At 41.3% G+C, this 144,179-nt stretch overlaps 3 protein-coding genes across 4 annotated transcripts; all 3 read left to right on the top strand.

The window, feature by feature from the left end:
- The first annotated feature begins 23,395 nt into the window (after positions 1-23,395).
- dph6 (diphthamine biosynthesis 6) lies at positions 23,396-81,249 on the top strand. Its single transcript, XM_022750748.1, has 15 exons — positions 23,396-23,528; positions 23,832-23,923; positions 25,410-25,594; positions 38,804-38,877; positions 39,914-40,032; positions 47,092-47,153; positions 47,988-48,082; positions 48,200-48,293; positions 50,244-50,394; positions 50,889-51,017; positions 52,542-52,671; positions 52,811-52,985; positions 70,156-70,404; positions 75,609-75,996; positions 80,333-81,249. Exons 1-15 carry the CDS (start codon positions 23,506-23,508, stop codon positions 80,449-80,451), a joined length of 2,085 nt encoding a protein of 694 aa, XP_022606469.1. The 5' UTR covers positions 23,396-23,505; the 3' UTR covers positions 80,452-81,249.
- A 4,055-nt stretch (positions 81,250-85,304) lies between these two features.
- Positions 85,305-89,276, top strand: znf770 (zinc finger protein 770). Its single transcript, XM_022750767.1, has 2 exons — positions 85,305-85,387; positions 85,718-89,276. Exon 2 carries the CDS (start codon positions 85,774-85,776, stop codon positions 89,140-89,142), a length of 3,369 nt encoding a protein of 1,122 aa, XP_022606488.1. The 5' UTR covers positions 85,305-85,387; positions 85,718-85,773; the 3' UTR covers positions 89,143-89,276.
- A 326-nt stretch (positions 89,277-89,602) lies between these two features.
- aqr (aquarius intron-binding spliceosomal factor) lies at positions 89,603-136,198 on the top strand. Of its 2 annotated transcripts, none has more exons than XM_022751132.1 (36): positions 89,603-89,689; positions 90,150-90,254; positions 90,716-90,772; positions 91,091-91,131; positions 91,228-91,263; positions 91,349-91,469; positions 91,651-91,791; positions 92,521-92,589; positions 92,755-92,855; positions 92,969-93,045; positions 93,988-94,052; positions 96,385-96,501; positions 96,629-96,742; positions 96,982-97,085; positions 99,900-100,002; positions 102,020-102,140; positions 102,490-102,631; positions 103,350-103,528; positions 104,485-104,652; positions 106,557-106,726; positions 107,792-108,033; positions 108,210-108,359; positions 109,143-109,212; positions 110,626-110,736; positions 111,368-111,477; positions 114,725-114,860; positions 116,348-116,557; positions 118,786-118,923; positions 119,031-119,102; positions 120,041-120,228; positions 120,358-120,529; positions 124,348-124,518; positions 130,300-130,385; positions 133,615-133,789; positions 135,032-135,142; positions 135,725-136,198. In XM_022751132.1, the coding sequence occupies exons 2-36, from the start codon at positions 90,180-90,182 to the stop codon at positions 135,989-135,991; spliced, it is 4,410 nt and encodes a 1,469-aa protein (XP_022606853.1). In that variant the 5' UTR covers positions 89,603-89,689; positions 90,150-90,179; the 3' UTR covers positions 135,992-136,198. The 2 variants fall into 2 exon arrangements, with proteins under 2 accessions (XP_022606853.1, XP_022606852.1); XM_022751131.1 differs by having other exon boundaries at positions 135,722-136,198.
- Positions 136,199-144,179: the final 7,981 nt, after the last annotated feature.

Below are 144,179 nucleotides of genomic sequence, written 5' to 3'. Positions count from 1 at the left end.
TCACTTCCATGTTTTCCATTTCCAACATTAAACAAAAAGAGAAAACTTTAAATTCCACTTTGTGAAAGACACAAACTGGTTCTATTGAAATGTGGCGTCAGCAGCTAGCAATAATTAGTGTGATGCTTGTCTACAGTAATTAAACTGAGGCATCACAATTCATTTGATAATGTGCAAAAAGCTATATGGCAATTAAAAGGACTAATTTAATGAAATTTGGATTAGTTAGTGGAGACATCGCCTGTGTTGTCCTGTCGCCTGGCTGCAGGTCCTGTTCTGAAGACTGCACTGACACTTGTTTGTTCTCCACCACAGGAAAAGACAGCAGAGAGCACAAGCTGTTACACCGCCGCAGACAACACCCTCACATATGCATTCATGTACTGTGCGTGTGTGCGCTGTGCATGCACACCATATCATTTATTAAGCCCTGGGAAAACATGCTTCCATCCCTATGAAATATTGATGTCCTGAGTGGGATAAAATGAGTAAATAAGTCATGAAACACTGACAACACAACACTCAAAGAAACAGAGAGCATGTGGACATTTGCCAGTGTCTGATGTGTGAATGTTACCGCAGAGAGTGAGAGTGCAAAGGAGAGAGAGATACAAGGAGAAAGAGGTAGGGATCGTATGGTGACATCAGTGGTGGTCTTTCCAAATGAAAAACGTATTTAGGAAGTGGGGAACCAGGAATGGATGTGGCCGTTCCATTTAGGGCTATGAGAATCACTGAAGCTGAATAGACCCCACTTTGTTTCTTTAAAGTGGTTGACGAGCACTATATGCTAATGGAAATGCTAGTTTAAGTAAAATAGAGATGGTTTATCCGTACCTTTGCCTTGGCTAGCCATATGTATGAATTGGCAGCTTCACGTGGGACAAATAATCCCTAGTGGACCTTTTCTCTTTGAGAGCTAAACAACAGTAATTGAAAGATCGAGGTTCATTGGCTGACATTGGCTCTAACAGCTGAAGAAATGGCTACTTCCCTTCCGCTGTCCCCGGTGGTCTCATTTTCCGAACATCACTTTTTTGGGTCACCGAGTTAATCCCAAAAATATGTCCTGCCAGAACCTTGCCATTTATCTATGTGGGTATTCTGTGTCAAGCTCAGCATGGCTAATTCTCTCTGGGACTCCCCTCTGCTATGGAAGACAGACCTGACTGGCAAACTCACACATTATCGCCACAGTCATCTGATCCGCCTCTCCTCTTCTACTCCCCTCATTCTTCTGCTGGAGTGAAATCTCTCCATGTGAAGTGCCAAAAACCAGCGGGTTAGGCATAAATGACAATGAGGACTTCCTGTGTTGCAGAACTACAAATAGAACTTTACAAATATAGCTTTAATGTAATTAGGGAAACCATTACACCAACCTTATTGTTGCCTAGGGACAGACATTTGATCTTCAAAGACCCTCACATGGTATCAGCATTGAAACCATTCCAGTCTTCATGAGCTGGATTAATCATACAGTATGCCATAATGTTTTGGCAACTTCTTACTTGCCCACCACCATTTCCTATTGAACCTTTTTTTTTCAACTCTCTTTGACATTCAAAAGAGAATTTACCGTCAAGCTGAAATCCATTTAAGTTGTTCGTACAAAGTATAAACATAGTTACAGAATGTCCGCCCCCAACCCCAACCCCCCCCCACNTCAGGAAGACAGAATTCATAGGCCTGTCAAGTGCCATACACGGCTTGAATGTGGTCATTTACAAGAAGCCGACTGGAGCACAAAAAAAGCAAGAGAAGCCATTTTGGTGCTGTCAGAGGGTTTTGTGGCTGTAAAAGGCTGTGGTGATGCGCTCTGACACTTGGGGTCTTGTATGGTGCTTTTAAGAGCTCTGCGTGGGCACTCTCTGCATCACACACTGCCGAGCAAGACAAAAACATACCTGTCACTAGCAAACACTGCTGCTGCACTTAAAGAGATTCCTGGCTGATTTCATGCCAGCAGAGGTCTTGAGGTGACTTTGTGACACTTTTGTTGTACAGTAAAGCTTTTTTTTTTTTTTTCCCGACTGCTGGACATTGAAGCTATAGTTCTTCCTGGGTGGAGAAGTTTGTTTTTATAGTGAGAGTGAATTTGCTGAGTTGGACCGGTCACTTTACATAACTGCTTCTGCTAGTGTGAATACTGATTGGTCACAAAATGATAACTTTTTCATACCTGATACTTTATTACCCCTTAAAAATAAGTACTACATTTTTTTTATGTGGCACAATAAAAAATTTTTAGTGAAGTTCACTTCTTGCTCAAGCAAACTGTCCTTCATTTAAATCCATTGCCTTACAGGAAGGTCACAGTGTGCAAAACAAACAAGAGAGAGGACAAAGGAGAGACAGTCCTCCATTATGCCCCCCTTACTTCCTTGCCTCCCTTGCTTTCTCTTTCCTTTCATCCCCTGCTACCTTTATTTGCTGCCCTATTAACAACTGTTACTGCAGCTTTAATTACGCCCCTGTGATCTCCAAGAGTGGCGGGCACGTGTCATCTCCTTCCCAGGGGAGCCTGGGTAATTACCAGCATCCATCCAAGGGCCATTGCTCCTGGTCCTCGGTCGCCGTGGCGATAATCACACTGCCGCCGCTAACATCTGTCCCTTGGGCGAGAAGTCCAAGCGGCCTAAGCCTGTCACGCCATGCCTTCCTGTGTCAGGTTTGACCTCTGACCCCACCCATGGCTCCGCAGGGCTAATTTGTTTACTCCGAGAGACAAGAAGGGACGGACCAAAATCCCACCCGAATGCAAAAGCTTCAAGGTTTGAACATGGATATTCTGTACATGTTAATATACTCTACTGTGTGTGCTGTATGTCTAACCACTGCTCTCATTTCTTTGCCTATTCCTACTCATATACAGTAGCTTTTTGTTTCAACTGGCAGTGGCCTATTTGCCCTCCATATTTTGGCCTTTAATTGCCCCTCGACTCCAGATCTCAGCGCCTACACCGTATGTAATTTCATGATCATCATTTGTGTAATCACTTATAGAGGTTTGGTTCATTTGTGCTGACAAAAAGATAGATAGATCATGACAAACTAGACCATAAACTTGAAATCAGAAACTTTACAAATGAAACAATCATCCTGCAAACATAACAGAACTTTGTGGTGTAGAGTATGATCTTCAGACTCTAAAATGATGAGCAGTGAAAACTTTTTTCGATAGATAGAAAATATTTGTCATGCATTTCGTAATGCCATAGCCATCTGCTGTTGTAAAATTTTAAAGTCAGAGTTGTCATTCTTTAGGTGAGATGTTCACTTTCAATCCTGAGCTCTTATGAACTTTTCTCCTGTTTGCAGCAGGCTGCAGTCTTTCAACAGTGAACAAGATCAATTCAAACCATCCGACAGTAAGCAGTGTTCTCAGCCAGTAAAAACACAGTTTGAACTACAGTATATCCAATGCAAGCTGCTAAAATCAATCTGAAATTTGACTTAGATTCCATTGATTGTCTCGTCCAGGATTTTGTCTGAGCCCCACATATACTGCATAGAGGCCGGATTTATACCAGATCCGTCTGATGGGAATATTTGCCCAAACACGACTGAGATTTTGCAGCAGAGCAGGAACTTGTCCAGTTCTATATTCCTCCTATGAGCAGCACTCTGCAATTCTTGGCCAAGTTTTCATGGGAATAGAAAGGCACAGTTATAGAGCGGGAGTCAGAATTAGAGAGCAATCAGCATACAAATCCTCAGAGACTATAAAGCCATTTCCCTCTCTCTCACTGATGAGACCCAGCAGCAAGTTTTGCCCCACTCGCAAACTTTTCCCATAATGAGAGCACTTAGACGTCTCTGACCACACTTACACACACACACACACACACACACACACATAGCAAAAAAATAAATAAAAAGACGGAGGATTAAGTGTGGGCACAGTAGATGAAGGGATAGGTAGCTATTCTAAATAAAGATATATTGCATATTTGCAGCGGATGAGGTGGCAGAATATAAAGAAGCATGGAGGCTTAAATAATGAAAAGCTTTCTGATCAAAGGGACAGGAAAAGAGATGTATTTAAGCAGGTCAGAATCTTTAAAAGCTGTTTTATTTATGCATTTTTTAAAAGAAAGTCATAGTCAATATTTGGCAGCTGTGACATTAACGAGCAACGTATTATAAGGGAGGGGGACTCATAAATATGCATAAAGATATTAGTGGGGTGTTAACAGTAAGCACCTGTCTACTTAACCGTGACAGGAACTCTGTGAGTGACTTTACAGAGAGACCCCACCACACACACACTAACTCCCCCTTCTCACGGAGCCACATGTGTCCTTCTTTACTTAACGTCGCCTCTCCCTGCCTGTGACAGTGCCGCTGACAAGCCACACTTGGAGAAAAAAAAAGAAAAAAAAAAGAACATGTTTTCAGAGATGTCAACCAGCGATGGTGAAAGCTCAAGGTTAGAGTTGCTCGTTCACTCGTTTGGCTGGCACATCCGCCAGCCTGCCTGCCTGCCTGCCTGTTCTTCCTTTGCACTCTATGAATATTGGCTATCCACATTGTGAAATTAATAATGCATTTTCATATTTCTCCCCATCTCAAGATGTGGAGAATAGCATAGCATCTGTCAAGGCGGCTTCCAAATCCAAACTGCCAAAAGTCAAAGGGTTATGCATCTTTTCTTTTTTTTTTTCTTTTTTTTTCTGTTTTGTCAAGGAGAAGTGAGAAGCTGTCAGGGGTATTAACTTTGACAAGGAGTGCTTCTTCACAGTTGGCATGTGCATAATTATGTTGGAAGTTTTATTAGAGCAGGTTAATCATCATTCTTTGTCCCCCTCTAATAGGAAATGTGCAGGTTGTTTCTCCGGTTCACATGCAGTGTGTTAAGTTTCTGCAATAACGCAAAATCATGTTACTGCATTAATTACTGCACGAGTTACTAAAAGACAAAGAAAAGTAATGAACAACATTGAATTCTTTAAAAAAGAAAAATCTACATGATATCAGAAGATATACTGAATTCATCACATCCCAGTGCTGTTTTTATACTTAGTGCTTTCCATCTCTTGTGTACTGTATATCAGTGTGTCTAAACTGATTAATCTGAACTGTTAATCATGTCGTCATTACACTGTGCTTGTCATCATCTTTACACGGATTCAGTTCATATCAAAGTATCAGCTGACTGCCAGTCACTGTGTCATCAGCCCAACTGCTTGTTCCCATTCATCAAAGTTACACAAAAGTGGCTGAGTGTCCTTTATAGTCAAAGGAAGAAAAGCAATAGAACGATGAGAAGATGAGAAAAGGAGAGTAAAAGAGAGGCAGAGGAAAAAGTGAAGGCCATCCGGGATGACTCAACATCTTATGTCCGGGATTTGCTGAATGTACCACATGCATCTCTAACTGTCACACGCCGTAGGATGCCAGGCTCAGACAGATGCAAGACAAAAGGTGCCGTTGTTTACTGCTATGTTCCTTCTCTCCTGCCCTCCCTTCATCCTCCCATCCTCTGTTTTGCCTCTACGGGAGGCAGGCCCCCCTCCTGCTTCACCTGGGCAGGCGTAGATGCGACTGATCTGAATGTGATGGCAGAGGAAAAAGAGGGCGGGTGGATTTGTAGAGATTGAGGGCTGTGGCGGGTCAGAACCCAACAAGCTGTGCGGGGAGGCTGTGCTCCCACTCTCTCTCTCTCTGTCTCTCGCTCTCTCTCTCTCTCTCTCTTCTCCTCTTTTCTCCCGGCACCAGGTGGTGTGTCTTGCCTGTTCCCACCTGCTCACCTGAAATGCCACTCTGCCTCTCCTGGACAATCACCACGTGTCATGCAGAGTACGTACCAACACAAGGCGACGAGGCAGACATGTGTGGAGGACAAAGAGGTTGGTAAACAGACATCTCAACTGCTGCCTGCCCTTGCAGTCCCCCACCGTGCCTTTAAAATATCTTTGAGGACTTAAAATACAGTCACAGACTCGGCACATGATAGTAAAACATAAAATACCTTCAATTTCCAGCATACAATGCGGTTTCAGTGTCAGTTTGATTTGCTTCTTAATTTTGTCTTTTTTTTTTTCTTGCCCTTTATAACAACAGCTCTTATCCTCAGCCTTACTGAGAATATACTTGTTCTCCCCTTCCTCTCTCCCATCCCCTGCGTTTGTTCTTTCCTGTGTTTTGTGCTCTTAAAGACAGAGAGAGTTGGGCCTCTCAACGCCACGTGGGACCTCTGAGAGCCAACCTTCTCAGACTTTCTGGCTAACCTTCATGTTCGATCAATAACTCTCTATAGAGGCTCCATCTTTGGAGTTTGTTTGTTTCTGTTCTCCTGCTCGCCGTACTACTTACATCACAGTTAAGATGATGAAATTGATCAAGCCTGGTGCTTTTAACCCCTACATGAACTAGAGCATTTCCAAAAAGAAAAGGGGGGGAGCAGATGAGACTGCATGGTTTTGAACATGTGAAGAAAATAGCAGAGAAAAGAATCTTATTGTTTTCATTCAGCTGAACTTGGCTGCTAACTGTGGGTTCGTTTGTTTTTATTACAACAAACCACTCATAATCACAGCCACATTATATTTTCCCTCTCATAAAATCTAAACTAATGTCTGTTTAGTTGCGTTGCCTGGAGTTGTAATTAACTCTTTATGGAAGTAGGAAGGTTTTCCCCTCACCGCCAGCTATTTGATACCCAACAAAGAGGAGAAGATGGATGGACCCTGCTGCTCCGACAGAGGTCAATGATTTCCCTTCCCATGTCAGCTGAGAAGTAAACACCAGGACACAGGCAGCTATTTCAGCTCAGTGTCTGGACCCATGAGCTCTGCTGTGAAGCTCGAGATCCCTATCTCTGAGAGAAGAAAAAAAAAAAGAGCGCCTGGCCTCCTCTCACTCTCTTTGCCTCCTTCTTTCCCCCTTCCTCCCCTCTCCCCTCCCCACCCCACCCCATCCTCTGTCCTCTTACCTTCATTACGCATTTTTTGTTTATGCTTGGGCGCAACTGTGGCTGCTCCTGATGGTTTGAGGTCAGGCGTGACTGGCCACGGGTTACTCTAAATAAATACACACGGACTAGCCAGGAAAGAGCGGGTAGGCTGCGCTTGCCGCCAAATCACCCTTGATTAATCAGCTGGCAGATCCAGGGTGACTTTTGTGTACACTCCCCACCACCACCACTCCCCGTCCCCGTCCCCCTCCCACCCCACTCCCACCACCCCCGAACCCGTGGAAGGTGATGGAATCGAGGAGGCACAGACGGGGCAATCCAGGCAGCTGAGCAGATGGAGCGTTGCCACACCGTCCTGCCTCTGCAACAACCGTACGCCTCTAACAAACACTAACATATACATATTTTAAGATATGCACAAATGCACAATCATGATTGCACACAGCACACTTCCCACGGTTCCCCTGACCAACTGCTTCAGCTTGTGGTCTCGTACTATAAAGTGACACCAAGTCCTGCTTTCAAGACTGGAGCCCGGGCAGAACACATGGCCTGTTGTCACACACTGTAGAGCCAGCTAAGTGAATGAAAATACTGTGTGAAAGGTGAAAATAATAGTAATGATCTTTATTTGTTGTAAACTTTTCAACACTCAAGTTACAAAGTGCTTCACACAGGGCAGCAAATCAAAAACAAGATCAAGTTAGAGGGCAGCAAAATGGATCGAAATCATAAAAGTTAAAATCATAAATGATGAAAGATAGAACCAATTTAGTGATGTTAGATAAAAGAAATTACAAAACTGGGATTTAGACTGAATGCTAAAATGAATTAAAAAAAAATAAAATAAAACCTCAAATAAAGTCAGGATAGGCTCTCCCAATAAAAGTATGTTTTAAGAAGGGATTTTAAAAGATGTCACCGACTCGGCCAGCGTGATTTCCTCAGGTAGGTCATTCCAGAGCCTTGGGGCCCTGACAGTAAACACTCTGCCCCCTCCGTCCCCATATGTAACTGGGAGAAAGATCATGAAGAGCCTTAAACGTATTCTATAAGATCTTGAAGAATGTGAACTACTTGCCTTTCAGCATTTATTCCTCAAATACAAAGTTTTGCCTATCAAATGCATTTCTGTGAAGTTGAATTTGAGATGGAGGCCGCAGCTTGGCTGAGGCCTCCAGTTCATCTTTGATTTGAAACATCACTATAAACAAAAGCTTTAGACACAGCGGGCTGTAACGGTTGTTTCCATCACTCTCCGCAGCTCTGTGTCCACCTTTCGTTTTCTTCTCCTCACACCTCATCCTTCTACCGCCCCATCAAACTCGCTGCACAGTGCAAGAATGCACACTAACCAGCACCAACATCTCCCCCAACCCCTACCTTGGCCGCCATCATTAGGGGTGGTGATGTTCTCTCACCTGTCAGCTCCACTCGACCATGGATCAGTTGAGCCTCAGCTGGACCGTGCAGACCCCTGTCACTAACCCTGACCCTTCCCTCTCTTCCTGGCTCCTTATCTCTGCCCCTCACCCCTTTCTGCGCCCCATTCTGCCTGCCCTGGCCTTGAGGCTCATGCAGCTGCTGACCCGGCATCCAGCCCGTCTCCTCCCTCCTCCTGCTGCAGTTCAAGCTCTCAGCCCCGACTGTAGACCTAGCCCCCGGCCCCTGTGCCTCTGTTGCCCCTGGCATGGATGGACCTATCCTCGGGCAAGGTGTGGCCCCATGTGGCACGCCTGTCCAGAATACAGGTTATCAGCTCTGATCGCCGCAACAGACTTCTACTCAAACCTGCTGCCCTGAGGGGACGGAGAGATGGAGAAACACAGAGAAGAAGAGAGAGAGAGAGAGTAGATTGAGCAAAAGAGGGAGTTGATGAGGGAGGGGAGGAGGAGAATAGAAAAAGAGAAAAAGAAAAGAGGTAGGGATAGGGATGGAGTTTTGCCTGGAGGCAGGGATGAGGCAATGAGTACCCCTCAAAAACAAGCAGGCAGTTGGAGACCACCACAGGCACTTCTACAGAGGGAGAACATGGGGCTTTCAGGTGCGTGTCAAACACTAAGCAGCATGCTCTCTGTTCTCTGGTTCCTCTCCACAGCGACAGGCTTTAGCCACCCCGTGGACATCCTCTGGAAAACGCAAAACAGACAGCTGAACTGCTGTTTTGAAGACTGTTTGATTCTGTAAGCTCCTCTTTGTCTTTATCTTCATTTCAATTTTTCTTTTCTTTTCACAATCACTCATCTTGTCTTCTTTTTATTCTGTTTTTTTTTATTGTCTTCTGTTTGTATTTCTAGTTATTCTAAATGAACTTGAATGGATTTGCTGATGTAGTGCCATATCACTCCCAGTCCAACAGATTTCATATCTGTTGCTGGACACCGAGTAAAACCAAACCATATGTCACCAATTGCTGCAAATTAGCCTGGATCCAGATTATCAGCACTAAAAAACCTGTCTGAGTTTGAAGCGTCATTAATTCTCCAGCCGTTTTGTTTTGCAGTGAGATTGCCAAGCACTCAGTGAGGGTTGATTTGTTATTGTGGTCGCAGACATTGTAATCAGGCCTCAATAATCACACTTCCAGAAGCGGAATGCGCCTGGAGCCCACGCCAAACAGGCTCTAATGTGGGGCGCCGCGGGCCGCTAGCCTGCAGACACACAGGGCTGGCAGATGGAGGCTGCCATTAAACACGGACAATCAGAGAACACAATCACTGAGCAATATGCTGTGCACAGAGGAAGACAGTCGAAGATGTACGGGCTTATTGTGGATTTAGTGTCATTACAGCAACCTGCATGATCCTTGATTGGGGCTGATGGTATATATAATATAATGAAGGGACTTAATACAAATAAGTTTTAATACGTGATTTTAAAGGATGACAGTGATCCAGCCAGACTCCACTCCTAAGGCAGCGAATCTGATTGAAATATTGGGGGTTCAGCACTTAGATCTTTATCCCAGACTTGGAACCTGGGAGAGGGTCAAAGGTGCCGTGGCCCAAAAAGTCAGTGGTGTCTCCATAGAATAATTACTAGTAGGATGTTGCAGGATAACATAATCAATAATGTGTGATCCTTGTCTATTTTGCACCACAGCGGAGCAGTGTAGCATTTTGTTAAACAGAAGTAACCAAGATAAAAATATATACTTTGTCATGGGATTTTCTCTCACAGTCACAGAGAGTCATAGACTCGTGTCAGAGAGGACAAGTGTACATTTTGTTGTGTTCTTTAGTTGAAGAAAACATAACTGGGCCTCCTCTTGGAACAGTTGACAAAGTCTGATCTGGTATAAGAAATTATGTCGTCTGCTGAAAGGGCATCACACTGTGGAATTTGACTTGACCTCGTTGAAGTCTGGAATGAGCTTAACCACAGAAGGTTTCCCGACAAGCTGGAATGAACGTCATCTAAATTTCATTGTAACGCTGACTATTACTTATATACTTATAGATACAGCAGGGTGTCATCTGCATAGGGAATGGAAGGTGATGCCGTGTTGGCAACCTGTGGCAAAACAGGGCCGGACATTTGACAGCATTTGTAGTGAAAATAAGAGGATATGACTAACTAGAAATTTGTTGGATTTTTTTTCTCCACACCCTTTCTTGTTTTTTCAGTTTCTCTTTCTTTGTGTCTCTGTGTCTCCATCTGTCTTTCCTGTAGCTCTCTCTTTCCCTGTCTTCCAGTCTCATATCCTCTCTGTGTGTTACAGGAGTCCATGATCCTGGAGTCTTGGAACATGACTACAAGTGTTTCCTGTTTTACTTCCTGACCGGAGAGATGTTGGTGGCAGTGTTGGTGGAGGTGGGGGTATAAAATCTAAGGTTAAGGTTAACTTTACTTTATTGTCGCCAATGAGAGAAAATTGTCTTGGATTATGGGAACTGCTGCATCAAACAGACATTACAAACGTCACAGGAAAAACACATTAAAAGACAGGACTCTCTGTACTGAGCAAGTTCTGCGATCCTGTTGTATATCTCGCTGAGAGTCATTTATTTCATCTGTCTATGTTAATGACAAACAAACAGACAGGAACCAAACAAAGAGGACATGTCAGTCACAGCACAGGGCCATGGAGCCAGAGAGGATATAATGAGGCCACCAGTGAAATGGCACCTGAGTGAATCTGACATTGTATGTACAACCTCCACTGGATCAGACCATCAGCACTTTCTAATCAGACTTTCAATTTAAAAAAAAAAAGCATTTCTCTAAACTGTAAATCTTTCTCTGGAGAGCTCCAGGCTTTTGTGTTTCCCCTTCTGTAATTGTCCTGTGTCTCTGGATCGTAAATCTCTCAAGGAAGAGCCATTAGCAAAAATGGCTGGCAGGGACTCAGGCCACAGGGACATCGCTGGTCTACTGACACTGAGAGGATGTCCAGATACCGACTCGAGACACAAGTGTATGCAGTCGCAGTCCATTCACCAGGGTCAGATGACAGCATGTCTGGCTTGGCAGCTCTGCTTTTCATGTCAGCAACTGGCCAGCCGGTGTTTGGGAATTCTGCGGTTAGAATGGTTTCCTTCCCAACTCTCAGAAGAATTGAATTTTCACATAATATGCTCCCTGAATGTCATTGTGTTTGGTGTTGTATGCTAACTGCTGCAAATAGTTTACGATGTGATCTGTTTCCTGCGCTCATTTGTTTGACGCAGTGTGTCTCAGCACAGTAGGTATAACACATGACTGACTCAGTCCACTGGAGAAAAAAACAATGGCATCAAACAACGTCTGACTAAATCAGACCTGTGGACTACAGCAAAAATCAAGTCTCTCATGACCAGCAGGTCCTTATTATTTTTTTGTACCATGTAAGCAGTGCGGTGAGTTGTGTATTTCATGTGTTTAGGGTGACGGTCAACGCTGGGAAAAACAGCATGGAAAAAATTCTCACAATGAAATATCATGCTTTAAGTGTTTTTTGGGGAGTTTGTATAAATAGGACTCAGTCAGTGCAACAGTAAAGTGATTTCCTGTTACAAGCGCTGTGGTTTGCTGATGGGCATCAAGAGCGACACGGCAGGAATTTGCATCACGCAACACAGATATGGAAGCAACATGGAAGAAATTGCAGAGCATTTCTTTTTTTTTTTTTGCACAAGCCACATGTGACAAATTTGCATTATTCCCACATGGTGGGATTATCTTCTCTGTGGTGCTTTTCAGCATGTGTCATTCCCTGAAGAGGAAAAGATCATCCAGTTTTAAGAAATGTCTGTCTCCAAATTTTCCCATGCCTCTAAATAGATGTAAGTAATTCTTTACTATGTCTGAAGTGGACAGCAACATTATCTTTAATATGGTAATCATTGCAGAAAACTCTTCTTCGTGCATTGACTATAAGATTGTAGAACAAGCGTGGGGAATTTATGACTAATCTATATAAGCATACCTTATTATTACTATAAATCATCTAAGAGCCAAGGAACGGAGGTATAAATGACCTTAACCATTTCATTAAATCTAATTAAATTGAATTGACATTAAAAGTCATCATTTCTGGCTCTTTTTTTCATAAGTGCAGATTAGATATGAGCCATGCTGGATCTCCTCTGTGTTAAACACATACTGAGTACAGTATTACAGAGTTAATGGGACAGATAATTGACAGTGAACCATAGGAGGTTAATAATAGATGCTTAATTGACTCCTATCAATTTGTTACACTGAACATCACTGTCTAAAGATCTCATTCATCCAGAGAGCAGGCATATTCCCAGCAATGGCCATATTTCCTTTTTACGATCAGCACTTTTGGGATACACAAAGACGATGTATGAAGTAGTGCTGTATGAATGAGAACAGTGCAAGACCGTAAAAGATAAAGTGAGACAAAGTGCACAAACATTGTGTGGCCAAAAGCTTTAAATTTGTTTTATTTATATATATATATATATATATATAGGGCTGCAAAGTTTTATTTGTTGTATTTGACTAGTAATCTACTATATGCTCTGCTGTATTATCTGATGTTACTGCATATGTACTCTGGTCAGGCGGACATGTTCAAAGCAAGTGCGTACAAGAAGTGTTTCCCACCGGAGCATAAATTTGTCCATCAACGTTGAGGAAGTGAGAGTTTAGTTTTTCTGACGCCACTAGACAGAATATGGCAGACCTGACTCTTCAGTGTGAATGGTGAATATGACAGGTCAGCTACTGTCCCAGGCCCTCTAAGCCTCTCCCGATTCTCTGGAGGACCTCCGCTGTTTATACATATCTGTTTCACCTTTTTCCTCCTAAACAATTAGCTTGCAGGCCAAGAGGAAACCCGTCCTATGAGAGTCCCACATTCCAGCCAGTGCAGCCAGCTGTAGAACATCATGGACATGGACAGGGGTGGATGTGGATAAACACTTTTCTAGCAATACAATGCGTACGTACTCACTTAAAAATGAAGAGTGAAAACTGTTTGGAAAACACAATAATTTTACAATGGCAAATTCTCCAATTAAATAGTAAATACTCTGGTCTTCTCCCATTTTTTACTGCTGTAACTCACGGTAATTTTATGCACTGGAGACTCATCGACTCATAATTTGAACGAATGTAAATAATGTGCATTGGAACACAGGGTTGGCAGTGTGCCATGCATCACTCAGTGGACTTAAAACAGTTTGAGAGCAGACTGATAGATGAACCTTGCTGGAGGTATGTGGCTGGATGGAGAAGGGAAGGTACTGGAAGGTTGAGAATATTAATCATAGCAATTATTGAAAGTGTTTTTCGCTGACATCATCTTGCAGACCCATATATCAGCCAGGAGCAGCATGCTTATGACTTAGTGATACAGGCTGAGTGGAGGACATTGAGCTGTAAAAATTAGCAAGTTATGCTGAGTGAAAAATGAAGCCATCAGAGAGCCATAAGCAGCCAACATTTGTTATACCAACGAATTCATTTCAGGAAGTAGGCTTTGTGGATGTTATTGTTTGTATTGTCATTGTCTTTTACTGTGAAATGCATTCCTCAATAGATTTGCATCTATTGTGTAGGAAATAAGTGGGCTACAACAGCGGAGTAGTATTCCATATCCACAGGAAACAAAGAAGTACAGACATAAGTTTATAATGTCAAAGATTCACACGCAATGTGAGACAAGTGTTTGTGTGTGTGTGTGTGTGTGTGTGTGTGTGTGTGTGTGTGTGTGTGTGTGTGGACATTGGTGTCCTCTTTATTCTGCAGTTGGAAGAAGCAGATACTAGGCTCTTGAATCAGAGCGTTTGAGGCCGGAAGAGACTTCTTTATGTGGAAGTGAGCATTCACAATCTTCCATGGAATCAGCCGAACACTCATTCAGACTCAAGTTCATAGACAGAAATGCACAACAATTTACATGTTTTCTGGAAACCGCAATCCCATCTTATCTCTCTTCTTTTACTTCTGTCTGTCTTTGTGTATTCATCTCCAGGTGTTTAGATCTAAAGTAAGATCTTATGACATTGCAATGAAAGTTAGTATCTAAAAACGAGAACCTTTGCTTTTGTTTAAAAAAAAAAATGGGGGTGTTTGAGTCTCTGAACTACATCAAAGAAAGCATTAATGTGCATCTCATTCCTCTATCTGTCTTCATTCAGCTGTTTGACTGCAATGAAAGAATCACATACTTCTTTTTATGTGACACTTATTTATACACTGTACCGCTCTTTCGTCATGCTCTGTGTAAGCCTGCGCGGCACTCCTACCCTCCCTAAATTTAAGATGTTGTAAACACACCGCAGCCTCTCTCCTCTTTTGGGTCCCTGGGTCTCTTACGTCTCTCCTGCTGCTCACAGCTGCATCAGCTCCTCTGGGCAACCGCCCAATTGGCTGGGAGTCTGCTGCCCTGACCCTGAACCCTGAATATGAGGGGTTAGCCAAGGGCCAGCTCAGAGGCTGAGGGTGGGTGTGGTGGTGGAGGTCAGAATGGGGGTGGAGGGGGGGGGGGTAGAGACAGCTATTAAACACAACAGAGGAAGGCCCATCAGGATGTGTCTTTTATAGCTGGCTGGTACTTGAAGGCATCAAACCCCACTCCCACAGATGAGAGGCAGGCTAGCAGATGAATCCTGTAAGGCTGGAAATGATGGGGTCAGGGTTTTTACAAGGTCAGGACGAGGTTAGTGGAAGGTCGGGGACTCAGTAATCCCTCCTTCTCAGTCTAGGACATTGGAAGTGTGTTAACTCTGTCACACCAATGTACTCACACAGTAGGTCTTAACACCAGTTAAGGCCCTGATGACACAAGAGAATAGATATAGATTATTCACTTTCCTGCCGAGAGTGTGAAGAAAGAGTCTGATAACCACTTTCACGTCTGTACGGTGAATATGATGCCACAGCCAGATGCCAGTTAGCTTATTTTAGCATAAAGACTGGCAACAGGGTAACAGCTAACCTGGCTCTGTCCAAAGATACCAAAATACACCTACCAGCACTTTGTTTTTTGTACAGGTTAAATAAATGAGATGTATCATGGTAATTATTGAGCTGCAAGGGCGCAGGTAGCAGGCTGGGGCTGCCAAACAGCATCGATTTCATGAGGTTTATTGTCAGATAATCTGACCCAAAAGACAAATCATAAACAACCATGGAAGTTCTGAAAATGAATGTGTAACTTTGGTCTTTTTTTTTTTTTTTTTTTAGTAACAGAATGACTGTTTGGCAGCTGATGTTAAAACCTGGAGCTGTCATTTAACCCACCATCTGGGAAAGTCTTCAAAAACAGTCCCTGCTCACAGTTGCAATATCATATAATGATGATATGTTGTTGATTTTTATACCTCAGTGAAATGTATGGAGCTCAATGTCTCACCGCAGGCATGCTTTAAAAAAAAATGATTGGTTCTAAAGTAAACTTTGTAGCTAATGGTCTGAAAGTTGTTGTTTTTTTGTTTTTTTTAAGGTAACCTCCATCCACAAGCTTGTATTCTCATACAGCCGGAAATCTGAATCCATGCATCACCATCATCACCATCATCATCACCCTCCAGATGACCCCCATCCCGCCGACACCTCCTACCCCTTCACGACCCTTCGACCCCGCAGCCCTCCAACCTCTCCCGCCTAACACCGTCTCGTTGCTTGTTTCATTTTCATTACAGCCCTCCTGCGGGGACTTGAACTTGTCGCCCCGCCTGAACTGGGGTGACAGCTCACTAAATCACTGCCTTTTAGTGGTTCTGCCCCCTTTTTTATACACTTTAATCACCAGACTCCAGTAACCAGGAATATTGGGCCCAGTGTATGGAATTCTCCTCATAAAAGAAAAGGCAGAGGCCACTGATGTGCTTCTCATGGCAGAATCGCTGCTAGAATCCATCTTCTTCTCGCTGAGACGGTGGTGGGGAATTGATGGAGGCGGGGGCTCTCTCTTACGGGTGACAATCAATCGCTCAGGATCAACAGGTTTTAGGCCGTAAACTTGAGGTCATCTCCTATCTAGCCGACAGTTTCTCATCTGGTGAAGCCAGTGTTAAAGCTGGTGGGAGGCCTTGGATTTTGTTTGTTATTTATGGTTAGTCACAGGTTTAGAAATGGCTCTGAATGATCGGAGGCTATCTTTCACACAGGGCCTGTCACAGCTTTAAAATGGTTAACCCCCTGTGTACATACTGTGGCTGGGAAGTGGAGAAAAACAGAGGTAATACAAGCTGGTGTAATGGAAAGAAAACAAAGAAACTTTTGTTAATAGAAACATTTTTCAACATTTGAATGTACAAATTGATCCAGTCTTGAATGGTTATTTCTTCTTCTTCTCTGCCTGTCATCTACATATATACAATATCTGCTTTGATCAATCCCTTTTTCTCAAGGCTCATCCCTCCACTGTCCTCCTTCTCCTCTTCCTCCTCCTCTTCCCTGTATTTCATCTCCAACCCAGCATTAATCCTTATCCTCCCTAAGGAAACCCACTTCGTGCAGCAGCGAGGGTATTTAGAGCCAGTGTTGACATTGGACAGCACGTTAGACAAATATCCCCGACTCAAAACCACAAGACAAATGGCAGACCCGAGCTCGCTGTGTTCTGGCAGTGAGTTTGCTGGTCTGGCTTAGCTGTGGCCAGCTATTCAGCACAGGTGACGTCTTACTGCAAGAAAAAAAAAAACTGACCGCTGAGGAGGGTAGGTGGACAGATGAAAGAAAATGTGGGGGCAGAGAATAAAAAAGGGAGCGCCGGATAGAAAATGGAAGGAAAGAAGAAAGAAATGTGATTAATGTTGAAAATGAGGGAAACAAAAAGTCAAAAGCAGATGCACAATAACTATGTTTTCAGGATGACATTATCACATGATAACTGAAGAAAAGTTGAACGTACGGCCTCAACATTTTGGCTGTGGCACAAATGATTTGGTAATGAATATATGTGTTATTTGATTGTAAGAGAAAAAAAGAAATCATTTGTCTCCAGAGACTATATGTGGAGGATTTTAGAAAATCAGCAACTCCCACAGACAGCCAGGTGGTGGCTTTGATTATGGGTGCACGTTACATCATTTCAAGGTGGAAACAAACACATGTACCCACACACAGACAGCACTCACACGCAGACAGGGCCCTGTGACTGTGACAAGCTATCCACACACACTCAACACATAACCACACGCATATACACACAGACAGCACACCACACACACACACACACACACACACACACACACACACACACACACACACACACACTCTCTTCAGAGATATGGGGCCCATTTTGACAACCGCCAAGTTGACTTGGCATTGGTCGGACTGGAGTGATCCAAGAAAAGCAAAGCAGACCCACGAGAGGGCTGGGGCTTTTGTGTTTGTGGAGTGTCACACTTCATCATGAGGGAAACCCATAACAGGCCCAGGAAGACCTTTGAAGCTATGGGAGGGGTGTGTGGGAATCGCCTCTGTGGCTACCTCTGATGTCAACTCCAATATTCTGATTGCAGGCTATTTCCTGGATTAGGATTGTGTTTGTCGGCTGAGAGGGAAACTGTCCGAGGATTGTATATCAGAGAGCAGATGAGCTAATTACAACATCCCACCAGACAATTTACAGATTACAGACACTGGCCATTGTAATACTTAGTCAGCTCAGTTACTATATTTATTTAGCAGTCACTAACGGCAAAGCCAAAATTTATCCTTGTAATGTATATTCATACATTACAGACGAGAAAAAATAATATAGTTTGTCTTATATATCAGTCTAAGAATTTTATTAAAGAAATATGCATATGCTTTAGTAAGGCTTGCGATGATGGTTTGACCATAAAAACAGGTATTTTCTTTTATTGGATGTGGGTTGCATAGCAACTGGGTTAAATGTCCAGCGGTTTGGATTACTAAGAGTAAAGTGCCTCTGTAAACCATTAGGCTAAAGATCCAGTATGTAGAACAGTGTTTGGCAGCTGGGTCAGGTGATAGCAGTGCGTGCAGTTTGCTTTGGCTGCTTCATAATTAGTGGAATGGTGGCGTACTTTAATGGACCACATCCTTTTGGCTGGAGCTTCACAGGGCTCAACCACTGAAGCCATAATTTGATTCTAGGATGCTAGAAGCAGGGCAAGACAATTTCAAATCAAGGAGAAATATTCAGGAAATTACATTTGTACTTAGGGATGGTTTGCTGGTTTGTACATTGGAAAACTCTTTTTCCTGTAGAGCTGGAAAGGCCAGAGAGTGATTTCCTTTTATTCAGTCTGAAATCCTGATTCATGCAAAAATCCTCTTTGAGGCAAATTAACAATGATTAAATGAAGAGGTTTAACAGTCAGCTCACAGTTCAGTATGATACAAAATACAGGATTCATGATTTGATACACTTAAAATATTTAATTTCAATGCAAACAAACTATTACTATACTTTATAATTTATTATTCTTGAACCATAAAATGTGCAAAAGTTGTATTTTCAAGGTTCATCATTTCTTAGTAGTTAGTCATGCTAGCGGCACAGCTCTATGTCTGCCTGATGGTGGTTGGTCGGTCAGTTGGTCCACCACTTTGGTCCAGACTGAAATATCTCAACTAGTGGATGCATTGCCATGAAATCTGGTACAGATATTCATCCAGAGGATGAATCCCATTAATACTGGCAAACCCTTGACGTTTCCTCCAGATCCACCAGCAGGTTGACATTTTTGGCTTTTAGTGAAATATCTTGGCAGCTTTTGGATGGATTGCCTCTCAGAATGAATTATAATTGATGAATGTCCACTTATATAGATAAAATATCTGACCTTAATTGGACCAGTTGGCCACAAAACCCAATTTGTTGCTTTAAAGTTATTCTAAATTAAAACAATGCAAATCCTTCAGAGGCATACTTTGTTGATTATTTTTTAATTCATTTTCCATTATACATATCATCATATATTAGAAATGTAAAATATTGTAGCATTTAATTAAATGGATGCCAAATCAAATCAGGTTGGAAAACATGAGATATAAATACAAGCAGCACTGAATCAGCACCCCTCTGAATCTGGAAGGCACTTTTTCTGAGCAGAGATATTTATTATTTTGAAGACCAAATAATAGCTATCAGCAAAATGATCTCAGGGCTTTCACAAAAGCGCAGCAGCTTATGAGGCAAAACATTTTTCATCCATTTTAATGCTTTATGTAGTTTAGGAGCCAAATGAAACCAGGGTAAACGCCAGATTTTCATTGGGGGATTTAGAGTAAAAAAAAAAAACTCAATTACTGTTTGCAGACTGGGACTGTTGTTAAGGACGATGCCATGATCAAACACAATTTGGATCAAACCACGACTTTATTTCACATTCTCTCACATTTCCAATCAAGGACCGATTAGCCTCAGACATTAATGAGCCTACTAATCCATTTGGGCCCCTCGTGATAACAGTTAATTGTCTGTAAAAATGTGTACAGATCCCCGTTTGGGTTGTTTACTAACTGATTTGGATGTGGTTAGGCCCTAAAGAGGTATCATTATGTTGATAGTTCTTTGGAAAATGAGCCCCTGATGGAGGCAACACCAGAGTGGAATAGATTTAAGAATACACAGGACTGCTTTAAGCCGCTGCTCACTTGAGTGCAAATTTATCACTATCTTAAGATAACATTTGGCTGTCATCTGCCCTCATTAAACTTCATCTATAATTAGAGTTTTCTGTTTTGCTCACTGCACTATAGTGAAGGAACTTAAGGTTTTTTTTATTACATAAACCTCAGACATTTGGACAGACTTTGATTTACAACTGTAAGTTCCAGGAAAAAAAAAAAAGTGTGGAAACTGGACCACCGGATGTTCAAGGCAAACGGCTTAATTTGGCACTGCATCCTCTGTGTCCTCTGCTTCATGTTTGTGGCTTAGTTGAAACTTAAATCCAAATTACGGTAAAATTCAAATCCAATTTGTGTTCTGCATAAAGTCAGAATAAGAACTGCACATTGGCTTGAGTCGTAGCAGAAAGTTCTTTTTGACAGCAGTTACTAATGTTTAGTTAAATGGGAGGAAATTGGGGTTACTGTGTGACAAGGTTTGCTGCTCACGTTCTCGTTAAAGGTCTCTCACAGAATTAAATCTTATAATATTGATTTTTTGAAGCTCAGCACATGTGTGCCTAAATGAATAATATTCAGCATCTCTTTAATGGAAAATCAATCCCAAGTATATTCAAACAGAATTGTTGCAGTTATATGGTTTTGGACAATTTAAAACCAGGTGCAGGGCTGTGATATATCACTGTGACTATGAAATTTGTAGATACCACCATAGTGCACCTGCTTTGTTGCAGTGTGTTCACATGAAAATGCATGCAATAATTTTAAACTACATGCCAATTTTACATAAAGCCTTGCAAAAAGAGACAAAATAAAAGATGCCATAACTTCAGCACAACACAATAGAATACTATAGGCTAATACACAGTATTGATGAGTGATAACCTATTACTGTCACTACGTTTAACATTTATTGGTGAGATTCTTTCATCATGTATACCACTACGCATTCAAACATTATAAGATTTTAAAACAATAAATCATTCTTTAAATTGTGCTGGCTTACTGTTGCATGTCTAATCAATAAAAAGAAGAAATGTTTTTATTGGTATGAAACTTCAAATCTTTCAGCTTTTATTCTGGACACATTACCAGCAAATGTTTTGCAAATAGTCACAGTCCACTACGCCTATTTAGAAAGAGGTACACATGCTGCACTGTGTTTCAGTGCAGCATGTGTACCTGCTTTGTCATGTTGTCGAAGGGACCAGAAGTGTGTATGTGTGTTTGTATTCTGGCCACTCAGCGTGCAACCTTGGCTGGCCTGTTCTGACACTCAATTTATCGTCCTGTGATTTGAGGCCTTAGTTTCTCATTACACCCAAAGTTTTTGTGTCCTTGTGCGACAAAAATTAGTTTGTGTGTCTGTGTAAATCACCTGTCATATGCACATGCTCCTTTAAGAAAAGGCCAAGGGTGTCATTTGATTCCTGCTGCCTTGCTTTCATATTTATGCGTCTCATATTCACGTCCATTGGCTGTGTCTCAGTTGGGCTATCCATCAACACTTTTTATCCCCATCGCACCAACAATACGGACATAAAACGCTCTTTTACGTCAGCAAAATGCTGCCACAAATAAAACCGGAACAACACACCTCTTTATTTGTCAGGGTAATAAACTACATAAATTAAAACTGATAAGTGACAAAAATTTGCATTAGTCATATTCTATGGGCCGGGCTTTAATGGAAATGACCAGAGGCAGTGAAGCTGTAATATAAAGTATTACCCACAAACCTGGAAAACATAGGTGATATATTAATGAGTTTACAAAACTGAAGGACAACCAGACCCAGGGGGATGTGTCCTGCTCTCTCCAAGACAAGGCCATTTTTCAAACCAACATGTCAAAGAAACAGTTTGAAAACTATATCACTCATCCTGTCAAATGAAATTTCCAACATGTGAAATATTCATTTTACAAATTTATTTGTAGTGTTGTTTGTTGTCATGGTGCTTGTTTTGTCTTTTGGTTCACCTGCCCAGGGACTGAGGATGAATATTACCTGTCGAGTTGTATCTTAATGAAATACATCAGCATTCATGCAAGTTTATATTCTTATTGTAGACACGTAGAATAATTGACATGTTAAATAAACTAGAGTAAATGAATACAAGTAAATGAAGAAAGAAGGAAACAATCAAAGAAAAGGAACAAGGAAAGAAGGAAAGTATATTGAATCGAAAGCATTACATTGTTTATTTAATTACCTTTTTGTAAAAAGTAGGAATCAAAACAATCAATCATATCAAATGTCAAATGATGTGCACTAAATCAAGAGCATATTCACATGTTAGAAAAGTAATCTATGCGCTCAGTCTGTACTGCTTGTACCACAACACAAATAATGCTCATCTGCAGGGTGTAGATTTTGTCATATATGCAGGAGGAATAAAACATAAACAAAACAAAAACAAAAAAGGGAACCTAGTTAAAAGCGATGGGATGAAGAGACGTCTCTCTCAATTTTGTACACTCAAAACAAAATCAGTTGCCTTTGGCCTGCTTAGGGGTAGAAGGTGAGGGAAGCGCACAAAAGCAGTGCAATTATTCTGTTCTGGCACAACAACAGAGAGCAAAAAGAGCATCAAAGGCTTTCCTCTGAGCAAAATAGGGCTCCCTCAGAGGAAAAGCGCAACCTGTGTGTGAATACCAGTGCATGGACTTTTGGTCCTCTTTTGAGAAACAAGAGGCAAAGGATGTGTGTCAGTGTCAGTATTGGAGGTACTGTGCATAGCCACTTTGATTACATTACGGTATAGTATACATTGGCAGAGCTGTAAACGGAATTTGTTAAAAATGTCCTGTAAATATGGTAATTTTATGAGAGTGGAAAAAAATACTTGTAACCTTTCTATTTCACATGTAAAATATAATATTTCACATAGGAAATGTCCAAAAACCACATGTTTTTTCTGAATTGATCACATATAAAATGTGTCCCATTTAATTTTACACATGATATTGAGGTCTTCACATGTGGTATCCTCTATATCATTAGAATCTAACATGTGAACTAATGCCCACATGTCATAAACGTGTTTAATGTGTTTCATATCAGATACATTTACATCTTTTTTGTGTGAAAATAAAACACATGCATTTTTTATTTTCATTCATTATTTTTGCTATTACATCTTTATTCATTTATTTTAAGTTTTGTATGTTCTTTCAATGATCACTTTGTGTCTTTCATAACACAGCCAGCAACATAGTGGTGGGAACACAGTTTTACAGTTTATGTGAACAACGTATATTGTCTTTTGTTTTATTTAAATATTTTGAATTATTATACTTGCATTGTTAACTTTGTCAGTTTGTCAATACTGTACTTCATTATGGTCATGCCTGTTAAGCAAATCTTAAATTTAATAGAGAGACTCACAGGGACTGATTTTCTATCAGGCATATTACAGGGCATCCTGGTGGAGAGAAAGGGTCCTTTAGCAACCCGGAAGCCGAGCGCTCACATGTTGTTGTGTACATGCACCGGCTGCAGAGCATAGTTACCACATTGTGTATCATTATAGCCAATTCTTTTGGTGTCATTTGACTCTTGAGCCAAAAATAAGAAGATGAAAGTGGTCGCGTTGATCAGGTAGCCGCGCTTCTTTGCTCTAACGGTCCCATAGATGCATCACTGATGTTTTTGTTAGCATGGCAGTAACTGAATCTCAGATGTGTTTCTGTGAACAAACACTAGATAACTTGCTCCTGTTAGAATGGAGCAATGCTTAGCCACTGGTACAGCTACAAACAGGTCCCTCGTTGCTGAATATTAATGCTGCTGCAGCACATTCCCAGATCGCTAACTGTACACCCTTGATAACGTATAGGTCTACATCTTAATGATTCAAAATGTAGCCTTACTTCTGTGCCTGTTTCTCATGCTGTGTTCCAGTGGGGGCAAAGACAGCTGCTACAACATGATGCAGTGTGTTGCTGCTGGGCACCGGATCGTAGCTCTGGCCAACCTGCGTCCTGCTCACACAGGTGAGGAAGATGCGCTGCTGGGGTTTAGCTGTGATCTACAGGGGCAGGTTGGGCTATGTGGGCCAGCCAGCTGCACTTCTGCAGACCAAGACACTCAGAGCTGTGCGTAATCGAAGCACTGCAGAAAGGGATTTACTTTGTGTATGAACTGTAAGTGGCGTGCTACGTATGCAGGTATGCTACAAGGCTTCAGCTGGGTTGTAAACACATGAAAAATGAATATCAATAACCTAAGACTTATGTGTTATGTTATGTTAATGTGCACACTGTTCTCAGAATAAATAAATAGAAAATAACTATGTAATTGAATATGTAAAAATACATAGGCATTTCAAAAACTTGTATATGTAAGATAAGTTTCACACTGAGCAATACTCAGGACTCTTTTGCAGGAACACCCTGTTCACACTCACACAGTTAAATGCATTCACGCCCTGAAGCTGCCCTTTACACCCCCAGTGTCAACTGTTGACCACTGAGCAGCGCCACCAAAGCAGTAAGGGTTTAAGGGTCTTGCTCAGGGGCATCACAGTGGTGATAATGAGGAAGAGGCAAGTGCTGCTCTTTCACTTTACCCACCCAGATTTATTCTGCCAGTTTGGGGGACAGGACCAGTGATTTAAACGTTACTGGGCACCACTGATAAAATAATGAATTGTGAAAACACTTTCCAGTGAAAATGTTTTCTTTTATTTTCACAGTGACAGAGGTTTAGTAGAGTTTTTATTTTATTAAAGCAAATGTTATTTCAAAAATTCTTTAGTTTATTTTGGATCTGCCTGGATCTTAATGGTGTTATAACTATTCACTGCTTAGTTTTGAAACTGTTTAAGAGCCTTTTCCAAACCAGTAGTTCCAGCTGTCCCACTAATGTATTTATCTTATACTGGATGGGATACTCCTGTTTATTTATGGCACTAGTCTCTTCTTACCTACAGCCACTATTTGTACATCATTTTGATAACATCTAAAATAGAGCTGAAACAATTAGTTGATTAATCAATTTGTTGATTGACAGAAAGTTAATCTGCAATCATTTTGGTAATCAATTAATTGGAGTAATCTTTTAAGCAAAAATACCAAATATTAGCTTGTTCATGCTCCCTCAATCAGAGGGTTTTCTGTTATATCTTTGCCAACTTTGTATCTTTGGGTTTGGGGCTGTTGATCAGATTAAAAAAATACATGTGAAGATGTCACCCTTGGTTCTGGGAAATTGTGATGGGCATTTTTTTTTTTTGCTTTTTTTAAACCAAACTAATCAATTTATCAAGAAAATAATCTGCAGATGAATCAGAAATTAAAATAGTAATCTTTGTAGCCCAAATCTGCATTTAGTCTGTGGATGTTTGTTTACTCTCGACTATATCCCAAGGAATTGCAAAATCACATCGGTGCATTTCAGTGAAGTCATCATCTCTTTTTTCAGACACGTGATTAATGGCTTGTCATCAAACACTTAAACATATTGTCTTCTATGCTGCAGATGAGTTGGACAGTTACATGTACCAGACAGTGGGCCACCAGGCCATTGAGCTGTATGCTGAAGCCACGGATCTGCCTTTATACAGACGGACCATCCAGGGCTCCAGCCTGGACACCAGCAGAAATTACAGTGAGACGGAGGGGGATGAGGTGGAGGACCTGTATGAGCTGCTGCACCTTGTCAAGGTAGGCCTCTCTGTCCCCATTATAAGTGAAAGTCACAGCAAAGGAGGTTATTATCCCAGCAGTGTGTGTCTGCTTTTTAACACTGACAAACAGTTGAGTAATGTTATTTGTATGTTACACAGAAGAAACAAAGCAGCATGGACATCACACTGCTGTCTCCATTCTTGCCACCTGTTAAACTGAAGCCCAGTATTTTACTGTGCTGTAGTCTCGATGGCTCTTTGGGAAAATATCTTGCTGTGTAAAAAATAGACTTGTGTAAATGTATCACTTAAGATGCAATGTATCAATGTATTGTTTTCAAGTGTCCTCACCCGTCATTCGCTTACCTGGCTTTTTGCCGTTTTGTCGTGGGAAAAATCCAGTGCAGTCAGGCTGAATGACGCATCTCTAAATTATGTTTCGAAACAAAATTATATTTCAACAAGAAACGCATTAAACTAAAAATGTAATACACTCTTTAAAGTGCCATTTGGATAATTTGTAAAAGCATCTTAGTCTGGTACTGCACTAAAACACTTGATTAAGTCATATGAATTAAATGTTTTCAAAAATTTCTCTTATACACCCTTTGGAGCAACACACACTCACTGATATTTTCATACGATCTGGTATCACTGTTAATTTTACATTGTAAGGGAAGGGATACATTTTGATATGACTATTTTACATATTATTTCATGCATATTTTCTATAAATGTATCTATTTTTTGTGTGTGTGCGTGTTAAGAAATACAGAAATTTCAAAGATATTATATATGCACCCAGACATTCATTCACATCGACATAATCCTACATATGCACATATAAGTAAAATAAAGTGGTACAGGAGTTGTAGGAAGCCGAGTGATTGGACCAGACCTCTCTGAAAAATGAACAAGTCACTTCAATACCACTGAAGTAATTTGTTTATAGCATATGACCATAAATCTGGAATTTGAAAAGATCCTAATTTTACTTTTATACGCAAGCATGACATGAGAGGCCATTAATAAAATAGTGAATTTTTTTTTGGAATGGTATCATAATACACCATAATTATGTAAACTCTCTGTGGCGATGCTTCGTTGAGACAAACGAAGCCATCGTTTTGACTGGCCGCCACTGACATATGCTTGACTGCTTTTTAGCGAACAAGCTCTCAGAGCACTACTAAACTTCTCATCTCGGCTAAGGTTCATGACATATGTCACACTGCTGAGATGTTTTACAAGTCATTCTCCGTGGATCCAGAGTCACTTAGTAGCCCATCAGCACCGTCTCAAAGAGGCTCTGCTTGTCGAGTTTCATCTGGCTTGCTGTACACTAACAGTCCTTAGCACCTATTTTAAAGTGCAACCAAGTCGCTCGTGAGATTAAAAAGCCGTGTTAGTGCTTTTAGTCTGTCTTATTTAGTATGTCTTGATTCCACTTTCAAAGTAGAGTAAGTTTTCTTTTTATCTTACTCTGGGAAAATAGTGTGCCTGTTGTATCAGCTCATCAAAGTTTTATGTGTGAAGTTGGATTGAGGTGCCCTTTAACAACTGGCTTCACAGGAAAAATTCTATTCTTTTTTTTTTTTTATCTCACTTGACAGAGGATCAGATGCAAAAATTAATCACCAAATTAATATTTCATCAAATACTGCTCTTGCTAGGACACTGAGAAAATATTCATTTGATGCCAAATTATGTATGAGACCTCAGTGGTCCGATGTGGTGCAGGGTGGCTGACTGACAGATTTGAGACCAACTGTGTGTATGTTCACCACACCGCTGGCACCGCCTGCCTACCTGACCGCCCGCAGCCATGAGGACGCTACCTGGACGCGCACTTCCACAGCAGCAACAGCTCTCCCTGCTGTCAGCGCAAACACAGTGTGGGGATTGATCCCGTGCAACACTTTTTCACCTCTGCACCCCCACACAACCTCTCATTTTAGCTTGCAGCAATAAAAATTTAAGGGCTTCTTATGGGATGGTGGATAGGAGTTTGTTGTTGAGATGGGAGTTGACTGGACGTGGTATAAATGAGAGACGTTGGGGTTGGGGGTGGGGGGGTGGGGTGGGGGGTGTGTGTGTGTGTGTGTGTGTGTGTGTGTGTGTGTGTGTGTGTGTGGGTCCTCCTGTAGGTCTGCGTGAAGACATGTTCATCCGCAGCAGAAGGCTGCTCCAGGGTCCCTGCATGTCCGCACACCGCTTCAGTGGCATGGGCCAGTCAGCCTGCCTCAGGGCATTTCGCGCCCTCTTCCTGACTTTCTTTGTTGTCTTCTTTATAAATCGCCAGCTTTACACATGCAGCTACATGAGACAGCTCTTACTCGTGTGTTTACTTGTGAGTACGCGCATTCACACAGTCCATGGCTCTCATATCTATCCACAGTCAAATAGCAGATGTGTCTCTGGCTTGTGATGCAATATGCCATCTCTGCCTGTGGTCAGGGCTCTAATTGCAAAGGGCTGCTAATTTCCCATTTCCAGGGTTTCTCTGGTCTGACCTCACCAGTCAGACGGGCCATAGATCATGGCAGTTGCACTCCCACGGGGCCCTCGTGGGCCAGCAGACCTCCAGTCGTCTCCCCCGTTTACCCCTCTCGCCGTCATCAACAGACCTTCACCGTAAACAACAGGCTTCCTCTCTCGCTCACTGAGTGATGGCAACCATAAGAATACAACTTTCTCATCTCAAATTTCAAATTACTGCTCTGTGTAGTTGTTGTTGTGTTTTTTTTTTTTTTTTGATAATCTCACCAATTGGTAGCTTCACTAACTTGTACCATTTGTTCTGCATTGTGACGGGTAGTAAACTCATGGAAATCAATACATTCCTTCTATTCGGAAACTCACACTTCTGTCACAGCATCTCAAATCTCCCCCTTAAAATGTCACAGATTATGGTCACATTCAGTTATGTTCATTAGATATGCCTAGCTTACTACTTTATATTTATTAAAAAAAAAATGTTTTTCTCACCATAAAGTTTGTGGTGTTGTTGATTAGTGAAGGAAATGATAGAGGGGGGAAAAAGGGGAGAAAAAAACACTTCTTTTGATAATGAGCTGTTAAATCACCCTCACCGAAAAAGAACAGTTTTAGCATGAAAAAACGTGTTCTGTTTGGAAAGTGTGATATTTTGAAAGATTCTTTCTAGCAGTTTGAATTAATTAGAAGTTACAAGATTATATTTGGCAAATGACACTTGAGCATAGATGAAAGAATTTTTTTTCTCAGATCTGGAGTTGATGAGTTTTAAGTGGATATTCTTCCCTCTTCCTCCTCCTCCTCCTCCTAGTTTGCAATGCCGGCAGCAGACTCATAGCATGAGCCAACAGTGCCATCTACAGACCGTTCCCAGAAGCTGACAAACCAAAGACAGTTTGGCCTCTTGGAGAATGTTTGGAGCCATTCAAAAGATTCAAAGGAAGAGATCATATTCTTCAGAGCCATTGTTGATAGAGGGGGGAGAAAAAAAACAATTATAATAGAAAAAATGATCCGTCCATCCCCTGGTGGTAGTGATAATGGCAGAATGACAATGTGGCTCTATCCTCGGCCCCTTTGCTCTCATCGCTGGTTGTGAATGGCACTGTGTCTTTGAAGTGTGTAACCTGATAGACATGCACAGCCACAGCATCCCATCCGGCTAGGTGCTGATCTTTGAACCCGCTCTTTGAGGGGGAGAAATAACAGTTTTGTCAGCGGCCAGGGGGAATCTTTCAGTTTTGGACATCTATGTCTGTAAAGATATATTTTCATAGAATAGATCATGTCCTTGTGCCCTCTGCCAGGCTTCTAAGGGAAGTTAGAAAATAAACGTATGAAGATAAGTCTCTTAATTTGTATCGTGTAACTTGGCGCAGATAAATATACTCTCTTCCAAAAAAATATTTCCTCCTGTTCTGCACATACTGTAGGTTTTGTGTCCATACTTCATGTGTGTGGTTGGTCTGCTCTCCTCTGCTGTGATCTGCTCTGATGTGTGATACAGATCAGCAGTGTCAGTCACCCCTGGCTGTAACGCCAGTCCCCCCGAAGGCCTGCAAAACTCCTCATATTAGTCATATCACATCCCTCAAGTCCTTTATCCTTCTCTCTGTGCTCTGTGACCTGACACAGTGGCTCTTTATGCCCCGTGACCCTGCTAGTGTGTGTGGGCGCGTGCGCGCTTGTGTGTTCAAGGTCAGGTCAAATTGGGCCTCTGTTACATGATAACAGGTCTATCTCTGTTCTCCTTACACACCTCTGCCTCTCTTTTTTTTTGCCCTAGTTTGCCTTCTTTTAGCACTCTACGCTCTCACCGCTTTCATCCATGTGCACTCTTTTTCCTGTCTGCCAAACCCACTGTACACTGCTATTTTCAAGATGGGTTTCAGCAGACAGAACATTTTACAGCACAAAGATGTTGTACCTTGAAAGCAGCACAACATATAGGGCTTGAATGGTGGTGAGTTTTAGAAAGGTGCACCTGGAGTTTCAATCACTTGATGTAGCAATAGTTCTATTTAAAAAAAAAAAAAGAAAAAAAGATAGTGACTCTATTGCTGCAACTCTGCAACCTTTGAGCTGATGAATAAAGACAAAGACATTTAAGCTCATTAGAGTGATGAGGAACAATAGATGATATCTATGCACACGTTCCTTTCTGCCATCTCTAATTAGCAGCACTGTGACATCTCTGTCATACTCAGACCCAGCTTTGAGAACGATGGAAATGTTACTTTCAAATCTAATTTCCTATCCTGTAATGCATTCGACTTTTCTGAAGTACAGTTTTTTTTTAAGTTTTTTTTTTTTTTTTTTTTAAGTTTTTTTGATAGCTGATATTGTGGGTCAGTTAACACCCTAATTCCTTCCTCCCTTTTTTTTTTTTTTTAAATCAAGCAAGTTTTTTTTTTTCCTGGAGTTGTCTGGGAAAAGTCTTGGAGAAGCGCTCTGAGACTTTTGGCCTTTGTAGATGAAACATTCCTTTCTGCTGGTGTGTGTTAAAACACCTTGTTTTTAGTGAGATAATCCTTTTTAAACGTACACACACTTTCCCCCCCATTCTCTATTTCTCCTGACCTTTATTACACACACACACACACACACACACCCCCACCCATCCTCAGTCTCTACGGCCTCTCCATTATCGACACAGGCAGACAAGAGCGGGGCCCTGTGAGATCGCAGAGGCAGTCTGTCCACAAGTCCAAACATTCATTTTCATTCTTCCCTCTCCCTCGCTCCTTCTATCTTTCTACTGGCATCTTTGTCTCCATTGTATTGTCCTCGCACTTTCATCCGGACCCTTCAGAAGCCTGGCACTGCGTTGTTGTGGGTGCCCTGATGGAGGTGTATCCTGCTGCGAGGAAAGGAGGGAGAGACACTGAGGGAGAGGAGAGGAGAAAGAAAGGAGCAGAAAGGAGCAGAAAGGAGGAGGAGGAGGAGGATGGCAGGCTGGCTGGCTGGCCGGCCGGCTGGCTGGCAGGCAGGCAAGCAAGCAGGCAGAGGAATCTCCAGTTGAACCAAGAGCTCTGTGGTATTGATTAGGGAGCTGAGGTGTTGTGAGACAAGTCGTTGAGGAGGGGTGTGAACTATGAAGCAGGGGGGGGGGGGCAAATCAAACACGCAGCCCTTCTCTGATTACCGGCATGGTGCCGCATTAGGCTTACATTGGGGGCTCAACAGGAAAATGGATTTCTTTAAAAAGCTGCTTAATACATAAATCATGACCTCTGGGGTCACAGCACGGGTTTAGGAGATCCGATCAATAACAAAGCTAATGCAAGCTTGTTGTAGCTGGTTTGTGGTGCAGAGAGACCTCTAAATTGTGTTATTGGAAGTAGCTTACAAGCACTCTAAGATTGGTGGATAATCACTTTGTAGAAAGTTTGTTTTATTACATTTTCAGCACAAGTTTAGAGTGCCTTATTAAGTATATACGTATTTCAGCTTCAGCTAGTATAGATCCCTTCAAACAGCTGTCTCTCTGCGTCGCCTCTCTATGTGATAGCCATTGTTATCTTTTCCTTTGGTCTGAGACTGCTTGTATTTATGTTGGTCGACACAGTGGCAGTGGGGTTGAGATTGCAGGCTTGTTTTGCACATGAGGAAGGATAGCATTAGCGCTGAGATAATGGCGCTGTGTATTGTTCGCTGGCCGTGTGGAAGTGGTGGGACAGGATCTATTAGATGCAGGCCCATTTCCCTCCAACTGACTCTAACAGTCCCCACAAACATTAGATAAAGAGCCTAGCCTCAAGCCTTTGTAATTTGTTTGTATTTTTCTGCTTAATGTACTTTGCTCAATCTTGTTTAGCGATGATGGAAGCTGATAGCCTTATCTCGCCTTGCCAAGGGCATGAGCCACTGCCATTGCTTGGTTGAACATTGTTTCATTGAAGAGCATGTATGTGTTTATGGTCCTTTTTTTTTCCCGATTTTATTTTGATCCTGGATGATGCAGATGTATCTAGAGGTTATTTTCGTTTGAGCTATCGGGTAATATGTTCTATTATGCGCTGATGTAAATAAACCATTATGGAAAGTGTATTGTTACAATTTCTCTCTTTTGTTTGATTGTTCATATTAAAAATTAAGGGAAATCTGTGATCATTTACGAGTCCTAGCTGATATCTTTTCTCATTTTGTGTCGGTTTGTTTTCGGTCTGCTTCCTTCTCAATCCCATTTCAAGTTTGTCTGAAAATGTTGAAGTTACATTTACTTGCTTCCATGTGCTGACTCGGTTTCTCCATTTGGATTATAGCCAGTTATTTTTACTCTGCAGCCGTGTAAAAGTGTGAACGATGATCCAGCCATTTAAGAAAAACAGAAGTCAAAGAGGAGGTTGGACGTGTAATAAAACCTTTTACACTCACCAGCGTCAACAGCCAGTCAGAGCCAATACTGTCTGTGTCTGGACAGACAGCTGAGGAATAGTGCTCAGTCTTTCAACTCCCTGCCATTCATCTACTCCAAAATTAAGAGGGCTTTTATGTTTTGTTTTGTGAACCATTCCCCACAAGAAATATTTGTGGCAGGCCTCATCACCTCCCGCAGCTAAAGTCATAACCAGCCGTAGAAAAACACTGTCTGGAGTCTGGAGAGTGGGTTAAACCAGCATCACTGCTATATTTTCTTCTAGTCTCTCTCAGGGGAGGGAAGGGGGCGGCGGCGGCGGCGGCGGGGGGAGCGGGGAATGAAGGGGGGGGTCCGTGATGTCTGCTGGAGCTATGGAGGATAGAGGACAGGGGAGTCAAGATGCCAAGAGCCTGGAACCTGACCTCACCAGAAAAACATTTACATTTTGGAGTGAGTGTGTGTGTTTGTAGGCCACGTGTGTGTGTGTGTGTGTGTGTGTGTGTGTTAGTACATGAGCGCGCATATACACCCTGTGGACTAGGTGGTTGTTACGGACCATGAAAAGCAACTGACATAGTTTACCTCTCTGTGGCAGGAGACTCCGTCTTTGATTTTGTCCTTTTCGCGCAGCTTCCTGTCTCAGACGCTCAAACACTCTCTTACCTCAGCCAAGTGGGAATGTTGCTGTGACAGAGCTGGGATTATGCCCTACAGAAAACTGTTGCTGACGCTTTTTTCTTTTTTCTTTTATTGGAACACCTTATACTTTTAATGGTGAGAGGCGAGACCTTGAATGTTTGGAGGAAGTTACATGAGTTCCTGTCATCCAAAAAAAAAATCCAAAAACAGTTGATCGCCTGACAGTAGAAGCACAGAGTGACAATTTATTTAATGTAGAAACAACCATTAAAATATTGCGTTTTTAAGAGCCAGCAATAACTAAAGCTGCTTGCTTGAATTGCAAGTATTCATGGACATACAGTACATCGATAAATGACCTTATGTCTCCCTGCTGCTTCCCAACATTTAGTTTTCCATGCATGTTGATATGGAAAGCCTCCTTGTCCTTGGCCTGCTGAAACTAGGGCTTTGTGCTTGCTTTGGCCAAGGCCCTCTCCCTCCCTGCCCGACAACTGGCTGGGCCTGTGTTTACGTAACCATATATATCTGAGAGGAAACTCGTGAAACGTTAATCTCTCTACTTTTTAACCCTGATGAATTTCTACATTTTCCAGCTGTGCGGCATGGCATATTTATGCTCAGGCTCTATCGCTGAAAACAGCTCTGTCATTGTAAATGAATCACTATCCAAGACTAAAGAGTGTGTGTGTGTGTGTGTGTGTGTGTGTGTGTGTAAACTTCAGGCGAGGAAACTGTACAAATACAAGCTCAGCCATGAAAAGCTGCAGTAGTACCTCCGTGGATAAAATCTGCTGCTTCTTTTTTCATTCTTCTTCGGATCCGAGTCAGTGCACACGAGTCTGTCACTTGTCACATTTCTCCGGCTTGATGACCGTCGCTCACTCATCGCGTCGATGAGACAATGTCCAATGTCATATCCTCTGTTGACTGGTCACACCTGCATCGTGGCCTCAGCGGAGGACAATACTTTCCCCCTCATTCTGCTTCCTCTCTGCCCTTCTTGTAACTCTGAGCCGCATCATCTCTGGAACCGGTCAGGACATTTAGGTTTTATGAGCAGCTGGCTTTGTGAGTAGTTTGTTTTTCTTATTCCACCGCTCTGTATGGTTGAAGACTGACACGTGGTGAGTCATCTCGCCTGCTCATCCACAAGCACAAAGGAAGAGCCCGTCTTTCAACAGCTGCTTCAAACAGACAGCCCCACCAATTTACCGAGGGGAATGTCTCTGAAAGCCTTTTAGGACAAGGTTTTGGCCGATGTTTGTTTTACAAAGACATTCGCTAAGCCTGCGTGTCCATTTGTTGCTTTATTTTTGATGGATCAGACATTGTACATTGTGTTTCAACCTCAATGTATACATAAGCAGTATATAATCTTGTAAGCATTTGGGTGTAACATATAACAGTATAACTGGTCTTGTATCTTGTACCTTGTGCACACCTCTTCCACATCCTAGCACTTCTTTACCAACTCTGGGAGTCACCTTGGAGTAGAACAGTCTATACAGAATGATAATGAGAATGCTGATTTAAAACAAATAAGCAGTGTCTCCTCCTGCTAAGCTCACACTAAGCTTCCTGTCAGTTTGGCACGTCTGAGTTGTCAGGACAGCCCAACACGCCCGCGGGACTATGTCTGCATTACATTAAACACAATCACTTGACCCTAGCCGGCCCTATCCCCCTGTACCACATCTACTCGAGCTGCTACAACAAGGTCCTACCCCCTTTCCATGTTCCCACCATGTAGAGAAACAGGGGAGAACAATCCCATTACATTACAACAGGCCCAGAGCTGATCTAATGGAGAGAACATTAAAGCCACGGCGCGTCCAGTCACTTACTTGATGGATCCTGGAAGGGAGGGATGATGAGGAGAGGGAGATGGAGAGGAGAAGGAGTGTTGGAGCGACGGAGGAAGGGGATGGGAGGCTGCGGGGTTAGGAGTGGTGTCGATATGACAGTGCGGATGCGGCAATGGAGAGCACGGGATGGTACCCCGATGCCCTTGAGCAAACTGTCATTCAAACCACTTAAATTAATTTCTCCACCTTGTCTTCTTCCCCGCCTCCCTGCCATCGCGCACAAGCATGCCACATCACAGGAGGCTGTAACATAATACAAAGTACATGTCAACAACTTTGGACTCGATAAAAGGAGGATTTTGTAATGGAAATGTGTGGCCTTGTGTCTGTAATAGTCGAGATCTGCCAGCTCTGGCTTCCTAGTTGTCAGAAAAGGCTGAAGCAGGCATTTTGGAAACCCACCATTTTGCAGAAAATGGTGCTTTGTATTGTTAGGGTGTATAATTAAGATCTCATTGTGACAGCCATTGAGAGAGAGCTAATGAGGGTTCTGATGTATTCCATATGAATATGAATATTGAATTTTTAATATTTTATGGCTTTCTAATTGCCTTGAATGCTGTTAATGGCTTTGACTGTTGAATATTACCCAGACTGAATGTGTGGCATGCGTAAGTACCTTTGAAAGCTGAGAGCTGATAAAATAGCTGCATTCTCCAGCCCAATTCTTCACTTTATGATTGTTGTGTATTGTATGTATCTTTGGGACAGATGCATATCTTGACTGAAGGCATGTCTGTGACTGTGAATACATTCAAACCACTCTTTAACTCCGTTACCAAGATGAATGTGTATATAATTACAAAGTATATCACACACACTACCTTGATATAGAGTTTAATGGCCGTATCGTTTCTTTGTAGAGCATGTCTGCTGGCCTTAATCTTCCCCACAGCTGACATCTTAATAACTCAGCCCTCTCCATCCATTTCCACGGGAGACATCCGGATGTGGGGGAAGGATTAGTTTAATGAATTTGACAATTAGTAACAGAAGTTAATGACTGCATGGGGCTAAGTACCCTGATGGACATGGCTGGGGGGACTGAGGGTTTCCATTGCTCTGGGCCATAGATCCTCATTAATAGCTTTTCTGCCTGCCGGAGAGGACAAGGGGAAGCCAGGCCAGGCCTTTGTTTAGTCTGCCTCAGATGGGGCTGCGAGGGAGTTGCGCTGTTGCACAACATCACGCCAGAATTAGTCCCGCTCTGGGCATGAGTTAATACAGGGCCTTGGGTCCTGGATCAGGTGAAGCTTCCTTTAATGAACTAGGGTCATTAAATGTTGAAAAAAAAAAAAAGAAAAAAAGAAAAGCGATGTGGAATTAGGGCAGGGAGGGAGCTCTTTCTTCGGATCTTGTGCCAACAGTCATGAAGAAAGAAAAGTGGTTTGTGGGTCACAGGAGCCCTGATGACCTCTGCCTTGATTTATCATTATGTTAGCTTCTTACCCGGATCCCACCTCTAATGTAGTCAAAACATCGTTTAGCCAGATAGCTCTCATAAAGATTTTATTATTATTTATTATTATACTGTGCTTCATGAGCTACCTTGTCGCTTTGTCAGGTGTTCTCACTATAAACCATTTTGATAAATTTTTCAGCTACCATAAAATCAAAGTTTGTATTTTTTATGGCAGCATGAATACACATGGAACAATTCCCATAATATCCAGCAATTCAGATTTATACATACATATACGCCTGCTTCACAGTAATTTATCCTACCTTTCCCACAGAGGATGAGAAAGTATGTCTAGAATTTGTAAAATCACATCCAGAGCAGCATTAGCTGCCCCCTCATTCCTGCCTGTCTCCTGGTGATAGCCATAATAGCGACAAAAACACAACCGTATCCAAAAATAACCATTTTCCAAAGCTATTTGCCAAAAGGTCTCGTAGCTAGAGCCTCCACTGAAAACAAGAGGATGTGTGAGAAATTTGTCTTGTGTTATCATTAGTGGCGAGTATGCCTGGATATTATAAGGCCACACGATATCATGTAATGAGAGCCGGTGAGAAGACAAGCCGTTTCATTGGTCGAGACTGAATTGAACCTCACAGACACAAGTACCTACAGCAGTTTTCCTGCAGAGACAAACCAGACAGAGGGAGACAGAGGCACAAAAACACATGAGGAGGATGTTTCTCGCTGTTGCTCTGATGCTCTCTGCTTCTGTCAGGCTAAGTCTGGTCCTGTCAAGTTTAAAGCCAAGGGACCAAATTGGTGTTGATGTGGCGCACTCCTTCAACACTCTCATTCCTATCTCTTTTCCTCTTTTCCTCTGTCCCTGCTTATCCCACTCTTTACCTCCTAATTTGCCTCTTTAGGAAGTGACAATTGTATTTAGGGAAAAGGTTATCATTGTATTAGAATAGAGTGCCGGCCCTGAGGCTTACCTAGAATTACATGACACCGCCTGCAGCCCCCTTGGGTCTGTGCTGGGCTGAAATGTTATCAGTCCGACTTAATTACTGTCACTGGGAAGCAGAATTGACTATAATGTATATTCCAGTGTTGGACATGTTGGAGAGATATTTAAACTTGAGTACCGAGTCCCAAATTCTTAAGATCTCTTGGTGTTTAACTTTAGGTCAAAGAGTTAAATTCTAGCTGTGTATGTGTTTAGCTTCGCCTTTATACCTCACATCCTTTGCTGCGGCGTAAACACCGCACACATACATGCATCCACACAGAGAGCACATCCTTTATCTGATTAGCTGGCACGCCTACGTGGAGGTGTGTGTGTGTATGTGCGTGCGTGTGTGTGTGCGTGCGTGCGTTTGAGGCACAGTGCGTCGCAGCTCAGCGCCAGGCCCCAGGCAGGGCATGGATTTCATTTAGGAAAGTATCAAAGGTTTACACGCTGTTCGCTTTAATCAGCATGTTTATCAGGCAGAGAAAAATTGCAGGAAGGGACCACAGGGAGAAGGAGGGGTGGGGGTTATCTTAAGGACCAGTAGCCAGGGAAATTGATAATGGCTACAAGGTAATTTACTGGAGACTTGTGCATCCCTCCACTGCCTCTACCCTTGCCTCTCATTCTAATTACAGCCCATGTAATGTTCTAATGAATCTGCAGGTGTGTGTCTGTCGGGGAGGGGCACAGAGCTGGAGAAAGAGGGGTATGTTTGTATGTATGTGGGTGAGCATGCAGCCCTGGCTTGCACACGCGTGTGTTTGTTTGTGTGTGTGTCACTCCGGATCAAGCCTGTTTTCGTGAGAGAAGATTGAGCGCTTCTCAAGGCTGTGTCAGTATCTCTCGAGTGCACAGTCGTCTCACTGTTTCTGAAATATGAATATGATATGAAAAGCAATTAGATTAGCCCTCAGCAATATTAAAGATACACGCCACTCACAGACACAATGCTCCGCTGATACTTCCAGTTGTCACTGCGGTTCCAGTCTTCCAGCCGGGTGTGGAGAGGATGGAGGCTACGGCCAGACGCACACTCATCTCTGCTGATAAGGCCCAGGAAGTGCCTTTAGTGGTGCTGGGTTTCTCCAGTCACACACTCCCACTGAACACTCACAGTTCACTCACAAAAGCCATGTACGCAAACCCTCCGGGGGATATGGGCTGGACCATAAAGGCCTTGATACGACCAGAGTGTAAACATCCCCACAGGACTGCGGTTCAGTGAAAGGAAGAAGCCGCCAGCAATCTGCCTTCTTTGTCTGTTTCAGTCTGCGTGTGTATATGTTAGCATGTGTTTGTGTGGTTTTGTTCAGATAACACTTTGGGTTAGCATTGTAGTTTGAGCAAGGAGTATTTGGCCTCATGGGACGGTGACATCATGTTGCCGTTACAATGCACTCTGCACACGCTGTATAATGGAAAAGGCCAGAAATCTTTGCTCCATGTCTCCCCCTCCCTCCCCACAGGAAAAGGAGGGTGTCGAGGCAGTGTCTGTAGGGGCCATTCTCTCCGATTACCAGAGGGTCCGTGTGGAAAATGTGTAAGTCAAACACACACGTGCATTCATGTTGCAGAACTCACTTTCTATCTAAAGTGCAAGCACACACACACACACACACATAAACACACACACACACACACACACACACACAGGCGCTGCGTGCAGGCCGACACTGACGCGCACTCTGTGGTCCGCTGAAGGAAAGGAGTACATCCTCTGCAGTCACTGTGTGTTCCAAACTTGGACTGAGTTTTGTTTAAACACATAACACACACACACATATACACACTGAGTTTTGTTTATGCCATTTTATTTAGACTAGCTTTGATTTTATGGCGTGGCTCTGTTTTTATGGAACAATGATTTCAAGAAAAGGAATGAAACTGATAGTTTCATAATAGGCATGAGTTTGTTAATATAAAAAACGCACATTTCCATAAGGGGTGAAACACAACAGACTTATTCAAGATTAGATGGTTTCCTTGTGACACAGATGCCAGTATGTCTTTCTTGTACTTTTTCTTGTTTTATTCTCTTTCGTTGTTTTTCTTCTGTTTTTAGCCCTCTCTCTTTGTTCTCCCTTGTCCTAAACTGACACAGACTGGACATATTGCTGCACTAAAGCTCCCCTCTTATTAACAAATCCTGCTGTCAGTCAGCTATTGTTTTCCCTTATACACGCTAGATGCACATACAGACATAAACATCTCAGACATTTCTTGAGTAGTAGACATTTGTTGTACAGACATTTTTGGCTCCAGTTACCTGCTGTGGATGTGTGTGTTTCTTGTGAGTTTATGCAACAGACAAGCCCCAGCTTAAAATTGAGTTGTTTTTTTTTTGTGTTTGTCTCCTCCTTGAATAAAGCCACCGGCAATGGTGGCAGGTGGGAACATGCGCTGTGGGGCCTATCAGGGTGGCAGCCTTCCTGCAAATGCCCAGCCTTGTTGGCTTTGAAGTTCTGGCGTAGCTGGCAAATATTCAATATTAACCGCTTTGCATCTTCTTCTGTTTCTGCAACCTACTGCACTCCTTTTTTCTTTTTTTTTTTTCCCCCCATTCACCGGTTCCTCAGATGTTTGCGGCTAGGTTTGCAGCCCCTGGCCTACCTGTGGCGCCGAGACCAAGAGTCCCTGCTCTCTGAGATGATATCATCTGACCTCCATGCTATCCTCATCAAAGTGGCCGCCTTCGGTGAGTTTGTGTGTCACTCTTTTGTGTCTCAAGCAGCTGGTGAGCAGTCTGATGTCCCCTCCCTTCTGGTCACCCTTCTTACTCTCTTTTCACTCTCTCATGATGGTGCCGTGTTGGTAAAGTAGTGTTTGGCACGTGGCTTGAAGGGGACAGAATTTGGATAAGTGTGGAATAGGAGGAGGCGAGAGGGAGGTGGAACCGGGGAGAAAAAAAGAGAGACAAGCAGAGTAATGCCCTAATCATTAATCTGTGGCTTAGCAGCGGTGTTGAGACTTGTGCCAGCGGCGAAGGTATTGAAGTAGAGAACAATATGAAAAGATAAGAAGCACAGAGGGAGGAGGTGTGAGGGAAGTGCGCAGTGGTATTGGGTAGGTGGGTGGGTGGAGGAAGGAGGGAGGGTTGGCAGTTGAGAAATAATCACAGGTGATTACCTCGCACATTAATGCAAGCTGTCAATAAGCGACACATGTCGTCATTGTGTGTGAGAAACACTGCATTCTCTGCTTATGCATAACTCAGAATACATGGTCCGTGAAGCGAAGATTAGAATCTGGTATCTCTCATTTACGTTTTTCTACTGCTTCAGCATTGAGGGAAGAGGTTAATGTGGTGTCACCTGCTCTCTGTCTGCCTGTTTTGGAGCCCGAGGACAGGAAGATCGGATTACTGCATAACAGGAGAGAGTAAAAGAAAAAAAAGTTTTCTTTTTCTTTTCTCTGGTACATGATGTTAAGATCCCTACCTGTATCTACTTGACAGTGCAGCTGGATCTCCTTTGACGGTGCCAGTGAAAAATGATAATTACGGCAACAAATGGCTCTTTTTACTCTCAAACTGCTCATGCCGATAGATCATCATGTAGACATTGTTTACGTGCTGTTAAGTGCTTGTTGTCACCTTTGGTAGCAATCAATTGAAAAGGGGTCCGCGGCTGACTGATGACCCACAGAGCTGAGCGCTGCGTTCGGGTTATTCTGCATCTCTTTCAACACTGCTCAAATAACCTCTCATGAAATGCACATGTCAAGCCATTTATCTTTGGTGCTTTATTAGCTGGGCCCGTTCATCATTTTTAATGGCTTCATGATAAAGGCCTTTTGGGTAATATACAATATAACTTGTCACATGCCCGTCAGAGCAGAGATGATGTCAGAATCCATGTTTCCCATATTTTCTATTTGTCTTCTGTGGTATTATAATTATTGTTTATCAGCCAAAATTAATTTTCATTTCCACTTGCAACCAGATAAGATCTCAGTCTTAATGTTTATTGACCAATTATAATGTCAAGTTACCCTTTTGTTATAATGTACGTCTAGAGAAAATGCCACACCTTAAAGACCTCAGTCACCCTGTAGCCCAGATACCTCCGCCAAGCTTTCTACTCTTAACACAACCTCGTCTAAAAGCAAATTCTCAGCATTTTTTGGAAGATTATAATTAGAAAGGAAAATCACCTCGGGTGCCTTGGAGTGTGTATCTTGGCCTCCCTTCTGTAGGTGTTTGTGTGAGTTTGTGTGCATGTGTGTTTTGGCTACAGGTAAAAAGAAAAGATCTTATCAGCCCTGACTCCTCACCTGTCCCAAGGCAGTGGTAATTAGAAAGGAGAGAATTGAATGGGGGTGCAAGCGCCCAAGGCATTTTAGGCAGCACACATATAATTGCAGCTTTGGTGGAAGCAGTTCTGAGCAGTGAGGTGTGCTGTTTAGGGGAGATTGGGTGACAGCAGGGCGTACCTGGTGGCCTTTGGTGTTTGTGTGTCTATGTGTGAGAGCATAAGAAAGAGATTTGGAGGGATTTACTTGTGCAGACCTCATGAGGAGAAAAAAAAAAAAACACAACTTTCACAGGGCAAAGGTTAAGTCTGCATCTGAACTGACAGTCAAAACAGCTTATGATATTCTGTGGTGGTATAAAATGGGTTGTAATGGGCTGTGAATAGAAGGAAGTCATTCAAGATTAATATCCTTCATTAGGTGCTCAGAAATACAGGTGGAAATTAGCGGTGAATGGATAAAGAGGAAAAAAAAAAAAACTTTCTCTCTTTCTTAAGGGAGGATATATTCCTTGATGACAAATCCCTGTAGTGAAAAGACAGCTGTCCAATTGCAGGATGATCCTTTAAGTGAATTCTCTAAAAGCGTTCATTTGCGTGCTGATGGCAGGCTAAAACCACAAAAGAGAGAAAGAAGATTTTAGTCTTTGAAGATGCCAAATTGCATACAGTGAAGTAAGTTCAGCTATCTAAGTCTAAGCCTCTGAATGTCAGAAAAAGCATCTAATTAGCAAAAACGCGTTTCTCTGAAAAAGGAAATGCATATTTTTGTTGGGGAACTGTCGCCTTATAATGCAATATCTCTTGAACTAACTGTGATAATTGGCGATTCCGCAAGCTAGAATTAAATATTCATGTAATTAGTTAATTGATTGATTGGGGCAGGTGTATATGGGGGCACAGGTTCAGCAGTTAATTGGTCCTCAGCTCCAGAGATAATTGGCATGTGTGAAATCAAGGTTCTGTCTGCCGGAAAACCTTTTATCACTGAATGATCTTTCACCCTTCACGTGAACGTAGCCTCTGTGCTGTGAAGAAGAGAATTTGAGTCACAAATTTGCTTTCACCGATCACCTCACCCACATGAGGAGATCGAATATATTTTAATATATACTTATAGGACAATTAATGTTTAAAGACACTGTAGAATTTTTACTGACCGTCCTTTTAGTGTGGAAGACAGTGAATGGGAAAATCAAATCAAATCTTTCTTATTGTTATGTAAAGAAACTGAACAAAATATATGTACAACCTGTTTTTTTTGTTTTCAGTTACCTACCGTATGTTGAGGAATGTTGGAGCTGTAGTGTCGAAGCACATTTAAAGAAACAATACGAGGCAACAATACAAGATGACATGTTTATAAGATTAGAAGATGATGATCAGGATTCGGACTCTATCAGACACAATATTTGCTAATTAATTGCCAATTAATTTTCTGTCAGTTGACTAGCCTTTAATTAATGGATTCTGATGTCGCTGAATCCATTAATTTTCGTCTTTATTAAAGATCATTAAAGTTTTTTTTTTATTACTTGTTTTGTTGCTTTGTTTTTTGTTTATGGGGCAGGGGCCAGTGAAGAGCTCTTTAAATTCTGGGGCAGATAATTTTCTATGAATTTGAATTTTTTTTCTTTGAAGTCTGTTGAACACTTTGTTTTGACATTGGCCATTGGGGGGGGGGGGGGAGATGCAACAAGCTTGTCAGCACTTTAAACTCCTCATTGCTCTTATCCCTTGCTTTTTAATGAAAATGAATAACATTTGCTATCCCACAGCAAGAAAATGTACACAAAATCATTAAGTTAAGTCCCCAAACCATTTAACCTGCCGGGCCTGTTAGCCACTGATCATGACGTTCTCTTGGCAATTCAACCAAACTGATGTTTTTAAACAGTCAGGATAGGGGTCAAGGTTCAGCTGAAATAGCCCCTAATAGTTTTAGCATACCCAACATACATTGGACCTTTGTGTAAATACCCCATAACTTATTTTTGTTGTCGTTGTTGTTATAAATAAATGTTAATTTTGTCAAGTTCAATGTGTTTGCAATACCCTCAGTTTCTCCCATTTGATTGGTTGGACTGAAAAGATTTCATCTTGATGTGATTGCTACACAATTCACACAGCCTATTATTCTGTTCACAGACACTGAATTTCAGATAAGAGCCTGACAAATTTCACATATAACCTTAATCTTATCATCCTTTGTACGGTGCCGCCTCCTTCCCCTTCTTTCTTCCTTTCCGTTCTGTATTTCTCTGTTTCTCTCTCTCTCTTGCGAAGATTAGGTGATAGTGAACAGCCATTGTTTTGGCGGGGGTCTTTGAGAGCGTTGTTTAAAGGCTGATGCCGCTCACCTACTAGGGAGGAGATGCTTATTTCATCCATTTAAAGGCTAAAATGTTACACATCATGAATCCAATTTTCTCTGCCTTTTCTCTCTGAAGGTAGGGATTAAAGCCGAGCTGTCAGCTGGCACGCCAGATCTTAAGACAACCCGCGGATGTCTGCGATACTGCGCTCAGCTCAGCTCAGACAGTATCTACAATCTCCTGGCTTTTAATTTAGCATTAGACTCAGTAAGCAAAATCACACGCAGTTTCGATTGGTTAGGTAACTCACTGCTGTGGGTTTACATTAATCAACCTCCTCAAGGTGGGAAAAGGCCAATCGTGATCGTTAAAAAGAATTAGTGCAAAAGTGTGCTCTGGAAATAATTGCCATTGACATCTTTAAGGGTAGAAGTGAAAGTAGTATATTCTGTTCTAGTAAGTTCAGAAGGAAAATATGTTTTTTTTCATCTGAGAACTTTGCCTTTTGGTCCAAGAATTTCGTTTAAAAAGTGAATTTTTGAGCACAATCAAAGGCTTTTCCGGATTTCACTTGTTATTTCAAGCTCTCTGCTTTATGGTGAACTTATTATTGTGTCTTATAAAGTTGTGTGTAAAATTCATTTCGGGTTTTTCCCATTTTTCATACATCAGTATAAAAATGAACTTGATTGTCTAAATGGCTCCTGGTTTCCTGGTAAACTTTTTATTCCTCTCCAATTTCAGCCCCTTTAATGTCGACAAGGTTTTTTAAAAAATGTTCTCCCTCATTACTGGACTCCCTGGTTTTAAAGTTCAGTGAATTTAATTGGAGTTTTATGGGATAATACGAGGTAAAAAGCCCTTTTAAAGGAGAGACATTCCTCTCGGTCTCTCTTAGGGAAGCTCCTCTCTCTCCAAGGAGCGGTCTTACTGTCTCTGGCGGCAGACTAATGGCAGCTTCTAGTGGGCTTATTTGGGTTTAATGTGGCATAATGAGGTTAGGTAATTGGGTTTAGGTCAAGTTGTAAAACAGGTTCAGAGGAGACAGAGATGTGAAGATCATGTAAATGAGTGGTGTTATATCGCTGAGGGCTCACACCAGTGGCCACTCAAAGACTTCTCAAAGCATGTATTGTACAAATGCAAGCTCATTCCACCTATCCTCAGTTCCAAATGGTTCCAGTAACCTGAAGTCAGTCAGGAACATCAATTAAGAAAACACTCATACAAGTGCTAAGTGGTCTTGGGAGAAATGCTTCCACATTAATGCCATCTTTGTATCGTTTTATCACTCACTCCTGTCCTCCTCGATTTCCATCGTCCTCTTCCCTCCTTGTAAATATCAAATCATGTATCATATATTATTTAAGAGCAGGGAAGTTAATGAACATATTAAAAAACGTGGCATCCCCTCAGCAATTTGGAACCAATTATTAAAATTTGTTAAAAGGCATGACTAATTAAAGAGGATATTTAAATGGGATTGAATTTTAATGCTTTTTTTCTTCTTCTTCTCCTTCCTTATTACCTTTGTGGCAGGGTTAAGATGAGAGGATGTCGAGATTAGATATTCTCACACTAATTAAGACCACAGATCCCCTGGGAAGAGAATAAGGGTCTGCTCATTCTCTCCCTCCACACTCCCTCCACCCTCCCCTCCCTTCCCCGCCTCCACTGTGGCCCTTCGTCTCTCCCCTGTAGTGCTGGACCACTGGGGCCCGGAGGAGAGACACAGCTGGGATTAAGATGAACTCGGGATGGGATGCGACGTCCTTCCTTCACGTCTCCTCTCCCCTTCCCTCTCGTCTCCCGTCCATAGCTCCCCATGGGGGCCCACGGATGACACATTAACCTTTGAGGCTGTCAGGCCATGAGAAAAGAGAGATTCTCACATTACGATTAACTTTGTTCCTTTAATTAAACACATGAACGTGCTGATGAACAGGACCGTGTGATGCCTTGGAATAGAGTAGCTATATTAGATTTTCTGAGAAATTATTAGGGACAATTCAGCAAAAAAAATTTTTATTGCGATGGCATTACTGTCACAACTGCACATCACTCCGTGTAGGTCATCAGTAACTTGTTAGTGATTATGTCAATCAAGTACTAGGCAGCCACAGAAAGAGAAAATGGAAAACGTTGAAGAATGAGGTGGTCCACTGCCAGTGGCCATTAAGATGTACTTCTTATTTTTCTATAACACTTATATATATATATATATATATATATATATATATATAAGTACATGGTTTGGAATTTCCTAAAATTTTACATTTTACATTCATGTCTTCTTACGTTATTATTGTTTAATTCTTTGCAGAAAGCACCTGGTACACTGGGCTTTTGTTTTTTTGTTTTTTTTGTTGGAACAGAGAATGTACAGTAGGAAAATGTAGGCTGCACTTTCTTTGTGAAAGGAGTTGTTTACAGGGGTGAGATGGAGTTCACCGTGGTGCCATCAGGAACAGGCGCCTGGCAGACAAAATCAGGATTTAGTGTCACAAAGGATTAAAACCGTCCAGTGCTCAACAACCTGAAGAACGTGTTCACCGTTTAAGTGCACCCTTTTATTCCTGCTAATATGCTATATGCAGGCTGTTGGTTGGTTACTCGTGTTTTTTTTTGGGGGGGGGGGGTTTGTGTGGGGAGTGAGGGCCAGTGAGCTTGTATTTTAGGAGTGTGCCACCACTGGGTATGCATACAAAGCTCTCCTCCACCGTTCTCTTCCCCTCCTTCTTTTCTCTCCCATGCCTGTGAGTCACTTCCATGCACCATTTCAGGGGAAGGGGAGGGAAAAGGCAAATAAACAAGATCTCTTTCCAGAGTTTATGTTCTCAAAGGGAACTAGATGAGGGGGCGGCGGGCATGGGGGCGTGGGGGGGGGGGGGGGGTCTTTGCGGCCAGCAATTGAAAACTGTTGCCCTTACCCGGAGAGATCTGTGTACACTACTTGCAAAGTCAAACAAATAGATCCAGGGTGCAGGTTTACGTGTGTGTTTGTGCGACTGCCCGTAAACCTCCCTGCCTGTCATCTTCAATCAATGTTCTCTGTTGTTGATTAGACTTCTCTCTCTCTCTCTCTCTTTTTCTCTCTCTCTCCCTCTTTATTTCCATACGTGTGTCTGTGTGGAATGGCGTTTGTGTGTGTATTTCTGTCTTCGTGCATATTTCCCACGTGGGTGCCAGGCCTGGATCCAGAGAAGCACTTAGGAAAACCTCTGGCTGACATGGAGCCCTATCTGAAACAGGTCACAGACCGGTAGATACGCTACCGCCATTCTAAACTCTTTACTGCAGTACTTCTGTGTACGTCTACGTGTGAATCATTTGCATACAGTCAGGTTGCCCGACGTTGAAGTTCAAAGTCGTCCAAAGTCTTAAGACGTCTTTAACTGCTCAATATAAATTCAAAGCTTAATACTACAGTGACACATACAGACCGGGGACAATTTAAAGGGAAAAATCCAACAATGCCCGTGTGTGTCCATAGGTCACGAGGGGTCACTGAATGGTTGAGACTGAAAATTGATGTAAATCATATGCTATAGCCTTCACAGACACCAGATCTTAACCCAGTTTAACAGCTATGGGACTGATGTGTTGGGCCGCGCTCTTCACCACCATTGTCAGAACACCAAATGAGGAAATATCTTTTGGAGGACTGGTGTTCCATCACTTGCAGAACCAGTGCCAATAAGCGTTGAAGCTGTTCAGGCAGCTTTTGGTGGCCCAGCACGTGACTAAGACACTTGATGTTGGTTTTTCCTTCAATTTGTCACCGGTCTGTATTTTTCTTTCACTTTAACGTTTAGTTTCAGAGTGATTATATTCTCAGTGCAGTACTTTCAGTGATTTACTGTAAGCAAATCACAGTCACACCAGTCACTTTCTTGTTTACCGGTTTTACCGGTGTTGCGATTGATTTTGGTATTTTTCTCTTAAACTAGTGTTAGAAAAGTTTGATAAGATTTAAACTGAACATGGAGACTAGTAATATAAAACTTTTTAATTACTTTTTTTGTGTTTAAATGAAATGCAGAAATTTGTGTGGATTTGAATGAGTTGTTTTGTTTCACGAGTAGCTCTCCCAGAAGTATGGAGTCCATATTTGTGGAGAAGGAGGCGAATATGAAACCTTCACTCTTGATTGTCCTCTCTTCAAAAAGAAGATCGTTATGTGAGTGAATCAATAAATTATTTGTGTTCATTACAGGTTTCACTGCATGTGGATGCATTAACTTTGGGAAGTTGTGTTTTGCCAAGAATATATGGAAGTTTTTGTGTGTTTGTGCAGCGATGCAGCGGAGACAGTGATCCACTCAGCAGATGCCTTTGCTCCAGTTGGCTACTTGCGCTTCACCGAGATGCACACCGAGAACAAAGACAGCGTGAGTCAAACTTCTGAAAGAATCCATGAGTGCAACTTGTTTTGACAAATAAGATCAATGCCGTTCAATGCTGAATCAATAATTTTACAACAAAAGTTTGAGTTGCTTTGGGTTGATTACTTTAAAACCACTCTGAGGGCAAAACAAATACAAGAACAAAACCCTTTGGTGTCTGACAACTTTGTCGAGGAGAAGAGAAACACAGCACTGTAGGGCAGGGTTCAGATCAGCCTCCAGAGGGCCAATCTCTCTCCCGCACTCTCTTGCTCTCGGTCTCTCCCTTCATCCCTCGCTCTCTCTCCTCTAGCCCCACATGGCCTACTTTGACGTCTGCAATATTCACTGCAGCCTGAAACTAGGCCCAGCTTAATAAACATGTCTGCTCACATTAAGGCGCTTTGCATTCAGGTAGCTGGCTTAGCGGACCCAGGCGGGGGTTGCAGAGAGGCAGTAGGAAATGGCTTTCGGTATATTAGAAGGAGCTGAATGAGGCCTCGCAGACTGGAGGGGTGACACTTAGAAACATTTGACTTTCCTTGCAAGAGCAGAAAACTTGAGCATGGTTAAATCATTTGTAAAAAAAAAAAACAAAACAAAAAAAAACAAACAAATAATGTGATGGATTGACATTGACCTCATTTATGTGTACTTTTAATTACTCTTGTTCAAATTGTCTGGTTTAATAAGACACCTACTGGCTGATGAGTGTTTCTGGCGATAGGAAGTGCTGCTCGTATGCCGTTGTTTTTGTTGCAGCGAGTGGAGAGTATAAGGGTTACACTGAGGGATGGCGCTCGCCTGTAGATCAACATGTCTCCAGGGTAAAAGCATGTGATTTGCACGTGTGTTTCTTTGCACATCACACGGTAATGTGTTTTGTATTTGTATATGTGCAAGAGAGTGTGTGTTCTTGTTTGCAGCCTTGTATCTGTGTGTCTGTGTGTGTGTGTGTGTGTGTGTGTCTGCGTGTTGGGTGGGGGCTGGGACTGTTACGGACAAAAAACATACCCCCATCCCACAACCTCCGTGACCCTGCAGCCTCACTCCCTACAGCTATATATTTTTTCACTCCCCACGCTGCTGCTCCCACCCCCATCGCACAAACACACGCGCGCTCCCACAGCCACCCCTAGGTTTCTGGGGGAAGAGCAGGGAGATCCAGGGTCTGCAAGGGGTGGGGTGGGGGGGGTGGGGGGCAGGCAACCAGGGGAGAACCTGCCCTGGTTCAGCCTTCTGAAGCTCTTCTCGTCAGGGTGACAGATCTGCGGTGACACCAGCACTAGAGGAAACTGCACCGGGCTCAGGGGGTGGGGATGGACCACCATCATTTGCCCTCCGTTAATGCTAGTCAAGCTATTTTTCATGCTGGCCAGGAGAGAGGGGCTGAAGTATAATTAATTTGATTATCATATGGCCTAATGCAGTTGACAGCAGATGAGGGGGGTGAATGAGTCTTGGGCAGGGTGAGGGGGGGGGGAGGCGTTGAGGAAATATGAAATATGTATTTAAATGTGTGACGCCCCAGCAGGATTTGGCAGGTAATATGTATGCCTTAGAGGATGGTAATGATTTGTTATTTAAAGAAGTAGCAGAGTGTGGTGTAAGTAAAAACACAAAGGAGAAAAAAAACTGGTGAAATCCAAAACGTGTCTCACCCATCCAGTCATGAGTTTTGAATGACAGCCAGCGTGATTGAATCTACAGTATCAGAAAACACCGCTCCCTATTCGCCCGAGCCACGAATATGTTAGCATGTTGTTTTCGTATTCATTCACCTTGAAGTTATGTGTGTCTGGGCCCTTGTCATGAAAGACTGACAAACACAGCCCGCTTGGTGGGGTATTTGAAAAGGTTGGCTAATTATACAGCGTTTTGTCTGTCTTTGCAAAAGGCTCAGCGCTCTTTGGTGGGCGTTTGGCCTGATGTATTCCCTGTGGTGCTTTATTGCAGGATGTGGTGGCGAGAGCTTTGCCCCATGGTAGTTGTCCTTGCCAGAGCGCCATTGACAAGATGACTGAGGAGGTGGAATATGCTGATCAAGCTGAAGACAACCAGCAAGAATTTACATCAAATTGTGACCTTAGTTGTCAGCGGGGCCACGGTGAGATTCATTTGTTGTGAGACATGCATGCGTGAGTGTGTATTTTGTGTGTGTGTCTGTGTGTGTCTGTGTGTGTTTGTGTGTGTGTGTGTGTGTGTGTGTGTGTGTGTGTGTGTGTGTATGCATGTATGGGTGTGTCAAATGATATCTGTGTGTGGTGAGCGTTCGCTGAATCTGTGTCACGCGGCCAGCATCATGATACTGGTATTTTTGAGTGATTGTTTGACAAGGAGCCGTCATTTCAGAAGTGTATTTGTGACAGTCTCTGAATTCGTTTCTCCTTCGACATAAACCACATATGCACGAGTTCCCGCTCATACAGTATCTGTCCTGGTTATAAATGAAGAGAAATTTGATACAACATACTTATTTTCCATGTCCTGAAAGTCTTGATCAAGCATTATAAACATTGGACTAACCAAACTGATGGTGCTGACTGAGTAAAGCACTTGTGAACCCTCTTCTTCATCATTTCGTCGCATCTCTTCCTGCAGATCTCGCTCCATCCTGCTCGGCCAGAAGCTCTCGAGGCTATCAGTGGATCTCTGGCATCAACGGCCTTCAGAGCCAAGACCCTGGTGGGATCCAGGGCCAGACATCGGCAGCTTTCATACAGCTGCAAAGTAAGGGAAAGTGTGAGAAAGAGAGAGCAAGTAGAAGAGAGTGAACACTTACGTAGAACACGGTGTACAACAACTGTGGACATGCTTTTAAATATCTCTACACTCAGGAAAAACACAAGGGTCTACTAGAAAATGATTTTTTGCCTCTCTGAAATCACCGAAGCGAAAAGCACACAGAACGACACACACACAAGTAAACTAACCTTTGATATGCCATGTTTTCTAAGAGCAAATAAAAATTACATCTTTGATAGGAATCGAGGGGAGATTATATAGAATTCCTTTGTCCAGGGGTGATTAAAGCGGCTCAGAGAAACGGGTTCTGCAGGGGCTTACTGTACTTCAGCCCTCAAAAAGCAATGGAAAAAAACATATGGGGAAAACTTCTTTGTCCCTTGAGTGTCTTTCTTTCTCCTTGCTGTGTTAGCTAAACACACACAAGGAGGTGTGGCAGAGCTTGAAAAGTCGTTCCTTATTCAAAAGTGCTTGTCAACCCAGCAGGCAAAACCCTGTGTGTCAGAGGCTTCATCCGTCACAAGAATGCGATAGTGAGTTGGCCACCAAACAAGGACAAGCATTTTAAATTAACCCAAACCAGGCTTCTTTTTAAACACACACACACACACAGTGAAGTCAAGTCATGTTGGGTGGGTTAGCGTGTTTGCCCTGCAGAAGTTTAAAAGTGCACGCTTTTACAGTGTATCTCAGTCTTCTTTTTTTCCTCTTTCTCCCTTTTTGATGGAGAAAGAGGAGCGAAAGATGAAAAGCATATTTAATGTTTATCGTGGTGCTCGGCTGAACAGCCTTCACAGTGCAGAGACAATATTAAACAAGTTAATATTTAATGAACAACCTCTTTGTATGAGGGCGAAGTAGACTGAGACGCTGGTGTTGGCAAAGGAAAAACAAACTTGAAGCTCTTTCAAATGATTGTAGGGAGAGCGGCTTCGCTTTGAGCCCTTTGCGCCTGCGTTTGCATCCAAAGCCTGCGATGTGCACACGTGCTGTGTTAGACTGTGCTTTATAAGAGGGGACAAACACCATTACCACTTTAAAGCAGCCTCAATGGACTTCAGTGTCAAGAAAAAAAAACTTTCATTAACTATCCACCTCTTAATGGTAATAGCGTACAAACGACTGTATGAACTGATTGGTTTTATCTGTGAGTAAACCACAGCCGTAAACCTGGAAGTTTAAACAATACTGAGTTAACATGGTCCCAAACTGCTATTAAATATACATGAATACAAATATACACAAAATAGATAATGTTATAGAGGTAATCCAGAATGATGGGTCTCAAAGAACCAGTTGCAAGGATGTACTAGTGCTCCTCTTTTGGTCACAAACAAATCTTCCCATGTAAATGTGCTAAATTTGGATTTCATCTGGCGTGTACTGCTTTTTCTGCTAGTTTTATTATATGTGATAAACAAAAGCGTTTACCAAGGTGAGGCACGGTATGTTCGTGAAATTTACAATATGTCACACTGTATTCATTTAAAATGTCTTGCTTGTGTCCAGGTGAGTTGGACAGCAGAGGCTGGAAGATTAAGGACATTATCCTGGTTCACCTGTATGTCAGCAGCATGGACGACTTTGGTCCACTCAACACGGTTTATAAGAAACACTTTGGCATAAACCCTCCAGCCAGGTAAAAGCAAACACACATACAGGCGTTTGTCTGTCTGTTGTCTTTGTTATGGAAAAGCTCACAAACATTTACTGCTCTACAGGATTTTTATTCCTTATTTGAGTTATTGCTGCAGCCGCCTTTTCCCTCGTTCTTGTAGGGTGTGTGTCCAGGCTCCTTTGCCTGCTGGTCAGCTGATGCTGATGGACTGTCTGCTCCATGACTGGACTGAGCCCCTGCAGGAAGACTGCTTCCACCAGAGAGAGGCCCTGCATGTCCAGAGTCTGTCCCACTGGGCCCCAGCCAACATTGGTCCCTACAGCCAGGCCCTCAGGGTAAGACTCCAAGGTCCACAACAGGGAGAGGTGCTGACAGTTTGAAATTGATGGCAGGCAGAAAGGAAAGCAAATGCTTGAATGAGCCCGATTTTGCCATGTAGAGCTGCAGCTAACAATAATTTCCATCATCAGGTAATCCATCAATTGGTTTTGGGATTAACCGATCCATGCTTCAGTTTATACAATGTCTAAAAGTATTGACAAATGCCCATTATATGTCGCCAGAGCCAAAAGAGATGTCTTCAAATTACTTATTTTGTCTGTCAAAGAAATCAAAAGATACTCAATTGACAATATGTTGTCAGAGAATGTTTTAAATCCCATTAATCATTTAATTTAGCATTAATGTTGTGTTAAAGAATATCCTTTACTTTTAAGCCTGTTGTATGATTTTCCAGTAGTTCATCAGTTCCTATCATCATTATTATTATTATTATTATTATTTATTTGCACCTTCACATTCCCGACTTGACCGCTTATTGCAATGATAATGAAACACCTCCCTCTGAATCCCTCGGCCCTTTTCTGGAGTGGTCAAGCAGAAAACAAGGAAAATTATTTTCTTTTGTGTCATTGTTGGCAAAGCAAATCAGAATATCGCTTTGGGAAGGTAAGTAAGGGATTAATGCAGGAATACCAAGGATTAATATGAAGAATGATGAATCTGTCTGCTGGTTCTTATGACACTTTGTTCTGCTTGACTCTTACAAAGCAACTGAACTGTCTCAGATTACGTGCAGTATGTGCAGTTTTCTCTGCTTTTGCATGCAGATGCATGTGATTGTTGTTTTGTTTCATAGTTTGTTCTCAGTACTACTTTTGTGTGTACATGTAAATATGTATCCCCATTATAGTGGGCAGTATGTATCCATTTTTGCACTTGTTTGTAAAGCTAGGAATTGAACTTCTTTCATATTGTTTAAAAACCAGAAAGAATGTGGAATTCAAAGGCAGAGCAGAGGAAGTGTGGGCCGTGGTTGCACGGTTGGCTTGGTGTTTTGTTTACCCAGTGTGTATTGTATGGGATTACACTTGTCAAGGTACTGTCAACAAGGATAGTGTCCATCTCCTCCACACTGTCCTTGATCCTGCAGCCAAATCCGTCTATGAGTGAGAACATGTGTGGATTAGCTATTCGTTTCGAGCTTGACGGCATATCTCACCAGTGTGTCATTGGTGCTCAGAGGATCTTGTGCAGTTTGGATTCCTGAGCTGTAACCTACAGAGTCAGGTTTGCTTTTAACATGCCAGCAGTGTTTGATTTCCTCAATGGAGTCTCATTGAGACATGAAATTGAAGTCAGCTGTGGGCATGTGCTATTGCATCTGGAAAACAGTTTAATCTCTCATCCCTCTAATGATCATTCATATCCAAAGCCGTCTGAGAAAACAATGAGAAGAGTTTGCTTTCTCAGAGCTGCGCACAGAGCTTCATATGACCCCTGCGTCGTCTCTCAGTGTGTCTGCACCTCCTCCACGCTACAATGACTTAATTTGATCAAAAATGTATTAACAACTCTTCAGTACAGTCAGAGATTTTTACATATTGATACAATTACCCCCGTGCTGTGAGCAAGCATGCGGTGCCACCCCTCCTCTCACCAGTACCACGTTGACTCCGTCTTAATGACAATTTTCCTTGGTGACTGTTGCCGTGTAACACCATGGCGACAGGGCTCTGGCAACAACAGAGACTGAAAAGCTGCTGTCTGAGACCAAATAACCTGGAGCTCTCCACGTTCACTGTCTGTGGAAAAGAATTAGTAATTAAAAGCAGGATCCAGCTATACAAGTGGGTTGGAAGAGGGGGGTTGGTTTAAACTTGAAATGATTAAAAGATGAATCTGTGTTCTTAATTATGTCCAGATGATGTAATTATTTTTGTGTAGCAGAGGTGTTTTTGTGATGAGTTCTTTGAAGGGGTGGTGAGTTACGACTCAGCGGAGGAAATAAATAGCAAATGATAGTGCCTTTTGATGAGTTATCCTGGTTAATTGTTCACTTTCTTGTTAATTAGAGAAAACCTAGTTCCTCTGTGGTACGTGTATGGTCAATATAGCCATAAACTGATCAATATCCAGCTTCATTGTGACCAGTGTATTCATTCTGACAAGTGTCCAGTGGTTTGAGAGAGAGCACATGGCTACTGACAGAACGTGGCACTCGGGCCCTGCAGGATTTGACCACAGTAAGTCTCCACCACGAAGGGTGGTAGTGGTGTAGGTAGAGAGAAACGGCATTAGGGATTGGCATGTGATGGATGCTGGATCTTCAAACTCTATCCATCTATTCATCTGTCTGCCTGGCTTGTCATGTCTCTCAGCTTCAGCTCTCGGGAATGGCAAGCTGACTGAACGTCGACTCGGCCTGGCAGACTGACAGATTCAGATCTGTCTTGATTTAAAGAATTAGTTAACCTTTATGATGTCAAAGCAGGGGGCCTCTCGGTGTATTTTATGTTAATGTATAATATCGTGGTAGTTTAGGTGAAAGCCTCGAGCTATAAAGACAAAAAGGATGATTTCATTTATGCTTTGTTTTTACATCGTTTCATATTGTTCCATACCTGATTGACATGTGCGTAGCGGTTGCGTTCACTATAGTATTTATCTCATGTCGTGTAATGTTATTTGTGAGTCTGGTAACATCAAAGTTCTTGCCACTAATTGTTTTGTTTTGCTGTCTTATTTCTCAGAGATCTAATTGAAAATTTAGCTTTCATTGTTTTGGACTCAATTTGCATAATCTAATTAAGATATAAGAAATGTCACTCTGTTATTGCATCAATCAATTCATTAAAAGCAAGAGATGACCTCAGACATCCAGTTTTTAAACAAATTCTCTCATTACAACAAAAGCCAAGTAATGGTGTGCTTTTAAAAGAAATAAAACTTATTACATTTTCTGTCTGTTGTTTGTTAGAAGGAGCTTTTAAACAATTCTGTTGCATTAGTATAATAGCAGGGAAAAAAAGAGTATCGGCCTGTTTCTTTAGCCAGCAATATTCCATTTATACTAATAACAATCTATTACGCTTATGAGTTGCCAGATGGAAAAAATTAACCCATCATTTACTAAAGTCAGAGTTAACAACTAAAGTCTGAAACTGTAGTATGTATTTTCCACATCTACGTAAGTTAATGCTGCCATGTCCGTCACGTTCCCTTTGGATCTACATTTACAGACGCAAACACAATAGCCAAACCGGGTTTGAACAGACTGACTATCAGTTGAATGGTTGTTAAACATCTCCTCTTTCTTGTTAAGGTAAGTGGCTCACCCCTGGGATATTTGCCGGGAAATTATACTCACTGATCAGATTCTGCGGGCTGTGTTTGGGGAGCTGACTGCGCTAGCCTCAGGTTGCTGGTGAACACTAACCCCTTGCCTCATTCCCCTAATTGTGAGTGACAGTCAATATTGCGGAAGGCCTTCTTGCGCAAGCCTGTGATAGGATTTGCATTGGATTTTGAAAATTGTCAAAGTGGACCGCGAGGCATCAGGAGGGAAGTGGATCTGACGCTGCCAATTAACATCAAAGGGAGGAGCGTACTGAGGCGGGTGCGAGAATTTGAGTAATCTTCTTACAAGAGTCTAAGTATCTTAAAACAATGAGCTGAACTTTGTCCAACCCTCTTGATGAAGAGTTCAGAGGTCAGGCCGAGACATGGTGAGGTTGGGCCACCCATGTAGCACCAAATAGAGGAAAGTTTCTTTTGCTCGTTTGAACCCTTTTTTGGTTTGGTTTATTTCAGTCAACAAAGTGTCAAAGATGATTTTTAAGGCATTTTAGGATAGAGACAGGGATGACTTGTTATAAAAATCCCTAAATTGAAACATAGAAGTTGTTGTGACACTTTGGCCAGACTGAGAGATGTGGCAGATCACCCCTCAAAATATAAATGTTGGGCGATATCATTCCTCATCTGTATTTTAGAATTAACATACAAATGAACTATGGTGTTTTTCATTAAAAATGTTGTGGGAGAACAAATAGTACAAGATGTGTTTGTGAAGATAGGAGACACACCAGTATGCCTGGTGAATAATCAAAGGGCTGACAGCTAAATATGAGCTAGTGTGGCGGGTGAGAAAGCAAAAAATTTTTAGTGATGAATAGCTGAAATTAAGCTAAGTGCTTCAGTTTTATGGTTTGTTGTTCTCACCCAGAATGTTTCACTACTGTAAAAGAGCCAACTTGCACAATTCAGCGACCCCCCCCCACCACCACCACCACCACCCCCACCACCACATCAAACACCCCCCCACCCCCCCTCACCTCCCCAAACTTCCTCAGCCTGCATCTAGAGAATATATCTACCTCAATTACCACAGAAGAGTAATTAGCCAAAAAACAGTGTGTGTGCGTGCATCCGCGTTCAGGGAGGTATTCATGCAGCACGAACAGATTAATTAGGACATTTAACTTCATTTCTAATACAACAAAATTAATCCCATAAAATATGAGGGATCTCGGAGGAGGTGCCTGTCAGCATCTGACGCCTCTCCCCTGTTTGCCATAATCTATTAAAACCTTGCTTTTATCTCACCTCTCCGCTGTCATACTTTATGGATTTTTTCATAAACACGGCCCATACTTCATAAATGTCTCAATTTTCTAGTCTATTAACATTACTTCAAAAGCGCTTGATAAAAGAGGAGGGCATGCGTGAAATAATGCACCAATAATACGAAACGCTGGAGGCTAGAATAGTAGGGGCGGCTCTCTAGCGTGCACACTCAGACAATGCAAGGGATGTTATCAACTTTAATAAAAGAACAAATGATCACTTCCAACCCAGGAGGAGGGGAGATGAGGCACGGTGGAAGGGGAGGGGCCAGGAGGAGAACAGTTGTTGAGTAATTGAGTCGGTGAAAAATGAGGTCTTGAAGGCTCAGCAGTTTGAGCAGTCGTGAGATTGAAAGCTACTCAAAACTACGGCGCTCTTCAGCACGTGTAGTTACTTGCTCCTAGCTGCAGCGGAGGATGTTAACACAGGTTTGTTTTTTCTCTTCATTTCACCGAAGGCACAAGTAGAATGGGCTGGCTGCTTCCTTTCCTGAATGCCTGAATTGTGTGCAATGAGTCGAACCTTTTGTCTGGAGAGAGTCAGAAAGGTTTTGACTGACAGTCAGGTTTCCCCTCAGAGCCTTTCCCCTGCGAGCATTTGATTCAGTTCCTGTCTCTGAAGATCACCAGAGTCTGTCTCTCTAGACTTTACTCATCCTACCCAAACACCGGGGTCAACTGTCTTCACTTGAACCGGACACACACGAAACACACTGATCAAACCCAGGAAGACCTTACCACAGTAGCATGTCGGCTGTATGCCCCGAGGCCAGGTCTTACAAAGACACACACACACACACACACACATGCGCGCGCGCACACCTGTGTGCTCTTTGTGGTTGTATGACAAGGTAAACTGGTTGGGTCATTAGAATGAGTCACAGGTGATTCACTGTAACACACTCATGACTGATAGGACAGGTATACGGCATTCAAAGCACATTCAGTGACATGCAAATAGATAGAGATGTATGCAAAGACAAACAAAGCAGGCAATTGAATGTACTCATTATCTCATAACTTCAATAGATTCATATCTAAACGTTTGTTGACAGATGTTTGCTTGAGTGCAGGCCTGTATACCCATGGCATGTATGCATACTCTTCAGTACAATCATATAAGCAAACATGAGAACAGGACATCCTCCCCCTCCTTTAATACAGCTCCACATTGCAAGACATATATCTGTATTGACACATGGTCATAGCTCCGTGCTGGGACAGTGCTTGAGCTATTGGTTGGGGTCTGGGCACTCTTGCCTCATGTATGTGAAAGGCCAAATTAGACCATGTTTTTAATCTGATGAGGGGGCAGTTTTATGGGAAGTGGTAGATGGCAGCAGAGGTAATTATGTTCTTTCCAACCATATCCCACGAGCCCTACTTCCCCCCTTTCTCTCCTGCCGTGACCGCATAGAGGCTGACCTGCCATGGCAGTAGTCATTTTCAGGAGTCAGTGCGTTCTTTGTTACATTATCTTGCTCTGCTGCTGCTGCTGCAGCAGCAGCAGCACCACGTGGGCACAGGCTGGTATCAGCTTGTACCAGGCGAGGACAGGGGAAGGACTGGATCTGTCAGAGTGCATCGGCTCTCAGGCGGTCACCTACGCCGGCACTGTGCCTCTGCCCCGGCCCCTGCCACACTCCCACTCATTAATGGGCCCGGCCCTGACAACTGATCCTAATTGCCTTTGAACAGCTCTTCATGTATTATTGGTGCCTGACTGCCTTGGTTCATGTCAACAAGCCATGGGAAGCAGAGACAGGATAGCCACAGCCATCATCCCACTTCCTCATTCACATAAGTGTGCACAAAATGTACACACCAGACATGCGAAGTGATGTGGAGATGCGCATATAAAAATATGTCTGTATCCATTGTGTGTGTGTGTGTGTGTACATGTGCACACAGGTGGACATGCACCACTTAACCATCCTTAAACGCATGGGAAGCTTCAAGAGACACAGGTCTGGTTTTTGTGACTACATGGGTAGAATTAACAAGAACCTTTAATGGAATGTAGATTAATGTAATCAGTAGTCATGTATGAATATGATTTTATTTGATAAATGGTAGACACAGCTTTTTAATTTGAGAGAACCACATGAGTGTGTGTGTGTGTGTGTGTGTGTGTGTGTGTGTGTGTGTGTGTGTGTTTGTGTGTGTGTGTGTGTGTGTGTGTGTCTGTCTGTGTGTCTGTCTGTGTGTGCTTGTTTGCTTCTCACTTTGTCACTGCTGACGAGTAGTGGAGGGGTGAATGGTTCAGAGACATCAAGAAGGCATCTGAAAAGCGTCATATAAAGATCCCACCACCGCAGATATCTGCCAAGACACTTGCGCTATTACAATTGCAATCACAAACACTCAGTCAAAACACATCAATTATTTGTAGTCCCATGTGTGAATTATTACCCCATATCCAACTATTTACTTCCCATTTCACCCCTCTATTTGAATTCTGAAAAAAGGGGGAGGTGGGTTGGCTTGGCTTTTTATTTGCGGAATGAAATAACTGAATAGCAAATGCATAGATAAAAAGCATAGCGGCGTGTCCTGTCCACTCCCATCACTGTCTAAGAGAGGAGAGACGTATGACCATCCCATTACTATGGTAACTAGCCACTATATTCAGAGCTGCCCGGGTGTGTTGCTTCCCCCTGCAGTGACGAGAGGGCATAGCTGACAGGGCCGACGCACACTCACGCACACAGAGTACACACACAATACACACACACACACACACACGCACACAAAAACACACAGATAGGGAGGGTCTGGAAGATGCTCCTTGTGAAATATACGCATTTGGCAAATACAGAGAGAACAATACGGGGGGCAGCACCCACACATGCTATTGTGGTGACATACAGGAAGTAATACAGACCAGCATAAGCAAATGTAACATTTTACTCATACACAGAATCTTTTATCCAAAATAGTGGACGCACAAACATTACAGGAATCTTGCAGAAAAAGAATTTAATTTGACTTATGGAAATAGATACAATAAAAAAAACAAAAAAACAACAACATTATGCTTTCCTATTTTTGTTGTATAGCCATTAACAGAATTGAATAAAATTGTCTAACATTTTATTAACAATTTGTTTGCATAGAACACCACATGAGTGATATGTTACCAATGAGGGTTTATAACACTAATTGTCACCAATCCAGACGGAGAGGCCGTTAGTAATGGCTTGTTACAGCAGCAGATTCACCTGCTGGCTATTATGTGCAGCAGTATGCAGCAGATTGTGTATTTTAGGAAACCGCTATTACAGATGATTTCTATAATTATTATGCTCTCATATATTTCCGCGATTCCATAAGTTGCACACAATGACACAGTTGCACAACAATGACTATTGCATCCACATGCAACAGTGTGTGCTAGGATTGCCTTTTTATCTTCATTTATTAAGATGATTTTTCTCCCCGGCACGACTACAGATGCCTCAGAAAAGAGTTAGCGTTTACGTTCCATTTACTTTTGGCCACTCGCTTCATCATAAATATCCCATGGAGCAATTCTTCTGAGTAGTAACTTTTAACCTGGGTCATTCATTTTTCAAATGCCATTGTCATCAAAGCACGCTTTACTGAGGTAAAAACTGCTGCAGATGAATAATATACAGCCTCCTGTTTTTTTCTGAGGACATATAAGCATGTTCACTTTTAATATATATTTATTATTGATATTATTGATTTATTATGTAAGGGAATGTCAGGCCCCGCGAGTCTAGGTAATGTAATGAAGTTGAGATGTTCAGGGTAAGAGTTCATCCAATATAATATAGAGTACACAATATTTTCCACATGTCAAAATTTATTGAGTTGAATTTGATGCACTGACAAAAAATGTTAATATTTGCTATATTTTTCTGTAGAGATCCAGTACATTTGGAGCATATTGTATTTTATCAGTTTGCTATGGTGAGAATATTATTACCCCTGGTGCATATTTTCAGTAAAATAACACTGTTAATAATTCCAACGTAGATGTAAGCAAGTATTTCCTAGATTGATAATCTTTCTTTTCAAATTTTTACTATTAATCTATTATTGACACTTTTTACAGGTTGATTGGATTTTTTTCAGTATTTATTGATTAAAAATAAATACACTGGTGTAAATGTTGCAATGAAATCCCCAAACAGTTTTTATACTGTTTTTATAATTTATTCCTACTTTTACATCCATACTTGGGATTTTTTTTCAAGCATTTTCACTTGGAAAATAAAAAAAAATAAAAAAAAGGAAAAATAAATTCCAAGGAGATTTCAGTGCTGTCTAGCCTGCCTGTCCATGGATTGAATGGACTTTGTATGTACAGGTTTGCTGACACTCCAGCTGCCCTTTTAATGCAGACATACTGCCATCTGTTGAGACGAGAGTGAACTACATGTCCTTTTTGCTCTCCTTTGCATTTTCTGCACTGTCTTGTTTGTTCTGTCTTTCAGTATTTGTTTGGCTGTTATTCATCTTTTATTTGTGAATACTAAACTACATGTTACAAGTCAATGAACAGGGCAGGGAAGAGAGGGTGTGTGTGTGTGTGTGTGTGTGGATGAGTGTGTTTAAGTTGAAGTTTTGGATTTGGACACAGAGTAATCTCTCTGAACCAGCAACTTCGTATTGCTGGGTCACAGGCTGATTTGTTGTAGACATTCACACTGTCTTTTCCACAGTAGACATTTTACACTGTGGTCCTATCCTTCATATCACACACAGACTTACTCAACTTCACCACAACTGACAGTTACACTGTAATGGTTGTGCCACGGCACTTTATGTTGACATAATTCTTTTATGCCCAGGTTAAGTTAGTGCTTCTATTACCAGCCAGACTGAGAGATGTAGCTTCAAATAAAAGAAAAATATGAAAAGACAGAAGAGATGAGATGGTCACAGCTGGGAAGAGAGAGAGAACGGGGGTTGAGTGTTGCAGTTTCAGCATCATTCAATCAGACAACATGCCCCTCAGCTGAAACAGCGAGACCCTCCCCGATTCTCTCGAATTAGGGAGATTAGCAGGAAAGCGCATAATGCAGGATGATGGAATTTGTCATAATTTGCATTGTCCTGGAAAGATTCGGTTTGATAGAGCGATGCGTGGAGGGGCTTGTCATGTCCCACGGGCAGGTCATAGAGGAAGCTTGGCAGAAATGATTTTTGCGATATGTGCATCAGTCGTAAAAGCCTCACAACCAATTTGTCAAAAAATGTGAGGTCGGGACAGTTGAAGGCAGCAGGGCATTTTGCCTAACGCAATGAAAAACCATGCCCCTCCATCACTCTTCATCCACTGCCCAGCTCTGGTGTGGCACAGCAATCCACAGCAGCGGACAATTTTATTACATCGGCTTTGAGTATTTGTTATGTTTTATTTGATCTTATTTCTTCATTTTAACATTATTAAAGCAACAGCAAATTTATAAAAGAACAAAACACAACAACCATATCAGAATTTTATCAAAACTAACCTTATGATGTTGTAAAAATCTTTTTTTGATGATCATGGGAAGATATATTTGTTTATTCATTTTTCATGCCTGTTGGCATTCAGATGTGTCCCTCAGCATCCAGCAGTCAGGCTCCCCTGACCTTGGTTATAGTACTGAGCGGCAGCTCCTGACCAGCATAAAGTTGACCAGAGCTGACATGACAGTGTTACTCTTCCACACGGTTCAGTGTCTAGGGAATGGGCATGTCGAGGGCAGACATACAGGCACAATAGAAAAATACACATAAGCTTACAGAAGGTGGGGGGTTGGGGAAAGGCCAGTGTCCCTGGCTCAGACTGACCACACGTTGCCTCAACAATGGCTCATTATAGTTGTGTAATCTTGAGTATTCTGCTAAATTTGTCAGCATAATAACCATGTGTTTTGAACATATGCTTATGGTTTAGTTTTCTGAATAAATGTGCAGTTTTAGACCTAAGAGAATGCATTCAGAAATGCCCTATACTTGCCTTTCTTTGTGCACTTCATACGGCTATTTATGTCGCCGTTTAAGTAACACTGATTTTGTGTGACAGTTGAGCATACAGGGGTTAGGCTCAAACTGGAGCACAAACAGGAAGAAAAAAAAAATTGAGATAGTAGAAAAAAAAAATAGGAGGGAATAAAAAAGGCAAATATCTCCCTCCTTCTTCCCATGAAGCCTTAAATGAGAAGCCTAACATGGGGAGAGATTCTGTAGAGGGGAGAGGTTGTGGTTCTCCTGAAAGGTTTGTATTTGTAGAAATGAGGTGTCAGAAGAGGCAGGATTTCCTCAGGGCGCAGCACAACATGAGCCCATCTCTTATCATTTCCCACTCCCAGACGTGATCTGCTTTGAATGCACTAATGCTGAAAGAGCCCCACAGACTTGAAGCCAGTTCAAGATGAAATCACAGCACACATCCCTGACAAACTGCCATCCACCACACAAGGATTAAACAGTCGTTGCATATCAAATCCCCAACAAAACGCAGAAATAATATATGCACTTAAATACATTCAACAAAACTTCAACCTCAGTTTTTTTTTTTTTTTTTTTGATCCCCACATTTTGAACTATCTTGAGCTATTTGCCAACCCTGAAATATTCAAGAAAAGAGAAAAATTACTAAAGAGAAAAAAGAGTGAAGGCAGAAATTTGGAAATTTGTCACATATATTAAGAATGTTCCATAAGGGATTAAAAGTGAAAGAAATTTGTCCCATTTAAGTATAGTTTATATGTCAAATTAAGTTTAAGATCGCGTACATCCTGGGTTTGAATCTGCTGTAGTGCTACTTACACACATCAGTCTTGAAAAGTTTTAGCTGTCAGTTTGAAAGCTCTGACAAAGTGCCCTGAAAATGAAAAACTGAAAAACTTATTTACCCTACACACTCCATGGTGAGGCTGTAACCAACTCTGCAAACATGTACACTGTCAAATATTTTACTTAATAAGTTACATAAAGAACTAGCAGCAGGGTTGCGTTGTGTCCTCCTTTGTAAATACAGTGTAAAGACGTTATTTTATACTATTACAGTAAAATACTGACGGAAAGATTTACAGTTTACCACTGTGTATGTGCACTTTTTCACAAGAGGTATACTTTTTTACAATAAACTGCTTTGCATATATTCTATGTGCTGCTGTATAAGCTATTGAAAAAGATTTTTCTGAACCTTGTGATTTGATAAATTACTCCTTGGCAGTCTTACAATGAAACACAGTTTTTTAATAGCAAATAATCTCTTTGAAACTGAGTTTCAATTTTAAGACAAATAATACAGCTTCAAAGTGTCTTCTCAAACCATGCCTCTCTTTATTAAACCTTTGAAAACTTTCAAAAAGCTTTTTTAAAAAACGAAGAAGTGGCGCAGTCTGCCTGAACATTAAACAGGGAACACAAATAAACATAAAATAGCAAAATCATAAAAACAAAACTATGTGTATTTGGAAGGACTGTATGAGTTAATAAATGAGTGACATAGTGGGAGTGAAGCACCTAGACAGTGAGCGAGTGAGTCAGTCGGTGATTAAGACTGACTGGGGAAATGACAGAGAGAGAGAGAGAGAGTGACTGAGTGAGTGAATGAATGACTTAGTGACTACCTGAAGAGAGTGAGTGTGTGTGAATGTCTGGGTTCACTGACTTACATAAAGTCCCACTCAACGTCCATTGGTTTCTTTAGAAAACTGGAAACACGATGGTTGACTGATGTCATCTGTTTGTGGATGACTTTCCCTGTCTGTTTTGACAGAACTTTGTCTCACCCAGACTCTGCGCCTCTCTCAGGATTTATCCTCATGAACCGTGTGTGTTTCTTCATAGTCGGTGTGAGATCATTCTCTTATCAATGTGTATTCTTGCATCAACAGCACTGTCTTTTACTGGTGTAATTGATGTTAGACATGATGTTGGAGTTAGACATTGTCATCTATAAATCCATACAGTATATAAATTCAATGATGATTTACCCAAAAACATGGAGCAGTGACAGAAGTCGTTTGCCTCTGCCCCGATAAGTGTCAGAAGAGGTTAGTTAACAAGCTCCAGAAATCAAATGTTACGAGCAGCTTGCATGTGAGCTGTGAGGTACAGTATAACTCAAGGAGCACAAGGCCCTCAAAATACTCTGTGGCACTGTGAGCACACAGTAACAGCTGAAAGATGTAAGCACCTAACCTTTAAATGAATCCCAGGGTGTATGCAGCATTGTCTTGCTACTGAAGATTGAAGGTGTAGTAAGTAGAAACGACCTGACGGAAAAACTGGCTGGATGTCCTCACAAAGGACGTGGCCCTCTATAGGCTGATCATCCTGGTGTTTCACCTGAAACATGAGAAAGAAAAATCCGTTTCAGCATTGACATAAGAATGAGTTATGTATTCCCATTGTCACATTGTAACTAGTATAATGCAATAGAAACTGAAATCTGTTTCACAGATGAGCCCTGTTCTTTATGCTCTTTGGATCTGGCATGTAAGGTCTACTGCAGGACATACTGTATATGTAATCGAGGCTACTGACGGAGGTTCTGGTGTTAAAAAGCTAGCTACTATTTCAGTACAGTTCCAGACTATGCAATCAATTTTTTTTTTTTTTTTTTTTGTTCGGTATGATTTGTAAACTTTTAGACACCAAGCTTACAATACTAACTGTACAGAAGGAGCTCGCTGGCATGCACTGACCACTTGTTTATGTGTGTTGCCTACAGTGTTTGTGTGTCAGTTCAGACTCTACTCTAAAATCTGATTTGAATCAAGTCCAGTGTGCTCTACATTTAGTCTGAATAACAAATAATAAAACCAATAAGAAAACAATACTAAACATAAAGATTGGTAAGGAATCTCATAGAATAAATATCAGACCTTAAAGATGGAAATATATTATGTTGCAGGTATTCTAAGTTGACATTTTGATGTAAATTAACAACAATTTGTAACAGTGTGGGTATCTCTCCATGGACGGACATATCACAAATATTAATTACATTTTACATGTAATTACCCACCCTGTAGCTGATACTGTACTGCCATTACCCCTTTAGCTTGGTTACATGTGTCCTTGCATAAAGGAAAAGTTACACCATATTAATCTAACCTATTTTACACATTTTGTATTATCATTTTCCTGGTTAAATTATGCATGAGGTCTCAATGGGGAGAAATGTGACCATTAGCATATCTGATAGGAGCGGTTGAGCAGTTTTCCACCTCTCTCTGTCCTTGGAACCAGGCAGAAAAACCTGACTGTTCGTCAATACCAGGTCATTTTATCCAGGCTCAGCCCGGTTCATCTGTACCATTCCAAAGCTCTGCTAATGACACTTGGAGACGTCCTCAACAAGATGGGAGCCCAGAGGGCTCCAACACCAATGTGAATATAGTCTAGCACTGTCTGGTCATCTCTGGGAGCTCTTTGACAAAAACTGCAATTAGAAACACCTCAGACACACCAGCCTGAAATGAGACACCGTTAAGGGCTGGAAGCGGACACAGACAGGCGCTTCCTGAGTACATTTACATATATGTTACTGTCAGTAGCTCACAGAGATGGAGAGAGGATGTCTTTGAGGTTGGTGACCTTTTGGCATGTCATTGGGTTTATTCGAAAAATGATGGTGTTTTAGCCATGAAGTAAAGGTCAATAAAGCACAAAGGCACAACACAGGTTAGTTAATATAAAAATAAAGCTTGTGTTGTTGTCTTTTCAGTTGTTCAGCTAATTGGAAGCTTGTTTGGCTTTGATACTGTTAAAAAAATTATTCTGAAATGTCCGTCAAAGTCGATCTTTTATTATCAGGATTTTTTAGAATGATAAGTTTTATTCTGAAATATGAAACATGAGATCTGACACATGAAAAAAGAGGAAAAGCAAACAAACTTTGGACCAATTGACTAATCTTAAATCACCTCGTACATGTAACTCAATTATCATCAAACATTGATATTGAGATACAGCTTTGATAATCATCATGATTGCACACTCATCATATGTTTCCTATGATAAAAAAAAACCCTTCTACGATATAATAAAAATAGTAATTTTTTGCCTTAACAGTCTCTTTATAAAAGGTGAAACATCTGAAAACCTTTTGAATTATGAAACTGAAATTAAGAAACAGAAGAACAGAAATAAACCAGCATGGACATGTTGTATTGATTCACTGTGAACACTGTAAGACAGCGTATCTTCCCTTTTCTCTGTGGGCCATTTAGGCTGCTAGGGCTAGCATTTGAAAAATACTTACCTTGTTATAGAAAGTTTAATGTCATATGCAATTGTTTGACCCTTATGAATATTGAAGGGTCCCATCTCCGGCCTATTAAAAATGCATGTGGCATTGTGGTTGTTGATCACGTTTAGAACGCCCATGCAAATTGGACTGTCTTCCCTGTCAAGGCCTAAGATGAATAATGTAGTTGTGTTGTATATTCAGGGACACACCATTGACAGTCAATTAACAAGTTTGATTGGTGTGTGAACTCATTCTTTTGAACTGTTAATTTTATGTAAATAGTATTCGCTCTCCCTTCTCCACTGTCTCTCCCCCATCCAGGTTCACTACAGAAAGATGTGCCCCCACAGCCGCAAACCCCCAAATCCCCAATTCCACCTCCCACTAAGAGTAACCAGAGTGGGATCCTTAATAATTGATCATCACACACCTGCTTGGTAGAAGCAATGGGAGTCTCCCTTTAACAGTCAAGGGGCCCCGCGCTAGTCCCTTTTGATATTCAAATCGACAAATGGTAGCCGGCCTTTATGAATTCAAAATGGAGCTCGCTCTTTTCACGGGGACAAGCTTGTTAAAAGATTCTGGCCATCCGTCCAACCTGATGGAGCTGTTCTTTGTTGGAGTTAATATGATGGCATTTGATGGCTCATAAATGGAATGCCAATGACAATTTGCTGTTGATGTGTGGGAATCTGGCTTTTATGTGAGGCAGACGTAGTAACGCAGGCTCTCGGGCAGATCATGCTTGCAGGTAAATGATCCGGTGATTGATCCAACTGGTTGAAAGCAGCGAGGGCCTTATCACTCTCACTCGTCATCCTCTTTCTCGTCTTCACTCCATCTCTTGTCTCATGCACTGTCCCTGTAATTTGCAGCAGCAGAGATGGAAGCTGAAGATTTATCACAGTTGACAAGTGAACCCAGGAGCTGGGGATCATGGCGAACCCATCTGATTATGGAAATAGCCACGACCATGTCCACCCTCGAGCTAAACCGCTGCGTGGCTAGCGTCTTGTTCCGCTCCCGTCCCATCAAAGACAGATTTGATACACTTCAGAGAGTGTAAATATTCTGCACTCAGTTCCTCCTCTGAACAAGTTGTGTCATGGCCTGCCACCAACTGTGTGGGCTTTAGTGAGTCACTCAAAGTGACCCAAGTTAGGGAAATAAAGGGTTTGTTTGAAATGAGTGGGAGAGGAAGTTTGGTTTAGGGGTTGCTACCTGTGGTTTAATCCTGGTAGCCTCACTGTGAAACACGACACCTCTCGCTGTGTCTTTACTCATCAGTTAGCGTATCTCGTCTCGAGCCATGTATCAGTTGATTCAGGCTTCCTTGATCCTCCCTGGACATATGCATGTGCTCCGGGGTCCCTGCACAGGCCAGCAATTATCAACATGTCACCAGCATCTATTTGCATTGACCAGCAGCTAGTGTCCGGCACTAATGCCATCCAACTTCAAACAGGGTCTCTGAAGACCTGACCTCCTTAATGCCACTCCTCATCCCTACTCGTCTCTCTGCATTAAACAGATAGATTTTCTTCGGGGTGTCATTATAGAAGAAGCTTGAGGTATTTAACAGAGAATTGAGCTTATTATCACATAGTTAATTACGCTCATATATAACACTGGTGGCACAGAGATACATTGGCAGGCTTCACAAGAACTGTGAAATGAAAATTGTTGGTGATAAGATGCTGAAAAATGGGAGAGGTGGAATTTGTTAATTAATGCACTGCTACTCAAATATACGCTTATAATTAATGTTAATTTGATTATAGCACCTAGCTGATGAATATCCTCCTTTTCTTTTTTAATAATTAAAACTCATTTTGGAGTTTGATGACTTGTTTCTTACACCTAGTTTTCTGATTGAATAGCAACTCAGTGTTCAAGTTTATAATTGCCTAATTAAACATTCTTTTTTTTTTTTTTTTAACCTAAGGAAATACACATTCTAGTTCAGACCGAAGTTCTGCAGATTCTTGAGTTTGAAATTCAATGAATAAATTATCCAGTCTTGATAATATAATGCAAAAAAATGGACAGTGGCAACTTTTGTTCCCATGATAATTTTTCATTTTTGATTTAATATCTATAAATATTTATGTAAATGTTCCCAAATAAATGTTTGGATGATTTGATGGGCACTTTTTCTCTTAGTAATAAGTTTGTACTCCACCCAGACTTTTCATCTAGCACCACCACAAGGTTCACATTTGTGGTTTTGAGTGAAATGGATTGCCATGAAATTTGGCAGAGACATTGATATCCTGCTAGCTTGGCTATGGACTCTAAGTCTTGGTTTTATAATTGCAAAGCCAACAGTGGTGCTTACGCTCTGTTTCCCTTCTACCTTTTTTTCTCCAGGTGGATGAGTCGGTTTTCTGTGCAGGCCAAATTGCTTTGGTCCCATGTACCATGCAGCTGTTGAAGGCAGGCACCAGGACACAGGCCCATTGGTCCTTCAGCCATGCGGAGAAGGTTTTGGAGGCTGTGATCAGCAGCTTGACTCTGGCTCATGTTGTCCAAGCTCACTGCTACACCACAAGACATCAAGACATCCCCATCGTCAGAGCCGCCTGGGAGAGCATGCTGAAGGCCGCAGAGGAAGAGAAGGTCAGTCGGTGTGGAGTGAGATTTTTGTATATGAAATATATGCCGGTGGTTAAGGAGGAGAGCTTCATCTGGCTGTTTTATTATAGATGCAGAGGAAATATTGATCATTCTTATAATATGATATTAGACCCACATGTTTAATGGATGAAAAGACAGTGGAATCCATGCTTCAATGAATAAGTAAAAGAAGAGACACTTTTTATGGTATCCAAGTTTTTCAGAAAGGGCCTTTCAGATTTGTGTTGTTGTGAAATAAGGGAAAGTTCCTCGCCCCTCTCTTCCCCCTTGAGACCCAAGCCGCTGCGACTGATATTTACCAGTGAGTGCGCTCATGAAAAGTTGATGATGTGGGAAACGCCGGTGTCTTTGATAATGTGGAGCTTGGCACAGAAGCAGATGTCTTCCTCAGAGCCTCCCTAATCCTTTGCCCCCACACACCATTTTGGAGCTTCGTTCAACTCTCAGAGCAGCTTATCCCCCTCTCCACCCCTCTTTCCTGCCACCTCCCTCCATCCTTTCCTCCATTCCACCGCCCCAGCTTACAACCCCTGATTCCATACGTCTAACAGGGGCACCAGTCTCCCCTGGCAGCCCTTCTCCTCCCACAGTAATCTGTCTCGCCATGGGAATAGGGCCTAAGGGAAAGAGGCAGGAGCCCACCTCCAACACGTGGCTCTGCGTGGTGGTGAGCGGTGTTAAAGACTGCAGAGTGGATGTCAACTTTGTGTCAATTCCTCAAATAGGAAAGCAGTATATGAAATTCAAAATGTGTAATGTTAATGCCAGCAGTCATATCCTGAAAGCTTTGCTGAGCTGGTATCTATTTGTGTTTTTTTTTTTTTTTTGACACATTTTGCCATTTTGTAACACACAGTGAAAGTAGAAATCTGAAAAGCGCTGACAGTATAGTATGAACTTTGCATGTAGATTTGGTCGTTCATATAACTAAGGGCTAAGCGTTTCTAGGGAGGGGTGACAAGTTAAGGTCTGTGTCAGAGGTCACTGAAGATGGACAACATCGCCCATCTGTTGTGCTTCCATGTGGTGTGTCAGAAGAACCAAAAATATTCATTGACATGACCCAGGATTTCTACCAGGAGACCACGTTTTATTTTCAACTGACTCCCAGATTAAGCAGCTCTAATTGACAGCTCGGGGTTTTTCACCCTGTGAAGAGGGTGAGCTCTTCCCTCACAGCTTCACACACACACACACACACACACACTATGTTTACCTGTGAGACAAATCGTCTTGGTACGACCTCCCGGCTTTGCCCTCAAACTTGCCCCTCTCTTCCACTTAAAGTGCAGATGCATAAAGCGCAGTAGAAGATAGACAGGGAGAGCGGCTTTGGTGGGGGCTGCTGTTTTATCCTTAACTTGGTGAAATGCTCTCTCCCCAGAGTGGGGATTATACAAAGCACTGGTGCTCATTTGAACTGGGTGTAATTGCAATATTTAACTCAGGTCAAACACTGATAACAGAACTCCCACAGAGAATAGTAATAACTTAGTTTCCAGCAGCAATAGCAAAAAGAGTTGTGCTTCACTAACAGGCAGCTTTATGAGGTGATCAAAACATATAGGCAATTCATATACAATTCACAAATACAATTCTGATTTACTAAATTGTAAAGTAACCCTAACTTGTGAAGCCTTTTTCAACACTGAATCTGTAAAGTGTTCCTGAAATAGAGAAAAGAGAGAGAGAAAAAAAAGGAGAAAATAAAACCGACAAGACAATATGTAAAATACTGACTGAAATTGAATTATGCAAAGAAATAATGTGATGTCACATCTTTCTGCACAACAATCTGTTGTGTGTTATAGAACATACTCATATGAGTGTTTAGTTTTGGCATTGTAATTAATTAAACTGAACTAAAAGCTATATCAATTTAATATTCAACATGTTTAAAAATTAAATGAGGAAGTTATACCTAATACTTGTTTCATTAAATCTTTAGCTGTCATTGACAAAATAGGTCATTTAAAATGTCAGATTAAGTAGGTAAATGCATCGTATAGGGTCGGTTAGTAAAGTTATATAATTACTGGAGAGTTAAGTAATGAAATTCTCTCGAAAGAATGCATCTGTTATAACGTATCCTGATGCCATTTGGGCTTTTAAAGAAACCATGAGCACAACATGTAATATCTGATTCAGTTATGGATGTCAGATGAAATCCAAATGTTGCATCAGTGTAGCCTTATACTCTTATATAGATATAACCGGTGTACTTATCAGTATATTTTCAGACACCAGACCTGTGAAGTGCATGTTTATGATGGAAACACCAGTGCTTGGCGTGTCTGTGAAGCCACGGGGCCATGTTGTTGTTGTGCGTTGATAATTTATCTAATCAGGTGGACGAAGAAGCGTGCAGGGTTAATTGGGAGCATACTAGAGTCTCTACAAGTGTGAAATTGTATTTACGGTGCATTAAACCACAAAGAGCCTGCTTGTCTTTGTGCGTGCAAGTTTGTGTGCAAAGAGTTTGATGAACAGGGAGATGTTGATGTGATAAGTCAATAAATGTTAAACAGATGTCCCTTTGTGTAGCAATAACAGGTTCTGAAAACAAAAAAATAATTATTAAGCAGGTTCAAATGTTTTTTTTTTTTTTTTTTTAGTTATTAAGGCTATAAATACGTCTACGTTTACATATGCACCATTCATAAACATCGGTTAATTTGATAATTTGGAAAAGATTTTTTAACGAAATGATTGGTTTTGTTTACATTTTGATTAATTGAAATTAATGGTAATTCATTAGCAGTGTGGAAAGTTTCTTCCTCCCTGCATACCACAGAAAACCCTCTCAGCCTTGTTTATTCCTGCTTACGTGGGACTTTTGAAGCAACTCTGGCCTCTGCCATGTAATGACCTCATTCTTAGAATTTCATGACCCTGTGCGTTTCATTTTCACAAAGTCAGTCTGACGAGCTTCAGAGTGGAATCTTAAGAAAAGAGAGTGAATGGGGAGGGATATTATAGCAGACTGACAGCACTACAGTAAGTGCCGAGACATAGAGCCACATGCTGAAGGCGTCCCGCTGGGCAGGAAATGTAGGGGAACTGGCTAAGCAGCGCAGTCCCATCAGCTCCCTGCTGTTCCCCGCCTTTACACCACTTCCTTATTACCGTGTTTACCGTTCGGCTTTCACGCCTCTCGGCCCTCCAACCCGCCGCACGCTCCAGGCGCACGGACGCGAGTTAGAGGGAGGAAAGAGGGGAGAAAGAAAACAAACATAAGGAGAGGCAGGTCACACCTCATAAGTGCAGAGAGCTGAGCCCAGCAGATCTAGACCTCATGCGTTTACCTGCTGCCTACGGAGTGAGAAAGCACTAGGGGAATGGCTGCATGCCCTGGAACCGATGTGAGATGAAGTCATGAGATGGATTGTGTTAAGTGGTTGGTGTAGAGCGTTACGGAGCCCTCTACAGACACCGCCTGCCCTCCCAACTTGCCACTCCAGCACTCAGCTCCACCATATATCAAAGTTTGTGTTTTATTGGATTCATTTAATAAATGATCTCTAGTCAGGTAGGGATGTCAGCCAGTGTTTCCCCTCTCACTCCTCTAGCAGGTGAACACACTGTAGTAGAGCTCTGAACACAGTCAAGTCTGAAACATGCACATGCACATGCACATAGAGAAATGCACACGTTTAGTTCCACAGAACTGCTTAACAAACTTCCCACCTAATGTAACATTTTGTTGGCGACATTAATAAAGAAACAAACAGAAAACTGATGTAACCTTGTTCGACAGCTCTGACAAAAAAGTCGGCAACTGTGCAGTGACAATAAAGCCCTGCCAGAGGCTGGAGCAGAGAGCTGGAGTCCCCTGATCTCCTTGTAGACAGTCAGTTGGGTATAGTACCTCAGCACCCAAGGCCTGCAGGGTGGCCTTTAAGCCTGGCTGAGCAAGACCCCCTGTCCTGTCACTTCTCTCCCCAGTTCCCGCTCTCTGTTCCATGTTCAATCACTATTGACAAGTGCATGAGCAGCCCCCTCTAGGAGAATACCTAGCCTGTGCCAGAAGTGCTAATATAACATTTATCAAAGCATGGGACACGTATGTGTGCTGTCACTTTGTCTGCCATGCTAAGAGGTCCGTGCTGACACGGCTATTGTTCTCTGCTCTTTCTGATTGTTATTGTTGATCACTTCAAGCTCTGCCCTCTTCAAAATCAGCAGAGTAAAGAAATCTTAACCTAACCCCTGCACACACACTCATTCAGGACACTTGCTTTTTTCAATTTTTTTTCACTCTCCAAGGCAAGAGGTTAGCTGTTGATACACAATTAAGCGTTTGCTCAAGTTTAATCTGAAGGTAAGTGCTGTTTCAGTGAATCTGGCAGACTGGGTCATGACGGGCGTCTGTTGAAGGGACAAAGAGGCCGTCGTCTGCTCTTGTCAATGATTTCTCTTTTTTTTTTTTGTGAGTGAATATCAGAATAAAATGTAAGTAACCTGTTATTATTCTGCACTTAGAAAGTGGGGTGTAAGTGGATGAAAATTGATCCAGCAAATTGAAAAGGGGGTTAAGTGTTTTTGCCCTATCGACTCCAACTGAAACGATGGTTATATAAAACACTCATTTCTCTCCCATTAGCAGATGAAGCCACAGCCAAGTATTATTAGAGGGCCACATTGTAGCACTGCTCCAAGACATTTTGTTACTGCTAATGGCCCTCAGTCCGGAGGAGAAAAAAAATAAAGAGATTTTGGCTCTGGAGATAAGATTGAGGCAGTTTTCCACTGAATGTATGTGCTGAAAACGGCCGTAACATGCTGTGAATGATCTCCTTAGAGAGGTGAGAAGTCATCTTGGATAGGACCTGTCATGTTAGCAAACGTAGCTCAAAGTGAATGCATTTGTGTTTATGGTGGCTGTGAGCATTATGGATTCTTTCTGAATTGTTTGTACACCATCATTACGGAGGGTCACCTCACAATCTCACGTTAATTGATAGTCTGTCAGTCTGTCAAGTAAAAAGCCTGTCTTAGTGCCGTGTGGTAGAATTTTTTATGATTTTCTTTACAATAATGTTTAATGTTGATGGAGTGGTGTTCGTGGTCAGAGAGCACAGCATGTATCTCAGCAGGAGGGCCATATATTTGATTGTAGTGTGTGGCACAACACAGTATATAATTTTCCAGCCACTTCATTTGAATACCATCTGTCTGCATTGCAGGACCTGTTGTGGGAGCCTGAGATCAAACCTGCTCCATTATTGGTCGTGGTGGTACCTGCCTTACCCAGGGGTGCAGCTGTTGAGCTTCATGTGACTGCAATTCAAGATGATATCACCAAAAGGACTTCCTGTCTGATGACTACAAAGGCGGCGTGCGGATCCATGGAGTGCCACACTGTAATGTCTGCTGACAGGTGTAGTGCTTCACTGTCCCTTTCCCTGGCTGTGCCCGGTGATAACCTGGAGGTCACCGATGTGAAGGATGTGACAGAAGCAGTTGCTGTTACATTCAAGAAAGCCATGAAGAAGATGGATGCTGAGCTGGTGCCACTATGTGCCCGGGTGTTTTACAAGTGTGGCAACTCACTGGCACAGCAGATTATTAAAGGTATGTCATAATGTCAGGACACTCAAGACACTACACACACGCTTTAAATTGATTGAATATTTACACTCATTAAGAGGATTTATCCCAAATAAGCTGTTCCGTTAAAGGCAACACTTCTGAGATACACTCCTCTGGCAGGTTGAGCTTCACATCACTGTATTAATGAAAACAAAGTGACAGCCTGTCTCTCTCTGCACTCTCTTTTTCAAAGAAAGTTTGAGCTGACACCGGTTAAGTAAACTCCATAAAGTATTCTAGGAAGCAGTCTCTCCAGAGGATCTCCACTCCTTCCTGTGTTTAATTATTGTAAGTCATTTGTTGTGTCTGCTCTGTGTACAGTAACCCAAGCAGCTGGCACAGTCTTTTGTCATCATTATACTTTTATACGCCACCATCTACTGCTCCCAGGATTCGAGGTTCTCGTCAAGGCAAATGTGGAGCGGTATTTGTTTTATCCTGAAAGATGTTCTCTCTGAGGGAAAAGGGCGATGAGCACATCGATCACACGGGCTCAGTTGTCAAGTCATCGCTGAAGCAGTCAATTAACATTTTTGAATCTGTGCCAAACCAGCCATCTTACTGTCATTTTTAGCTTTGACATAACTCATCTTCTGGAGGACATAGAATTATGGTTACCAGTGATGAATAGGAAAAAGGTTGATCTGTTTAGAATACGCGTTGATATACATGACAGACGAACAGTGCTATTTGTTTTGTTACCTATTTATATAATTGTTATTCAACATTGTGTCATGATATATGATGCATGTCATGTATTCCTTCTGTTATTATCCACAATAGAAGAGTTAGAGGATTTAGGAAGAATATTATTAAAATGTCCCATGTAAGTTTGTATATAAAATTCTAATATTATTAATACAATAGATATCAAAAAAGATTTTCTATATAAAGTATCATATTAAATGTTGTTAATAGGAACCATTAATTGTGTTACTGGGTCACTGGTTAATCGGAGCAAAATCAACTTAAATCTTTACCCTTGACATGTATGTGTCTTTGATTGCGGCCTGTACGCGGCTGCTTCCCTGAAACCATTTACTGACTCATCACTGAGCTGGAGTTCTGTTACCTTACCCTGCACGCACAGCCAAACCCTCGGAGCTTACCCACAGGCGTTTTTATGGGTCACAGCCTATGCTCATTGGGTGATGAATCCAAAAAGTCAAAGGAAGAAAAGTAACACCTCTGGCGCTAGCAGTCACAGCCCCGCAACTGCTGCTGTCAGCGAGCAGACAGACAACAACACTGGAGCAAAATGTGACCGCACACCCCACCCCACCCCCCTCCTTCGGTTACTTGCGTTAGGATTCACAGCTGAAAGACATGACATATGTTCCAAATGAAACCTTTAAACATCTTGTCTCAACTTGTTACTTACGATAGAAAGGTTCTCTCAAAGATAGGCCCTCGTAACTCAACCAGAACCTCAGTTTTTAGAGAAGGGACTAAATAATGTTATTGAGAATCCATTATTTTACACAGCAGGTATTGATCTGCATGTTTTGATCTTTTTGCTTATAAATACTCAAAATATAAAACACCTGGGAACCTCCAATTCTTAAAACTGCAATAACTGATATTTGACAACAGGCTTGGGAACACGACATTGAAACATTATACAATTAGAGGCCAAACTTGCTAGCAAATAGTTTTGCAATCACACATAGAGCAGATACAGCGCCACATTCGCATTAGTGAGCAAAATGCAGCAGCGAAATGCTCCAGTGTGATTATTAGCTGGTTGCTAACTGTCTGCTATTTGGTGGTGGACAGGTAGTGTTTTTTTGTTTGTTTTTTTTTTTTTTTTTATATTTTGGCTAATAAACAGCTAGCTGCTGCTTCTGAAAATAGCACTTTGAGTGCAGTGAAACGGAACCAAAACACTAAAGTTGTGAGCTGCAACGCCAAAACAGTGAGCTAAAACACACTGTGGAAAAGTGCAGTGTGGTGCGATAATTCTCTGAGGGTTTGTCATTATCAGCAACTCCTTTCACATGCAAGTGGTCATGTGTGTGTAATATATAGTTATTGATTATAGCTGCTTTACAGAAAGGTGAGGTGAAGTTTTCTGTTTCTCTGTGGCGCCACTGCACACACCCAGCCCCTTAGCCTCTTTGTTCACTCTCCTTGGACTAAATGAACAATTTTCATGAGCCAGCACTTGCTAATTACCACCTCGTTTACCGGTTAATTTGACCAGTTTGGAAGTCAGTGTAGCACAACTAAAAACCACTGGCTCTGGGCCTTGGCCACTGCTTAAAAGCCCCACAAGCCCAGCAGGCATCAGCTATGCCACACAGGAATCCCCTTTTTCTCTCCTTTTTACCGCAACCTTTACTGAGACCCCTTCTTCTATTCACTTAGTCTTACAATATTTATATATTTATCAGTTCAAACAATAAATGGCTGTTGATGTTTAACATAAAAGGGTGTTGTGGGCATTAGTAATGCTTGGGTTTTGAAAACACAGAGATTTAACAGCAGCCTTTTCAGCTCCCTGTGTGTTGCTGTGAAGCAGAATAATGGCTGGTCCTCTTGGGTAGATGGTTTAGTTCCATCCCATTGCTAATGTGATGGCTTTTGAATCTTACTGCCTCTGTCCACTGGGCCTCTCAATGGGGCTCCCCATGTAGCCCAAAGGGGGGCTGAGAGACCAGGGGATGATGTGTGATGGGAAGTGCTCATAGGATTTTGGGTGATTTTACAGAAGAATTTAAAGGGGTTGGAGCAAAGCGGTCTGTCTAATTACTCGCTTTTAACTCACATAGACAAAAAAAAACAAAAAAAAACACAAAATTGCATGGTCACTCAAGTCACCTTCACCCCCCTCGTGTCTCTCATCCATGCATAAGCAGGCATGTCTGTGTACACAGACACTGAAAGAGACTCTCAAAGAGAGAGCGCAATTATTTCCTATCTGTTAGTACAAAGATTAAAACATCCTGACATAAAACAGGCTTAGTGAGCAAGGTGTGATGAAGGGTGTGTTTCTTCTCTTAATAAAAACCATCCCGTCTGTGATCTCCCTAGCTCGTTCAGTTGTCAGCTAGCCATCTCCAGAGGATCCTGCTTCCCAGGGTGCACCACATGCTCTGATAACACATATTTAGGCTTTTAATGCCCTCTAAAAAAGGCCTGTGTTCAGTGGGGGCATTTTAAGCTGTAGCGCATATTAGCTAATTAGGGTGTGTGGGCTCTTTGTAAGGATGTTTGGCATGCTGCGTGTGCTTAAAATGAAAGAGAATGAGGCTTATTAAATTGTGCTGAACTGCTCTTCAAACCTCTGTCTCCTGATTTCTCTCTCTACAAGTTCACGTAGATGTCAGACAGCAGTACTGCAGTACTAGTGGATGTTATTGAAAGAGGACTAGTTTGTGTTTGTCCACTGAGACTCAAGATAACTGGTCAGGAATTACATTTTGACATGCCTCATATTAGGCAGATGGCATTGTGAATGTAAAGAGACCAACGCTTATAGAAACGATTGTGATACAGTATGCTTTCCCAGATGTTTAACTGTATTATGACCATGCCAGATCACAGTGACCACACCCAAGTCCCATCCAACGTGCTGTTAAATGAGAAGAAATAAGGGAGGACAGTCAACCATGAGACAGGAACACTTGTGACCAATTAGTGCACAGAGTAGAAGAGGGGAAGAGGCAACATCCCAGCGGGCTGCTGCTAAATAGACAGCCTGTCATCAAGACCAGGCTCTGAGATGCTCAATGAATTCTCACATGTCCACTGTCCGTCTGTAGTCCGGCCACACACACACACACACACACACACACACACACACACACACACACACACACACACACACACACAGCATCTCTCAGCTCCAGTAAAGCTGAGCAGCAGTCCCAACACAGCTTCTTAACATCCCAGCACAACAGGAGCAGAGGAAGGATCCATTCCACTAGATCGCCCCAACAAGCTGCTCAATTGTCCAAAGGGGCATGGCAGGGTTGCCCCCCCCCCCCCTTCTTCTGTGTCAGTGTGTGTTTGCTTGTGTATGGCTTTGTGCAGGTTTGGGAGGGGTAGCTTTGTGTTCTGTCCTTGCTGACCATATGTCTGCACTGCAGGGAGTTGAATTTGGGGGTTTGCAATCTGCCAAGGATTTAAGAATGCCAATAATTTGTAAATAGGCCCATGTTACCCGGTCGAAGGGTTAAGTGCAGCTTCTGCCCTGGGATGGCCCCAGTGGGACAGAACCTACTGTCCAAAAAACAGGTAAAGTTCTCATGAAACTAATGCCACAGTCTTCATTTGCCATCATCCCCTTATCTCTCTCCCAATCTCTACCTGTCAGGACTTGAAGAAAGTTTAAGAAGCTGTCTAGAAGAGTCCAGTCCGTCCGTGGCCCTGGTTCCAGTCCTGGACTTGCCTGACTCCCAGATCCTCCACCTGTCCTGCTGGCTCAGTTTATAGAAACACAGCCAGAGTCAACAACCAGACTCCAGTCATCCACAGCACTGGAATTCAGTGGGGCTTTTCTGGAGGAGCGACTGACAGCCCAACACCTAATGACTTACAACAGGACATCAGTCAATGTGGAGAAGAAAAAAATGCATAACTGCTCATTAATGTTAAATGTTTATTGCGGCTGATTGTTGAAATGCAAAGCTGCGTCTGTCTCCAAGTGGTTTTGATGGTGTGTGGTTTTGAGGATGTGTTTATTTCACTTCACACCCCAGAACTCAGGCCAGTAATCCACTGTGTCCTCCACTGGAGTTGTAGACTGCAGCAGCTGTTACTCTGCCTCGGAGAGAAGTCCTATGGAACTTCTACAACCTAAGTCTGCATACCAGAACACTAGAGACCATAGTCTACAAAAGGAGACAGTAGCAGTGTATCATTCCATGAGGCAATAAATTATATCCCCTGAATCCTACTGTTTCTGGTGGAATTTCTCTTAGCACGCTAGCTAACACCCCTCATAAAGGCCTAGCGCCACCGTTGACACCATCTGTTCAGTTGTAAACCTATAGATTTACTGTGTGACTGCTTTGTGGCTGTGTGTAATGTGTGGATGAGGTGACTGTGTTTTTCCCTCTCATGGTCCATGGGATTCAAGGTGTGTTATTATTGTGTAATAGGCAATCAGCACCGAGTACCTGAAAAGATTAAGCCTCTTTATGTTTTCTATTGATTCTAAGGCAGCCTGGTTAATAGGAGCGGGACGCTACCACACACAGCTGCAGGGCAGTGTGTGCGTGTGTGCGTGTGCGTGTGCGTGTGTGTGTGTGTGTGTGTGCGTGTGTGTGTGTGTGTGTGTGTGTTGTGTCGTGCGTGCGTCGCGTCGCGTGCGTGCGTGCATTGCGCGTGTGTGTTGGGGGGGGGGGTGTCAGTTGACGATGTGGGAAGAAAATAACACCATTAACCATTGCTCCTGGAACATTTCTTTTCTCAAAGATCATGAACCGTATTGATGATCTGAGTTGGAATGCATCTTCACTCCGGCTATTCCCTTCATCGCGCTTGTGATGGCAGGAGGGTGGAGTGGGTTATTGATCTTCACCCACCTCAATGTTGTTTTGATTGTTGTTATCAAAAATTGAACAATAGAGGCAGCCAATGGAGCCTGAAGATTTTCATTGAGGGTTGGAAAACACAAACAAGCAATTATTTATGAGAGCGAGCAAGCCAATGCCCCATAAATATACAGTGTGTGTTAATGTTTACCTGTTTGGTTTTAATGGGCCCCACCAGTGGGAGATTCTGAATTTCTGAATGATGCAGCTGTCAAATCAGCACTAAGATATAGGTATTTTTCTAAACAAAGTACTTTTTATCATGTATTTCTACAGATAAATTAAGTAAACACCAATAAATTTCATTCACAAATATTTGTTTATATTTCAGTGTTTGACAGTCACAGATTTGGCAATGACATACACATATCCAAAGAATAGATTCCATGAAAAATGTTTTCTTTGTCAATTTTCTTGGTTTCCTAAATATCAGAATGTGTGTAACAGATGCAAAGTAAATGCAAAGTAAGGTAGTTGTCAAACCAGACTGTGCTGAGCAAATGTGCATGTTCAGCAGTATTCCCATATAAACACTGGTTTACAGAGAAGATTGAGAAATGGTTTTGACTAAGAAACAACGCACAACATATATCAGCTGTTTCAGTTATATGTGAGTGCTAAATTTAATTTTACTATTAAAATTCTCTTTATTGAGTTTTGATTTCGTGTGCTTTTTTCCATTGTGGAACATCAGTTAAATTACAAGAAAATACAAGACGCCGCATTTCAGGAACACAGAGGAGCTCTGCCGCTAAAATTCATTGCACAACAACCACTTGTCGATCACACTGTAAACATTACGTGCTGTCTTTCAGCTGGCATGTTTTCATACAAACACAGGCAAAGCCACGAGTACATCATCACACCCTCATCAGAGCCAATGTGATGGCCTATGGCAGACACATTTCTTTGTGTCCTTTACTCTGTTTTTCTTCACAAAATGAGAAAAGACAGGGTGACATTTGGTTTTCTCATGTGTTTTGTCAAATGTACATTTTTTACAAAGCTGACCTGCAACCACTCTCCAAACAAACTAGCTGTTGTGGCTAACATTGTCCTTTGTGTGCAGTGTACCAGCCTGCGGCCCTTGTCATTGTGGCCTCGCACATGGACTTTAACTCCGTGTTTCTTCCTCAGGGCTAACCAGGCTGATGTGTGTGACTCTCTTTCCCCATAGCAGTGGGCTACAGTAGGGGAGCTTAGCTCAGGAGCAACCTCGCTGCACAAGACGCCTTCTGACACTGTGTTCTGTTTGCCCCAGTGACTGTGGTTTTGTTTGTTTTTAGGTTTGAATCACTTGCTTCATAATGTTTTGTTTTATTCTCCTGGCGTATTGTGAAAGCATGTCTTTGTGGTCATAGCACTGACTTCATGAAACTTGCTTTATCTGCTGAACTGGCAAGCCATCACATGCTATTCAGTGGTGTCTGCTGCCCTCTTGTGGCCAACATAAACAGTGCCACTTGAACGCATCAGAGCTTTCAGTTCAACTTGTACAGTATTTTTAGTCATATCGTGAGTGCAATCATTTATGAATTAATCCAAGCACCATTAGAACTAGAATTTAAGAGATGGCTTAATTTATCTGTTGTGACGAAGGAAGTCAAGTTCCTTAAGTGAAATTTGGAGAAAATGCTTTGTAAACAAGATTTGATTTCACTACACACCTTTCTCCATTTTCTGTGTTATATGTGTAGGAAGAAAAGCACAATGTAAATAAAGATGTAAATAATATCATTAACAATAACCAAGCAGGTGTGTCAGTGTACCAGGGCCCTGCAGTATAACACCTACATGGAATGCTGCTTTTAAATATGTTCCATTTGTTTGACAGTGGGGCTGCTAGTGTTGCTGCTTTTGTGGGACCAACAGTCCAAAACCCAAATATATTCAATTTATAGCTACATGGAACAAAAAAAGCAACAAATCCTCACTTTCAAGAAGCTGAAATCAGCAAATGTTTAACAACTTAATCAGCAGCATTGAAAGTGATTCATTTTTTGTCAGTTGACTTATCAATTTCACTTCTACTTGACTAGAAATTGATCACAGTATGAAATACCTTTTGGCTCTCCTGGACTCTGCAGTATCTTTGAAAGAGCCAAAGGTACATAGAAAAACCCTCCCACACCATTTCTTTTTTTAGTCTTGTCATCCACTAGCTACAAGAATATCAAATATCCTAAAAATAACTTGAAACACTGAGGCTAAACCCATAGAAAAAGAACACTGCCTGGGTTTCGTTAGACTAAACTATGGTCACAAACCAAACACCAGACCAAAAACCTACTTCTAGACTCAACACAAAATAGAATCATATTGCCATATTGTAACCCCTGACGAGTAACACAGAATTTGTGAAAAACATGATATTCCTTTATTTGTCAAACTTGCCAAAACACAGAGGCAGTGTATCATAGGTATAGAATATGTACCTTGGGAAAGCCAAACAACACAAACATCTCTCAAAATAGAAGAGCAAACCCATTGACTTTGGACTCAAAAGTGCTCTGTATCAATTTACAGAATAAGAAACAGAGGTTCGAGAACCAAAACATATCAGTAGGAACAGATGATTTAAATGAATAGTGAACAAGGCCATACATGTCAAACTAGAGAAACCCTCAGTTTACAGGCGAAGGGGATTGCAAATCAGCCTCAGTCTGTTACAACACTGGTATAACATCACTACCTTTCTCCAGCACGCCCAATATCCCAGCCCATGTGGATATTACTTTCAGAAGGCATACCAGTTTTGGACCTCTGAACATGTAAACTGTATATGTTGCACGTATTTACATTTTACATTATACCACACCATATTTTATGTAGACCATACAATGCTCTGATGATGTACAGTATATTTTGTGACATGAATGTGATAAAGGACTATATACATCTTTCCCCAGTTTAGAAAATGGAATGTGATTGCAATATCAACCTAAACACTAAAATCTAATGTGATTTAATTTGCTATGTAATGAATACTACTTTATGACTGTGACTGTGTGAAAGGCCCAACTAATTTGATGTTTAAGGCTGTAGTTGGTCAAGTTGCAAAGAAGTACCTCATTATAGGCATTTTGAACATTTGGAGTCCAAAGTCATGCATTCGGTATTTCATCTGTTTCAATCGGCATATTCGGCATAATTACATTGTTTTCTTTTTAACTGTCTGTTGTTTTTATTATTTTTATTGTGTTTTTAATCTTCTGTAAAGTGTCCTTGAGTGCTGTGAAAGGCGCTGCCAAATAAAAGGTATTATTATTATTATATTATTATTACAGTAGGTAATACCAGGTGTTTAAAGTGTTCTGGCCACAGGCAAATTTTCACAGAGGTATGAGTAGGTCATACAATAAAGTTGACAATTTCTGGAGAGCAAGGTTTGATATAGGCTATAAACCATGTAGGCTAGTTCCTGAGTATTTCCTGAGTTTATTTTTGATACTTTTTTGATTCTGGAAATAGCTGTTTTCTGTTCAACGTGTTTTGGTTGCAAGTGTCTTTATAATATTATGCTTTGGGTAGATTTAGTGTTACAATGGCATAATTCGTCGATCTCTTCAATCTGAAAAATAGACACCACTAAAACAACATCAACAGCATGATGTGTATATAGGATCTTTGATGTCTCCTCACATTCGCAGGATCTGTCATGGATAGGAACTAAAGATCTTTGTTTCCCGCCGTACATTTTGAGGGACGCACATTGTTTGCTGCCGTCTTGACGTCAGCGATTGTGACATCGTTAGCAAAACAGCTAAATACGAAACACACATTGTCAACTGATAATGGATACATTCGTTGTTAAAGGCCTCTAAACGTATATAGTAAGTGTTCTTGACCTATACATGAGCAAAGCAAGGGTTGTTAGCTAGTTTCGACGTTTGCTGCAAATTTTTTGTTTTGTTGTCAACGCCTTTGTGTTATTAGCCTATAATGTCAGTTATACGTATGAGAATTATTGTACAGTTTCATTACAGTAATATATTGTTGACATTTTTGATATGCAATTTTGGTTACACAAAACATACATTATTTATTTAAAGTGAGGTTAGTCGTATTATTGCAGTAATGTTTTATATTGTAAATTGTCAGTTGCACTACTGAGAGTTAATCCTTCCTTGCTTTGAATTTTTATGCCTTATGCTTTGCCCTAGGCCTAGTAAGAAGACCACCCATTGGGAGAAGAAATCACTAACGAGGTGACTTGAAAATGCATCAGTGCCCTGTTTGTCCAAAATCTTTCCCTTCACCGTATAAACTTCAGAGACATCATGTCATCCATACTGGCCAGAAGCCCTTCTTCTGTGAAATCTGTGGAAAAGCCTTCACGCAGTCAGGGCATTTAAAAATACACTTGGTTAAAGTCCATCATTCACGGCTTCCAACAGGCAGTCTACGGGATGGCATTTTAACAAATAACCAACAGCTAAAACGTGATAAACCAGCTGTGGGAATGAGCACACATGGCAGCAGTAATTACACTATGATGTTATCAGTGGCCTCTCAGCCAGAATGGAAAAGCGGATCTGTAACTCACAACGTTTTTCTTCCTTTGTCGGAGACTGGAAATCCCCCCCAAAAGAAGCCACATGTAAATAATAGCTCAGTGACCCAGAGCAGTATCTCATCTGATATGGATCCAACACATCAGTATCAGGTTCAGGTTTTTTCTGCAAATGTGGACACATCTGTATGCAAAACCTACAATGGACACACCTGCAAAGTCTGCTTGAAGTCATTTAGTTCATCTCTTCAGCTTTGGATTCATTTACCAACTCATAACAAACCAAAACCATTTCAGCGAGGCCCGACTTTTTCTAAGAAGGCCTGTTTGAAGGTGTGCATGCAGTCACAAGAATTGAACTCCAGTACAAGCAAAATGACTCTGAAACACCAGTGTCCTAAATGTCTTAAAACCTTTTGTTCACCATCCAAATTACAAAGACATTTTCTTATTCATACAGGCCAGAAACCATACTCATGTACAATCTGCTGGAAAGCCTTTAGACAAAAGGCACACTTGAAATCCCACTTAAACACAGCAAATAAATGTTCACTTTCTGCAGTCAGTGCAAGGAAAAGACAGAGGCTTTGTAATGACAGTCAAACCTCAGTTCTACAGCTTAGGTCATCACTTCAACAACCCAGCAGTCATCACATTCCTGTGAATTCATCAGTGGAACTGAAGCTACAATGTAAAATAAGTGTAAATACTGTGCAGGACCTGAACAAGGCTGGAATCAAGTTGGATACAATCGTAAAACCAGAACAACCACTAAATACAAGCAGTCAGTGTCAAGGTACTTGTTATATTACAGGTGAAGAGCCGCAATACTTGACACAAAAAGATATGAAACCATTCCAGTGTATGATCTGCAAAAGATCCTTTCGGTTGGAAGTTAATTTAATACGTCATCATAAAATTCATATGAACCAAAAAGAATTGGGAAATCCTACTTCTGTGCAAAACAGTAGAAATGTGAAAATGTCAGATTCGGAAGCAATAAAATGTTTAGCTAAACCTAGTCTTGCACACCCCATTGACTTGGACATCGTTGTTAAACCAGAAACATGGAGCGAAAATTGCAATGACTCTTCACCTCAGGAGGCTGCATTAATTGCATCAGCAGAACAGCAGAGGGAAACCTACCATGCTACCAGTAAGCAGCAGAGAATTAACACTTTACATCAGTGCCATACATGTTCAAAATGTTTTCCATCTGCATCAAAACTTCAGAGGCACATGATGACTCATACTGGACAAAGGCCCTTTGGATGTGAGATATGTGGGAAGAGATTTCGGCAGAAAACTCACTTGAGGGTCCATTGTCGCACTCACCTGTGGTCCAGATATCAGAAACAGCGATCACTGTATATCAATCGGCCACCTTCACGCATAAGTGGGCTTAACACGAGGACTGCGGCAGATGTCCCAATCCAGGAGATGTTGGTACATAAAAAGGATGATGAGACACAGACTGGCAGAGATATCATCTCTGTTAAACACCTGGTTGAGACCCCTTCTATAGTGACTGTTCAGAATAACGACAAGAGAGAATCAGAGAACAAATTGTTGCCACATACCTCAAAGACAAATGAGGTTTCTAAAGTGAATGTGAAAAGGACACAGACTGCTAAATCAATGCAAAATCCAGGCAATGTACAACACAAGTGCTTTCAGTGTTTAAAGTGTTTTGCTAGTGTCTCTAAATTACAAAGGCATGAGATGGTACACACAGGCTTGAAACCATTTCAGTGTCCTACGTGTGGAAAAGCTTTTAGGCAAGCCTCACATCTGAAAACCCATGAAAGGATACACTGTAAGAGGAAACCATCCAAATCAGTCAATCAACAGGTGAACAACAGAAAACTGAAAATGAATAGTCAACACCAGCTTTACCCAAGGATCACTGTTCGTATCCCATCACAGAAAAAGTCTGCGAACACAGACACTACACATTCAGTTTTTGATAGTGCTGTAAGTAAAGGAGAAGGTGCGCTGCTCTGTTCCAGGTATGAAATACCTGTCACAAAAGTGAACAGTGCCTTTAAGACAAACACCAAATGTCATACTTGTAAGACAAAGAAACTTCACATATGCCGAATATGCTGTAAGAACTTTGCTTCTCCATATAAGCTCTCAAGGCACTTGGTCACTCACTTTGGAATAAGGCCATATAAATGTACTTTGTGCAGCAAAACCTTCACACAGCATGGTCATCTAAAAGTTCATGAGCAGAGATGCAGGCAAGTTAACAAGATCTCAGATTATGACCACAGAGAAATGATAAATACCAACCATCCCCAAGATGAATGCATTGAAAACCTGACTGAATGTACAGATTTCAATGTGGATGCAATAAGAGAGCAGACAGAGCCAGAGTATACCAGTGTTGCTCATAACTCTTTTCCTGATGGAGATTTATCTTATTGCACAGAGGCAATAGACACTGAGTGGCTGGCAGTACCAGAAGTAGGTTTACAAGAGGAGAGTAACGAATTACAGAAAAAACAGAGAGAAAATTACAGTCAAGCTACAGAAAGTTATGATCAGGCTACAGACCATTATAGTTATTCATTTCCCTCTGAGCTTGCTTTTGAAATAAATAAGCTTGTCCAAAATCAAAACATGGCAGCTCCACTTTTGTCACATCAGTATGAAGTGAATGCACCTAATGTAGAAATACCATGTCAACATAAAGGGGTTACAGCTATTTCAGATAGCAACAAGCTCGTCAGTGATGAACTTGTGAGTTCTGTGGATGAGAATCAAACCCATGCAGATTTTCCAGATGAGTACTGGTGTGAACCACTAACTGTGTTTGAATGTGACAAGTGCACTGAAAATTTTAAGAGCAGAGACGATCTTAAGGAACATCTTTGTTCAACTAATGTTCAGCCTAAGATGACAGAGTCAGCCCAGAAGAATTGTGACATTTGTTTAAAAAATTTTGTCACTCCCTCTAAACTTAAGAGGCATTATCTTATCCACACAGGTCAGAGGCCATTTAAGTGTGACATTTGTGGCAAAACTTTCACACAGTCAGCACATGTCAGAACACATAGACTGATTCATTGATAATCATATGAGATGTTTGTTTTTTTTGTGTAAAATGGTATTTATTATGATCACAATTTGTCAATATATTTGTTTGTATGTATGTATGTCAAGTGTGTAATAGGTATATTTTAAAGCTTGTTTTATTTGATATTTTGCAGTGAATCTTGTTCATTCTGGTTGTACAGTAAAACAATCCTCAAAAATAAATACTTGAAAATAATAGTCTGAGGTGCTTGACTTAACTCTTAATAAAAGAAAACTTAATATTTAGTTATATTCTCCACTATTTACATAACAAATTAGACTACTGTTCTATATTTTCGATTTTTTTTCTTGTACCTTTTTTATTATTATTATTCAGTATGCGTTTTCCCCATAGTGAAGAGTTGTCATTGTTTTGAAAAATATTAAACGGGAACGGAACGGCATAGATGTACCCTGTACCCGGGGACGATTTTAGAGACGTACCCATTTAGGAAGTTGGTCGCATACAGCGCGTTTTGGTTGTGTACATGCGTAACGAACCTTCTCACGGCGCTTCACTTATGCTGAAAAACAAATAAAGGTTAGTGAGCTTATATATTCATATATTTGTGTACGCCACGGGGCTGTGTGTACCGATATTACCAAGAACTATTTGAGTAAATTGTATATTTGTATCACTAGCTAATTAGCTTAGCTCATCACCTGATAGTGTGAAAAAGCTACCGTCTACTAATTTTAGTATTGTACATCACTATTTTAATATTATGTTGTAGGTGCAAAAAGCAGCGATTCGCAATTATCATACTAATTAAAACCCTGCATATTTCACTTTTCTTTACTACATAACTTAACCTATGGAACTTTGAAACCTAGCTAGCTAACTTTCTCAGCACTATACTTTCGTATAGCTTCGTTGCCCCACATTTTTAAAGCCAAAAATTCTGTACAAATAGCCATATTCATAGCTTGTTTGTTTCGGTGGTTGGCTATAGCATCGTTCAAACAATGAATTGATTTTTTTGCTACTCTTTTTCTCACAGTCGCCAGTGTAGCTGCTTGCGGAGGCAACCATGGAGAAAGAAACGCCCGCTAAAAAGGCTGCAGCTCCATCTGTGTCTCAGATTAATGCTGAATATGTCACACAGGTAATTTACATTGTCCATGTGCGGTAAACTACATATGTGGTCGAGCTTTGTGCTTTGAAAGATGTTTTCCATGCTGTTTTTATGCTGAAGTGAACCCTAATTGTACTTGGGTAGAAGATACTCCATGTCCTTTTAGGTTAAAAAGTCCTTACTGTATGTGTGGGGTGGGAAGCTGAGGTCAAATGGGAGGACTGTACCTGTGATAGAGGACTTGAGGATTTGCGCTGTGGATCACATAATGTTCAGTCTAGAAAAGACTCTAAATTAGATTTTTTTGTCTTTCTTTAGATAGTTATATGATTTGTATTAAACCAAGAAGTATGTATCATGTTAAGATTTTAGGATTACACCACATTGTAATGCATTATTTGTAACAACTACTGTATTGCTCAATTAACTTTTGTATGTTGGCGCTGCCATGCTTACAAAGATTTAATATTTTTCTTATTCCTTGTTTCCAGTTGGCTAATAAATATTGGGCTCCTCATGCAAAGAATAAACTACCATTTGACCCTAAGGTGAGCTATATGCATTGATGTATCTAAGATGTGTAAATATGTTTGATTTTTGTGGTTGAACTACTTTTACAAGTGTGGGGCAGTGTTATACTGTGTTAATAATAGTGTTAGGTACATGTGTCTTGGTTCTAACCAAAATGTCTTTTAATAATTTGGTTTCATACAGTGAACTGGTAAAGATGTGTAAAGTTCTGCTTTTACCAGTCAGTGAACTCAATCTGAACAGACAAACACATGTTATGTTTTTAGGATTGTGGTGGGGGTCTTCTGTGTTTCCCTAAACCCTAAAAATAGTAACATTCTTTGCTGTTTGTTTAGGTGATGGAAGATGTCTATGAAAAAGAGATTCTAAAGTCCAAGTAAGTGAATATATAGCATCTTGAACTTGAACTGCCTTCTTTCTCCAATATACATTTCATATTTTACTCTGTGTTGTCTTTTCTGTATATTTTCAGATTTGCCATCAGAAAAATTATGCTGCTTGAGTTCAGGTGAGATATTTCACTTCCTCTTATACCCACTATTTAAGTAGCCATCAAATGAAAAGATTCTCAAATTATTTTTCTCATCTTTCAGCCAGTACCTCGAAAACTATCTATGGGTAAACTACACTCCTGAGGTGTCCAGCAACGCCTACCTCATGTCCATCTGTTGTATCGTCAACGAGAAGTTCAGAGAGAATGTCCCAGCTTGGGAGGTAAAAAGAATCCAGTACTTATCTAAGTTTAGACTAATTGTCATTGCATGGTGACCCAAGCTCTGCGGAGACCATATTTGTTACTTGAACACTATATTCACTAGTTACACAGCTGCCATTCAAACTGATGGCTTTCTACAACAATTTACAACAATCCTTTCTGTTGTATGGTGTATATCAGGTGTTCAAGAAGGAGCCCAGCCACTTCCCTTTCTTCTTCAAATGCGTGATGGAAGCTGTGTTGACAGGCGAGGAGGCTGGCCTCACTCTGAAGGAACAAACCGTGCTGCTGGTCTTCTTGGACCACTGCTTCAACAGTCTGGTTAGAACCACTACACTGATATCCAATGTCTTGACTTACCCACTGGAGAAATGAGTACTTTTGGTAATGTCTGGGGGTGTTATTCTTCTGCACGCAGGATAAATGAGAATGTTTTGAGTCATCATTCTATATTCTGATTACAATATTTACATGGTTTGAAGTAGCATGTTTTCTCTAATAAACCAGGTTACACAGATTCATTAAAAGATTCTACATCTCTTATCACAGCACCATGAATGCAAAGAGCAGCTGCTGTAATATGAACCCCTCAACTGAATAATTTTTATTATATCATATAAATGTTGTTGTTACTCTAAATATGACTTTAAGTTATTGGAATGACAATTTAAATAAACAGGGTTTTGCTTATTAATGGTAGCAACACCAAAGGCCTTGTTGGTAAAGATACTGTGTATGTGGAAATTAAGGTAATTGCTTGTAATGTCCACTAGGTGGCAGTAGTGGACTAGGCAGTACAACTTGGGTCAACACACACCCATCTGTATCTTCTACAGCCGCATTAAACCACTGGGAAGCACTGCAGATGTCTCACTTTAAAATCTGCTGTGATAACCTGCTGCACTTTGAGTGTATCTTATAAAGGCCTCTAAATATTTTAGTTGCAGACTTTTATTATGGGCTGAAGTGTAATAAAAATCTGTCATATGCAATACATTTTGACAACTCCCACCTTCTCTCACTCTTTCTCTCTGTGCACGTCCCTCCCAGGAGGTAGATTTGATCAGAGAACAGGTGCAGCAGCTCATCTCTCTGCCTATGTGGATGTGCCTCTTACCAGTAAGATGTCAACCTATTACCCTAATTAAGTTTTTCTGGTGGTTATTGGTTCACACAAAGTAATTACTTTGTTTGATAACTTCATTGGAAAGAATTACTTCCTTGCTATAACACTAATTCGTAGATAAAATAGACAATACTGATTTGTTTCTGTCATGTTTGCAGTCAAGACTTCAACACGAGCTGAAAAAAGTTCCAAAGCTGCAGAAGTTCTGGAATCTAATAAAGAAGAAATTCGATAAGATGGATGCTGACGCAGCTGAGCAGTAATTTTCTTTTCTTTTCTAGAGTGTTCAGATTTATACAGACTAGAAAATGATTTGTTGCACCCTATGGGTTTTGAAACTTCTTCTGACTTTCTTTTTTGTGTCTTCCTCAGGGCCAAAAAAGAGAGGACCTTCCTCTCAGCTCTGATTAAAAAATTTCTTGGAGTTCTCATGTCAATTCCGCCCTCAGGTAAACAGGAAAAAATACTTTTATTTCCTTTGGGATCTCATAGTGTTATTGTGCACAACTATTTAACATGGAATTCCTTCAGCAAGAAGAATGGCCATTGGATTTTTCTGTCTTTTAATAAAAAAATGTGCATCCCCGGCTTTGAATTGCACCTTCAAATACTGACTAAAATTAATGATCCTGGGTGATTCTTCCTGTGACTTTCGTCTCAAAACAGGTTTTTGCATGTGCCCTTGTGACCTTTCCCAGCATGATTAATGTACTCAGGCTTTTCTAGAGCTTTTACAGTGTCAGAGAGCACGTCTCTTATAACCAGGGCCGTATGAAACACAATATTTTCATCAGTATCTCAGTTCTACCACTCCTTTCTTTCTTTCTGAGTCGTGCAGCTGCTGAAGGAGCACGTGCTCCAGCTGCCATGGAGCCACTGGCACTGACTATTATGTTGTAATGCAGGCCGACACAGAGGCCCCCCACCTGAATGCTAAAAACAGACCATGTGTATTTGTGTGTTTAGGTAGAATTCAAACCTGACAGGGTAGATTATACTCTAAAGACCAGCAGGAGACACATCACTCTAATACTTGCCGCATGCCTCAACTTTAAGTGCACACACACAAGCAAGCACACCAACATGCTTAATGAGGAATGAGGTCCCAGCATGCTGCTGTGCTGGCAAAGCAGTATCTCTTAGTGAGGCTCACACACTCAGCATGGCACCTTGGTGTTGTCCACATGCGTTTGCTGTCCTCATGTCCTTGGTGATAACTACACAACCTCCTTTCCACTGTTACATCTCAGCGCTCCCCATCTTGTTTCGGCCTTGTATGTTCATATAGTCATGTCTGCTTGTCTGTCAGATTGCATTTGTCATTGAGAACATGCATTCTCCTGATCTAAAGTGAAACGCTAACCTCTATGATCTTCCTTTCTTTTCCACAGAGACTGTATCCATGGACAAAGTACATTATTGTGAGAGATTCATTGAACTCATGATTGATTTGGAGGTAAGACACAGCCTCTCATTTCATGACCTCATTCAGTAAATATGAAGTTGTTCTATTTGAACATTCTCATGATAAAAATCATTACAGTGAAATATGATTCACTCAGTCTTGACAGAGTCCAGAAACTAATTTTCACACTGTATTTACACTACAAGAGTATAGGTCTACAGTATATTTGCTTAATCATGGTACCCTGATGAAGGAAGTGGTGTAGTGGTGTTCTGCAGAGCTCATTTGCCTTTTGTCCTTCAGGTTTCTAGCTAACTCAGGTCAACAGACAGTGGATAAATGTCCAGTCTCAGCTCCCCCGAATGCGTCTCTGTCATTGCTGTCTGCAAAGCTATGCAGGATTTGAAACATTAGTCTTTGATCAGTGAGATAGGTTATTTTCAGCATGCTGGCTCTCGACATGTGGTATAAGGTGTAGGATAATGTGCAGTGTATGTTTTACATTTGGATATGAGAATAATCCCTGTGTTTAAAGGAACAATAGTTCATATTATTTCTGTATGGTGTATGGTGTTATTATGCCTTTTTTTAATTAACACATAGGTCTAAATTCAATATCAAATGTTTCACCCTCAATTCTTCATTCACGTGCTGTTGCCTACATATCTGAAGAACGTCTTGTGAAATGCAGTGGATTAATACAGATGTTTAGCACAGATTTTAGTAGAGCTGCATCTACATAACAACACTTTTTTTTACTATGATCAGTATTTTTTTTTTTTTTTTTTAAATATTCAAATGTATCTTCATTCATGCTGTTAAAAAATATATAACAGCTTGAATGGAGAATTGAGATTGTACAATTTCACAATGTTCACCTTTTATTTTCTTTTTGTTGTTATGCAGCTCTACTCAAATGTGCAAACATTGTCTGTTTGCCCCTATATAGTGTTGGTCAGAAACAGGTTTGGGTTACAAGACAAATGCTCCTTTTACCATGTAGACCTGGGCTGAGTACATACCAGTTTTTGTTGCAATGGTTTACACGTCAGTTACATCAGGTTTAGTGTAAGACTTGACATTTTTAGGTTGATGAAATACGCAGATCATAAAGATGAGGAACGTTTCCGAACTGTGTTGAGCATGTACTGTATATAACCATATATAAGGAAAATGGATTTTGACAGTGTTTCAGGGAGGCAACCTTGCCGATGTGGTTGACTATCTGGAGTGAAGACACAATGTCATCTAAGATTGTTGCTGCTGCTGCCTTTGCAAATCTCCTGTTACTAGCAAGGGAGCTCAATAGATTTCATCTGGCTGTCTGCTGACAGGCCGGCCTTGCTGTTCCTGGCAGCGGCTAGTGGCCGGCCAGCTGACTGTCTCTAGAGACATCTCCTGTCCTTTAGCACTATCCTTTTACAAAGCCTCAGTCGCCTGAAATCCATACTTCCCCTCTCTGATGACGACCTAAAAATTAATGCAGGGGAAAAAAAGATCCCCATTTCCATGCCTGTTTTATGCTGGCTGTCAGGGCTGTGTTGAGATCAAAGATGGCTGTTGGATATAAAGGTATCTGCTCTCAGTGTTTAGGTATCACGTGCTGCACCTGCTGCCTTTTGAAGATCAGTTTTCAATGAATGTGAAGATAGATATTTCATTTTGCGTTTTGCATTTCAATATCCCACTCCATATTCTATTTCACAATGCTTATTTCTTTCTCTGGGCAGTTCTTCTCTTACAGCCTTTATAGTGTGACACTCCTTTTTGTTATGTGGGCACCAATCATCCTCTCATTCAGTTCATCAACATGTTTAGTGTTTCTTTGTAATATTCCTGCCGAAACACCCCTGTTACTTCATTTTGACAGATTTCCTCTGTTTTTGCCGTCATGTCATGTTCCTATGCTACAACAAGCAAATAAATAATGGCTATAGAAGTAGCTGTGCCAGTTTTCCCCCTGTTGTCTTCACATCTCACTGTCAGTTTGCCGTATTGTCTCTCTCTATCATATGTTTCAAAACAACCTCAAGACAAGAAAAGACTATAGATCAATAAGATGTATGGATGATCATGGTCCAGATTCTCGGAACTGTGCTTGTTGTTGGATGAATTGATTCTTTTGACCCCTGAGAGGTGTCAGTTTATACAATACCAGATTCCTTTTTTCTGTGGTGGAGGGATATCAGATCATTTTTGCTTCAAATCTAACAAATCCAGTCTGTTTACCTTCAGTTATTTTGTCCCTTGTACTGAACCAGCTTGTTTCTCACATGTTTTTGTACAAAATGCATTCCACTTGCAGTTGTGATACTTTTAGGTCAGTTAAGCACAACTGTAAGCATTTAGCCCAGTGCTTAAACATAGTATTCTGTGTGTCCAGGCCCTGCTGCCCACCAGGCGTTGGTTTAATACAGTGTTGGATGACTCTCACTTGGTGGTCAGCTGCCACCTGTCCAGCCTCACCCACAGAGAGAAGGAGGGACACCTCTTCTGCCAGGTATGACACACATAAACATGATAAAATATATATATGCATGTACTCCCAAAATGATTGTGTACATGCGTTTTAAGTGTAAAATCAACCCTGCTCTCATTTTCGTGCACTTGTGCTGTCACCTCCGTAGTTGTTGGACATGCTGAAGTTCTACACAGGCTTTGAGATCAATGACCAGACAGGAAATGCTCTGACGCAGAAAGAGATGACTACTCTACACTATGACAGAATCACCTCTCTGCAGGTAAAGATGTGTACGAGTGCAGACAAACATGTAATGTTGTATGTTAGCCAACAAGTATGGCCTTATATGCTCCTACCATACTGTTTGACTGATCTGTAATTGTGACTTAGTGAAGTGTATCAAAAATGCTTAACCATTGCCCAACTTTACATGTGTCTGGTAGTCTACGTAATAATGTTAATATTGTAATGCGATGTATTTATTCATCAAGGTTTTACTATCTGTTTTCTGTCTTGCAGAGGGCAGCCTTTGCTCATTTCCCAGAGTTGCAGGACTTTGCTCTGTCGAGCGTTGCCGCAGTAGACACTCGAGAATCCTTGACCAAACACTTTGGGCATCTCAGGTAAACCAAAACATCCCAAATGAATCATGAAATGAACTTGCTGTTAATCAGTGCACAGATGGAGGGATGTGGTGGGAGGTTATGCATGATTGGACTGAGTAAAATTACAGTGACCTGTTAATAATAAAACTGCTTTAGCAAGAGTGTTGTTTTAGCTTTCTGATGTGTAAATGTACTACATATGTACTTAGAGGTGGCTCACCTTTGTTTGCGTTGTACCATTTTGCCTCATGCATGACTGCACTATTCTTCTCTAAAAGCACTGTCCTTGGTTTAAAGGTTCACAGCAACAAGCCCCCCAGCAAACTAGTAGAGAAGGAGGTACACTGATCTGACCTATGACTTATAAAAAATCTTCTGACCACCAAAACACACAAGTCTCACTAAAAGTACAGGTACACATGCAAACCTGTACCCATCTTGGTCCTGTGTTGCAAGATAGCATCAGACCATCGTTGCTGCCTGACTTCCCTGCTAAATGGCAGCTAGTAAGCCCTTGAACAGCCAGCTGGTACCAGCCAGAGAGAGGGGCACGCCTCATTAATTTAATCGATTTGCAGTGGCTTGAGAATAAACTCTTTGAACAGCTGTGTTTGTCAGATCATATTAGCTTGCCAAAGAGCCAAAAAGCACCCTCGCTTTGATGCATTGGCCAGTGTGTGGTTTTTTAAACTCGTACACGTGTGTGAAGGAGAGTGAAAAGACATTGATTTATCTGTAATTTGCAATTACTTCAGTGTTTCTAACCTTTCTTGGCTTTTGATATCATAATGATTTTTTTTAATTACTGACACAAACTTTAGAGGGTCTGTAAGCCATCATCAGCGCACTTTGAGCGAGTTACTGATTACTTGTTTGTTTGTACAGTATGTGATGTCTTTATATGCCATGATTGCTCTGAGGTGCCGTGTTGAGACAGCACAAATTTCCTCTTTGCAATCGATGTTTCTATATCCATCACCTCTTTTAAACTTCTGTAATGGATTATAAATGCTTAAACCCCATACTAAGTTTCTTTGAGTCAGGCAGAGGGTTATGAGCCGATCTGAGCTGAATCAGGTAAAGACTTAGCTGAACCATTTCATGTCTTTCTAGAAGCTCTGCTCCTTTTCCCAGAATTAGGGTTTTGAATATAGCAGGAATTGCATTGTTCCCTGCTCCACAACTGTCACCAAAGGAGCTCCTGGGTAACTCCAAATATGCCAATCAGATTTAACGAGGCACTTTTCATCCAAACAACTCATGCTAATGCCAGTTTATTCCAGCTGCGCTACCCATGGGCTTAGCTCCGAGTCACCCGCCGCTCTGAATTTATCCGCTAAGTCCCCCAAACACACAAATGCAGCATTATTGCATAGCCTGCCCACACATATACAAACCCATTCTCTCACATATACACAGTCACACACAGATACTTTTTCCAGTTACATAAAACATTTGAACGTCATTTCAGGCCAAAAACAAATGACACCCGATTGAAGAGTATGCATCACTTTGTGAAATTCTAGAAACAATTGAAGACAGTCATCACTCCTGGAAATGTTGAAATAACTGGTGTAATTACTTTTGTGACTTAGTTCTTCAGCATGGTCCTGTCATTGGAAAAGGTGTTAAAAAATTCACTTTTCAATGAATCCTGTTTCCTACCCTGTGGATATTATGCGACCTAAGAAAAAAATAAATCCGAAAATAAGAGCAAAGTTAAATTTTCTGCAGATTACTCAACTAGAAAAGTCATTTGTCATAGTTGTGTTTTTCTTGTGTTTCATTAGGGCCCTTACCTGACTAGTTAATGTCTTTGGTAATTTTTGTGATGAAATTACACACCAAATTAGCTTAATAGCTTTCATTTAATGACTTACCTAAAATCTAAACAAGGATCTAGACAGCCTTGAGGCTATGGAGTAAACTTTCTGTGGACCAGTTTCTGTTATGTCCACATCCTTATCTTACCCTGCCAGTGGCTCAGCTGTCAGTCATGACCTGGTCCAGTCATCTCCATTACTCAGAGTAAGTTGTTTTGCTGCTGTTATTTTGTTGCTAAGGGAAGGAATGTCCACATGACCTATGCCAGGTCATCCACTGGGCCACCAAACTGCAACATTGGCAGAATTGCCACCCCACTGGCCAAGCGTGGCATCACAACTAGCAGAATGCATGCAGATACACGGATATAGTCTGTCAGTGCCACGTGTGGCTGTCCAGTCCTGTCACAATGTGTCCAGGCCCTGTCCTTCGTTGTGTACCAGACCCTGCCTGTGTCACAGTGTGTCAGCCTGATTAAAACAGGTCTGTATGCAGAGAGCCACGCCTCAGCTTTCCGAGACGGAGATGGGCTTTGATTTTCATAATCCTGTCGCATCAGTGTGCCCCGACCTCTTAACACACACGCTGACAGAGCAGGAGTGCAGAGTCAAAGCAAACAGAAGAATTGCTTTGTGCCGCAGTGCTAACAAGCACAAAGAATTTGATAAGGCTGTGTATCTTCACACAGTGTTGTCAGTGATGTCCCAAAAACACACCTACACATCATCTCTTTTTATAAATATGATGTACCAAAGTGATGATATATAGTCAGAATGTGTTTGTCATCATCATGTAATGTTAGTAGGCATCAGATTAAGCCTGTTGTAATCTTAATCTTCACCATTTCTGTCATTACCACATCATTAGCTGCGGACAGCAATTAGCAATTAGTTACTAACTGATTTATTTTCATCCCTTCTCTAGATAAGTGTGTCAGCTAAATGTGTAATTTGCAAATGCTGCTCTTCTAGCTGACTAACCACTTGTTTATCTCATCTTTCTCCGTAGTCCCAATACGCTCCACCAGGTGGCCTCGTACCTATGTCTGCTGCCAGAGCTGCCTGAAGGGAAAGACACCACCTATGAGAAGGAAGTTCTTCTTGAGCTGTTGGTAAGTGCAGCGTAAGGGCTTTTATTATATTGTCTATGCAGGCATTTGGGTTTTAAGCCAAAGTGGCAAAGATGTGTTCCTTTTTTTCCTTCTTTTTTTGGTTTGTAGCATTTAGAGCCGTCAAGTAAATACCTTTCATACCAATACAAATCTGAGGCGTCACTGGAATGTATTGGATAATAAAGAATCATATATTACTCTGTTTAATATTGATGGAAAAAGGGGGCACTGGTCTAATCCCTTACCCTGCAACTGTGAACTTGTACTATCTTAAGTAAGTCCAGACAGGTTGCTTCTTCTTCTAAATATGGTCCTCTTGTTTTTCTTTAAATCAAAATTAAAATATGTATCCCAGGCCATCTTTAATGCCTCAGACCTCTTTAAATTGACTATAAAGAGATTGCTTAGTTGTATAAGGGAATGAAGTAATGCCTTGTGCTGTGTACTTGTCAACTGGCGATATAAAAGATGTATAATTGGTATTGGGGCACCCCTTCAAATGGTGTTGGCGAACAGTTATTTTCCAGAGCAATAGCTGGCCAGTCAGCGCTACGGCATAATAGGTTTTGTGTTTCTCATTTTGAAGTCATTAATTTAAGCTCTTGACCTTGGAATACATATACTATCCCCTCTTCACTGCTAGTCCCTCTTGAATTTGCCTTCTAATCCAATTACTATTTTATGTGGGCATTTGTGTGACGTGGGGTAAATTGAAGACAGTGCTGATGAGATAGGGAGCCTTTTTCTTTTTTTCTTTTTTTTTTTTTTAAGTATCCCTTGAAAGGCTGGAGCTAGTTTGATTGTGCTCTCTGGTTCCCCATCCCTTGCTCTCCCAATTTTCATTTTTAAAACCCCTCCAGGAATCTGCTGGTTCCTCGTCCAGTCCTAGTCTCCCCAATACACACTCACACATCTGCTGTAGACCTCTTCATCAGAGTGAGTGTTTCAAGGCTTTTCCTGCGGTTATTCATAATTACCCACTCAGACCCTCCGCAGGTCCTCTCTGAGAAGCGATGGAGAAGAGCTTTTTCATAATTATCTGATTAGATTGTTGTAGGACACAATGTCAGAGGACTCATTTGTGTGCGCCTGAGGTTGCCCCCAACAACCAGCATCTCTGACCGGGTGGGTTTAATAGGAAGGGGCCACAAGACTAGAACTCTGCCACACGGTAGCAAAACAATCATGCATGCTGCAGAGAACACAGTCAAAAATACTTAGGGAGGAAGAGCTGTTCTTTCTGAGAGGTAGTGCTGCTTTTACACAAGTGCCAGGGTTATGCTAGTTTAAGCTTTTTATCTCCTCTGGTGGAGCAGATGAGCTGGTTTGTATTCAGCAGCAGATATCACTCCCCTTGACAAAGTAAGTAATTCATGTAATGTATGTCTTTTTCCAGAAGAGTAAAGATACAATGGAAAAGATGGTTATGTGCACAACAACGAAATTTCAGTTGGGCCGGTACATGAGTAAATGTAAATGTAAATGCTAGGGTCAAAGCCTAATGCAATAAAGATACTTGCACATACCAGAATAGAAGCTCGTTCTCTTGTCCTTTATGTGGGCATTTATTTGAAGAAAACAGTTTGGTAGAACATTGCGGATAAGACTAGAATATATATATAACAAAATAACCAGTGACCACATAACTACTGAATCACATCCATGTGTGTTAAACATCTTTAATATACCTGCCCATAATACCTGCATACCTCCTTCATATCCTTTGACATGGCCTCCAGTCCCTGTAGACCAATATGCGTTGCTGGTATGATGACCCAAAATATTTAAATATTTAGCCTTTTATGCCCTTCTTGAAGTGATTTGTGAAACCTGATGTCTTGAAAATGTTTTTTTCTTCATTCAATGATCTGTCTTTTAGTAAGGGAGAAGATAAAGATCCTAGACAGCGAGCCAAATGGGCAGAGGAACATTTGGTCATTAACCCAATTTGTCTCTCATGTGTCTTGGTCCTCTCTCTTTCTCTCTCTCTCTTACTTTTTACCACACACACACACAGGTATCACGTCATGAGCGCAGAATCTCTCAGATTGAGCAACTTAACCAGATGCCCCTTTATCCAACAGAGAAGATAATCTGGGATGAGAACATTGTTCCGACAGAGTACTACTCAGGCGAAGGTGCGTGTTGCATGTGTAAATTGTGATTGTGTTTGAATGTCTAGTCAGTGCCTCATCGTCACAAGTATACACCCACGCCTTGTGGTTATCCCTTATCCTAAGGGCACTCATGGGACTGAACCGGCACCTCTCTCTTAGGGAATCCTCTTTAGTTGGCAAGGACACCTTCAGCAACTCACATACTACTGATGATTCAAGCAATGTCCTCATTAGCTGTAACATGCAGACATTCAGTACTTTGTATAGAGGCACTGACTTGCACAGTCAACTATGAGTGTGTGCGTAATTACTCACACATTTAGTTTATTATTCACTCTGCGTGTCTGTGTCCATTCATTTCGCTTCTCAGGCTGCCTGGCGTTGCCTAAGCTGAACCTCCAGTTCCTGACCCTCCATGACTACCTGTTGAGGAACTTTAACCTCTTTCGTCTAGAGTCCACCTATGAGATCAGACAGGACATAGAAGATGTGGTGTGGCGTATGAAACCATGGTGAGACGTCCTCAATTCTCTAAAGCTACAGGAAACTTGAGCCAGAATCTCTCATTTTTTTAACTTCTGTTTATGTCACATAACCACTCTTAATAACATCAGAGGTCTGAAGAAATTATTGTTTGTAAACATGGGATAATAAGCACTTCCTTAGCTAAGGCATTAAAGAATCTAGCTTTATTTGTCTCATACTCATAGTTTCAGAATGTGCAGTGAAACTCTGGGGTGACATACTCAAGAAGATGTGATAAAAGGCTCATGTGCAATAATAATGGTAAGAAGAGTAAAAATCATATAGAAAGAACAGGTTCTGAGTTTGAAATAAGATGGTTGCACACTCATTGATAAGCATCTCTCTTTTATTTCAGCCTGAGTAGAACAAATTTCCACCATTAGCTCAGCTACAGCACACTTTGTCTTTTTATTTCATTGAACAAAGATTCTTATCCACTGTCTACCTCGCAGATCGTGGCATGGCGCATTCATAATATTTTATTAAAAGACTGTGACATTTAGTACACCACATTTGGAAACCCATTGCTTAACATAATAAGTGCTCCCATTATGTCAAGTGATGTAGCAACTTGCTTGTTGTTCCTGCAAAAGTAAATAAATAAGCAGTAGTGCCATGTGCTGCCCTAAATCCAACTGATTTTCAATCTTGACAACAGCCCACAGTGCTTGTCTAACTTCTTGTTGTGTCTGTCCCTCTGCACAGGCAATCAGAGTATGGTGGAGTGGTGTTTGGAGGCTGGGCCAGGATGGCTCAGACGATCACCTCCTTTTCCATAGTAGAGGTTGCCAAGCCCAACATTGGGGAAAGCTGGCCTGCCCGTGTCCGAGCTGATGTCACTGTTAACCTCAATGTACAAGATCATATCAAGCATGAGTGGGAAGGTAATAGTCTATGTGTGTCTGTCAGCACCTTTCATATTTGTCTGTCTAACATTTACTACACATACATGTCAATCCAACTGCATTGTGTGTTGCTCATACAGAATGCAACCTATCCTCTTACATCTTAGGACTATGATACATTATTACCCTACCCTCACATATTGTGTTGCTATACCTTTACTTTTCTTATTTCCTCCTAGCAAGCAGTTGATAACCTCCATAAAGTTTTCCCTTACCACATTGTTCCATCCCATCGGGCCTTGACTCATGACCCCTGCCCACTTTAAGTCTCTGATAAGACATGCCATTTCTGTGTAGCCTCTTCCACTGAGCCTCTTTTTTTTATTTCCTGATCGTTTTTCTCTCTGTCTCTCTGTGTGTTTGATGGGGGCACTGTAGATAATGTCAACAGGAGCTTGTGTGCTTTGAAAGACATTGATTCACTAGGAACACAGAAAGCACAGCGAAGCCTTCTGCTGTAGCTCTCCAGAGAAAGATATAGGATATGCCAATGTTTCTTTCTTTGAGTTGGCAAATGCTGTAGAAGTAATGAAGTGATCACTGGCTTTACAATGTAAGCCTTATATATCCTAAATTGATGTCTTCACTTTCTTTATACCCACTTTTATGGTTTTACTTTCTTTCTTATAATTCAGTGAAAGTATGAAGTATTACTTCCTTCCATCCAGTAGCCCTTTCCCCATCGTATAATTAGAGCCTCATGTTTTAAAGATCAGGCGAATGCTGACGGGGCGGTTTCTCTTGCATCTCCAAACTCCCCCACACTACTACTCTGTCTTATTAACACTCCTCCATCACCTCCTTCTCTCTCTTTGTGCCCTTTTCACTCTCTTTCAAACTCTCTCTGTCTCTCCCCTTTCCTTCTCTCTGTCTCTAAATCCCCTTCTTTTCTTCTTTCTCTCTCTAACCGCTCTCTCCATTCTCTTACCCTGTAGGGCTGCGGAAGCACGACGTTTGCTTTCTGATCACGGTGCGGCCCAACCTGCCCTACGGCACACGCTTCGACCGGCGCCAGCCCTTTGTGGAGCAGACTGGCTTGGTGTATGTGAGAGGCTGTGAGGTGCAGGGTATGCTGGATGACAAGGGACGTGTCATTGAGGAAGGTATGCTTATAGGTGCTCCTGCCTGCAAACACACACACACACACACACACACAGACACACAGACACACACCAGTGATACATGACATCCATCCTCCCATCAGACCTCCTATATACAGTACAATCATCCACCGACTCTTCCTCGGGAGAGTGTCAGGCTGGTGTTGTCATGGTGACAGTCACAGTGAGACCTGACCTGTTCACATTAACATTCCATTAACCTGAGGTCGACAACAACACCTGAGAGCTTCAGGCCTTGCCCCCCCCCCCCCCTGCTTTATTTATTCGATTTAACTGAGGAGCTGTATTTGCTACATCTGGATAGATGTAGGACACTGAATGTGCTTGTCCTGCAGAATATAGTAATGTGTCATATGGGAAACATTCACCTCTATCTCTGAAACAAGGTATTGCCAGCAACAGTGCATTCTACCATAGGTAAGCTGATTCGATCACAACATGAACTTTATCTGTAGGCTACCGTATTTCTCTAATATGAGCCTTAGAATTTGCTGTCATCAAATATAAGACTCAGACAGACTCTGTTTTGTGTGTGTCCACACAGAAGGAATCCACTCAGACTAAATCCAAATATCTGGTCTTTCCTGGAAAGTAAAATATATTTATACAGTAACATGATCTCTGTTTACTTTGTTGTTCTCCCCACAGCCCAAAGCAGTCCCTCTGAGTGGTTGGTTCACCTAAGTTAGCCTGCAGCCCCGCTATTCTAAGTGTTTTCCTTTTCCCCTGTCGGAACATGTGTCCATGCACTGAAGCAGCCTTTCCCCTATCCTCTCTCATCTGTTTGGATTAAATATGCAGAGGGCAGGGCTTTCTAAATAGACATCCTGCCAGGAAACATGCCCTGGTGGTGTTGGCTTGGTTAAACTTTCAGATCCTCGACTGGGATAAGTGGTGCTCTGGCTAACTGGGTGGTGGGGTGATGTCACATAAATTACTGGGCACTTGGTGAAGGTGTGGGGAGACACAAGCTGAGAGGTGCAGTTTGAGACACTAATAACTGACTCATACTGTCTTATAAAAACTGTAATTCTCAAAGACAGAGCACTTCTGTAAACTATGTTACCAATGTACAAGTCTACATGAGTTAAATGAACAGTGCAGTGCACCACCCTTTAAATCATGTATTGATAAAATCCAATCTTTCAATACCTGACAGTTCAACACAAATGGCACATACTTGTTTCACACACCTAAGCCCAGCTGTCAACATTGTTATCCCATAGTGTTGAGGGTGTAGCTTTCACTCTTAGGTTGTCACAACACTCATCTTAGTAAGAGGGGGTGGGGGGGTGGGGTGTTTGAAGATCCCCACATAGCTATGCACACATGTGAACACAGACACACGTACACATGCATTGGCACAGACATCAGAGGCCAAACGGATTGAGTTTCACCCTCCTGCTCTGTGCCCTGCAACTCCATACAAGAATCTATTTAGACATCTGTGAGAGCCGCACTTGCTGCACCACACCAGCTCCCAATGGGAATAAGCCTAAAGCCTGTAGCCTGTCAGTCAAGCATGTGGATGTAACTCCTGTTCCTCAGGAGTCATAGTACTGTTGCATGGCAGGCCAGGGTGACCTCTTTTTAAAGGGTTGTATTTTTTAATGTAAAGATAAGACAGAAATTATATAGAAATCGTGGTGTTACCTCTGAGAATCAGCTGATTTAGATTCAGTTTTAATATTGACCGTTGTCCTTCTGAAGCATTTTCTGTTTTATATTTTACTTTCCTGGCCTATGTTTAGGTTTTTACTCCAATTGTACAATTTGTGACAATGTTTTGCAAATTGCCATAGAAAGTTAGATTTATTACGTCTATATTTATCGCTAAAGGCTAGGATTACCTCCTTGCTCTAACAAGTATTTTCCTTCTGTTTTAGGACCTGAACCAAAGCCTAAGCTGCGAGGAGATGCCAGAACCTTCCGTGTTTGGCTGGACCCGAACCAGTATCAACAGGACATGACCAGCAGTATTCAGAGTGGCACTGAAGACCCATATGAGACTTTCAACATCATCATGAGACGCAAACCCAAGGAGAATAATTTCAAGGTTTGGACTATATGCTGAAGCACGCAGATCACCCCTCACTGCACAATGTATTTGAGTGCTTTATCTTCAGACCTTGAGCTCTGGTCCTACCAACACCACCTCTGAGTGATGTATCGCACATATTACACTCTCGGGAATTGTAGCTGTAAGGTTGGGGCCAGGGCAGCTCTGAGATTACCACCCACTCAAGGCCCTCCCAATGATCCCAATGAGAGACACTTCTCACTGGATATCCATGTCATATGCACTGCCACCTGTCTCTCACATTTAAAAATCCCCTTGTGGCAACAAGCCAACGTTTTGTAGTATACTGTCGTTATGCCTTCTATAGGAAATCACAACCCCGTTATATTGTCAGTATAACATGCAGGCGTCCTCAGCAGAGACCTTCGGTTAAAGAAGGTTAAAATAGGTAAATCTACAGTACATTGATATTTTCACAGATATCAAAGTTTTTCAGCAGGTCACGGAAGTTATCCATTTGTATGGAATGTGTGAAACTTTTGTTAAAAATCCCATCCGTCTTATGTTTTTTTTCCTCCATTTTGTTCAACATTTTTTACAATGTCAACCATGCACTCTTTGCTTTTTATCACATTCTTTTATTTGAGAGCTTCTCGTTACGGCCTTGTCAAATCTAATTCAGCACACCCATTTCTGTCTTTCACAGCCAGAGCAATGACAGATGTTTTTGAAGTTTTTTTTTTTTTTTCTTGAAGTTTAAAAGCACAGGAACTAATGGATATTCAAGAAACATTCTTCTCAATCTTTGATGTGTGACACAGATAAAAGTAAACATGTTTCCCCACACAGTGTTTGATGCACAGGGTATTAGACAGTTTGCGTCTCATTAAAATATAATTGACAGACATACAAATTACCTGCTGTCCCATCAGCCCACCACAAATCTATTCTTATCCTGCTAAACCACCTCTTGTGGGATGGTTGTCTGTTGTCTGACATGACTCATTCAGTGAGATTTTTCTCCTTCAAGTTCTTACTTTTTTTTTTAACTTTACACTCTATTGGTTTGATATCTGTCACATATTTCTTTCTCTGTTTCAGGCGGTGCTAGAGACCATCAGACACCTGATGAACACAGAGTGTGTTGTCCCAGACTGGCTTCATGACATTATCCTAGGCTATGGCGACCCAGGCAGTGCCCACTACTCCAAAATGCCCAATCAGATCTCCGCATTGGACTTCAATGACACCTTTCTGTCCCTGGACCATTTACATTCATGTTTCCCTGGTAAAACCATAAAAGTCACAGAGGAGAATCCTGAACTGCAAGTCCCCCCTTTCAGGTGAAAATCAAAGATCCAATAATCAAATGAAAATGAGAAAAATCATAACTATACATTAGTATTTTATTTACTTGTAGTACAATTTCCATACTAGATACAGTTGATTGCATTGAATTGTATTGTGGCATAATAGTCTTTTAATAATCTTCTTTTCTTTCCTCCTTATTCTTTCCCAGAATCAAGTTTCCCATCTCAAACAAAACTGACAAAGGGAAAAAGAGAAAGGCAGATGAAGAAGTGGAAGACAAAGAGGAAGACAAGACCTTGGTTGTTGAGCCCTATGTCACCCTCAACCGTGGGCCCTATCCCTACAACCAGCCCAAACGGTGAGAGGTCAAGGCCACGACTCAGGCCCTCTCATTAATAACTTTACACAATTAGGAGTTGAAAAGTTGTTCAGTGTTTGTTTATACCTTGACTTCTCTCTGAAGCCAGCACATTGACCTCTTTAAAGATGGTTAAACTTTAACTAGTACTCTACCCACAGCATTAAGTATAAACAGTCATGCCTGAGGCCTAAGTGTGTATTATATTGTAGCATACCATGCGTACTTTGCTCTATCCAAAACACCTTTTCAGTATAAAAGAGTACAGAGGTGCAAGTCAAATGCTTATCATAGGTAAACTGCTCGGGACCTGACTATTATTATTTGTTTGTCCGTGTTTGTCTCCATGGTACCTCTTCTGGCTTGTTCACCATGTAATGTGGTGGTGCTATTTCGGTTGTTGTTGTGCTACATTAGTAGATGGAAATTTTTAAGCAATTAAAGGTGAACAGAAAAGGCTTTAACATTCCTCTACTCATTATAACACCACTGAATAATTGCCCTTCATCAAAATTTAAGATTCATCTGCTGGTGTTTTAGGATTTCCAGTTTACACTTTGATATTTAAATCTTTATAGCAACAACATGTCCACAGGGAAACCCAGACTTAACAATCTTTCAAGATGGTTTCAGAAAACTTCACAACAAAACTTGCGGCATTAAGCATCTCTTAAAAAAACAAATTAAATCATTTGAAAACAAATTGTTTATGCTGTCAAGGCCCTTTAGTATTTTAGGCTAATTACTTGCTTTTCTAATATCAGCTGTGGAAATTTCTTACAGGAATACAATCCAGTTCACTCCTACTCAGATTGAAGCCATTCGAGCTGGGATGCAGCCAGGACTCACCATGGTAAGAACTCTGTATTTAGTGTTTCACTGTGTAAGTGGCTCACATAAGTTTTATTGTTGAATTGAAGCTTTCAGAAGAAAACCGCAAGATTTAGATTATGTATTTGACAAAAATCACAACGGCCTCCAACAAACAGTAATTTTGGATGTCTGGCTTCGACAGAAAAAATGAGTCCCAGAACATCATGGACTTAATTATGAGGACAAACTATATTTTAAATCCAGCCGTATTAAGTTATCATGCGTATCCTTGAGTGAGCATGATGCTGTCTGGGCAAAGCCTCTTGTCGGTCCTTTGAGTGCTGATACTGCAGGTGCATGCTGTTCCAGCTCGCTGTTATGAAGCCAAAGATTTGAAGTCATTAATCTTAGTGATGTATACCAAGGGGAATTCCCTCTACAGTAAATATGCTGTTGTTTGATGTCACTGTCTCCATCATTCATGTAAAGTGATTTTCCGGAAACCTCTGTAATTTTGGCACTTTCATGAGATGTTCAACTACACATAAAATGACATAGGATTACAGCTATGAATACACCCAATTCAAATGCACATCCACAACCATGTCATTCCAACCTGGTATTGTATCTCTAAAGGAGTGTAACTGTTTTGACAAAAGTGCTGTTCCACTGTGGTGATTGGAAGCTGGCAGTGGGATCTGAGTTATTTATTGTGTTGCCAGCTGAAGTAAATATGGCAAGTAGGCTATCAGCAGAGTCGTAAAACAACTCTGTATGCATACCTTCTTCGGCTCCTCTCCTCAGTCCCTCTAACCTTCCTTCTTGGCATATGGCACAGTCATTAGCAGCCATAACAAACACACACTACCTCCTGGTCTGCCTAGCTTGGCTTTCATGTAGGGAAACCAAGGAGCTGATTATGTACTGATTTATGCAGGAATATCTAATTGTGCTTACTATTTTTAGCAGAAATTACTCACCTGAGAGCTGTTTCATGAATATGAATATTTATTTAATAAATTAGATGTGCTATTCCCTGCAGTTAAGTAAATATGAGGCTTATTATCATGGTAACTTGTATACAGTGCTGAAGTACTCCTAGCATTTAGATAATAAAAACAAAGAAAGGCTTGAAAGATGCTTATTCCTCCTATAGCTCTTCTCCTTTTTCAGTAGCTCTGTTTCCTAGCCCATCTGTGCAGTCATTGGGACCGTCTTAGCATGCCAGGCAACACCACATTGCATTGGGTCCGTCTGAGCATGGCCAATGATGGGGCACTAGCCTAGCCTGTTCTGACATGCCCATGGCCTAGCTGTCACAACCACTAGATTGTCTACAGGGGGAGCCTCTTTGCACTGTAACCTAACTTCTGATTGTGGTTATCTTTTATCTTATCTTTATCTTTTCATTTCTCTCTTTACACCTATTCTTCATTTCCCTCTGTGTCTCCAGGTTGTAGGACCACCAGGTACCGGAAAGACGGATGTTGCCGTTCAGATCATCTCAAACCTCTACCACAACTTTCCTGAACAGAGGACCCTTATAGTCACACATTCAAACCAGGTTAACACACGCGCATACACGCATGCGCGCTCACACACACACACACACACACACACACACACACACACACACACACACACACACACACACACACACACACACACACCAGCTCTGATCTCTGAAAAGTTTCCCTAACACTCTGCTCAAAAACTGTGAAGCTGTCTAGAGAATTTACAGCTTGTGCTCAGAACTGCCCATTAATCAGGCGATAGTCATATTCAAACCTTGGAGGAAAAATTAAAATCTAAGCTCCCTTGTGCCCTGGTCTTCCCCCCTCAGTGTTTAATCATAAAGTAATCTGCTGTTGTTTTACACCAATGGAAGCTTGCCAGAAGGAGCCTCATCTACAAGAAGTATACTTCGATATAATGATGAAATACCTTATTCTTATGCAGTAGTTCCGCTTTCCATTTATATTTCTTAAACTGGAAAAGACACTTGCTTTAAAGCAAGCTAAATATCTTGCATAACACATCAATCGAGGATTGGACCAAATTCATAGATTGAAAGAAGAGTCAAAACAAATTTATATGCACAGGGACTGTTGATAGATGGCATTACACACACATCAAAGAAAAAGTTTTCCTTGTTTGATCATGTTTATTTGTTACCATGGTTCATTCTACATTAGGCTCTGAACCAGCTGTTTGAAAAGATCATGGCACTAGACATCGATGAGCGTCACCTCCTGCGTCTGGGCCACGGAGAGGAGGAGCTAGAGACTGAGAAGGACTTCAGCAGGTGAGGACAGCACAGGGACAGGTGGAGAGAGAACACACACACACAGATGGATGCACCTAAACAAACAGAAATGCACGTGAAAATTGAGACAACTTGAATTCACACATGGATGTGTGAAAGTGCATTCAACAAATTGTTACAGCCTTACAGTGCATATGCACTACAGAGGCAGTCCTCACAGTTTGGTCCCAGCCAACAACAACAACAACACGCACACACGCATGCACGCACACACACATACATGCATTAAGATAGCCCAGCTGCCCACATACATAATTAGTCTGAGCCAACACAGTGACAGGGCTACTCGATACTCCCATATGCCAGGCCAGGAACCTGGTTTATCTTCATTAGGCATCGTTGGCCTCTCAGGCCTTTCTACCAGTGTAAGGGATCTTTCCCTACAGCCCTCCACTCACAGGCAATGCATGTCTTATTAACCCACTCATCGCTATTCTGGACTACAATAACTGACCCCAGACCTGTTTTTACCAGCCACTGTGAGAATAATCAAGAGGTGGATGGCAAAACACCATGTAGAGAGAGATATGTAGATTTACCACAGGTGTGGAAAACGCCATGAATGTTTGAAGTGTTTCTAGAGCTGCCTAAAAGTCATAGCAAACGAGTAATTCTGAATGTTTTGGAAACTTATTTTAGTAAACAATGTTAATCCACTGGGTGTCTGGATCATATAAGATCTGTAGTTGTAGTTGTGGCTGACCAAAATAAGAAAACATGCATAACACCGCCAAATTGCTAGAAAATACTTAATCATAATATGTAGTGTAATGTACAAATTATTTAAATGTTTAGTGAAATGTTTAAGAACCTTTGTTATAAGTTGAACAGTGAAGGAGCTTTAGTAATGTTGTCATTTTTCAACCTCAGGGATACATGAAACCGTTCTGTTAATAATTCACCTACAACAATATGATGGGATAATTAAATGAATAAATACATGGATGAATAAACAATTACATGAATAAATACATTTCATTTCAGATTTTTAAAACCATTAGAATGTTGGTCTCAGGTCAGGCCCCTCTTAAATTTGGTGGGTGACATTACCTGACTGTAATTTGATTTAATGAAGCCGACATGTAGTTTTAGCACAAGTTGTTTTAGAACTTTCTTTGTCTACACCCTAATGGGCACATAAAACACATAGTACTGCTATTCCTTATGCTGCACTGGTGGCAGGGCACAGAACAAATAGCCTCAGACAAGAACCACTAGAGTCCTGTTAAGGAAGCTCCAGTAGTTCCCAGCTCTCCCTCACCCACGTGTTTTTGTAAGCTTCACTCTGTCTGTGTCTGTGTGTGTCTGTCTGTGTCTGTGTGTATCTCTCTGCGTCTGTGTGTGTGTGTGTGTGTGTGTGTGTGTGTGTGTGTGTGTGTGTGTGTGTGTGTGTGTGTGTGTGTGTGTGTGTGTGTGTGTGTGTGTGTGTGTGTAATGCCTTGAAGGATAATGACTCAGTCCTCACTACTGAGACATACTGAGATGGGAAAAGAGAAGGTGGGGGGCAGTGCACTTTAAGCACTCATGACAGACTTGAGAAGAAGAGATTATCTCACGATACCCAAAACATTTACAGTTCTACGTGACTGCTGCTATATTTAACACCATTATTAGATGAATCAGTCAGAACCCTTTCTTTTTTTTTTTTACTAGCAATTCTTTTAACCTGCTTTCAAATATAAATAGCTCAGTATTATTAAATATTATTAAGTTTTTATGCTGTTACTATTTAAAGTTCCCTTATAGCCTACTTTGTTAACTACCACCTTATCCATCTGTGGCACTGAGCACCCTATATCTCTTAGCAACACTTCCAATGGAGGGAGGGGTTATGCATGTCGCTCATTTGCTACACGCCGTGTGAGACTATTGCCAGTGTGAGTATATGACTTTAGTATGACTAGCATTGTATGGGAACTGAGGTCTGCACATGGAAGCAGTCTGTTACCTTCTTAAATTATGCAGCAACACAGATATAAAAGAAAGAGCTTTGGCTAGCAACATATAATATGTTCCTGCCTGCCTGGCTGCCTCATAACAACATGCAGACTCCACACTCCTTCCACCCCACTGACACCAGTGAGAGGAAAGAGCCAGAGAGTTTTAATTAACAGTGTGTATGAGATGAAAAATGGAAGGCAGTGCTCCTATGAATGCCTAACAAAGGGAAAGCCACAGCACTACCAATTAACAATGCCTCCATGCATTTCATGATGAATTTTGTGCTGTTTTAATTAGATTTTGAGAGTGGAGCATAGGGGAGATCACATTTAGTTGTTGACAGTCTGTATTTGCACCCTAGATTCATTAAAAAGAGTGTCCGCCTTCAGGTTCAAGCACAGTTGCTGAAAGTTTTACCATTATTGGATTTAAAATCTAATAAATAAATAAAAGTATATCCATGTCAATAAATGAAGCCTGTTGTATCTTTTTGGGTTTCTGTTTCAGAGTGTAGCTTAATGCATTACAGGGAAGCAAGGTCACACTCCATTTTTATTTAATTTTTAAATTTAATTATTCAGGCCAAACAGGCAGATCAGTGTGATCATCTGCTGACTGAGGATCACAGGGTCTAAAAATAGAATTCACCTCTAGTATTACCCTGCGACCCCTCCCACTTCCTGTCCCCTTCCTGTGTGTGCTGCTTGTCTCGTTGCCAGCTGCTAATTGTTTTTAAGCAGCATTGTTTAGCTGCACAATAGGATGCAAGATAGAACCTAAACAAAGCTTGTGTACAACCAAAGACAGTTACTGCCCTCTCTAACCTCTTTAATCAAGGGTCATATTTACAATATATTTGACTCTGTAAAACACCATATATCCTCAGGTGACCAGAATATGTTCACCTGCATGCTCTGAACCAAAGGTAAAAACACTTTAAAGGCAATTACTACCAAAATTCCCCACAATCAACTCAACAGTCACATGACAAGTTTTAGATTAAGATCAACTCAGCTCTATTAATCAATTGATTGACAATGAACAATCTGATGGCATGGTGGGCAGTGATCCAGATCAGATCAGAGGCTGAATCCACAAGTTAATGTTATATTACCTGTTTGTTATATGCGGTAGTTTGTCTGAAGTCTCTATGTGGGTTGCTCCACCAGTATGTAGGTCTCTCATAAACATTTATCTCATGATTTGTAACTATCTGTTTATCCTGAATACAAAAAGCTAAACAATTAAGATTGTTGACTAACTATGCTGTGCTATGTGTCTCCAGATATGGCAGGGTAAACTACGTCCTAGCCAGAAGGCTGGAGCTCCTCAAAGAGGTGGGAAGGTTACAGGAGAGCTTGGATGTCCCAGGAGATGTTTCTTACACCTGTGAGACTGCTGGACACTTCTACCTCTACCAGGTAAGACTATAACCTATTGTGTATGTGTTTTTGTTATGCCCAGAGGGAAAAAAATGGACGTGATTGAGTCATAAGCCATTTTTTAATAGGCTTTGTTTCTGATTTTGTGCTTGGCATAAAGATTCAGCAAAACAAACCTGCAATAATTCCTGGTGATTTTTTCAGTCAGCCGCTCCTCTCCGTCCTACTATTAATTCACTGTACATCCTGAAATTTGTGTTTGGATATTACTATTGATTCATAGCGAGAGACAGTTGAGGGGATCCAGGAGATATTTTGCAGAATTAATTAGAATGGATTTCTGTATTGTCTGTCCTGTTCCTCAGACATATTCATGCCAATCAAATTCAGACATTATTGAAGTTTCCTTCCCCCAGACTCACTGCTGTTTTTGCCTAGACTGCAAATACTTAGAACTCAACTCTGGTTGTTTATTCCTGTCACCTAATTATTACTGTCCTCACGGACTGCAGGATAAATTACATACTTGCATTCTCATGCTTCACTAGGAGGGATCTAAAATAGACATTATAGACCTGTGTAACAGGAAGCTCAGTTTAATACCCACCAATTTTTTTCTGAAGAAAAAAAAAACAAGCAACTGTCAGTCAAGTATCACAAGTATCACATCACATCACAACAGTAATGTGAGACATTTATAAACAGTGCAAAGATGCCAATGACATAGTTCTCAGAGGTGGTCATTTCTCAAACTACATCTTATGGTAGATAGTTGGTGAGTCAAAGCCATAACAAATACCATGGCTGTTACATGAGCTTCAGTGTCAAAGTTTATCATGGTGCCATTTTTGCACCTTGCCAGCAGTCTATAGTATAGGTCTAGCTCTTTTCCACACACACACTACTGTGGTTCCTTATTAATTTGATGCTGCATGGAGATTAGATTCTCAACCTACACCTCATATAAGCTGAGTTCTTTTATTTATATAGCTCTGAAAACTGGCCATCAGTGTATTATTGTGATATTTAAAGATATGAATGTCATGAAGTTGTTAGCGTGGTTTCGATGGTGGTCTTAATAGTCCGTACAGACAGATACTTAACACACAATTAAGATGCGTCCTCCAGCAGACTCATCCTTAAAGTTGTTTTTTCACAAACTAGGCTACCCTGCTGTTTAGTTGAAGCTGGTTTATTAGGTGCTCAGCAGGGGCACTTCTACAAGAGTGGCTATCTGTTCTCATTTGTTTATAATGTGCTTGTAACTATGGTCAAAGTATTATAAAGAAAATACAACAAACACCATTTAGGCTGGGCAGATTCATGCAATACCCAATACCCTCATACAGCATTTTGTTAAACATTAAACCTCCATCAACCAGCTAGTGCAGTTTTGTAGTGATTTCCTAAGTTTAAACACAACTGTGGTTCTGCAATATTTTAGTTTTTACTTTTCAGTATAATTTCAACAGCAGCAATACATTGGAGCTTCATGGATGTGTATGTCTGCTCTCTGTCCATTACAGGTGATATCTCGTTGGGAAGAGTACATGAGCAAGGTCAGGCCTAAGCAGGGCAAGAAAGTGGAAGTGGAGGTTGTGGCTGCCCACTTTCCCTTCCACAAGTACTTCTCCAACGCCCCCCAGCCTGTGTTCAAGGGTCGGTCGTATGAAGAGGACATGGACATTGCAGAGGGCTGCTACCGTCACATCAAGAAAATATTTACCCAGCTGGAAGTAAGAAGGACACGCACACACACACAAAATACACAGTCTCCCACTACTGAGCAACACCCAGCAGGATGTAAAGAGGTTAATAAAGTGCATTAAGGCAAAGCAATTTTATTTATAGAGCACATGTCATTACGGTTAAATTTAATGTGCTTTGCATTAAAATGCACAGTGACAAATAACGCACAGAAGCATACACAAACACACACAGATTATGTCAGCTGGATTTGATGTTGCTCGCAGACTGTTTGCCAGCTGTGTGTCCAGGTGTTCAACATTCACTCATGCACAAGTAACTATTCCTTACTGGCCACCGTAGTGACAGGTTGTTGAGATTAACAGTAATTGGTCAGACACTGACTGTCTCTTTGTGGCTGTGTCTGCTTCTGAGTAGCTGTTATGCCACTTTTACATCCAACTTTTAGTCATCACCTGTCTCTGCTTCAGTTGAAAGAGTGAATCATTATATAAGACACTTAACAGTACTTGTATTGTATACCTGTAGACATGTTTGCTGACCCTTTTGGAAAAGCTAAGCAACACAACAAAATGATGAAAGCTACTAGTACTCATATTTTTTTACTCTCTCTCTCTGTCACTCTTTTTCACACCCTTTCACACTCACAAACATGCAGCTGAAGATGTGTTATCGTTCCTCCTCAACCATTCGAGTATTTCTATAGGGATAACAATAACTTTTCAGATTTATGGGAACACCAAGAAGGTCTCTGAAAAGCAATAAAGAAGTTATTGGCTGGAGGTAATATCCCAACACGTGTGGTGACCTTGATTTATCTGGCTGGCCTCTGTATCACTGCATCACAGCACCTCTCCCTCCTCCCTCAGCCTCACCCATGCTGCAGTGAAATCTGTACACCCATTAAGAGGTATTGCTGTCTGTGGCGCAGGGTAGGGAAAGCAACCAACATCCTGCTGAATTTGCTTATCTGTCTGCCTTTTCAAATGTAAAAGCAGTATGGAATAAGCTGTCATAGGAATATCCTAAGAATTTATTGCTCGACAGACAGATAGACAGGGACACAGTGTGCCTCCTGAGATTCTTCTCTGTATACATCTCCAGTTTCCTCCTCTGCAGTCCCACTACATCTTTACTGCTAATTACTTCTTTTTGTTTTTTTCCCCCTCTTCCCTCTCAGTGTCCCTGAATCCTTACCATCTTGATTTCACCCTTCAACCGCTCTGGAGCCATGGGGGTTAAAAATAGACCCCATCAATATTGCATGTTTTGATTGGTTTAATATTAATGCTAAAATAGTAACACATCAAAAATTTATACCCCAGTGCTGTCCAAGTCTATTTCTCCCATCCTCCCTCCCTCTCTCCCTTTGCTGCCCCTACATAGCTAGTGTGGCAACCTGAAAATAGCTCGCCTGTTTACCCATATCCCCACTACTTCACTTCACACCGCCATGATATTGACTTTCTGAGGTGAACTGATTCGTATTTTGGTTAAAAATGTCCCTAATTTTTCCATTGCAGTATAAGCTGTGTAAGAAAATCTGTGCTAAAGTGCTCCTCAAGCTGCAGTTATTGAACAGCAAACTACACCAAGTGTATTTGTCTGCAGAGCAGCCCTGTGTCTGACTGGTCTCTATATCTCTTCATCATGGGAAAAGAGGATTCTCCTAATGAGAGTAGAAAACAGAGGTATTATGTTAATGACATGTTTCATTAAAAGGCAGGGTAGGTTGCCAGTCACTTCATGTCTTTTGTGACTGTCCTGTAGTTTGAAATTATTAGCGGCAATTGGAGCTATTAGAGTGCTAGGTCTTAAGTTTTTAGAACACCTACATCTATTGAATGCGGGTAGATACAACAATGTATCCGATGTGTTTTTGGCCTGCCTTTTTTTCTATTAAAGGTGCTATTACTTTGCCTTAGACAATCATCTTATCCATCTTCTTTCACAGTAATCATCCATCATTTTTGTCACATTCTGTCACCTTCCAATAACCATTAAAGTTTCCCTTCACAACCCCAGTGTGAAATTGAAACTGAATTCACAAATCGATGACTACATGGTAGGTATTCTAACTCTGAGCAAGTTTTCTCACAGTACATATATACAAGTATACAAGTAGTTTTCAATTGCTTAGGTTGTGGTTTCTCTTGATTTGTTCCTGCTATGTGAGTCACGCCTGTTTATTAAACTTTTCTGTGTGCAGTGATTCACACCTGACACCCACTTTTTCTCTTGTCTACTACTCTGGAAGGAGTTTAGGGCCTTTGAGCTGCTGAGGAGTGGACTGGACCGCTCTAAGTATCTGCTAGTGAAGGAAGCCAAAATCATTGCTATGACCTGTACACATGCTGCACTCAAACGTCATGACCTGGTGGAGCTGGGATTTAAGGTAGACTCTTCTCAGTTGTCACAAAGATTTTACAACCTGGTTAAGCTTGTATTTACTCACATTACTATTCATAGTATTTGTGTTAAATTGCTGATTCTTTTCATCAGTACGACAACATCCTGATGGAAGAAGCTGCTCAGATTCTGGAGATCGAGACCTTCATCCCTCTATTGCTACAGGTAACTCTCTCCTGAATAACTCCTAAGGCTTTAATATGTGCATGCGGACTCAGTCTTCTATTACCTGACTTTCTCTGTTAAGGTCTGACTGATTGGCTCCAGACACAGTAATGGTACTTGTCTTTGGTTGTTGTGCCTAATTGTCCGAGATAGTACTGTCTGTTTACAGATGAGATCATTAAGCACATCAGCCTATCCAACAACTTTGCCAGAGCTCCTCTCTTTATCTCTCTCCTCTAGTTAGTCATAGCCAGAGCCTCTGCCAGGTATACGTCACAGTTAAACTATTTATTCCTCCTCTTCCCCTTCCCTTTCATTATCCAGCCATTCATCTCTTATCAGCTCTGGACTTACAAAGCTTGGTATATCAGATTTGTCTGAGGTCAAGACCCAAATAAACCACATCTAATTAGCAAAATCTGGCAGCATGATATAGACATAGTAAAGTACAGGCTGGCTTTGCATGCTTCACTGGCTTCCTGGACTTTAAAGGACCAGTGTGAAGGATTTAGAGGGATCTATTTGCAGAAATAGAATATAAAAAATCATAATTACATTTTCAATAGTGTGTAATCACCTGAAAGTAAAAATCGTTGTTTTAGTTAGCTTAGAATGAGCCCCTCATATCTACATATTCCACCGACATTTCTACAGTAGTCCAGAATGGACCAACCAAACACTGGCTCTAGAGAGGGCCTTTTGCCCTTTTCTGTTTCCTGAAGGCCACTGTAAGTTCTCCTACACGCTTGGAAAGGTAGGGGTGAGTAAGGGGAGGGGTATTCAGTTGGTTGCAGTCTGCTAACCTAATTAACTGTTCAAACTATACAATGCAAAATGGAAAAGTCTATATTTTACTGAGGTTCATACAGACCTCTGAATTTCATTTTAGTATAACTAACAGGTGCTCTTGCCACTTACTTTTCTTCCTCTCTCAACAGAACCCAGAGGACGGCTACAGCAGGCTGAAGCGTTGGATCATGATTGGAGACCACCACCAGTTGCCCCCTGTTATCAAGAACATGGCCTTCCAGAAGTACTCCAACATGGAGCAGTCTCTGTTCACCCGATTTGTGCGCCTTGGAGTGCCCACCATCGATCTGGATGCGCAGGGCCGTGCCCGTGCAAGGTGGGTCACCCTGGCAGAACTCCATAGAGTCCGTTTTGCTGACAGTCTTAGTGGTTGGTGTTCTCGTCTCACTAAATGGGCATACAGTAACAACAGTGTGTCTTGTGTTTCTGACTCCCTTCCCCACAGCCTGTGTAATCTGTACAACTGGCGCTACAAACACCTGGGGAACCTACCTCATGTCCAGCAACTGCCTGAGTTCCAGGTGCCCAACCCTGGCCTAACCTTTGACTTCCAGTTAATTAATGTGGAGGACTTCAATGGGGTGGGAGAATCCGAGCCCAACCCTTACTTCTACCAGGTCAGTAGTACACACTACAGAACGTAACTACACACACAGCACAACTGTTATTTGTAAAAACAATATAGTGCATACAAAATTTATCTGTGTTTACCTACCAGTGATAGCTCACTGGTTGGCAGACACATATGTTTTTTCTACTTTTGGAAATCCACTACAAGAATAAAACCATTATTCAAACCCAAACTTGAACCCAAAATGAAAATGAAAAACACTGGCATACGTCAAACAAAACTGGAATTAAATACTAAGGGTTGAAATGTTTTCACTTTGGGTTCATGCTGTAGGCAGCATGTGTGCATCACTTCAGTTTGGGTGACTGAACACCCAGTATATAACACCAATGTTCTGTATATCTGTAGCACAGGTGTACACACAATGTTGGAACAGCAGGAATTGTTCATGTTACAGAATGTATGGCAGCTTCCAAGCTCAATTTATACACTCCTTTACACATGCACACTTAGTTCCATCAGAGTAGAGAGCCATATTCTTTGCTGGCCTCCATTTCCTATGAATTGGTTGCTGCACAGCAGTTCATTCATTTTTAAAATTTAATGGTTTAGCTACCAGAACCATATGATAAATTCATAACCCTGCTTGGTCTGCAGCTAACACTGGCTGCCCAGCACAGACCAGTGTGTCTGTCCTTCAAACCAGGAACCAGATTGTGTTTCATTGTGACATTGCTGAGACACTCAAGACTGTGTGTGGGCTGGGGGCGGGGGTTATAGGTGTGTGTAAAAAAAAAATATATATATATATATTTACTTCTGCACCACACCAGCACAGGATCCCAAAGGTTGTCAAATATAACAACAGAATTACCATGTAAATGTTGATAGTCAAAAACTAGTTACTTTAATGGGAATATTTAGTGGCTCTAAAAAACTGTTCTTTTTTCTAAAGTAAGGAAGTTAAAAATAATTGTTATAGAGATATAAGATTTTTTTTTTTTTTTTTTTTTACCATAAACGCAACAGAGCTCATAGTAAACAAAGGCCCAGCATGAATTGATTCCAGGTAAAACTTTTCTTATCATTACAATATGTGACAAATAGCAAATAAATCAATTGAGACACTGAGGCTGCATGGCCAATGAACGTATTTCAGTGTTTCATGTTAGTGCACCATTTAACATTGTGCATGCTCATGTCCATAAAGCTTCTTATTGTTCTTAAATTCAGACCATGTGCACTTCTCGAGGCAGCAGGTCACATGAACCTCAACTCCATTTGCTTGTTGCCATTTTCTGGCTTTTCAAGGGAATTTACACACACACACACACACACGCATACACACACACACACACACACACACGCATGCACTTTGCAGGAGGGATAAATTGGACACTAGGGAAGCACTTGTATCCACTGAATGCTGAATGTCTGTCACAGCTGAACAAACACTGCACTACCCCTGTTTTACACGTACACAGGAACTGTACACCCATCGTACACACAAACAAGTATGTGCACACAGACACTCCACAGTCCAAAGGTCTGTTCCCGCTTCTCTGGCTCATTTGCTAAAGTACTTTCTGTATTGAGCCTCAGCCTGATGATAGTGCTTCCAAAGTTGTCAAATGCTTATCTAAATCCACATCTTCTGTTGTTAGAAAAAGGCTTTACTCAGCCACTAGGCTTGATAGTTGAGGTTTTTCTGCTTCACAAGCTACATTTTAAATTGAGCAATTGGCATGGTGGGCTTTACCCACAGGTTGTCTAGATTTATACCTTTTATTACCTTTTATGTGTATCTACACTACAAGCCTATCTCAGCTTCTGTCTTATCTTTGTCCCTTTCCCTGTTTCATCTCTCCATCCTCCACAGGCCTCATGCAGCCTTGAGCCACTGGCTCAAACTCCATTGGGTTGGGTCTGACCTTGTTGTTATGGTTACCAAGTTCTCTGAGGTGTTAGGGCATTATATTGCATTTATGTTAAACATGCACATGAGGTAGGGAAAGCTGGAAATGCCAGCCAGATGTCTACTTAGATATTACTCCTTCTGCGTGTGTGACTCATGCATATGTTAATGGTCCTCATGATCTTTTTGTCTCTGCAAACTGTAAAGCAACCTCATTAGTATGCTGAATGCAGTCAAATGCTCAACTGAAAACAGGGATGTACAGCAGCAACCTTGATCTTAAATCTCAAATGAAGTGGTGTCTTTACTGCCGCGTGTACTCTAGTTCTCGGTGAAACATGATGCCGGAACAGGACATAACAGTTAGAGTACAGCCAGGCCAAATACTCAACACTTGTGGGTGGATCAGTCATCTTGTCGCTCACATGCAGATAATGTTAAAACATCACTGTGATTTTCTACATTTTGTAGATAATTTTGAACATAATCACTTAAAAAAACAGACGCTCATACCCGACAGTCACTGCCAAACTTGAATAAAATATTGGTAGAAACATTGTGTTATCCTTAAAGATATGTATTTCTGCCATTTGGAGACAGGTAGAAGGGGAAGAAGAACAAAGGCTGTCAGGGTTTCTGATGTGTTGACTCCAGTGCAGCTGGACCAGGAACTGTTAATGAAGCTGCATAAATTATTATCAAAGATGTGAGGCTGCAGTCCAGGCTTAATTGAAACTGCATGAATAATGCATACTGTTACCTTTTTTTGGTCACATTTGAAGGGCAGAGTATAGCCTTAGAGCTAGGATGCACATGCACACGCTGAGGAATTTGTTGATTGTAAAGTAGGTGAATGATGTATGCAACTTTGGCCTTTACATTTAGTCACATTTGGAGGACAAACTCCTATGAGTTTAGTCCCAGGGCCTGGAGATTTGGAATTGGAAATGAGAGGTAAATAATTGTGCGTTTGAGTAGAATTTGATGGTCAAAGGTCAAAGTTACTGTGTCCTCAAAAACACGATTTTGACCATAACTCAAGAATTCATATTCTAATTATGACACAAATATATAATAGGACAAAATGAAAAAAGTGATGACATTTTATATCCAAATGGTCAAAACTTAGCGTCACTGTGACGTCATTATGTTCTGCAAAAACACTTCTGGCCATTATTCAACACTGTAACTCGGGAACAGAAAGGGAGATTGTGACCATATTTCCTGCAACGTTACTGGTTGTTGGAGGCATACAACCGTAAGGCAGCAATTCAAGCTTTTGGATAGAGTCTGGAAAATCCTGCCTTTCCCAATTCAAATGTAAATGCGATGATATAGGTATCGCATTATGATTATATTCAGCCATCAGAATGAGTAATGAAATTTTTGGTGATGCATTCTTTTGTCATACTTCTGAAAACACAATTACCACAATTATTCCCGGCTTAATGAATATCGAAGCCAGTGTAGAAATATGCCAGTCACCCTCCTTGCTTCTATGTATGGGATCCCAGAATGGGACATTTTGTCCCAGACCAGCTAGTGGTGGTGTTGAGCTGAGGCAATTAGTTCCAGCCCAAATCAGATGGCTACTCATGCATGAATGAGTGGGCTTTTATCTGGCTGGAAAGTTAAACACTTGACAGGCGAGAAAGGGCTAAAGCAAGATGTTACAAGAGAATGAGAAGAGCAAGGTGTCAAACACAGCAGACAGCCATGGATGTGCCGATAGGAAGAGAGACCCACGTATTTGGGCTTAGCTGGGCACAGTTCAGCTTAATTAACTGCTCTGATTAACTAGAAAGCCATATTGTTAAACAACAGGTTTTTTGAGGCCATTTTCCCAAACATTAGTTGTGTCCTTGTTGTATTACTGGTGTACAATATTGTATAGTTAAAATATAATAATAATAATCTCAGCCTCTCCTTTTCTCTCTTCTCCTATGAAGAACCTGGCAGAGGCAGAGTACTCTGTGGCTCTGTACATGTACATGCGTCTACTGGGCTACCCTGCTGACCGCATCAGTATCCTTACCACCTACAATGGGCAGAAACACCTGATCAGAGACGTCATCAACCAACGCTGTGCTGGCAATCCCTTCTTTGGACAGCCTAACAAGGTAAGGACACACATGTGCATGCAAGGAGTATGATCCAACCCATCCTCCCAAGTATCTCCTTATGAAATGCTATAGCAGCTTTTTTCAAAGGAATTATGGGTCTGAGTTTGTAAGCTGAAATGTGCTAATATGCAGCATCTTGTCATATAACAAGTTGTTCATGCTAATTTATTGATGAAGTGTTCAGTGAGGGGGCCAAACATCTAAATCAAATTGGTAAGGGAATGTAATAACATCCAAGTGTCACATCAGCACACAGCTTTCTTTGGCAGTATTGCTTTACATTGCAAATACTGTACTTGGCGGTCTATTAAGTATTCAGTCCTGTTTTGTGTGATTGCTTCACTTGATGTATTTTTTTTAACAAGGAAAGGGCCTTTTAATGCACCCGAAAAGCCATATAAATGACGTACACATTTCACAATTTGTGTAGCACCGAAACACACAACCAATTCCGCATGCATGAACAGTACATGCTCATAATATCACTTGAGGGTGACACATTTCTTCTCCTCTGTCAGGAAGGAATCCATAGTCCCAACAGACATGTTTTCACTTCACATATATGTGTAGGACTCACACTGGTTTTGTAGGGACATACCTAACACACATGACATGCACATGAACACATTTTTTTCACAGCCCCAGTTGTCAGCTGCTATCAATTCACCAACCTCTCATCCTCTTACAGTGAGAGAAATTCACAGCTTTCAATTCTCACAAGGCTTTTGCTGTTTCTGCCAACTGTTACCACAAACACCACTTCCCTGTTCCCTGTGCAATTTCAGTAGAATTATAACTAATTCTTTTTTTAAATTCTAACTACAAATTTCTCAACGGTCCTTTGTACTTGCAGTGTAACATACAGTAATCTTAGAATTTTAGTGACTCTACATGATTCCTTCTGGGTGGAAGATAAATTAGTGGCTCATTGAGATTGTTGATTTGCTTTATACAGTTTTAAGCAAAGCAAAAAATATATTTCATCATGGCATTCATTCCAGCTCCACCAAATCATGAGACCATTAAGACTGCTGCAGGTCATAAGACTCAAATAGAGCAGGACACTGCTTTGCCCTCTGTCCGCAACAGTGTTATTACCAGCCAATTGCATACCTCTGTAAATCAAACTCACTGAGGAGTGTGTGTGTGTTTGAGAAAAAAACGATTTAAAATGAGTATGGATGCTTAGAGAGTGGGTGTAAACTCTGTGTTGTGTTCATCCCTTAAGGATCACTGTTGGGATGTCTTCATCCAGCCCACATTATTCCCCTGAACTCCTCTTCCTTTCTTTCCTTTACACTGCGTTAAGTCAGCAACCCGCTGGCGCAGTTTCCCATCCCTGTTCTGTTTGTACTGCTAAATGCTTTTACCCGCTAGCCTCAGGTTATGCTTTCCTCTCTCTATTCTTTTTTCCTTATTCACATTCTCTCACCTTTCTTTGGTCTATGTTTTTCAGGCCTTTCACACACTTAACAATGTCACAGACTATTTAGGCATTCCAGAGAAAGTTGCAATATTGGAGTGAAAACAGCACATCACCCATCATTTGGAGTGTCATTGTGCCATAGTGACAGAGGCTCAGTATGTCTGTATTAATACTGGGGCCTGTTCAGACATGTTGCATATTTTTACTGTTCCTTGTGTAGTGTTAGTCATAAAGCAAAGTGCCTCTTCATACTGGCCAATGAAATTGTAGCATTACATGTCAATATGACAACATTCTTTACCTTTTGGGAATTTTATGGATAAGTAAATGTTGGTTTTATTTTATACAAACAACAACCAAAACCAACAATTTGTGAGTCTGTCAACAGATTTCAAAAATAGGTTGCGAATGTAAAAAAAAAAAAAAAGGCTAAATAATTAGCTCATACATATGAGCACTGTGGTTTTAGCAAACATGACTTTAGTGATTTAATAGTGCATTTTTTCACCAATTGTAGGTCTGTAGCACAAAGGGATGAGTTGTATCAGGCTTTGTTAGTAAGATCAATTAATTGTTGGTTTTCGTCTCTTCATGTGATTTGTTGACAATGATATAAAGCTAGAACATTACAAGATTTATCTTTTTCATGTATGAAGGTACAACAGAGTTGCAGCTAGTTGATATCATTAATTGTCTAATAAGAAGGTAGTATTGCATTTGTGTTAACAGTTTAGTTTAAATTAACGGTGCAGTCTAGGGCTGCACGATATGCAAAAAAATCATATTGTGATTATTTTGGCAGATATGTGATTTCAGTTGCAATGGTTGTTTTTTATTCCATTTTCACTGAAAATATATAAAAATGATGGGACTTTTGTTGGTCTTGTACCAAACAAAAATGTTCTTTTACATGGTGCTAACAATGCACGACAATGTTGTGACACATATTACATTTATCAAAAAAAATTGCAGCTCCTGCAATTTGGATATTGCACTTGGCCATGTTGCGATTTTGATTATTCTTCAATTAATTGTGCAGCCCTAGCGCATTCTACCACTCGCTGGGTTGGAGTGTTTAATGATCCCGTTGTTGTGTCTGTATTTTGTACTGTGCAATCTTACCTTGTTGCTCTTTCATCAAGTATGTCGCCTGTTTTGACAGCTATCTGGAAATTGTGCTTGGTCATGTTAAATGTCCTGCAGTGTTAAGACACAAAGCGCTATTCTGTGTGCTCATGGCCTTAGTCAGTATGTATGCCCAGTAATAAAGTGACAGGGGTGACAGGCTTTAGATTTGCTGAGAAGAAAGAAAGCCAGAGAGAGAGATGAAAAAGAGAAAGGGGCTCTTGTGGGAAAATGCTGAGCAGCTGAAAGGTCATGGCGCTGAGCACTGGGTCCACAGTGTGTCTGACAATGTGTCACAGTGGCTAAAACCAAGCAAATGTCAACAGCCAGCACACTTTACTGTCATGACTCTAATTAGACAGAAAAGAAGAGGGAGGCCAGTTAGCACCAGTCAGAGTCTTAAACTCAAATAAACACTAGCCTAAGCTGTCTACTGAATCCCAAACACAGCAGTTGGTATACATGTGCATGCGGTTATGTAGTTATGCATTTTTAATGATGTTTGGTTCTTTAGTTTACTCTGAATTTAATGGACAAAGTCCATTTGAGTTCCATTTCTTTTGGTGCTTTGTTTTAAACCCTAGGATAGTATTCATTCATCCAGGTCTCTAACCAAAACCTTATCACATAATTGAAAACTGGATTCAGTCTTAGTCTCAGCCCAAACAATGAAACACAGCTGAGATGGAGTTGTGAGTGATTGTGATAAAGTTAATCTGATTTAAGTTAGTTTGATCTACAGTTGAGGAGAGATGAATTAGAGGGGAAAACTCTGCCTGTTGAAGCTTCAAGTTCACCTTGTGCATCCCTCCTTTAATTAATTCCCATGGCTACACACACACATACACACACCTTCATAACAACAGAAAAGTAAGTTCTTCTAAGTAGCCAGAACTAGGATGTTGTGAAAAACGTAAGATCCACAGCTGACCATTAGCTAGGAGAGACAGTGTGTCATTGTCTTCATGGAAGTAATTGGCAGTCAAATAGCTTCTATTAGCAACAGCCTGTGTGCGTTTGTTTGTGTGTGCACAAATATGCACTTCATAGCAAAAATCTGTGTGTGTTTGTGTGCTTCTTTGTGTCCACAGACATACGTGTGCCACAATGACATGACCTCTGTAATTCACTCCCTAGAAGATTTCTCATAAATAACTAAACACCATGCAAATTGCTATGCCTTGGGGAGATTCTCTATCTGGGCTTCGTTGACACTGTCTGTGGACTAAGAATAACTCTCTCTCTCTTAAGCACCCCTTCTCTGCAAAACAAGTTTCACTGTTTCAGTTTAAACCTTGTAGACATAGCCCCTTAACTCCATAGTTATATCCTACTTCAGCAAATGTCTGTTGGAGTTATTCTGAGTATGTCACGATTGTGTGGACATGTGCATGCATGCATATCACGGCTGTGTGACTTGAGCATTAAACATTTGACTTGAACATACAGCCCTCATGCTATTGTAAACCTGCCATATTGTTGCCTCTGGTGCTGCACCTGTTCTACATAGCAACAGAGAGACCTAAATAAATATTGGTGTACTACCTCTACAGGCCCATTGCACTCTCTTTTACACACTCTGTCCACACTGCTTTCCTGTTACCCAAAAGGGATTTTTGACAGGTTTCTGCGGAGGGAGTTCCAGGATCTCTTAAAGTTGTATTAGCCCAAAGGGTATGACCACAGGATGATTTATTTAGCATGGGTGGTTCATGGGTGGTTGCTGTCGTCCTCAGCCTGTGTGGCTTCTTGATGGTAGCTGATGTCCTATTGATCCACTCTAGAGTGCAGATCTACAGAGGAAAAGCCAACCTTTTTCTGCTGGGCTTTTGGTTTACCTACATGTAGCCTATATAACCTCACAGCAAAGGACTGGCATGTTTTGTTTTTATAACCTCTATTTGCACGTAGTTTTACATTAAGTAGATTAAACCTAACAGCATTCCTTCCAACCATCTTGGTTGTCGTTGCCATTACTGGGCAGAGATGCTGGTTTTTCCTTATTTGTATCCTTATTTTATATTTTTCTTGAAATGATATCCTCAATGTTACTTAATATTGAAACATGGGACTCTCCCTGATGATGGAATGAAACTAAATATTACAGTCCCCTTAAGCCTTGGCTGCTGTTGCTATGGAGAGGATGTAAAAAAAAAAATTAAGCCAGATGATTGGATGTTTCTTGCTGAAATGCACCTTGGGAATTGTAGTAAACTCAAAAAGTATTTTTGAACACATTTGTTCGTCTTTTATGCTGATGACCAATCCAAGGTGTAGAAATGCTCCAACTGTGAGTCATGTGAATAATATAACATCTTCTGTGGGAAAATGAATGGAACTTTTACTTCTGGAACCAGGGGCGTCTAAAGTAGCTCTCCAACTTGGCAACTCTGTTAAAGATGGACATGAAGTCCAGGCTATACGCATCTGAGAATTTTTTTTATTGACAGAACTTGTGCTCTATCAATACACTCTTCAACACTGTCATTGGTTGTGCACAGATGTGGATGACAAAGGCTGTGGCAGCAATGCCATGGCATAGGAGCTAGAATTATTAGCTAATATTACATAGAGTATAGTAATACTCTGTGTATTATGAGTTTCAAGTTTCAAGAGCAAGTGCAGTATGTTGTCTTTATAATGTAAGTCATGACAGCACTGACAAAGTCAAAACACAGCTCTGTTCTTCATGTACAGGAATAAGTATACTTCTCTGCAAGACAGGATTACCAGTTTACGAAAGCAAATTGGCTGACACAAATTTCCTTTTGCTTTGAAAAAAAAAATCCCATAGAGAGACACTTCTCCTCTATTCTGTCTCCCTGAAATAATCTCTGATCCAGTCGAGCAGCGTGGCCCCCAGTACCCTGGCCCTGAGTCTCAAGGGCCCAGGTAAGAGGCTAGTTATGGCAAATGCCCTCTAAGCCGTATTAGCCCCGCTGGCTGCCCATGTGGCCAACAGCGATAACGGCAATAACAAGAAAACACAGTCACCGTCGCTCATCTTTCCCCCCTCAAAAATAAATAAAGAAAAAGAATTTAAGACGGAAAGCAGTCTCGCTCATGTTTCTAAACATTTCAGCTAAATCCCTACACCTACCTAAAATGCAAACACTCATTTACTTTGCAAAATACATGCTGCCATTGCTTAGTTAGCATATCTTTGATATTTATGTGTATTTGTATCTTTTTTGTTCATTAATGAAAATGTTTGTGTGTCTATGCAGGTGACAACAGTGGACAGGTTCCAGGGTCAGCAGAATGACTACATCATCCTCTCACTGGTCCGCACCAAAGCTGTGGGACACCTGAGGTAATTACTTCAATACATGCCAAGCAGAAAAACTTACCTGACCCAAAATAGACATCTTCAGCAGCTATTCTACTACAAATATACTCGTGTACTAAGAACGACACCTAAGATACACATCCTCCAGGGAAAAAACACAGCAGAAATGTAGGCACTTAACTCTCTGGAGACAGCTGCTCTCAGGAGGCGTTGTCTCTTTGTGATGTGTAACTACTGAATGCAGTTTGCTAAAGGACAAAAAACAATAACACTGTGCCTGTCTTGAAGAATGTATAAGCTTAATTTGAGACAGAGGGTGTTTCAGGACAGGATGCAAGCATGTCTGTGGAGCTGCCTGTACCTTTTGTCCTGGTTAAGAGAAGCCATTGTGCTCTGATGATTGGGTTGAGAATATCAAACAAAGAGCGCCGCTCTCATCATATAACAAACCATATAACAGTGATTAAGTGTCATGATGGTTAACCAAACTGCAGTGGTTGGTTTTATGTCTTTTCATTCCATGTCCCATTGCTCTCCGCTTAACTATAGTCCCTTGCTGGCCTCTCTTCTTAGTCTTCAACTCGGTCTCCTTATCTCTCTGCTCCTCACTGCCGCCTCCTTCCTCATTTCCTTGAATTGATTCGTAGTGAAATGGCCTTTCACTCCTCGGCTGCCATGAGATCCTGATGAGCTCTTCACACTTAATATGCTGCATGTTTTAATACCAGACAATTGAGACTGAACTCTTCCACAGTACTTAAGCTTGCCATGCTGGCCTCTGGCTGTGATGTACAGTGGCTGCTGTTGGAATTGTGCTGCTCACAGCTCTATCACAGTTGCGCTGCCAGTGCATTCATCCATCCTCACATTGGACAGTCTGCAAATTGGAACCCCGATGCAAATAATAACTCATTCCTTTTGTAGCTAAATACATGTCCCTCCCATCAACACCCCATCCTTTAGCATGGTCAGTTTTAACTGGCAGAGAAAAACACTTAAAAACTCTATTTTGATCTTTCCTCATCTCATAGATAAGGCAATGACTTGATACTGCTGAGTGCAGCGGGCCACAGAAAGTGGTAGTTTATCTTGCTAGCAGCACCCGCTCTCCTCTCAGCATCATTCATTTGATCTTGTCTTACAATGGATATTACACCCTGCCTTGAACACATTCTCAGCTCCACACCGTGTGGGCTGGCTGTCAAATGCATCCCTGTAACAATATGTGATACAGTTGCAGTTATCAATATAGGGGGGTTTGTGCAGCTTCCTCTGGACTCACAAAAGGCTTTACACAACTTTTTAGACTTATACAGTAGTACTGCCCAAGACGTGTAAATAGATTTAAATGTATAAAATCAGCCTGCTTCCCCTTAAATAACAGAGCAATTAAAATACCAGTAAATGTCTTGTTATCCAGTTTTTCATAGTCATGCTCTAACTTAATATTCATTCATATCTTGGTGTCCCTGACACTTCTGAATGGGCAGTTGAGTGGTTGGAAAATCAGTTATTCATGGGAAATGCTTGTGCTGTCCATTGTGTTTTTCACATACTGGGATCACTGTGGCATACCACTGATTTTACCACAATTCACAATCCTCCTCCTCCTGCATCTCTCCTCATGGCAATCTGCTGCCGTGACAACCACAGGGGACACAGCTGACCATATGATGAGCTGACCCTTGCTTTCACTGGAGAAGCATTCCTGCTGATACACACAGGCACATTCACATGTAGGAGCACACTCTTTGACAGGGAAGCACAGATCCAGACACGCTCTGACATGTACACACACATACACATGTGGGAACACACACACAAACGGTACTCATCCACTTTGCCCTGCCATGTCACAGCACAGCCCAGGTGGGCGTCTCTCAGTTGTGCCAGGTCCACAGGCTATCATGCTTTGTGATTGGTTCATCTCTTCTAGAGCTCTGTGCTCATTGGTTGTAGGCTTTTGTAGTTTGTCTCTGTGGAGATGTTGTGCTTTCAAGTTTCATCTTGTACCATGCAACCTCTCTCACTCCAAATGTGCAGTAACATTTCATTTAAATCTATAGGCCGCACACATTAACTCACTCACAAACACTGCACAATGGTTTCCATGAGCCTTTTTTTCTTCTACGTACTGATGGAACTCATCATGCATATTGCAAGGATTAATCCTCTTAATCTCATGAAGTGCTAGGGTGGACTCCATATTCCACTTTTTTTTGGCTGCATGTCAGTGTGTGTACTGTATGTGTTAATGTGTATTTGTAAGTGCATCTGTACAAGCATGACAGTGTGCCAAATTCTTCTACATCAAACCTAAGACTGTTTTCAGTGTCATGACAGATGCATGAGTAAGCTAGAGACTTGCTCCCCCTCAGAGGCTCTGCCATCTTCCATGCTCTGTGGTTCTCAATAAACCAAGATGCATTTGTCTCATAGTGTTGATTTATAGGCAATCTAAATGGTCATATTTTGCAGACCTCCATTAGGTTGCCCATACAAACGATATGAAGATTTATTATACACTAAAAGGTTGACACATACCCCTCCTTTTTTTTCTTCTTTTTTTTTTGTTCACTTTGTGAAATATCACATTTTTGTGGCTTTTAGAAGCTCTCTTCTTGCATGTGTATTGTATAAAACTTGTGGATAATACAACATAAAAGGTGGATGTGTACTATGAGAATAGTGTTCTTACACAATAGAATGTAGCCTAACTTTGGTCTTACCGTTTGTTCAAATTCAGAGCTTGCTGTGTATATTTTTCTGAGTTGTTTAACCTGGATATATAGACATTGAGTGGCATTCCTCTACAGTGGGGCAGATAAATAACCACTTTGGGTATTACAGCAAGCCATGCAGGACTCCTCCATTCTCTGGGAAATGATTCGTCCGTCTCTAATCTCTTAATTCTACTGGAGTGCAAGAAAAAGTAATATATCTGCACTCTCCCACCTCTCCCTCTCTTTGTCTGCCCTTTGCCTCCCATTCCTTTATTTCTCTCTCAGCTTCTATAACAGTCCCCCCTCACCTACTGCTGCTTATCCTTCACTAAACCTCTCACCTCCTACACAACACTGCAATTTTCCTTCCTTTACTTGATCCTTCCACTTTGATCCCTTTTACTTCAGTGTTTGTTTTTGCTCCTACACATGATTTCTTCTCCTCTTATAATTTCACCCCCACCTCTGTCACTTCTTCGATTTTTTTTTTCCCTCTTGTGTCAAACCAATTTTCAACTTTTTCCCCACAGGGATGTGAGGCGTCTGGTAGTGGCCATGTCAAGAGCCAGACTGGGTCTGTACATCTTTGCCCGGGTGTCACTGTTCCAGAACTGCTTCGAGCTGACTCCAGCCTTCAACCAGCTCACAGCCAGACCTCTGCAGCTGCATATCAGACCGCACGAGTACTACAGCCAGGAACAGCCTGTAAGTAAACACACATGCATGCACACCAGTTTCTTGAAGCACAATAATCTTCTACTCTGTTGAATGTGGATGATTATGAGGTTCTCAAGCTCCAGATTTGTAGACAAGAACCAAGCTTACTCATGCCACTGCTGCCACAGCCCCCTGACTCTGTCTAATCCTGCCTCTATATTCTGAATGGCATCTTCATCCTCACTGGTCCTAAGCCTTACTGCAGCTTTACCCATAGGCCCATCCGTTAACGGCCATCTGCAGGCATGGGAAACACGGGCCTGGCTATAATTAACCCCCGAAGGTCAGAAAGCGAAACCACTCTCCCAAATCCCGCCAGGCCAGCATGAGACGACTGTTGTCTGGTCACTGTGTCTCACTGACTGGCGTGTGTGGCAACAGGGGTGTCTAAAATACCCCATAGCCTGTGACACTTCCTCTGACTCTAGAGTGTTGATCCCCATGAGGGACAGCTCTTTTGGGCACACACATGTGGCCCCTGCTTAGCCCGTCTATCTGGAGTCAGTAAACCCCTGCTGCTTACACGCAGATGCAGAGTAAAAGTCAGATTTTGTCTGGCAAACACTGGACCAGAACTGTCACAGGATACTTAACAATGCTGATACAGAGGCATTTATAAAAAAATAAAGGACAACACTGCTGCTTAATGCTCCATATGGATATATACATATTTACAGCACGATGAGAGAGGACTGAACAGATGTCAAATGTGATGTCTGCTCACTCAATCACTGAGCACATTAACACAGTGATGTTTGTACGGACAGTTTTACAGCAATAAAATCACACACAGTTAAGTTTTAAAGTACTGAATCCGTCAGTGCATTCACCTCGACATGATGCCCAAAGGGCCGATGTGAGCATCACCCCTGTATTTAGGAGGTAACAGCCCAGCAGATTGAATATTCTGCTCACCTAACTCCTCAGTTTAGGCTGGAAGACTCTGTCTGCATACTAATTTGATCAAATTACAAACTCTGCATCCTCGACTCCTTTTGATAGTACGTGAGCAGAGATTGCTGGAGGCAGCAACCGAGAAATTTGCTTTCACATAGCAAGTGAATTGTAATTTCCCTGAACATTTTGCCTCAGATCAATAGTTTAGCAGGTGGTGCCTGAAAGAACGACTGCTAACAAGACAGATATATTACTTCGTCATTCCTCTCGCACAACAACATGGATTCGAAACAATCTTTCTCTAACTGATAAATTTTTGTTTCTTCTCCTCAGAGAGATGCTTCAGGACAGCCAGACCAAATCCTCAAGAACATGCCAGAGATGGCCAACCTGGTGTATAATATGTACATGCACATGATCCAGACCTCCCAGAAGTACAGACAGGTAAGAATGTTTGTTAAATACAATAATGATATAATACTGTATCACGGTAATGTCAGCTTCTCTTCTATGATACACCTGAGACCATTTAAAACTGGTACTTTTGCTATGTGGTGTACACACACAAATCTCTGTTTAAGTTCTTATAAGTCATGTTACATTAAGCAGTCACGCGCTCTCCCTGGTCACTATCTTGGTATTTTGTGACCCTTATTCTTTCAACAGAGTAAATGGGTCAGATACAAAAGAACTGTTGCAGTTGTGTATGTGGAGAAGAGAATTAACAGGCCATAAGCCAAGCATATCAAATGTGGAGCTTGAGTGACTTTTCAACTGTATATTCAGTGTCACATATTGTATTTTGTGTTCACTTAAAGAGGATTATAGCATGGTAGAGAGGCAAAAAAGACTATTAAGGGAGAGAGACCTATTTGCTCTGATGGTATCTAAAGATCATTGCCCTCAACATGGAATATATCCCAGCAGAATGCACATAGGTTTGATATTTTGTTCTAGAATATTGAAAATAAACGTGGAAATACACTAATTCTGCATTTTGAATATTTTCCTTTCTCTCCTTAGCAGCAACAGCAGAAACTGGCTCAGCCTCCACAACAAACCAAGACAGATGCTGTGGTGGAGAAAGAGCCAGCTAGAACTGGGGACCTGCAGGAAGAAACCCCCATGGAGCAGGAAAACCCAGAAGGAGAGGTAAGCTCAGCGCCAAACTCTGAGGACACCAGTGAGAAGGAAGAAAATCAAGATACAGTGGGCCATGCTAAGATGCCAGAGCATCCAGGAAGAGACAGCGACAGCGATGGAGAGGACAGCGGGGAAGAGAAAGCGCAATAGAGCATCCTCAGATGGGACTACTGTCAAATTAAGGGGCTCAGTTATTGAGGGGACCAGGACTGTCCCTTAAGAAAAGATTAGTATGGAGTAAGTGATTCTGACTTTGTTTTTCACTGAAAGGAGATCTTCATGATAATAATGCTTCATTTTCTAGAAAATTTGATTTTGTAACCATCAGTACTTTTATATTAAAAAATGGAAACCCTTCATTGTCTGTGACATGATTTACTATATGTGCACCCACCACAGCTTATAATACTCTTTAAGAGACTGTAATCTATATATCTCTCTCCCACGCACATGCTGAAAGACAAATACATTGTATAGTCAATATGTTTAAGCCTTGTCAAAATCTCTGTCATGATACTTCAGCCATTCATCTGTTTCCCTCCTCTGCTTTAAGCACAACTCAAATCTGATTGGCTCAGGCTATACCAGCTCCACAAGCTGCAACTAAGCTGCATTTGTAGGTCAGTCACTTCACCCAGGGGCCAGTGTGCATGCTAGAGGATTTCATCTTGCCCTCTGGATGTACACAGTCACTCAACCAGCAAGCCTTACACCCTCTGCCATTCATAACTTTGCGTGGAGTAGTCAGTACAGTGCTCCGCAGAAGTGATCGCATCAGCTGGGTTAGGGTTGAGGTTTAACGACTAAATTTAAGGAAACAAACAACCATTCAGAAGCCAAGTTCCAACCAGGACTAGACTAGGTAATTCTAATATAAATCCACTCAAACTGGGGAGGTTAACACAGTCCACAGCCCTGCAGACAAAAACACAGACCGGAAATTCATTCATTATCATGCACCAGAGGTTGGTTGTTACATCATACCTCAGGCAAGCTGAGCGAACAGGTCAGCTGCACAGCTGCTCTCGCCTGGGCCAGTCTAAAGACCTGATGGAGAACCATGTGTTGATGGATCTGGAGAGACACATTTTCTGCATTCAGTCAAGTGTGGAGCCACGTTATGTGTATTCTTCTATCTTGTGAGAGCAGGGCACTCGGGGTCGAGGTTAACATGAGTATTTTGGAGTAGTAGGCTATGTCTTTCTGTTGGCTGAGGAAAGGATTAGAAAGAGAGGTTAGATAAGGGAGATTATGTCTGTCAGCTGAGGCTGTACCTATGATTTACTAACAAACGTTTTGGCATAGAGCCCATAAGACTGTGACCAATGCACCGTATCACATGATGATTCAATATTTCATAATTTATACTGTTTAAATGACCGTTGCTACAACAGACTTACATGCAGCCATAACACAAATGTACATGGTTTTCTGTCATACATATCTAATTAATCCTCTAAGAACCCATGACACCAAGCATACCTTTTCTTGAGTCATGTGAATGTCTGCATTGTGTAATACCCTCCCTCTGTGAAGCCTTCCAGTTACTAACTTTCTGTCTTCTCCCCGCTGGACTCCTGACAATTCAGTGGTACCTTGTTGTAGTAAATTAGAGCTAACTAGTGGGAAGTGGCCACTGCTCACACGCGTCTCTGCAAGTCTCACACAGGATCTGGAAGACTGGAAGGAAAAGCTACAAACAAGAAGGAGCTCAGGAGCTGTCTCACTCCAGAACCTTTTCTCTGCAGAAGGTGAACATGTCTTTTATACTCACACGACAGGTATTCATTAGGTTAATAGCTACTTTGCAAAGCTCTCACTTCTAACTTTTGCTACTGGCTGATGTGTCACAGGGACTAACTGCATTAATGCACGTAGAATATCTGTATAACTGCAATGTACAAGAGCACAGATGGTATGTTACTGTTTTCTATGTGCTGAGTAATCACCACATAAAAATGTCTTTTGTGCTGCAGATAAAATTATTTACCACAGTTTTTGTTTTTTCAAAGCTTTTATAAAGATTAATACTGATTATTAATCATTAAAAGGGGTTTGCAAGAAGTTTAACGGTACATAAGCAAGAAATAAGACGTGCAAGAGGAAGAATATTAGGGAAGTAGAGAGCATGAGAAGTGTTTCATTTGATGTCTGAGGAAACAGCAGAAGTCAAGAATCCACTTGTTATGGTTGTGTAATGTTATTGTGACCTTAAAATAATGAAGATTTAGTTGCTGACATGGTTAGTTTGGGGTTTTTTTCTTTTTAAATTTAGGGCGTCTCCCAAAAGCACGGGATCCACCATGGGACATGCTTGTGTTGAATGTGTAATTTATTGCCCAACCCTTCATGGCAGTAATGTCACAACAGGAAATTACACGCGCAAGAGTCAAGACAGTAGTGCCCAGAGGGGGCAAGGATCTGACCATTGTGTCATAAAGCTAACACAGACTCAGGGAATCAGTCTGACAGCACACAACACTTTCACACTCCTAAAACCATCAGTTGTACAATCTCAACTTCAAGGCTGAGCCTCAGGGCAGATTTTTCTGGTGGATTTTAACTAGCTTAATATTGCATTTCTTAGAAAAAGAAAATCTCACTGTAGGAAAAGTCTCCACATTTGTTTGCCACTATACTTATGCATAAATCATAAGGTAGGAACAAGTCACACATTGCATGGCATTCTAATCAGCAGTTTTTCCTCACGAATAATACAACAGGCATTTTTTTACTGCTCAAAATAGCAGCACATCATACTCCTGGGTGCTGTTTAATATCAGCGCTGACAGGTGAATTAATGCTCATTACCAAAGTTATGCATGATCTGTGCTGATCTGCTATTAGTGGGTGACTAAGGTGCCAGCGCCGGTCCTCAACACCGTGTAAGTGGGCGGCCTGGTAGTTATTGCTTGAGGTTGCCAGCTTATCATGCTTTGTCAAGGCCACTGCCTAATCCTGACAAGTACATCCAGATCATCAACAGGGCACGTTTCAATCTGATAATCTCATCATCACTGAAGAGATGCGGTCGCTCACACGAACACACACTGATGCTATCGTAGTTGCCGACACGCTGTCATTCACAATCAAAAGTGCTCTTTTCCAAGACTTCCTCCCAACTCCTAACTTATCTTTTTCAGTATTAGCTGTATGTCTGCTTAACTCAAGCCGAAGCATTTGGCTTTGCAAATCATGCTGATATTCACTTTGAATGCGATATCAACAACTCTCTACTTACTCTCTTTCTCCTAGACTAGAATGGCCGGTTGTGGCTCATGTTTCTGGTGCATCATCTGGTTGGTGGTTCTGCTGTGCATTGGCTGGCCCCTCAGCATCGCCTTAGGTGGTCTCTATGGCCTCATCAGCCCCCTCACCACCTGCCTCGGCCTGGACCGACTCTCCGATCTACTTCTGGAGGGGGCCAATCTGGGCCGAACCTGTGCCAATAACATGAGGCACAGCAAGCCTTTGTGTTGAGATATGTCCTGAGTGACGAGGACCAGACAACTCAGGGGTCAGAGGCAAGATTGATGCTTTTCTACAGAGAAAGGGCTTCAATTTGAGGAGAACGGTTACAGTCTGATTTATTTGGAGACATCAGTGCAGCGAGAAACTTTATAGCAACTTATGTAACAAAAAGGTTCAGAAGGTCTGGAAAATGGATTCCTCTCATTTTGTTAACACGTAATTAACCGTAGATTTCAAATTTGTATGGGTTCGTCTGAAAGGAAATAGGCTTTGTGTTCATGGTCTGTGTTTCCTGTTTAATTCATGATGACACTGCATGGAGAAGATAAGAATGAAAAAGGCAATTTAACAATGGAAATGCTTAGACTTGTAAATGACTGTATGGAAACTTATAATGCGATTAAAACTGCTTTGAACTTGCCCTCTGTGTTTGTTTACTGATTTATTGTATATAGTATTTGACAGAAAATCCGTGATGTGAAACTTTAAGGTGAAGGTAAATGGAGAAATAGAAGTAGCTGCAGCAATGAACAGGTGAATTTCAAGTTTTCTTTAATACTTTCTTATTCCTATTTAGGGTCACAGGGGGTTGGAGCTTCTCCCAGCATGAGTTAGATGGAAGATGGTTTGTAGCCGAGTTCCAATCTGTTGGTTTGTTGGTAGGTTTATAGCTGTGCTCTGATTGGTTGATTTGCATTTGATCAGTGTATAGCTGATTACTTTTTGATTACTTTGGTCTATCAACTCTATGCTCTTTGCTGTCCTAAAATCTAAGCATGGAAGAAACTGTTGTAAACAATCACAATTTACACAAACTGGTCCTTTAGTTGGTAAATTAATAGGAGTGGTATCTTGTCAGAAGTCAGTAGATTCAAAGTTTGAGTCCTCTAGAGAGCAAAAACACTAAGATGTTCTCAGACGAGTGATGTTACAGTTATGTTTTTATTTGATGGAAAAAGTCCAGAGATTTTCAGACAACAGGCTAAGAACTAAACTGACCAAACTAAAATAGTTACACTAAGTTGCTGAGTGCTTCTGTCAGCAGTTTGCAAACTATCTAAAAGCACTCAGAAATGAGTGTGAATTCCTGGCAGGCAAATAAAATATGGAACGCCAACATCTCTCGCAAAAACTATAAAACTTTGAGATGCTGTCTAAAGTGCTGTGACCCAGTGGCTCAAAAACCTTCAAACACTCTTGTTTTTCATTCATTGTTTCTAATGATGTCTTATGAAGTGAGACTACAACTGGCTTTAGGCTAAACAAGTAAGCTTGTTATTAAAGTTTTATTTGAGGTTCTGCATTCAAGGTTTAGGCCTCTTTTTCCATCCCTTGAATGGAACCTTTGAAAGCAAACATCTTACGTAGAGATTGAAAGGTTTGAACAAAAATGCTCTGAAGAAGTCTGATCCTGTGGTTCAAAGTGCTGGATGGCTGCACTGAAGTTTTGACATTGTGGGTTCATGCCTGAGTAAGTTATTGAATTTTGAAAGGCAGCACCCAGAGGAAAGGGTGAAAAGTTCTCAGCGAAGAGCTTTGAATGTGAAGGAGAACTGGGTCTGTGTACTATGTATAATTCATCTGAGACACTATTGGATAATGTGCCTTTTGAACATTTTGGGGTGCTTTTCTTTGTACCACTTCCACATACCCATTATTGTAAATGCATAAAGACAAGAGCTGGTTCATTGCACAGTAGTCCGAATGCAAAAGGCACATTATCCAGTATACGTGATGAAGCTATTTCAGATAAACAGTACTTTGTACGTAAATAGAAGTGGTAAAGTGATGAACAACACAGATACACTGAAATGTGGGTTTGCTGGTTCACATCTCCAAGTGATAAAATACTTAAAAATTTACCCATTAAAGTAGATGATGGTTGAAAGGTGTCAAGTAAAAACCACAAATCTCCAAAATTGGTGATAATTAAATTTCCCTTTATGGATCAATTAAATTCTCCTACTTGGGTGAAGTAATCAATTTAAACACCAACTGAATTATCTGAAAAATGTATTGTCACCCCGCTGGAAACTTTTTGTAGCAGATCATTTTGAAAATGCAAAGTTTCAAAAGAATTTGATGATATAAAAACAGCAGTTTATAGCTTACAGTAGCGACACGTCTAAGGTTTTTCAACCTTACAGCCTGGATGAAATTTTGGTGTTTTCAGTGCTAATACTGAGCTACTTTTTCTTGCCTGTTGTTTTTCCATGCAATATCTCAAAGGGACATAAGGCTATGTTTAATTCCATTTCTGTAAGGCTAGTTGTTAGCTTCAATCCCTGTGACTCAACCCAGTGCGCTCTGAGCTATCATGACAAATAGGGGAAGTATCGCTTGTGCTTGACCAAGCATTTTAGAGGAATATCATGGTAAATTACCATTTTCATCTGGCGCATACTAATTTGATGACCTTAAGTCACCTTTCACTTCATTGCTGCTGTTGGGGTCAGTTTGGTTTACTTCAGTAGAGTTTAGTTCGGTTTTGAGGCCAGCGGTCATGTTGTTCATGGGACTTGATCTTTTATGAAAAAAGGGTTGCCTTCAAAGCTTTTTTTCTTTTAATTATCTGCTTTTTTTTTTTTTTTCTTGCAGTACTGACCTGTCGAGGCAGACCACCGCCCACCTACAGATCTGTTCTACTCAAGGTTTCTACTTTTTAAAAGGGAGTTTTTCATTGTCACCAAGTGATTGCTTATGGGTCTCCGTAAGTAATATTGTAAAGAGTGCGGTCAAGACCTGCTCTATATGAAGAGTGCCTTGAGATAACTTCTGTTGTGATATGGTGCTATATAAATAAAACTGACTTGACTGGTGTAACTGGTGCAGTGGCAAGGAAAATAATCTTTACATGAAGTGGCAATGGTGTCAGAGGTTAAATGGAACAGCTCACTTTAGCCTCATAAAATACAGGGACTGTCATGACTGAACCCTGAAGTAACCTATTGTATTCAGAAGTGTGATGTACTGCACTTAAATACAGTTTTATGGTAACTGTACTTTACCTGATTGTACAGCTGTAGAGACTGGCTATTGTGAATGTGTGTTTCAATCTTTAATTTACATTTTATTTTCTTATAAAAAAGTATCTGGTAGGAAAATTTCAACAAATTCTGAAATTCTCTAATTCTTGTTTCAAGATACACACACAAATTTCACTGCCCATCATTTTAAGTATTTAATGTCACCTTAACCAACCACAACAAAAATGCTGCTCATGTTAAATGCATTGGTTATAACAATCCTACTTGGCTTTTAGCAGTTCAGCCCTTTAACTGAGTAAGATTTTGAATGCAGGGCTTGTAACAGAGTATTTTTATATTGCTGTAGTGTTACCTTTATCTTTAAGTGCATGATCTGCATACTTCTCCCAACAATGGAGATGTTTGTCCGTAGGTAAAAGTTTGTGGCCTTTCAGATTACTTTTGAATATTTCAAAATATCGAAGGCTGACTTTGGCCAGTTGACAGCAAACTTCACAGAAAGTTCTCTGCAAAGGTCTCCTACGGCTGCAAGGTCCAACTGAAGCACCATTTTTTACTTTTATCTTGTAACGCACTTTTGAGGCTGGTGGTGAGACGAACAGTAAAACATGAAACAGAGTTATGGTTCAAAAGAAATCCCAGAGGTGCAGAGTGGGTCATAAGGAGATGCAGTAGAGCAGCAACTGACAGGCACATTGGTGTACAAACTATTTAATGGGGACAAAATGTGTAATACTTTAAGCAATACTGTATTTATCCCTAAGGGAAATTTCTCTTTTGAAGCCAGAGAAGATTTAGCTGCATCCCTTTAGCCAACAGGGTGGATGCATATTGCAATAAAAGCAACATATCGGAATTACTAATGTGTTATTGCTGTAGAGGTTCAATTAAACAGTTTGAATATATGCAAGACTATCAGAAAGTAAAAGCCTATTTAGCTGAACTTCTTCAAGGCAAAGTGTTTGGGTACTTTCCTATCAGTTTTGAGTGGAATCATGGGTTCTCAGCTACCACCAAAATAGCTCAGGATTCAATACTTAGGGACCCCTATAAAGACTTACCAAAATACTCTTGCTGAGCAGCCTACCTACAAATCTGGGTAGCTGTCTATTTTGTAGCTTATTCAAATTTGATTCATGAATATTTCATTTTCAATCCAAAGCGCTTTTTAACCTCATTTTCCACCCTTCACTGTTGACTGATGCACACATTGACAAAAACCTCACTCATTCTTTTAAATGCGACTTTTACTCTGAGACAAATTCCTTTGAAAAAAAATGAGGTGGCCAATGCCCAAATGTGTATTGCAATATTTATGTGAGTGTCATATGAGACCTAGTTAGATTGCTTTTTTGTCTGCCCTGAGGATAGAAGCCCCTTGCCAAAAAAAAAGCCAGATTTTAATTCAACTTTCTCTGTTTTTCCTTCCAGAAGTCTTGTCGGAGGATACAGCAGGCGATACGCCTTGAAGCCAAGCTGACAGTGTCGTACTGAGAGGCTACAAAAGAGAGAGAGAGAGAGAGACAGAGAGAGAGAAGCAAGCTGGTATATTTTTCTGTGGGGTCTAAGACTGGCTATGGAAAAAGCCTGCTCCTACTGGCTGCAAGCAGACCTGGGAGGCAGGGAGAGGGGGGATAAGTATAGCCCTCCCATTTCAATTAACCACATACTGCTCTGTAATTTCACCCTCACACAAACACACAAGGTGAAGTGGGAACACTGGTAAATGGCTATGTGAGGAAATGTCAGTTTGCCAGGCCTCAGAATGGGCTGCCACTTCTCCAGTTCATAAGAGAAAGAGCTTTTCCTTGTCTCAAGTTTCCTGAACTTGTATGGGGGGTTGGGGGCCCAACAATTTAATAGTTTCAGTTACAGTTTAA

Source organism: Seriola dumerili, unplaced genomic scaffold (assembly GCF_002260705.1).
Source record: "Seriola dumerili isolate Sdu_G_001 unplaced genomic scaffold, Sdu_1.0 BDQW01000149.1, whole genome shotgun sequence".
NCBI lineage: Eukaryota > Metazoa > Chordata > Actinopteri > Carangiformes > Carangidae > Seriola > Seriola dumerili.
The sequence above is the reverse complement of the archived record's forward strand: the minus strand, read 5'-3'. Positions and strand labels throughout refer to the sequence as shown.

Excerpts from the sequence above, each read along its gene's own strand:
- dph6 (XM_022750748.1), top strand. The coding sequence starts at position 23,506 with ATGAAAGTGGTCGCGTTGATCAG. Across the intron at positions 23,924-25,409 it reads CCTGCGTCCTGCTCACACAG|ATGAGTTGGACAGTTACATG; the intron begins GTGAGGAAGATG and ends TCTATGCTGCAG. Across the intron at positions 38,878-39,913 it reads AGGGTCCGTGTGGAAAATGT|ATGTTTGCGGCTAGGTTTGC; the intron begins GTAAGTCAAACA and ends CCGGTTCCTCAG.
- znf770 (XM_022750767.1), top strand. The coding sequence starts at position 85,774 with ATGCATCAGTGCCCTGTTTGTCCAAAATCTTTCCCTTCACCGTATAAA.
- aqr (XM_022751131.1), top strand. The coding sequence starts at position 90,180 with ATGGAGAAAGAAACGCCCGCTAAAAAGGCTGCAGCTCCATCTGTGTCT. Across the intron at positions 90,255-90,715 it reads ATGCTGAATATGTCACACAG|TTGGCTAATAAATATTGGGC; the intron begins GTAATTTACATT and ends CCTTGTTTCCAG. Across the intron at positions 102,141-102,489 it reads AGAGTACTACTCAGGCGAAG|GCTGCCTGGCGTTGCCTAAG; the intron begins GTGCGTGTTGCA and ends TTCGCTTCTCAG.